Raw genomic sequence first — 144,179 nt, 5'->3', positions numbered from 1 at the left:
ACAGACATACACGCACACACACACACACACACACACGCACAAACGCACAGACAGACAAAGTTACGATCGCATAGGCTACACTTCGTGAGCCAAAAACCAACCAAGTAGTAACAAGAATACCAGGAGAATATCAAACACAAACATTTGAAAAACAAAACAAGTCGCGTAAGGCGAAAATACAATATTTAGTCAAGTAGCTGTCGAACTCACAGAATGAAACTGAACGCAATGCCATTTTACTCGTAGCATCGTCAGGCCACCGCTCATGGCAAAGGCAGTGAAATTGACAAGAAGAGCGGGGTAGTAGTTGCGCTAAGAAGGATAGCACGCTTTTCTGTACCTCTCTTTGTTTTAACTTTCTGAGCGTGTTTTTAATCCAAACATATCATATCTATATGTTTTTGGAATCAGGAACCGACAAGGAATAAGATGAAAGTGTTTTTAAATTGATTTGGACAATTTAATTTTGATAATAATTTTTATATATTTAATTTTCAGAGCTTGTTTTTAATCCGAATATAACATATTTATATGTTTTTGGAATCAGCAAATGATGGAGAATAAGATAAACGTAAATTTGGATCGTTTTATAAATTTTTATTTTTTTTTACAATTTTCAGATTTTTAATGACCAAAGTCATTAATTAATTTTTAAGCCACCAAGCTGAAATGCAATACCGAAGTCCCGGCTTCGTCGAAGATTACTTGACCAAAATTTGAACCAATTTGGTTGAAAAATGAGGGCGTGACAGTGCCGCCTCAACTTTCACGAAAAGCCGGATATGACGTCATCAAAGACATTTATCAAAAGAATGAAAAAAACGTTCGGGGATTTCATACCCAGGAACTCTCATGTCAAATTTCATAAAGATCGGTCCAGTAGTTTAGTCTGAATCGCTCTACACACACACACACACACACACACACGCACGCACATACACCACGACCCTCGTTTCGATTCCCCCTCGATGTTAAAATATTTAGTCAAAACTTGACTAAATATAACAAAAACAACAACATTGATCAAACGTGGAAATAGTCCATCCCACATATCATTTTGGAAATCAATGCTGCATTAGCACATTCTGTTGACATAATTTTAATACCACAATGCTTCAGACCTGCTCTGCATAACTAAGACAGGAATTTCAAAAGGAACATGGCATATACAATAAAGTAAAATACAATACAATACAACTTGATCGCCCAATCTTTGGTACAAGCATACATTTTTCTTTTAACTTGTCGCACACAGGAAATAAACACAGTAATTTCGGATCACGTCACGGATTATTATCACAGCTTGATACCCCCATCACACTCAGTCATAAAAAACATGCCTTCCCTCCATGTACTCATCTTATCACTCAACAAAAGCAGATCTAATTTAGTAGTCTTCATGTAGTGCATGTACGTGTCATCTGCCTTCGTCTTGCTTCAGTGTTTGCGCATTCTCTTGCCCATTCTTGTCAAACATGTTTAAAGAGTTGCCATCATTTCATTTGTGTCTGCATCTCATTTTCAACAGATGTTTGACTCACATGCGAAGCAAAAGTGAGTCTATGTACTCACCCGAGTCGTCCGTCCGTCCGGCCGGCCGTCCGGAAAACTTTAATGTTAGATATTTCTTGGACATTATTCAGTCTATCAGTACCAAATTTGGCAAGATGGTGTATGATGACAAGGCCCCAAAAAACATACATAGCATCTTGACCTTGCTTCAAGGTCAAGGTTGCAGGGGCCATAAATGTTGTCTAAAAAACAGCTATTTTTCCCATTTTTCCCATTTTCTCTGAAGTTTTTGAGATTGAATACCTCACCTATATATGATATATAGGGCAAAGTAAGCCCCATCTTTTGATACCAGTTTGGTTTACCTTGCTTCAAGGTCAAGGTCACAGGAGCTCTTCAAAGTTGGATTGTATACATATTTTGAAGTGACCTTGACCCTGAACTATGGAAGATAACTGTTTCAAACTTAAAAATTATGTGGGGCACATGTTATGCTTTCATCATGAGACACATTTGGTCACATATGATCAAGGTCAAGGTCACTTTGACCCTTATGAAATGTGACCAAAATAAGGTAGTGAACCACTAAAAGTGACCATATCTCATGGTAGAAAGAGCCAATAAGCACCATTGTACTTCCTATGTCTTGAGTCTTGAATTAACAGCTTTGTGTTGCATGACCTTGGATGACCTTGACCTTGGGTCAAGGTCACATGTATTTTGGTAGGAAAAATGTGTAAAGCAGTTCTTAGTGTATGATGTCATTGCAAGGTTTAGTTATTTGACCTTGACCCTGAAGGTCAAGGTCATGTAAAGGTCAAGGTCAAGCATGTGAGTCGTATGGGCTTTGCCCTTCTTGTTGTTTGTTTGTTTGTGATTCACACGGACTAAAATTGTCCACAACTGAGTAAAAGCATGTCAGTTTGGCTGCTACATGTGATTTTTGTGTGTGCTTTCACTGTTGGTTATTTGTTTTGATGGGTGGTATTTGAGCACTTCAGCCCAGAATGGGATACCCTGCTCTGCGAGGCCCCATAATTGATGACGCTAAGCTATTCTTACATATTGGGCATTGCTAGTTTTGGTGGTGGCCTTGTCATTTACAAAATCACTATTGAATAAAGGAGTAAACAATATATGAGGAAGACGTTTTTGATGCAAATCATTTAGGAAAAAATTCTATGCCATACGAAAATTCTGCCTGACTAGTGATTGTTCAGGTGAGAATTGCCCATTCTGTATGAGATTTGGGTGGTGTTGCCTATTATGGGGTCACATAATCTGGGTGAAAGTGATCAAATTTAACCTTGAGAGTTATTTTACCAGTATATCGTGGATTTAGCATTAAGAAGAGCTTTGCGCTATGCTCAATTCTCAATGTTTTCATGAACTCTTATGAAACCTTTGTCCAGTGTGTAATAGATCAATTTCATCATGCATAGACTTTGTCTGACACTTTCAGTTCATTATATCATATCAGTGTAAATCGAAGTGTTCTTATTTTATTTATTCATATTTATTTGGTTTTCATCTGTCATGTCAGAAACATTTTGTTCATCTGCCTTGCGATTTGATGTCTTACGTCGCTGTCTTTTTCTGTGTCTCTTTTCTTCCGTCTTATAAAGATCATAGGACTGCTGGTATGTAACAGATAGGGCATGGTACACTTCAGTTTGTCTTTTCTTTTGTTGGTATGGAGAAGTGTTCACTTGTTTTCCCTGTTCGGTAGCCTCCACCCGCTACCTGCAAATGGTGTAGTTTTGTTAGTTATATGCACGGACATTTTTTCACTAGTTCCTCGTGAATTTTACATTTCGCTCGCTTGCGTCGTTTTGCAGTTTGGTTTCAGTGCTGTTGTGATTGTTGCTTTGTGACTTGGGCTTAATTTATTAGGAAGTTTTGTGTCTGAGATGAAGTTGGTTTGTTGATATGCTGCCTCATTTGAGTGATAGTAATGGATGCTAGTGTTGTCTGCATGCAGCGTTGACCCAAACACCATAGAACCAATGTTTACACTAGCAAGCCCAAGCTGTATGTTTTAAGTTGTGGTCGGAATGCATTCAAAGTGTTAGGCCCAAAAGTAAAACTAACCTGACAGCTTACAGCCTGTTTTAGGATGAAAGCTGCATGTACTGACACAACAACAAACTGGAAAGACAAGAAGTAACATGAAAATCACCTTTTAAAGGGGGATAAAAGAACATCTAGAACACAATTGTACAACTCACCACCCAGGGCAACAGGAAGAAATGAAGCACTTTTTCAACAGCAAGCAAATGTTGAGATGAGACAAAAACACAGACACACACACGCAGACATGGTTGTGCAGCAGTTTGCATTGACATATGTTCATTTGAATCGCCATGGAGTAGTATTGGAACTGAAATGGTTAAATGGTAGGAAGAGTTTTGTGTTTGACTAAATTACCAGTAGTGACTTTGTAGTTCTTGGGAAAACTTTTTCTTTGTGTATGTGAACATGTTTTCATATTTTTGTGGGATAGAGGTATTGCTTAGATAGGGAGGAGGATAGTGATTGGAACAATGGTTTCTCCTGACAGATTCAGACAGAACACTTGTGTTTAAGTGTGCTATGCTAATAATTGCACACATAACAGCTTTTACTAAGATCTACTTTAATTTTGCATTATAGCTGAATTCAAAGAAGAAAACGGCCATAACCTGTTTGATTTACTTGTGTCCTTTTCTGTTGCTGACGGAAAAGCTTGGCAGGTGGAAATACTCACTGTGCTTTTCATGTTTTGTTTTTAAGATACATTCCTTCTCTAATTAATGTAAAACCGCCGTGTACACTGCCCCAGATGTGTCCAGGCTTTTACACGATAAGAGCATCCTTCTACGTGGACACATACTCAAAATCAACTGCCTGCTTGCTTCGTGGGCACAGTGGCAATTGTTTTGCTCAAAACATTTTGATCATGACACCTATGTCAAGATGCGATATTAGTTCAGCACACCCAAAAATACCACTCTGCCCACTAAGATTGTTGAGGTATGACCACATTTTGGGATGCTTGTAATTCTATCCCGTGTAAAGACGTGGACAGATCTGTCAGGGTTTACATGACCATGCAGGAAAGTGTCTTATTAAAGAGTTATCAGACACGAGAGTTGTGCTGAAGGAATGTCGCCCGCCTTTCATCATGCTTACTCTCGGTTTTTTTTGTCTTCCACTGTCTTCTTCTGGTGGCTGTGTTTCTATAGGGCAAAGTAAGTATCACATTTTTCTTGCCTTCTTGTCTGTTCCCCGGAGTGTCTCCTCTTGCCTTTTTCTCATATATACATCTACTGCCCCGTGTCAGCTATTATTCCAGCCAGCGCTATATGGGTATTGGTAACTAATATTTGGTGTAGATTAGAAAAGGTGTCCAGTTTTTATTCCCAACCGGAAGTGTGAAAGTTAGAAAAAGGCTGGTTGTGCTTTGTTTAAGGTTTTGTTTTCCTTTTTGGGTTTATTTGATATTTTAATGCGGTGTGGATGTTTTGTCTTTTGTTTGTTTTGTTGTTTACTTATGTTTCCATAATATTATTTCATGAACTTCAGTACTTTCATGACATTTTATAACTCCAGATACTTATCATGGGTTTGACAATAACCTGGGTAGGAAAAAACCCACCTTCTTACAAAAAATTATTCTGATTTCTTTTTATGTTTAACGAGTAAGTTCAGCTTTTTCATAAAGAAGTGTTTTGTCAAATTGTGATTGTTTTTATTTTATTTTATTTTGTTGAAGATAAGCTTTGCTGTCACTGATAACAAGCACAACAATTAATTCCTTCAAGTCCTTATGGATTTTTTTCCCCTTGAATTGGTTTTATTTGAGAAGGAAGGTATTATTGGCCAATATTTTTCTGATTTTGCAGTCACATTGTATTTGTATCTTCATGATATCATTTGAGACATATTAGTTAAAAAATGAAGAAAAAGGTCTATTTCAGGTTTTTTTTCAATTTGAAGACATCTTGCTTGAGATAAGGAATGTTCTGTATGTATATCCATTCCCTGTTATCACATTGTCTCTTGATCTATTACAAAATTGCAACTAACAGATTAGTAATAACCAAAACAATTCTCAAAATTATGAGTCTTTCCTGCATTATGCGAAACCATTTTGAAACGTGGACAGATTATGGAAGTTTTAAACGTAGCCCTGTCAAAATTCAGAAGCCTGAACAAGGCTTTTGAGATGCAAATTGAGCCAAAACATTTAAGAAATGTTGAAAATATAGTTGCAGGGACTTTATAGTCAGCCCTCTTTGGTAAGTGGTCTCATCATTGTTCATAGTGTACAACAGTTTCACTCTTGTATGATGTTATAGATATTGTACAATTTTAGTTTGAGTCGAGTCCAGTACTATGTTTCAATGTTCACATTGTTAGATGAAAGAAACAGAAAGATGGAAAGCCCCCTCCCCCATCACCACCCCACCACCACCCCACCACCAAGGCAGTTTTATTTCAGGAAATAAGGGGTGAGGTTGGGATTCTGCAGACTGTGAGTTGAAAAAAAAAAGGGAGGGAGGGGGGGTCATTTATAACAGAATATCCTGAGGAAGCATGCTGGTTATTTCTGAAAAAAACGTATGTGTACTTTTTTTGATCTTTCTCAAAATAAGTACGTGCACATTTCTGGATATGTCTTTAGAAGAAAAAAAATTTAAATGTGTACATTTTTGAATACTTCTGTATATGGGTTGACAACACAACCTAAAGCCCAAAGTAACTCTTCAATACTCTCTGAGTTCTCTGATCTACAAAGGGTTGTGAGAAAGCATTATGGGGTAGAAATAGTCATACAAAACAAAATTCCTCGTTCCTTCCGTCTGTCACTTCATCTCTATCGTTATCTGTTGTGTGTACATGTACTAGCATCATTCTCATCATTGTCTTTCCTTTCCTGTTCTCAATGAAATTACAAACGTTCTAGAAGTGTGTAAATTAACAGCATCCTAAATTTACCTCCATGTGAACCGTGACCTAACATTTCCATCATCATTGTTTATGGCGTTGCATGTTTGTCTTCTAATTGTACCTTGTGTTAATTGTCCTCTTTTTCCTGTCTTTCCTCTAAACTGAACGTATCTTATGTTCCACAAGAAATTGTTGATGGCAAATGCATGTATAAATGAAGGACAACTTGACTCTAATGTTACATGTGTTCAGTTATGTATCTTTTTTGTTTAACAATTCTGAATTAAAAATTGAGGGGTTGAGGTGGGCACAGGAATGTTAAAAAAAATTTTGTCAAGGACTTGCATCTTCAGTGGAACTCCCCTTTTAGAACTGTACAGTTTAAGCCCTCCCCCGGCCATCAGATTGAAGATTTTCCTGGCTCTCCAATATAAGCACCCCCTCCTCTCCTTCCCTTTCAAGGTCTGATATTGTAGGATTTTGATGGTTTTAAAAGAGGGGTTCCACTGTTACTCATATTGGAGGGTCATTTGTGATTTCTCCTGATGGATTTTTTTCCTTCAAAAAAATGTGTCATCATGGAAATGTCTGCCACGCATGTGCATGTGAACGTGAACAGTGCATCAGATGTGAAGAAACTTTGACTTGTTACAATTGCATCTGTTTCTTTTGCAATTGAAACATCAGGTGTGCAGCTTTGTTCACCATGACTCGGATTGAATGCATCCCCTTTTCCCTTCCCAAGCCCTTTCAGGGATGGAAGAAAAACACAAATTTTTTTTTTAAAGACACTCATTCATCTCTTCTTAATTTTGCACTGATGCACTGCAAAAGTAGGCTGATTTTGTGTTGAAAATATGATAGAATTATGTGTGTGTTTAAGTATGTCTTAAAAGAGCAAGTGATTTTTGTGGGTCATGAACATGTAGAAATTAGTAGCCTTTAATTGTTACTTTGCATGTATGTTGCAAGTACACATCAGCAGAACCTGTTACACATTTTGATATCACTTGTTCAAATAGGCAAAATCTACCTGCTTTATTTCAGTCTTTGTGAAATTGGTGACCTTTTGTGTAGGTTTGTAATCTGCAGAGAAATGCTGCAGTATCTGTTGAAAGTAATATTGTGAAAGCAACAACAGAAATTGAATTCAGTTCAGGTTCTGTAGTTGTGTAGTTGTGAAAGATATGCGAAAGAAAATGTTGCACGCATAGTAGTAGTATCAGTATGAGTAGATAATATGGTACTGTACTAACATTTGTGGTTTGGGAAAAGTAATGATTGTGATCTCTTTTGGCATGTGGTTTCCTGTGCTGATTTTTGAAACACTCAGTTGATTTGAAAGTCAACTTGTGTGTTGATATCAGATGTACATGTATTGTTAAGTCTTAAGAATAACTAAACTGAGTGTGTTTTTTATTACTGTTTATAAGTGAGTTGTGTTTTCATCAATATGTTTGTATCATGATCTCCTAAAAACGATTCATTGTGTGGTGAATAGTGTATTTGCAGGCAAATAGAATTGTATGTTTGAGACTTAAAAAAAAAAGATTTTCCAACACTAAAGGGAATCATATCGATGTAGTTAATTTAATTTTTTGCCTATGTTTGCTTACTAACCGAAGCAACACTGCCGGGTATGTTGAGTGATACATTTTTGCACGGAGAATGGAAAACCCTTGGTTTTGACGTTTTGACATTTTCAGTGCTTGGTTCCAGTGATTGCCTTCCATGTTGATAATTTGACGTTGTAGTGTTTTGGTTGACTGTTGCCCCTAGTTGTACTCCTCCCAATCCTGTGTTAATAGAACTTCAACCATGAGCTGCAATGTTTTGTGAACTGTCCCTCGTATGTGCAATCCTGTGTTCATGCATCTAGAACTTTTGTTCATAAGCTGGAATGTTCTTGAACTGTCCCTGGTATGTTCATGCATCTAGAACTTTTGTTCATAAGCTGGAATGTTCTTGAACTGTCCCTCAGTCATATGCACAGAACCACTACCACTCCTCTGCTTTTCTGATTTCTTTTGTGAGAAATACAGTGTGGTACATTGTTTCATTGGCACTGTCGTTGATATTTCTGGTTCATTTTCTCCTGTTCTTTTCTCTCCTTGAAGTGGTAGGTGACAGTTATCTGATGGAATGATGGAACCATGAACAATTCTTCTCTTGTGGAAAATAAAAGGCTGTACAAAATTGTTAAAAAGTTTTAATGCAGATTTATTGAATAAGCAAACGAGTTTGAGGCAAAGGATCTTATTTGTGGTCTCCTGAACCGAAACATGGAAAGAAAACAATTGAAACAATTTAGTGAATGGATTGAACGACAAATTAACAAAAAGAGACAGATTTGCTTCTGGGTTTTGTTTTTGTTTTTGAAGTGGTTTCAGAACATCTCATCCTTTATGACAACAAAACAAGAGAAATTTAAGCAAAACATGCTTGCTGTAAACTTTTTTTTAGTGGCTATAATGCTTTTGGGAGTAATTTTAGTTCAGGAGCTTTGGTGAAATGCTTTTTGGGTTGATACGTTTTACTAGAGATAGTTTCCAGGGTCAGTATTGTTTTGTTTGTTTTTCTTCCTGAGACCTTCCTCTGTTGATGTCTTTTTCCTTGTTGTGAAAATTTGATGAGTGACAAGTTGTGCATTTATACTACGGTAGGTATTCCTAATGTGAAGCATGCAGAAGATTCTGTTTTCCAGAACGTTTTACAAAAAGAAATATGTTTGCATTGAGATATACAGTACATTGAATTTTTTGTTCATTTATTCTTTCTTTTTTTGTATCCTGGAAAATTTAAGAACAATAGTTGTGAAGTTAGTAATGAATAACTTTCTTAAAAAAAACCGATAGTTATTAAAATGCAGGTTTTCTGTTTGTGTAGCTAGTTGTATTTCAACTTGTACATTCAGTTTCAAAATTCAAAGTGTAGGAAATGCTTACAAAATTGAACAAAGCCACAGTTACAGATGTAAAGGGTTGGGTCTTTTTTCTGTTCAGTGAGTGTTTTGCATTGATAGAAAGAAGTCAAGCACCAGAGAATTCTATGAAAAATTACGGAGACAGCTTTCATAATGTTTACGCGACTCGGTTCCAAATATGGCAACTGTATGGCATGCTTGGTATTAGCAAATAGCAATAACATCTTTGTAGTGGGAGCTGCCTAATTAGCCACGGTAAGACACTCCAATCCAACATGTTCATTCATAACTTTGATACCTTCATACCCTCTTGGACTAAATTGCTCTTACTTTCAGAGATACTGTTGATGAGTGGTGCCTGCAGAATTGCTGCAGCTTTAAGCATTTTACCTGAAGCAACATATTTGTACTAACAGGTGTGCTTTTTACCTGTGTTGTCAGGTGGATGATCAGAAGGAAGATTTCAGTGACTTGCCGCCCAACCAGAGGCGGCGAAAACTGCAGCAAAAGATAGACGCCATCAAGAAAGAGCTGGCCAAAGAACAGGCAGAAAGGTGAAGTAATGAAAATGAAAATAACTGAATTAACATGACCCCATATGACCTCATCATATTTTGGCTATTTTCTTGGGAATTTGTTTCTCAAGAAGCTTGTAGCTGAATCATTCCTACCCATATCTACTATTTGGGGTGATTGTCATGTGAGTTCAACTTCAGTGACATGCTTTGTGCAAGCTATATCTAGGGCTGTGAGCAACGAGATTGGAAGTTTTGTAAGAACTTGAAGAAGTAAACAACCAGCCAGAGAAACACTGTGCTGTTGTGTGCAGGGATGTTGCTACAAATTCATACCTATAGGACAAATGTCCTGAGTTCTTCAGCATCAATAGGACATTTGACCGCTTTCAGAAAGTGTAATAGGACATTATGAATTTGCGCCAAACAGCTTATAACACATTCCATGGAATTGTTCCAAAGTCATGTGCCCACGCACACACACACACACACACATACACACACACACACACACACACACACACACACACACACACACACACACACACACACACACACGCGCGCGCGCGCTGTAGAACACACACATAATATAGTAAATACATCAACACAGTGTGCGTATAATGTTGTATTTGTTTAGTTTCAAAGAAACCACAAAAAAGAAACCAACATGGAGAACTTCAGAGCTCTTACTTTGATTACAAACTGCATGATTTGGATAAAAGTTGAAAAACAAAATGATCGGTTTGATCTAATGCTGATCTTTTGCAGGCTTTAGTTTTTTTTCAGCGGCATAATTCAGTGCTTCGTCTCGTATCGAAAACAAAAGCAGACGACAAATTTGGAGTTGGAGTTGTCTCTCGTACTCCTGTAGCATGCACTGATCTAAAAATAATCCACTATTTTTAGATCAGTGCGCTGCACTGAGACGGTTATACCCAAACGGCGCATAACGCAAACGGTTCGGGAATTCCCGACAAAAGAAAAGATCCGCACGCGGCACTGGCAACTTCAGTGTCAGCTGAACATGAGAGCGTTCGGTCTTTTAGAAGATTTGTATCTTGAAATGAAAATTAACAAATATCGCGCTGTCCGAAGGAATGGAGTACATATCGGACAATGACCACGCTCAGGCTAAAACGATAGGACATCTGACCGACATGCGGCAATGTGAATCGGAGATTTGGGGATTTTCATCGTTATATGTCCGATGTCCGACGCCTAACGACATCCCTGTGTGTGCTTCACTTTTTCCCCCGTTAGTGTGTTCATTGTTGTTGAGAGAGACATGAGTCCAAAGTTTGGAACATTTGTTGTTTTGTAGTCTGGCTAGCGATGGGAAAGGTGTCCATATTAATGCTTGGTTCTCTGACAGTGATAATCAAGTTTCGCTTATGGACCAAAGTAATGCGTCTTGAAATTTGGCATTTCAGCCTCATAGCTGGAAATCGCAAATCTTTCAAAGATACAGGAGACCGAGGAGATAAGTGTTCAGAGTTGTGTAGCTATATTGAAAACTGATTAGCTCTGCAAATAGCATTTGTTTGTTTGCTTTTGTTAGGGTAAGGGTGTTTTTTTCTTACAGGATTGGTGAAAGGGAAAGTTGAGATATATACAAGATTAAATATTAGTCTGAAACACGCACTTGCACACACACACACACACACACACTTTCATTACAACCACAAGGACTTAAGAGCCACTTATTATGGGGGCCAGGAGGCCCCCATTGGGCGGGGATGTAGCTCAGTTGGTAGCGCGCTGGATTTGTATCCAGTTGGCCGCTGTCAGCGTGAGTTCGTCCCCATGTTCGGCGAGAAATTTATTTCTCAGAGTCAACTTTGTGTGCAGACTCTCCTCGGTGTCCGAACACCCCCGTGTGTACACGCAAGCACAAGACCAAGTGCGCACGAAAAAGATCCTGTAATCCATGTCAGAGTTCGGTGGGTTATAGAAACACGAAAATACCCAGCATGCTTCCTCCGAAAGCGACATATGGCTGCCTAAATGGCGGGGTAAAAACGGTCATACACTTAAAATTCCACTCGTGCAAAAAAATCACGAGTGTACGTGGGAGTTTCAGCCCACGAATGCAGAAGAAGAAGAAGAAGGAGGCCCCCATTTATCCGGATAGTTTTGATGGGGGCCATGGGCAGCGCCATTTTGTTGTAAAATACGTCATCAGTTTGTGTACACAGGAAGTTGTGACATCCGTCACCCTATGGGAGGTGTGAAGGCAAAATTGTTCAACAAAAACATCATAGGTCGAACTGTGCAGGGTCAACCGCAACAAACTCAAACCATTCATAGTGAACTGCATCTGAGTGACTTATATACCGACATTTTTGAGTCACTTGAGAAAAAGTGACTCTATGTAATCGGTCAGTGTTAGTCTGTCCGGCCGGCCGGCCGGCCGTCCGGCCGTCCGGCCGTCCGTAGACACCACCTTAACGTTGGACTTTTCTCGGAAACTATCAAAGCGATCGGGCTCATATTTTGTTTAGTCGTGACCTCCAATGACCTCTACACTTTAACGATGGTTTCTTTGACCTTTTTCAAGGTCACAGGTCAGCGTCAAAGGAAAAATTAGACATTTTATATCTTTGACAAAGTTCATCGGATGTGATTGAAACTTTGTAGGATTATTCTTTACATCAAAGTATTTACATCTGTAGCCTTTTACGAACGTTATCAGAAAAACAAGGGAGATAACTAGCCTTTTCTGTTCGGCAACACACAACTTAACGTTGGGCTTTTCTCGGAAACTATAAAAGTGACCGGGCTCAAATTTTATGTGAACGTGACTCCCAGTGACCTCTACACTTTGACGTCTGCTTTGGTGACCTTTGACCTTTTTCAAGGTCACAGGTATGTCTTGAAGGAAAAATTGCCTCATATAATATTCAGAACTGCGAAAGTGACTCGATCGAGCGTTTGCTCTTCTTGTTATTTCTTATTTTCAGCACAGGTGTAGGAAAAAATCATGAACCAAAATGTTATTTATTTTCTAATTTAACATTTGTTTTACAAATGTGACCATGGTCTTTCAAGCATACAGTGACATTAAACATTGTTATGTTAAAAAAAAGAAAAAAGAAAAAAAGCTTTTGTGCACAAATCAGAAAATACATTGTGGCAGGTTTCACAGTATTGTGTTCAGCAATTTACTATTTACACACTCAAATTCTACAAAATAAATGTTGGCACACAATTCAAAGGACATGTTTTTCCAACAAAGTGAGTTTGTTACAACTAAAAACAGTAATTTTTTTTATAGTCCTGGTCCTTATTTATATCTAAAAACCAGGCGCAAAGCGGCATACCCTGAAAACGCAAAAAAAGCAATACGGTCATCCTATGCATGCATATAGCTCATATAGCCAAAACCGTTGAAGATAGAAAGACATTTATTGAACAAAAAATATGCCCCACATCATTCTTAACAAGTTTTGTTCTTGTATGTATATCAAAATATTGATTCTCAAATGAATGGTTTGAAAAAATACGACTTCCGGCAGACCTAGACCGTTTTGAAGGAAAAAACCGTCTTTTTTTTCAAACCATTCCATGGCCATCAATATTTTCATATACATGTAAGACCAAAACGTGTTAAGACTGGTGTTGTGCATCTAGTTTGTTCAATAAATGTCTTTCTATCTTCAATGGTTTTGGCTAGATGAGGTAACAAGAGAAGGATATGGGCATTGGAATTACGTCAACATTTCGAGCATTGTCACAGATGAAACATTTACTGCAGGGTGCTCCTGATTAACAAACCGAGCAAAACTGAAAATTATTGAAGAGAAGACATGTCTGAACAGTTTATAAAGAGACAAGTTTGCAATCATTTGTAAACACCATTATTGTATGGAGGAGTAACTGTTCCCCTACCCCCTAAGAAGGTATTTCTGTCCGTCAACCACGTGAGCGATCGCCACAAATCGAGGCATTGCTCGCATTTCAGTTTGGACACACCGGCTGATTGCAAATGCACAGTACGTGTTTCGACACTGAAACGTGACGATTGAGCGTCAAAATAGTTTCTTAAAACAGTCGAAAATGGAGTTAAATGTGACTTCAACACTCAGTGGCGATCGCTAGAGTGGCGATTGTTACTAGACGGACACTAGAAAACCTCAGAAAATGTAATTACTTTGCGATTTTTTTAACTGAAAAACTGTTGCGGTCTTTTTCTGTCGAGCGCGAGCGTGAACGTAAAACAACGTGAGGTCACTTCCTCCCCAAACGGTTAGTTTTTGAATGAAAAGAAAAATGTGGTGATCGTTACATTGTTTAGACGGACTGGATCGCAACTTTGAAACTCGGGTCACCGTGCGTCGATCAAGGGCAAATTGACCTCGGCAACATTATAACTCACTTCAAGGGTGCACAAACTTGTATTTACAGTATACAAAATTAGGTAAACTTGTGTTTTTGTCCTGTGAAATCACAATTAGTTTCGATGCTCTTGATATCGCTATGCGGACGGACAGATCCGAATCCCCATACATTTTTTTTGCGGAGCTAGTATAAGTTAGAATTTGTGTTATGGATATCGATTGTTGTTGAAAAACAATCATTTCAATGTGTTCTGGCACTCTCAACCACCACAGCATTGATACTTGTGCATGTGTGTGTTGGAATTTAGTTCTTTGTTTAGTGATGCTGTGGCAAAAGTAAATTCATCCGTCCGTATTTTGACGATCGCCACCATTCACACGCACATAAATAAACACATTATCAAAAATTTCAACTTTTATTTTCAAAAAAGTATTTAAACAACTAGTTTGCATGTTAATACAACAAATACAGCAGATTCTCACAGATATGGATTTAAAAGACTAAGCAAATCTGAGACTATCAAAATGGCCTAATACCATGAAACCTGCCTTGTACATTTTACCTACAGGCCAAACAGTGTCTGTGGCTAAGCCCGACCCAGCAAATTGTCAAGAACAGGCGCTTGCATTTGGATGTGTTCAATGATAGTAGGTTTGGTTGTGATCAATCAGAATAATGTAGGAATAAAAATGTATGACAGTTTGGTATGATGACATGTAATTCACATATGCTGAAATATAATATTATACATCATATAATATTATTATGGCTGTTGCCATGACCATGAAGCCCAACAAAGGTTTAATGTTATGTAATTCAAAATACCAAAATCAAGCACCTATTACGGATTTTGCGCGTGAAGATTGAGGCCTTCGTAAACGTTCAACGTTGGCCAATAATGATTTTAACAATGTTGTGTCGTTTTTTATTATGTTTTATTTTGTTGATCAATTGATAAATATGTCTTCCCAACATATTACAAATCAAACAGAAATAAAGTCTTAGAGAACTACAATAATTATTGTTGCCGTCAAAACCTTGCAAGGCCTTAACAACTGACAAAGCTTTGTGTGGAGGAATGGGGAAGAATCTATTTTTATGCACAAGGTCAATGGGTCTACAATAATGTTTGCACGTTTTAAAAGTTATTATTTCATTCTGCTTTGTCAAATCATAGCATTTAAAACTTAAAAATTGAGAAAAATAGTTGTTATTATCACACGCCGAAACCACACGCCGAAGCATATCCGGTCGATCGATCGGCCCATGTCTGCCAGTAGCGGTTAGGTATAATAGCACTAAATTCACTGACTGAGCAATGAAGAGTTTGTGGCTGGGTGGTAAAACATCCGGTAAGACGTCCGGCTACGGCGAAAGTGGTCCGGGCACGATTCCCAGCATGGGCGGATTATCTATATTTTTTTTCTGTGTTAAATTCTTGTTTATTATTATTATTTATTATGAACGTTTTAATGTTTTGTTTTACTCTAACTAATTTTGTTAATGTTTAAAATAAATAATTAATTAATTAATTAATTAATTAAAAAAAAAATTTAATCCTAGGCCTGCGGCCAGGGGGGGGGGGGCGAAGTATACCGGTACCATTTTAGAATCAGACCAAATGAGAATTGAACCATTTGAGAACATCCTTTTTTTTCAATCACTACATCGAAGGCCTGCGGCCCGGGGGGGTTCACATGGTTTGTTTGTTTGTTTGTTTCAGACCCACACCCATATACACACATTTCACATTTAAACCATTTGTCGGCCCCCTGTCGATATTTATCGACTAAGTTCCTTGTTTTCAAGATTGTTAAATGCATCTTACTGTCCACAGAGAAGGCATGTTAAAGCTGAAGGATGTCTACGCCAACAACCCGGCGCTGGGTGACCCCAACATGCTGGACAAGAAGGTGGAGGAGAATGCACAGAAACTGGACGCCATCCGACAGGAACTGCAGAAGTTTGAGGTGAGGATGTGCTCTGTGCTGGGTAGGTTGGGCTGGTTTTGCTATTCATATAGAGTCCTCTTGACACACTGTCCGCTGAGCCAGTTTGGATCCAGTATCTTCTCTTCCTTTCAACTTGATGCTGCACAATGTCCTAACCATGCGTTTCTCATGACCATGGCTGTGCTCTGTGCTGGGAAGGTTGGGCTGGTTTTGCTATTCATCTACTCATCTATTCATCTGTTACCATTGTCTTTTTACCGTATAAAATGCACGACGTACACACGAACTGTTACCAAAGCGACATGCTATTTGGGACCAATGCACGGTTTTTTCCTTTCTCATGTGATCTTGTCACGAGGTTCCGCCTGTTACCAGCCGAAAGAAAGAAGGGGCATAACCTCACCAGAACCGCCCATTGACTTGGAACCAAACGACTATAACAAGCACTGGTCAGGATGAAGAAAAAGAGTATTGGTAAAAAAAATACATGTATGGTAATTTCCAGGCTAGAGAACTCTGCTTGGATCCCCGATTTACTGAGGAAAGCAACTGTCTTCTCAAGAGAAAAAAAATACCTGGAAGAACTTCGAAGCAATCTTTTCCAATCACCTTCCATCTCAACTTTATTTACCTTGATAACTAATTACACTCTTTGTGTGTTTAAACTGCCATTACCTTAATTACTAATTACACTCTTTGTGTGTTTAAACTGCCAGGAGAGGCAATCTTATTTCCGTAAAGCAAAATTAAAATATGCTGATAAAAGTGTTTGTACTTTTCACAGGGTTACCTGGCAGAGTGTGAGGGCAAACGTCGACACAGTGCATCAGGGGACAGCATCCACTCATCTGACAGCAGCGGCCAGCAGCACCCCCACCAGGTGTCAGCACCGGGCACCCCCCAGCAACAGCATAATGTGTATGCGTAAGTGTTGTGCCAATATGCTCTCGTAGATTTCTGCCTGTCTTTCTCACTCTCTGCGGGAAGTGATACTGTCTGCAGACACTAGGCATTGAACATTTAATGTTAGCCTTGAAATTGACAAGTGTTGTTTGGAAAAGTTGAAGTGGGTGTGCCATAGGTTTTGGAAGCAATTTTTGGAAGCTGAGAGCAAATATTTGATTCCTGTGGAAAACCTCCCAGCATCCAGTATTTTATCTTAACACCAGTGAAGAAGAAGTGGGAAAAAAGAAGTAACAGCCAAGGATAGAGACAGACCTGTTTACCAGTACGATTTGGGCGTATTTTGTACGCCAAATTATTATCGGTACGCAAATACGCGACACACGCACAAAATACGCATAAGAAAAAGTCTAGAATACGTTTTCCGGTGTTGGTGTGCTGATTACGGGATGGTACAACTGATACCTGTTTCGGTCGAAGGGAGATACCCATGACAGCGAGTCTTCAACTGTGGAAACCTTGTTCAGTTGTTGGCACGTGCGATCATCTGGACAATCGTGGCAAAATGAAGCGGTAAAATGTGTCAGTTTCGGATGACTGTACCAAGTCTAAGCAGCAGAAGCAGCAGATTTTCTTGGAGAAATATAAGAAAGAGCCAGGAATTGTGGAGTCTACTATGGGAAAAAGTCATGCACACTGCAAGTATTGTAAATCAGATTTCTCCGTTGCCCATGCTGGGAAATATGACATCGAACGACACTGCATTTCCAAAACTCACTGGACAAGGTTGCTGCAAAGAAATCCGTTGAAAGCTGCCAAGGAATTATGAAGTTCATTCCCGCAAAGCAAATCCTGCCAGAAGAAAAGGCTGTAGTCCGTGCTGAAGCAATGTTTTCTGAGATGATTGTAAAAATGAACTTGCCACTGTCAACCGCAGATGTTATTTCACGAACTTCATCTTTGCATTATCAATCTGTTTGGAAGACACTGGTTATAATGCTATAAACTGACAGGTAAATAAAATTGTTTTATCCCTGTTGTATTGGAAGGAGTTAAATTCTGAAGGTGTTCACAAGACATGCTATTCTTACACAAACACGTTTGCACCCACGCGTACATTTTCCCCAGCCCATATGGCGGCTTTGCTTGCAAAGTACACCAACTTTTTGAAAAATACACTCAACTTTTTGGGAAAGTACTCTTGCCTCGGGTTTAGGGTAAACAGGTCTGTAGAGACTTATCTGAAAAAGTACTCTTCGCAAATGAAACAGCATAAAATTTGAACATCTCAAAGCTTAAATTCTACAACACAATGGCATATTTTCTTAACGATTGTGACAAGAATTTAAAGCTATTTGAAATGTTATGTGAAAGTAGACACTTCTTTTAACAGACAGTATCACTCGGAGTGGAATGCCTTTAATCTCTTTCACTCTCTGATTGGAATGCCTTGCGATATTACTGTATCACGGTGGTACAGATTCTCTGGGAATGATGACAATCATAGTGAAGTGAGCTAGGCTCTTTTCTGCATTACGCAATCCTGAAACTGCTTTGAATGACATAAAAACAAAACCTTTTGTTACCGAGAAAAGAATCCTGATTCAAAGGAAATTGTTTAATTAATAGCTTTTTATATTTACAATAATATTGCATCAAATGATCTTTGCTTTTGTATTTCTGGACCTTCTGAAAGTTGATAATGCAGGTTTTGTCTGCAGCAAATTCAGGCAGTTTAACTCATTCGAGGCGCAGCTAAATTTCCCCTGTGTTCCCTGCCAACGCGCGATTTAGAGCCATTTTGAAAAAAATATTAAAAATCAACAACACAAGATAACCTTACATACCTTATGTTTTTGCAAAGTTTGAAACTTACTCTTTTAGAAAATATATGAAACATTTGAAAGTACATACCTTTTGTTGTCTTCATATCCACGCAAAATATCCAATTTGAAGCAAAACAAAAAAACTTTCTACGTCATGGGTTCATCATACACAATGTCATGATCGACACTTGCATTGCCCGAATCATCACCCAAATGATCGTCCATTGGCACAAAATCGTCACCAGAATCTAAAATATCATCTCCACTATCATCATCACTGAGGTCAAGATCAGAACCGTACTGAATAACACGTTCTAGCACTCTTTTCAAGTTACTACGTCTCAGCAGAACGATCCGCCATCTTGGAAAAGTCAAAACACGTGGGTCGCACACCGTCAACAAAATTTTTATTAATCCCAACAATTTAAGGGAAGGAACTGTTTACAGTGAATGGTACCACTGTAGACAGATAGAAGTTCATTGCAGGGGTTGTTTCCCTTGGTCAGCAGGACCGTTTACACCGTTAAAAATTCGTGATATCCGTCGGAACTCAAGTGCCGGCACGCAGCCAACGCTAAACACAGATGTCGGAATTCCAGTTCCGACGCGCCTCGAATGAGTTAAAAAAAAAAAAAAAATAAAAAAATGAAATAAAAACCTGGTTGAGCTGAATGTTCAAAGCAGATTTATAAACAAAGGGAAGTAAGCGCTCCAAATACAGACAACAACAAGAGTCAGTGAGATTCATGCACAACCATTCTCCTGGCATCTGAAACAATAACAAGTCGCGTAAGGCGAAATTACAACATTTAGTCAAGCTGTCGAACTAACAGAATGAAACTGAACTCACTGCATTTTTACAGCAAGAGCGTATACTCGTAGCATCGTCAGTCCACCGCTTGATGCACAGGCAGTGAAATTGACAAGAAGAGCGGGGTAGTAGTTGCGCTGAGAAGGATAGCACGCTTTTCTTTATCTCTATTCTTTTTAACTTTCTGAGCGTGTTTTTAATCCAAACATATCACATCTATATGTTTTTGGAATCAGGAACCCACAAGGAATAAGATGAAATTGTTTTTAAATCGATTTCGGAAATTTGATTTTAATAATAATTTTTATATTTTTAATTTTCAGAGCTTGTTTTTAATCCGAATATAACATATTTATATGTTTTTGGAATCAGAAAATGATGAAGAATAAGATAAACGTAAATTTGGATCGTTTAAAAAAAAAAATTTTGTTTTTTACAATTTTCAGATTTTTAATGACCAAAGTCATTAATTAATTTTTAAGCCACCAAGCTGAAATGCAATACCGAAGTCCGACCTTCGTCGAAGAATGCTTGGCCAAAATTTCAATCAATTTGATTGAAAAATGAGGGTGTGACAGTGCCGCCTCAACTTTTACAAAAAGCCGGATATGACGTCATCAAAGGTGTTTATCGAAAAAAAGAAAAAAACGTCCGGGGATATCATTCCCAGGAACTCTCATGTCAAATTTCATAAAGATCGGTCCAGTAGTTTGGTCTGAATCGCTCTACACACACACACAGACAGACAGACACACACACACACACACACATACACACACACACACACACACACACAGACACACACACACACACACACACACACACACACCACAACCCTCGTCTCGATTCCCCCCTCTACGTTAAAACATTTAGTCAAAACTTGACTAAATGTAAAAAGCATTCGAATGAGCAAGCAACTTTTATCCTCAAAATGTTAATATTGAGAGCACTTCCTTCCCTTGGTTTCTAGACCTTGCCACTGGCACTCTGCTTACCCACTGGGTCAAGATTCAAAGCAGATTCAGATTTTGCTTGTCTTTGACTATGATCTTTGACTCTGACCTGTATGCAAATTGGTGGCGGTTCTTTGTTTCTCTGCGTAACTGTGTATGGTACTTTCTGGCAGTGTGCTGCAAAATCATATGTTGTTGAAATGTTTGTCTGTTGCTGTCTAACTGGTTGTGTGAAATGTTGTTAAGTATGTACACGTGCACAGGGCTATAACTTGACTTTTGAGTCATCTTTAGGACGTTTTCAGACAATGTCACCATTTCCTGCCTAGAAAGGTTGTTTTTTGGGGCGGTCTCCTTTGACAAGTTTTGCTTGGTCCTGTTTTTGCTTGGCAGGCAAACTGCTAAATGACACAAAAGTGAAGAGCAGTTTCAGAAGTTGTAAAGAATGCTTATGAACAGGGAAAAGCTTACTGTGGGTGTGTGCGTGTGTGTGTGTGTGTGTGTGTGTTTTAGTGACATTTTCTCCAGAGGTATAGAATTTCACCAACTTGCTACAGTAGCAGAACCAGCAGTGATGCTTCTTGGGTGTCTACAAAGATTCAATTTTTTAAATGTCACGTGAAAACCGTGTAGTGTTTTAACTTTGCTGTATAGTCGTCACTTCTCATCTCAGTAATGTGTTGGCGTCTTGATTTTTTCAGTGATGATGATAGTGATTCGGAGAAAGGGTAAGTGGAAATGACATCATTCGGTGACTCGGACTACTTTTACAATCTGAGGGCGTTGAAGAGCTTGTGTACATGATGCTTGAAGCTCCACAGAAATTGCTGTAGCATGGGAAATGTCTTTTCACTGTCTTATTTGTTTTCCTTGGCTTCTGTACAGTACCGGATTGGAGAAACTAATATTGAGGTGCTGGGTTTTCAGGTGACCGAGTTTATGTTCATTTAAGTGATGCTGATATAAAACCTTGAATTTGATTTTTGACAATCAAAGTATGATCGTGTGGGTGTATGTATGGGTGTAGTGTGTTATGTGTACTAGACTGTTAAAGTGAACTACGTGTTTGAGGTTCTGAAACATGACTGTACATAACCCCTACCTGTCTGACGGACTTCTTTCTGCCAGTCCCTTGGAGTAGTTGTAGTAGACAGGTTTGACTGTATGTATGTACTGAATGACCATTTCCTTTTATGGCAAGGTTTTTTTCTCACTAATACAGTGTTACTATAATAGACTGCACGCACACACCCAGTGCGATTCCCAGTCACAGTTAGGTCTAAAAATTACAGTTAAATATTTGGTTGAGTTGTCTATTAACCAAAATATGACTGCCATGAGAGGACACCTGTGATGTATGGCCTACAGTGGAACCCCCCTTTTAAGACCTCAAAAATCTGAGAAAATCAGGTCTCAAAAAGCAGGGAGTCTTAAAAGGGAGGTAAATTTACAAAGGTTATGAAATAGGAACAGAAAATCGGAGAAAACTGGGTCTTAAAAAAGTGTGTATTTAAAAGAGGGGCCCACTGTATTTGGTTAGGTCCCAAAGGTGCCTTTCAACACAGGTACCACTGAATTTGTAAACTCCCCGGGATGAGCACTATTTATATTAATTTCAAAAATGGATGATAAATATGGTTTGAAGTTAAAAATTTACATTGTACAAACTTCTCTTTTTGGGTGGTCGGATTTGGTGACTTTTTTTGAAAACATCCTTTCTCTCTATGTGTCTCTTTTTCTGTGTTGCATTGTAAATTGCTGGGTACTCTGTTTCTTCTGATTTGTTGTAGCTGTCTTGTGTTGTTGAATACACTAAAAGTGTAAACATGTTGTTGTTGTTGTTGTAATTGTTGTTGTTGTTGTTGTTGTTGAAGCTTGTAGATTTTTCACAGTTAGAAAAGCTTAAAATCTAGGATCAAATGCAAATTTAAAATTAACAAAATTTGAATTCTTTTTCTGCTGAGATATTATGTAGAACTTGCTTTTTCTTCTAACAATTAGATTAAGAATTTAAAAATTAACAGGTTCTTCGGCAGAGCATCTTTTTTTGTCACATTTCTCCCCATCTCTTACGTGCCCAAAGGTTTATGAGTTGTTGTTGCTGGAGTGGTAAGACAGTAAAGACATTGCTCCCTGACCACATCACGGCATTGCTGGATACAACTAGGAAAGTTCAGAAAACCACTGAAAAATTAAAGTGATTTTTTTAAATTTGTGTAGGGTGTGCACAAGCATGGTTTTACACCACCTTTTGCTGATGATATACATATAACTTTTTATGTTTTGCACATTTTTGTATGCTCATGAAATATTAATACTGAATTCTCACCAAGATTTGCACAGTAAAATTTTTTCAATTTTTTCTGTCCTCATGAAATGGTAAACATACTTAATACTGACGGAGGTTTGCACAGTGACATGTTGTGTTTCAGTCCCATTGACGGTGAGGGTGAAGAAGACGGTGATGGTGAATTTGACGGTGAGGTGGACGGAGATTCAGAGTTTGCTGTCATCGGAACGTGTCGCGCTCTCTATCCATTTGAAGGTAGGGGAGAGGAGTGTGTGTGAGTGAGCACTCCTGTGTGCTTGGGAGTCACCCTTTTTGTGTGCATGCCACTGAGAGTCCATGCATGTGTGTGCGTTTGTTTAGGGAAGTGAAAGAATTTATTTTTTGATTTTGGCATTTACAAACTTGAGGTGGAACAAACCAACAGAATTTCTAAGAAAGAAATTTGACTTATTTACAGTGTGTTTCAGCAGTATTCAACCATGAATTTGTCAATACATTTCACTTTGTGTTTTAGAAGCAGGCAATGATTGATTTACAAATGTCAATGTTACAGTTTCTTTGCAACAGCAAATGACATCCATACTTTGACTGTGTGTTTCCACAGCGATGAAGGTCACTGATAAATGACATCCATTGTTTGACTGTGTGTTTCCACAGCGACGAACGAAGGCTCGGTGGCGATGAGCGAGAACGAAGAGATGCAGATTCTGGAGGAGGACCAGGGCGACGGATGGACACGTGTGCGGAAGTCAGACGGAGGGGAGGGCTTCGTTCCTTCCTCCTACATTCAGTGTCACTACTATGGCCAGGATCAAGTGTAATACCCATCATCCACTGCAGCTTATGCGTCCTTCTTCGCTCAAGACTTTGGTTCCGCAGTTTGGGACCAGTGGAAAGGCTTGAACATCGGTTATCACCACCCACCACTTGCGAGAGACCATCTTCTAGATATCTGAACTAGTTGGTTCCTTGTGTTTCGCCGGGTGGAAATAGAGTGGAAAGGCTGCAAATATCACCACCGCCACCACCACCGCGGTGAGAGACCAATTCCTGGAATTAGCTGGAACTAGGTTAGCGCTGTACAGTTCTGGAACCAATGCCGACGTTTCCCTGCAGGCTTGCTGTGTGTTCTCTCTGTCTGTCTATCTCCCTTTGCCATTGCTGCTAGCTCCTCCCAAGATCTACACTTCAGCCCAGAACGCTGAAATGCAACATGTCTGTTTAGCTTTAGTGCCATTTATGATGGTGTGAGTTGAAGGCAGAGGTTAAAAGAAACGACAAATCATTCAGTCTAAGATTGACTGAATGAGAAAAAAACCACCCAGCCATGCTTGACATGTAGAAAAAGAAAACAGCATCAGTACTGTACATTCTCTGACATGAAGCAGTGATGCCCGAGAGTGTTGGTCTAGGAAGTGTGGAAGCGACTAAATCTGGTTCATTTGGGGATGGGAAAAGGCTTTGATAATCAGAACATGCCTCAAGGCGTGGCAGGACATTGAACGTATTCCATCATGTGCTTGTGCTGGCCGCGTGACGATGATGTGCTACACTTTGAGCCAAAGCATCAACTTCCATCCAACCAATGCGTATGTGTGTGCAGCTGCCCGAAAACCAAGAATTTGTGTAACCCTCAACCCCAAAAGTCTATTTGCAGTCAAAGCGTGTGAAAATGCTGGCAGCCATGTAGTCTGTAAGTCTAATCCAGTTCAGAGACATGAGAAGGATGCTACCTTAGAAAGTAGGTAATTAGCGCAGTAGATTGTACATTGATGCAACCTGAATAGCTGTGGATTAAGTGTAGTGCAGTACATAGCTTAGAACAAAGTTCCCAGTGTTGGTTGTAGCAGAAAGAGAGCTTTGTCACAATGTAGTCATTTTCTATACTCACTTTAGAGAAGGCCTGCTGGTAATTGCAGCTGAAAAATTTTAAAACTTTCGTGTCCAAGAGGTGTTTTGAACATCAGTATTACACATTTTGAAGTAGGGATAGTATAACATTATTAATTTTTATGAAACATATTTGGAGGACACAGAAACAGATGGATGTCAAACATTCTGGAAAAGGAGATGAACATTAGTTTGTAACATGAATTGATAGAAGCCTGGAAATGTTTGTAAACTGCATGGGAGTAGCTCCATGTGCACTTTTTTTTAAAAACATCAGCAGTTTGGAGTGCATGGTCTAACCATGGCTAAGTATATGTGACTGAGATAAGTTACAACAATAATCTGTTGTAGTAGATGGAATTGGCCTTGTGTGCACTTAATAGCAGCAGCAGTGACTCCAACAGTAGCATGGCAACACACCAGCAGTGACTCCAACAGTAGCATGGCAACACACCAAGTTAGAAGAGAAAGATAACATTGATGTCGTGGACTCTATGAGTGCATGGAAAGAAGAATGTACTTGTTAAGTTTAGCCACATCTTGCTAAAGGGTATCTTGTTTTTATTTTCTAAAGACTTTGTTTTTTAAATATTGGGTATTTTTCATGTAAAACGTATGAATGAAATGCATTTGATTTTTACTAACACCAAGTTTTTAATTTTATATGAGCACACGTTATGAACATTTTCAAATGTGTTTCTTTGCGGTTTTAAGAACTTTTCTCGTTGTTCAGTATGAATCTTCTCCACTTTGTTCAAGGCGTTGGAACAATATGATTGTAGAGACTGTTCTCTCTTTAACTCATGTTGAGTATGAGAACAAGGACGCTTTGTACTATTTGTTTTCTTAAATGATTCTCTGTGTACAATTTTTCTTTTGTAAACAATACTAATCACTCTTTGCAAGACATTTTCTTTGTTTTTAAACACAGGTCACACAATTTTGACTGAAACTACTCATGTGCAATTTGTGTATCATAGTGTAAACGTGTAGGAAAAATGACACTGTGACATGAAGCTCCAGTCATTGTTTTATTCCATGTATATCTGATTGTTGTGTGGCTATGTGAAAGTGAACATTTTGTGTTGTAGCCCTGAAGAACAAATGAAATGTTGGAGGTTAATAATGTTATTTCTATCACTGTAGCTAACAGATAGCAAAATTGAAATTTTCACATGAAATTGAAAGTGTTATTAAAGAAATTGGCCTGCCCATGCAAACGATTCAGCTGACCATGACAGATCTGGACAGGCTTTTACATGGGGTAGGGGCATTCCAGGTCTGAGATGGTGAGCGGAACCTTTTACATGGGGTAGGGGCATTCCAGGTCTGAGATGGTGAGCCGAACCTTTTACATGGGGTAGGGGCATTCCAGGTCTGAGATGGTGAGCCGAACCTTTTACATGGGGTAGGGGCATTCCAGGTCTGAGATGGTGAGCCGAACCTTTTTCATTGAAAGGACTGTGTCTTTAATGTTGGCTCCAGGTTTTTACAAATGAAATGTTGGTGGTTAATATTGCTGTATCACTGTAGCAGAGAGTAAAAGTGAACGTTTGACATGGAATTGAAAGTGTTGTTAAAGCTGATGGCTCCTGGGTTTTACCCTTGTTGGATTTTGCATGCATGAGCAATTTTATGTAATCATCTCTGCTTCTTCTTTCAAATTTGACTTGAGCTGCATGGTATTTAAGTGTCTCTGAGAGAATGGAGAAAAACGTCGGTGCAGTAGAGTGTATGAAGAACTGATATATGGAGCTAAGACAGTGTTTTACTGTCAGGGTCTAGGCCTATGAGTGTGTCTTAAAATGTACAGTTGTATGTCTGCTCTGTTTTTGAACGCTGTGTGTGTGTGTGTGTGTGTGTAAGCACACTTGCAGTTGCCAGAGAACTGTTTGTGATGGTGAATGTTTGTGATGGTGAATGTTTGTGATGGTGAATGTTTGCAGTGATTAATATCTAGCTGCCCTTGCAGACCGCATCCTTGTTGGAAAATCTGCTATTGGCAAGTTATTATTTGAGTGGATTTGCCAACTTTTTGTTTTAATATTCTAGGCGAAAGGCTCCCTTACCTAATGTCTCGCCCCCATAGAAAACTGTAGCAAGTGCTTGTGTAAATGAAATAAAAATGAGAGGGTATTATTTTGATCTGGTCACATTCGCAGACAATCAGCCAGATGTATTATGCATCTTGAGCAATCTTTCCATTTTTATTTTGAATGTTCTTTTGCATAAAAAACAAAAACAAGAAACAATACTCTCCAAATGATTGTTGAGATAGCTAGTTGAATGTTGTGGTGCAGTCAGTTCTAAGAAGCAGTTTAGCTCACTTGCTTCGCTGTGCTAAACAGTCTTTTTTCTCGCATGTGTATGTTTATTTGGATCTCAGGCTTTTAGATGCGAATGAGGTCAAACTTAAAAGGAATGTCTGCTCAGTTCTTATAAGAACTTAAAAGGATTCCAATCAAAACTTATAGGAGCTAATGGAAAACTTATAAGGATTTTTTTGCCCATCCCTATATTTTCCTTATAAGTTTTACCTAATTTGCATTTAGAATCTTGACATGTTCTTATACCCTTTTATGGGTATAAGTTTCTATAAGGTAGATTTGGTATAAGTTTCCTTTAAGTTAATTTCGCACGGGTGGCTTTAGGAGGCAAATGCTTGTCTGGTACAAGTTATTGGGGTTAACTTTGCTACATGACTTACAAATTGCATGATTTAAAGTATTTAGTACTAAAGCAAATCACGCAATACACACACACTCCCAACCCCTGACTCCCTTTAAAGTTTCCTCTCCACTTTTAGTACCCTACGTTTGTCAATGTTCCCTTTTTAGAGAAAAAAAGAATGAAATGTGTATGTAGAAATTGGTATTGAATCGCTGCCCATTTTGTTTGTATGGGCCAGTGTTAGAAAGTTGCTAGATGGTTGCTAGATGGTTGCTAGATGGTTTATGAGAGATTTTGACGAATGCCAGAAATGGTTTGAGCTTGGTTTGCATGAAAAATTGAAACACTTTGTGCAATATTCTGATTTTTAATTTTGTGCATTTGTGAGTGGGCTTTGTTAATCTCCTTTTTGATCTTGATCATTGTAATTTTAGTTTTCATTGTCAGCCCGTACATTAAGTATCTTGTGAAGTTAAGCCACCTAGCGTATTTGTGTCTCCTGCTGGTGTGTTTGTGCTTAGTGCAGTTGGTGTGCGGAGGACATCTCTCTGTGTGTGACATTTACCTTGTTTGGTGCATGGCTTCATCTTCATTTTGCTGAACTTTCAATCTTCTTTGATTAATGATATATTTCCATTTATACTATAACTTTTTCTTTTCAAAGGCAGTTCGCTATTACAGTATTAAATATCAAATCATGTATTTCACTTTCAGTTGTTTGTTTTTCTGAGTTTCTTGGAGAAGATTTGATTTAAAAGCTTAACTGGTATTCAGATAAGCAAACAAGTAAACTTTCTTCTTAAAGTGCTAGCTGTCTGAAATTTGTGCCCAAACCTCCCTCAGTAAAAATGAATAAGCCTACGATAAAAAGACACAATAACGAAAGTTGGCAGATTTCATTTCCAACCATCGATTGTGTGCAAGAGTGACTTAACTTATCCAGCGTATTGTTTTGAAAGCTACCGTGCTGGTAATTATACTGTACATGATGTGTGTAGGTTTACTGCTGATTAAAACAGTCACGTATTGCAATATGATTGTAAAGATCAGTAAATAAGTAAAAATCCTTACCATACTTATCCAATATTCAGTGAACCAATGCGTAGCTGTGTTTTAGAATGGAAAGGTGGTACCTCTGTAATATGGTACCCAGTAGTTTCTTGGCAGCGTTTTAGAGTGCAGATATCCATCCACAAAATACTTTGTTTTCATCCGAGAAATTGTTGTAATTTGTATGTGTCAATTTAATGTAAGGAGTATGCTTGAAGTTCTAACCCTAACCCAGGTGTGTAAATCTCCTCACTTCCTCTTTCCTTTTGTTTAAACCTTGTTTTTGTTGTGTGTTTTTTTGTTTGTTTTTTTATTTTATTTTTTTACCTGGCTATGATTACAATCTCACCAGTTATATATGTGTTTACTAAAACAAACTTTTTTTCTTTTTTTTTTGTTGCAACAAAACATACTTTTCATGAAAGCTGATGTGCTTTAGAATTTTTTTTCTCAGTGAAATTCAAAAGTGAAGATTGTGTACATTTCATTGCACTTGTTTCTTTGTTTTTGTGAGGGAATCTGTCCTATTCAATTAAAATCTTATGGGTTTTTTTGGGGTTTTTTTTTCAAACAATTTTCTTAAATAAATAACAACAATTGACAATATCTCATACAATGAATTAAATACAACTTATCGAGTACAACAACCTAACTTTTTTAACGTTTTGTTCTTCGAACACTCGCACAAAAATGCTTCTTATCTGTAACTGCCTATTAAAAATACTTTCCAATGGTAAAAACGAATTTGTTTTTTTATATATACTAACGTACATCTTTCCGATTAAGATAATGTGGTTCAATTTATACATAGTTGCCTTTTTCACCATTACAAAATGCATACCAAATAAAACATCACTAACTTTCAAAACAATCTTAATTTCTAAAGTACGAAAAACAAATTCTTCAATAAACTTCCAGAATTTGTATACAACCGGGCATTCAAAAAAGAAGTGTTCAATGAAATCAGTTACATCACAACAGTAATTACATTTATTAGTTTCTGTTACTTTCATTTTTCACAGGAGAATGTTGGTCGGATAAATGTTGTGCATAATTTTCCAGTGTAAAACTCTTAATCTAGTCTCTTGTGTTGACTGATAAGCAACTATCCAAGATCGTTCATCAATTTCTACATTAAACTTTCTCTTCCAAAATCCTCCGGAACATGGTACATCTGTTTTCATATTAATAATCTCTTTCCTATATTCTCTGGCACTTAACACATTTTTGCCGTTAAACAGTGGTGAGGTAATACAAACATCATCAGTCATATTTACAACATTTTTTTCTCATAAATAATGACACAGCAGCTTTTACAACATTATATTCAAGAATTCGGTTTGGCGAATATCCAATCTTTGTTTGCATACTTTTGGGGGAGTGAAAGGGTCTATCGTGTCCAGTGAAGTCTGAATGATGCCTGTGTGAATAATAACCTTAAATCAGCTACTCCTTGTCCTTTTTTTCCAATTTATCCAGATTATGCATTGTATCTTCCTCTGTAAGTGGAAGGAAACATCCAGTAAAGGACAGTATAGTATTCTGATTCAAGACCGTGTATTTTTCGTTTTTCATTAAATTGGCACGTTTTGTTTTCTGAACAGTCAGCCGAAGAAAATATTATGGTTGATGCAGTATTGTGTTCTCAGGTTTCATGTACAACTACACATGGTTATCCTGTAATTAGTATAATCGAATAATCATTTTACGCAGAAAACTAAACCAGCTAACAGTATATGTTGAGTGATGTATTTGTGTTTGATAAAACGCTCGTATTCAATATTGCTTCAGTGTTCAGAGGTTGGCTTTGTCTGACTTAAGTTGTCAGTGTTGCATCGGGTATGATTGTGTAATTGATGATCAACTGGGGAAACATGAATTAAAGAATAAATTGTTCACGTGGAGAGCTTAATACTTGGTCAATTACTAGTTTAATTTAGTATTTTTGAAGTACGTATTCATCTGATTGACTCTGAAGAGTATAAGTGGAAATAAATCATAGTTAAATGGAATGGTGTGATCCCCAGCGTTCGGGCATTATTCATTTATCACAGTCTTGCCTAAAGATATCTATAGAAGAAAAGATCCAAAGAAAAAGCATTTGCCTTTGGATGCACCCAGGTGTGATCTCAATGCTTCTTCCCAAGATTGAAACACGTACCTTAATTCCTACTCATTTTTTTGACTCACATGCGAAGCAAAAGTGAGTCTATGTACTCACCCGAGTCGTCCGTCCGTCCGTCCGTCCGGACGTCCGGACGTCCGGACGTCCGGACGTCCGTCCGTCCGTCCGGAAAACTTTAACGTTGGATATTTCTTGGACACTATTCAGTCTATCAGTACCAAATTTGGCAAGATGGTGTATGATGACAAGGCCCCAAAAAACATACATAGCATCTTGACCTTGCTTCAAGGTCAAGGTCGCAGGGGCCATAAATGTTGCCTAAAAAACAGCTATTTTTCATATTTTTCCCATTTTCTCTGAAGTTTTTGAGATTCAATACCTCACCTATATATGATATATAGGGCAAAGTAAGCCCCATCTTTTGATACCAGTTTGGTTTACCTTGCTTCAAGGTCAAGGTCACAGGAGCTCTTCAAAGTTGGATTGTATACATATTTTGAAGTGACCTTGACCCTGAACTATGGAAGATAACTGTTTCAAACTTAAAAATTATGTGGGGCACATGTTATGCTTTCATCATGAGACACATTCGGTCACATGTGATCAAGGTCAAGGTCATTTTGACCCTTATGAAATGTGACCAAAATAAGGTAGTGAACCACTAAAAGTGACCATATCTCATGGTAGAAAGAGCCAATAAGCACCATTGTACTTCCTATGTCTTGAATTAACAGCTTTGTGTTGCATGACCTTGGATGACCTTGACCTTGGGTTAAGGTCACATGTATTTTGGTAGGAAAAATGTGTAAAGCATGTGAGTCGTATGGGCTTTGCCCTTCTTGTTTATTTTTTAAGGCAGACCCAACACATTTATGGCACACATATTTTCCTGCTTGGTTTTGAGGAATACTTATTCAAAGAACCAATAGTTTCCAAACTTGAATACTGTAATGTTTTTCTGCGTTTTATCAAAGTTTCATCAAAAACTAATGTTTTCAGATTTAATGTTTTTCTGCTTATTGGTGGTGTTTTATCATATGAATGCACGATGGCCAACTGTTCAACTGTTGTTTCTTTATATATATATATACAGTCTTCCTATCAGCATTTTAACCCTGGCACAAGTGGCTGGTGATACTTATGATACAGTGTCTGTGTTTCTTTTCCTTGCGCCTGTTTTCAGAACCCCAGCAATGTGTGTTAGAAAACTGTGTCCTATTGTGAAGTCGTTCCCTGATTAATTTAAATGTGAAATTGGCCTGCTATGTGCCTGATAGCTTGGTGATTGTGATTTCAACCATGAGGATTTGTGTGTGTGTGAGTGTGTTAGACATAATTATGGTTGTCAAAATCATTTTGTTTGGCCGAAGAATTTACCCGATGCTCCCCAGCATGTCGTAAGAGGCGACTAACGGATTCTGTTTCTCCTTTTACCCTTGTTAAGTGTTTCTTGTATAGAATATAGTCAATGTTTGTAAAGATTTTAGTCAAGCAGTATGTAAGAAATGTTAAGTCCTTTGTACTGGAAACTTGCATTCTCCCAGTAAGGTAATATATTGTACTACGTTGCAGGCCCCTGGAGCAATTTTTTGATTGGTGCTTTTGTGAACAAGAAACAATTAACAGGTGGCTCTATCCCATCTCCCCCCTTTCCCCGTCGCGATATAACCTTCGTGGTTGAAAACGACGTTATACACCAAATAAAGTAAAAGAAAGTAAAGTTTGGCCCAGGCATATAATAGTTGCATGGTTTTCTTTTAGGCATAGATTGTTGAATCATTTAGCCCAGACACATGATTGTTGAATCAATCATTTTGTTTAGCCCAGACACATGATTGTTGAATCAATCATTTTGTTTAGCCCAGACACATGATTGTTGAATCAATCATTTTGTTTAGCCCAGACACATGATTGTTGAATCAATCATTTTGTTTAGCCCAGACACATGATTGTTGAATCAATCATTTTGTTCGGCCCAGACACATGATTGTTGAATCAATCATTTTGTTTAGCCCAGACACATGATTGTTGAATCAATCATTTTGTTTAGCCCAGGCATTTGATTGTAAATCATTAATTTCATCCTAGGCAAATGATTGTTGCGTTGTTTTATTCTGTATGTCTGGCATAGGATTGTAAATCCTTTTGTTCAGACATATACTTGTTGAGTCCTTTTCTGTTTAGCCCAGGAAAGTATTTTCTGTGTTTTTGACCGTTCTGATATTTTGGTGCCTTGATTTCCTTTGTTTGCCTGCGTAGACTTCAGTTAGTTCTCGACCCGTCGTCATGCACACAATATCATGGTTTTAGTTTTTTTCATTTTTTTGTTTTTTCTCCATGGGTTTTGGTTCCTTTTGTACATTATTTGCTCTGCCACAGCAATTGTGATTTCCTTTTTCCTGTGCATACTTATATGATTGTATTCAAAGTGAGGGTGAGCTGAAGAGAGAGAGTGTGTGTGTGTGTGTGTGTGTGTGTGTGTGTGTGTGTGTGTGTGTGTGTGTGTGTGTGTGTGTGTGCTTGAGTGAGTGAACGTGTGGGAGAAGAAGAGTTATGATAAACTGGATAATGTTGATCATTGAAACACTTATACGTGAGTTCTTGTATATGTCTGTAAAGGAAGCATGTAGTTATTAAGTGAATGCATGTTGTCAACGTGAAATTGTCATCCAATCTTTGTATTTGTGTGTGTATGTTTCAAACCAGTAATTGACAGAATAGACATAAACAAAAAAAACTTGCCTGCATTGTGTGTCCAAATTTGATATAATACGTAGCATTCACAACACATTTTTTTCACAAAATGTTTTTTCACAGTGCTCAGGTAGTAAACGATTTATTAGTCAAAATGACAGCTGTATAAAATAACCAAAGATTAATCAGGCACTTTTTTTTTAAATGATACTATCTTTATTTTACAGCACTTGTGTATTAATGGCTGAGTAACCAGCCTTCTGCATTGACAGTCAGTTTTCTATTGTAGCTTATTGCCATGTTGCATGTTGCCTTAAAAGTAATTACAGTTCACGCTTAATTGTTGGCATTGTTGTTTTTTGCTGCCACTAGACGAACTTGATTTTATAAATCAAATAACTTGCTCTTAACCTATCACCGACAAGATGCATTTTCTCTTCCCCCGCGGGTTAGGGGGAAGAATTTACCCGATGCTCCCCAGCATGTCGTAAGAGGCGACTAACGGATTCTGTTTCTCCTTTTACCCTTGTTAAGTGTTTCTTGTATAGAATAAAGTCAACGTTTGTAAAGATTTTAGTCAAGCAGTATGTAAGAAATGTTAAGTCCTTTGTACTGGAAACTTGCATTCTCCCAGTAAGGTAATATATTGTACTACGTTGCAAGCCCCTGGAGCAATTTTTTGATTAGTGCTTTTGTGAACAAGAAACAATTAACAAGTGGCTCTATCCCATCTCCCCCCCTTTCCCCGTCGCGATATAACCTTCGTGGTTGAAAACGACGTTAAACACCAAATAAAATAAAAATGCATTTTCTCTGAGAATTTGTTTTTCTCCTTTTTTTAAATTCTTTTTTTTGTGCGAGATTAGTCACATGGTTAAATGACCTCGATTTGTTTGTAATAATTTTGCACAGAATACTCTGCTGACAAATTTTGTTCGATTTTGGAACGTACTTAAAAAATACTTAGTTTTGAGAGCCAAGAAGACGAGAAAAACTCTGGATGTGTACGAAAATTAAATGTACATGTATCCTGTACATTATGTGGTTTTGGTTTAATTCAATCATCTCAAATTTGGTATGGTGCCTCACCCTTTTATCAAAACTAACAATAGTGTGTCAGAAGCATTTGAGTCAGTTTTTTGTTGTTTTTGTTTTCAAAATAGATCTTACCAAATAGGTTTGTGAGATTTCAAAACATGAGTTTGTTGCAAGATCCTAACTGAAAAGGAAAAAAAATGGTTGAAGAAAAAATATGTTAAGTTTTCATCTGACATTTTGATGGCTTTCGCTTTGTGCACATTTCATTGTTGTCGCTTGTTGTGTAAAGTGTCTGAGGTTTGAGTGGTGTGAACGTTTTTTCAGTTGTCCATGTGGACAGTCTTTCATTTCAAACCAGCAACTGTGCGGAAAGCTATCCTGTCGTTCTATTTCTTTTTAAATGCTATCTTCATTGTAAATAGGCTATGTCATTGTGCATGTGTACGTCGTTTTTAAAGTGCTGTAAAGATACTTAGGGGTTTTCAGTAACGAGTTTTTTTCAACTCATTTCAACATGAAAATAAACAATTTCAGAAAGATAACTGTCTGCTGTTTTTGAATATTTTAATGGGTTGTCTGCAAAGGGAAAATATGTTTGACGTTCGCACACACATGCATGCACTCGACCATCGTCACATATCATTAATGCACACACCATTTTTTAAAGTATCTTTGTTTCTTAATCTTTACTTTATGATTGTTTAAGAACTGACAACAGACCAAGAATTCAATGGTTACAAATAATATTTACATCCCAGTACACAACACATGTAAAAAGGTTACAGCATAAATTAACATTGTGAAGATCTTGGTTGGATAAGTGGTGTAGTACTTCAACCGCTTCCAAAGTAACAAAAATGTTTAAAACACAAAACCATATTCATCTTTTGTCAAACAAATACTGCTCTACACAGCAAATAATAAGCACTATTGGCTAACAAACTTGTTATGAATGAGGGTTCAAATAAAAATAGAATTAAAGGCCCTTGGGAAAGGCAGTGTTAGTGCAAACACATATAAAACAGGTGGTAATGCTGAAAATAATTTTTAACCTAAACAGGTTTGTTTGTTTGTTTATTTGTTGCTTAACGTCCAGCCGACTACGCAGAGCCATATCAGGACGAGGAAGGGGGGGATGAAGGGGGCCACTTGTCAAGCGATTCCTGTTTACAAATGCACTAACCCATTACTTGTGTCCCAGCAGGCTTTAGTAAAACTAAATTAATACCTACTGGAAGATTACCAGTTTCCAGTATGTTAAAATAGGCTTAACCTATCTACTGCTGGACTTACATCAGAACACTAACAGATTAAACTATACATGAATCGCGAGACAAGCGGCAAGAGAAGAGATTTTTGGAAAAAATACAGGTGAATGAGCAAGAAGGCAGAAAAAAGAAAAGAATTCATGAAGAAAAAGAGAGCATGACAGGAAAGAGGAACCAAAAATCTACCTAACAGCAAACTAGAAAGCTCCTGCGGTTCCAAAAACAGGAGGGGCTTTTAATTTCATAACCGCAGTGCCCCACTGCGGGATCTAAACAGGTACTACATGTATTTCAAAATCATTTACTTAGCATAATAAAATAAATGCACACTATATAAATTACAGGTCTCAATGCCTGATATAACATTTAAACCTAAACAGGTGCTGTTTTTAAAATGATTCACTTCATCATGAAAAAAGATTAATAGTAGCATTCTAAGCATTTGGCTCTTGCTTAAACATATGTTTCTTTCTTTATTTGGTGTTTAACGTCGTTTTCAACCACGAAGGTTATATCGCGACGGGGAAAGGGGGGAGATGGGATAGAGCCACTTGTCAATTGTTTCTTGTTCACAAAAGCACTAATCAAAAATTTGCTCCAGGGGCTTGCAACGTAGTACAATATATATTACCTTACTGGGAGAATGCAAGTTTCCAGTACAAAGGACTTAACATTTCTTACATACTGCTTGACTAAAATCTTTAAAAAAAATTGACTATATTCTATACAAGAAACACTTAACAAGGGTAAAAGGAGAAACAGAATCCGTTAGTCGCCTCTTACGACATGCTGGGGAGCATCGGGTAAATTCTTCCCCCTAACCCGCGGGGGGTCTTTAACATATATGTCATATGATGCACAACCACTGATCACAACAAATGCGACTTAACAATTTCTCTGAACAATTTTCTTAAAAAAATCTAGCTACTTATCTGTAAGATATTCCTCTAATTCTAACAGCTATGAGCAGAGGGCATAACACTTCCTGGTAGTGGCATCTGAATAGGAAAAGCAGCATCTTCATATGCTAATCTTATTGACAACAAGAGAAAACAGGAAGACGAACATCAAGGTTTAGCCTGTACTCAAGTACCTTACTTTCGGGACTAAAAGACACAACTTTGTTTCTCAACTTTAACCCCTGCGCCCTAATGACCGGTATTGCCTTGTGTATGGCTAAAGAAGAGCACACATGTACCCACATTGCTACACAAAGAAACATAACACTCCCTCTCCAGTGATCAGCATGCTTCTGCTACTATGACCCTGGCAAAGTTGCTTACTCGGTCATTGACCCGAGTCAAAAGGTCAGGGTCTGTAAATTAGGGTAGGCAGTTGGTCTGGGCTGAAAAGTTAGGGTCATCGACCCGATTGCAGTGGCTTTCATCTCACCGCACACTGGGAGCACAAATATTTCCACTCTATATTCTTCCTTTGACATGCGACCAATAGACCGGAAGCGCATATTGTGGTTTTTTCTTCTCATTATAACCTTTTAAGTGGGGGTTGCGCCTTTTACAACGAGCGCTTTATAGTCCCGAAAATACGGTAGACAAGATGCAAGATAGTTTTCATCATTGCCAAGATCACAGGCAAAAAAGTGCAGTGAAAAGTAATTACAGTTTGAACATTGAGACTTGGGAGATGCCCAAAATGGATTTGACGACTCAAGGTGAAAAATGTGCAATCAAAAGGGGGGGGGGGGGGTATAATGTGTAGAACGTATACACTTAATATATACAAGAGGAATGCACAGATAGTGAAAGACAGGTAGAATAAGTGAAAATGAAAATTTGGTCAGTTTTACAGGGAAGAATGGGTGGGTGTTGTGGACGTCAGGGTAGATTCTCACATCAAAAGATATCTCGCCGACATTTTTCTAAGACATTGTACCATGTTCTGACAAAAGCGGCTCCCCCATTGACACGATGATATCGAAAGTAGGAAACTTCAAAGCCACAACATGCGTAAGTTTGACAACATCCATCATGCTTAACATCAATAATTGTAAATATGAAAGATAATTTTTTGTATTGCCTAAATCAATATATTTAAATATGAGAGATAAATGTCCACATTAAGAATTTCAGATACGAAAGATAATTGCCCACATCAAACAAACAAAAAAGAAAACATACAGCTTCGATTTGCCAGCAGAAACCAATCTTTAATGATGCACCACGAATTGAAATTGGTGTGATCAGCCTTGATCATTGAGTTATGTCATGTGATCGGCATCATGGATGAAGGAAAATGAGCAGAAAAACAAAACAAAAACAATCTGATGACCCCCTCCCTCCCCCTACACAGAATGAATATGCCTATGTCTAGCAAAGTTTACTGTTAATATGTATCGTATGCCCGAAATTAACTCCATTCATAATTTAAAAAAATATCAGTCAACACATGAAGGCATTTGCCTTGGATCAAAACAATGAGAACAGAAATGGACATTTTCCAGAAATGGCAAGTTATATTCTACTGCAGACAAACAACAAAAGCCAAAAACGTACTGCCATCATCAAAGTCTTAACAGAAAGAATATTGCTCTCTAGATTCTGCTGGGGATGAGAGAGTCAGATAAAAAGTGTTCTAAACAGGGCTGTGTTTGCAATACAGTTTAGCGCTGCCGTCAGGCCTATGGATTACACTAAAATACCAAAGCGTGCCCATTACCTGATGCAAATTAAATACACAGCACTAACTGTCCAAAATAAGAAACTGTCCTATGACGATTATCAATGCACTAAAACTACCACAGCAGATGACTAAAAGATACAGAGCTGTAACTGCAGCCACTGTTGTCGTTTCGTTTTCTAAATACAGGTTCACAGAAAAAAACATTTAAAAAAGGTTACTTATTGGAATGTTCCATCAGACAAAAGGCAACATTCACCAGTACGTCAACCTAGCGGTCTTTCAAGTGGACGGACACACAAATAATGATGAGATAATCAACACAAAATGCACTAAGCTCACTTTCACAGAAGCTATAAGTAGTAAGAATGGATGTCTGGAGATGTTAAAATGATCTTCCTTTATTCTGCTGGTCACATTTCGTTTCAGCTTCACTTCTTTTCGACTGTTCGAAACAGGAGGGACTCCACAAAAGAAGTAGAACAATTTTTGCCTGTTAGCAGGACAAACAACAACAACAACACACACACACACAAAAACATGCACACAAAAACATATCATAAGACACAACAATCAACTCAAACTCGCCACAGCTTCTCAATTAGACATACACAAATCACAAATGCGGCAACACATTATTTGAGGCAATTCATACATGGATCACAGCTTAGTTCATTTTGCAAAGCAAAGTAACATGAAACAGTGTCAGCAAAATGTCTGTTTCCCCCTTTTTCCCCCAAATGATAACGATATGATTAACATTGCAAGCTTTTGAACAACAAATGTGTGTATGCACATATTTCAATGACATTCATTTTACAAGCTGACAACAGGAAGTTATAAAAGTGGAAAATACATACAAATCATTCAATACTCTTTTTTCGGGAAAGATGGACTTTGTTTTTCTCTAAACTGAAAGCAATGATAAGCCACCAAGTTGCGTCATCTTCACACATTGGGCACACACAAAACCATGATGATGGTAAGAACAGCTACATAGTAACAAATAAAACTCACGTAAAATACCTATCAATAAAGAGATTTAAACAGACATGTTTTTTAGAAATGGGGGTAAATCGGGGATAGAAAGGAATTCAAGTCAGAAAACCTTGTTTCAATACCAACACACTTGTCATTTACATACCTAACAACCAAAACAAGCATCAACACTTGCACACACACAAAGGTTTGAGAGATTGAATGTGTCTATCTTAAGTAGCATTCTGCATACAAATTCTGCAAGTCTAGTTCGCTGATGACTTACAGTGCAAGAGATAAATGTCTTGATCTCTCTGTCAAAGATGATTTGATGTGTTACTTTGTGAAAAAAAGCACTGACCTAATGCAGGCTGACATGGCTGAACAAAACATACACAAAAAGCCCAGACTCCCAAACACACACAACTACTACACAGATGGAAAATATCAAAAATCAACATAATAGATCAAACAATTTAGCTCCGCTCATGTCCAACAAAACAAGATTTCTGGCGCAAGACCAACTCATTCCTGCATACATACGTATAATTCTTTCCTTCACATAAAAACTTCTTCTCTGCAGATCAGCACAAAGATTATCAAGGAAAATGGAACACAGCGCAATAATGAACAGGAAACTCAGCATAATTCTTCCATTCCTTTGGCTACATATCTCTCGCATATCTATGCAAAACATGATGAGATGTGCAAAGATTAAAGCAGAATATTTTACAGAGATATGCATTTTTCTAAGAGGTCTCTACTTTAACACTATTGTGACTAGCACTGCCACGGCGTTTACGTCCTGCCTGCCCAAGCTTGCCACCAAGAAACTTCCCAAAAATCAGTAACTGTAAAGAAATCTGTCTAGCAAGCTTGAATTAAGTCCAATCACCACCAAATTTTGTGTACTAATTCAAAAATGGATGCCCAGTTCAGTCGTGCTATTTATAAGTTTGTCACGCGATTTGTTTTAGCAAAGGGGGGTGAAAGGGGGGTGAAAGGGGGATAATTTGTGTTTTTTAACGTTTTTTTGTGTGTGTTTTGTTTTCTACTGCTTTTTTTAAAAGTTATTTTTTAACAGAAAGTATTATAAATAATGTTATAACCAAACAAGGTGTAAAACCTATGAATTAGCTGAAATATTGTTAACATTGTACACAGAAATAAGGAGACAGTACAAAGAAAAAAACAAGCAAATCACGCATTCACTCACAGCATCCTGACTCAAATGAAACAAAACTGTAGATCTAACACTCACCAAATGATGTCTAGGTAATCCATATTGAATATAAGTCACATTTTCACAACAAAGTACCAACTGTACACCTATGAACAATTCCAAAAGGATTTGAAGGCTCCAGCCATCCATTGTTATCAGTGCTGCCACGCCCCCATAGCTCCTGCACGATTCCGAGATACATGTTCGTCTAGCAGTATCACCGCCAACCACGTGTAGTTTGCCGACTCGTACTAGCAACAACGGGACTGTTTCTTCCTCACTTTCACTGCTTGTATCGCTTTCGTGAGGCGAAAACGATACGTCCGAATCATGCTCTACGGGATCCTCTAGGTCCAACATCCGGAGAATCTCCTCCCGAGACAAGGCTCGCCTTTGATTCATTTTTTTTCCTCAAAAATGCACACAAATCAGGCGGATTTGCAAATGGCAGAAGGGGACGCCAAGTGTATCAAGGGAAACAACTCAATTTATTTGCAAGCTTCAAAAACCGGGAAGCAATCACGAGTCGTGTACCCTCTATGGCTGGTACTGAAAAATGCGCTTCCCGTCCATGGGCGTGTCAGCGCTGGTACTGATTTATCAGTGTCCCGTCGCGAAAGTGTTAAGTGCAGCTCTCCTAAACAGCAGACTGAATCTACACAGAATATCTGAGAACTGTTGTTACAACCACAAATGCTGTTCACTACGCAAATGACAGCTACCTTACTATTTAGCAAATTATTCACAAGAAATAAAGAGAACGTGGAAAGACTTTCTGCAGACATTCATTGCCCAGTCTAGCTGCAGAATACAAAAATATAATCTGTGCTCTTGAAATGTGGAGATAATGAGTTTTTGGTAAACAAATCATTAGTAAGTGTGAATAACCAAAACAGAACAAACAAACAAAATCATGAGAGTTCCTGTTGCTGTAGAGATTTTCTTTGAGCCAACAATATCCACGTTCCCCCATGATCGCTTCCCCCCAAAACTTGAGCATCTTCCAGTTCTTTTCTGTGAAGAGTTAGGAGAAATGTTAAACACTTTGCAGTAGATTTGTACCTTACAGACCGATCTGTACGGTTGGCCAATGCGTGACAAAGGTTTTTTGGAGATGCCTCCGTACACACACCACTCAAGGTGAGCATGAGAACAGAAGCTAGCCGTGTTTTACGTTGGCTTCTGTCACCCATGATTTACTCATTTAATCTGCTCTCCATGCTGTCCAATTAAGAAGCCTGTACCTTCTACAATGATTGGTCAAAACAAAATGATCACATTTTTGCATAAAACCTAAGTAGCCTACATTTCGTATATTTCTTCGATGACCAGACCTTGCTCACATACGCAGTTCAAAATTTGTGCATGAACAATACAGACATATCGCCAAAAAAACCGCATCTGGCACAGCCCGACACATTCCAACCGGCAAGTTAGCGAAAACAACAATATGAATGTCTCACACAATCTGTCATAATTTTAGCCCTGATTATTTTCCTCTCCACAAGCACCCTTCTCTCTTCTTGCTGCAAAGTCTCCCCTCATTCTTCTTCCTCCCTCCTCCTTCTTCGTTGCGTGAAGACTCAAGGGAGCATAAACTCAGTCTCCCGGACTTTCCGAATTGATCAGGACATGGTGACGCCCAGGCTCTTGCGGATTTGTTCGTAGACGACGTAGCTTATACTGACCGCTGGCGCCACCTTGAGGAAGTTGGGAGCGATGCCGCGGTAAAGTCCAAAGGGTCCGTCTTCTCGCAGAATCTTGGTGAAGAGTCCAACCATGGTGTCTTTGGAACCACCTGCAAGATTTAGAAAGGAAATATAGATCTGCAGTCTGGTTTTGTAATAAGTTCTTTTTCATATTGATAGTGATGGTAGGAAACAAAACGAGAAAGGATTTGAGATGTGTGGAATATGCTGAAATATTACAATCAGTGAAAACATGTTTAAATCTGAAGGCTCAGAAAATATAACTCAAGATATAACTCAAATCCAGAAACATTTTGCTGTAAAATATAGCCAGTGGCCTCTTTTTTTGTCACTCTAGAATATGCTTCTGGCACAACCTAAACTCCACATGAAAGAACAGACAAGGTGGTTTTGTTTACACAGTTTTCAACAGAAAATCACAACTTCAGGTTATCAAATCAAAGTTTGAATTAAGGAATAGGCCCAAAAACACACAAAAAAGTAATGACATTCTGAATCTATATCTGTACATCCAAAAACTGACCTTTAGCTTGGAGTCGCGTTCTGACCAGAGCGAGAGGATAGCTGGACAGCTGACCGCAAGTGCTGCTAACAGTGCCACAGCCCAGCAACACAAAGATTCCTGGGTCCTGGTTTTTGTGTTTGGACATGTACAGCTTCTTCAGCGTCTGTAACAATCAGTACAACTCTTGTCACAATGTACCTAACACCCATACATTTACAAGTCACAGACATAATTATTCATATGCGATACTTTTTACATCCATCACCTTGTGTCTCCTTTGTTTTACTTCATTTTCTATCTTTACAGAATTTTCTTCCCCTTCTTCCCCCCCCCCCCCCCCCCCCCCCCCCCATTTTCATTATTTCACCATTCCATTGGTTGGAAATACGGGGCGCTTCCTCCCTGTGCAAAGCTGGAACAGCATACAGCACTATATATTGATGTAACTTATGTATCACAATCAGTATCACTCATATCACTTGCACGCGGGTTAATTCGTGAGACTATGCCTTACAGTGAAAGAGACCTCACCTCATAGACACAGAGATCTATGCCAGCGTAGGGAATGATGCCCAGCAGGTTGGGTATGTAGCCCCTGTAGAAGGAACGTAATCCTTCCTTCTTGGCAATCTTGCGAGCGCAGTCAAACATACTGCTGTACTCCCCTGTCTTGCGCAGCGCTAAACGAGTCTTCATCACCTGAAATAGACATACATATAGATCTGAGATAACAAGAAACAACTACACATGATTGTGATTGCAATGTTACACATTACGTAAAATTGGAAGAATTATAGTCAAACCTGCCCTGAAATATTCAAACAAGTCTTCATTGCCTGAGATCAAAAGAAACAAACAAGTCTTCATCATCTGAGATAACAAGAAACAACTGCACATGATAGTGATTGCAATGTTACACATTACGTAAAATTGGAAGAATTATAGTCAAACCTGCCCTGAAATATTCAAACAAGTCTTCATTGCCTGAGATCAAAAGAAACAAACAAGTCTTCATTGCCTGAGATCAAAAGAAACAAACAAGTCTTTGTCTCGCAAGATAAAAACACAAAGAAGTCTTCATTATCTGAGAAAAAAAGACACTAACAAGTCTTCATCATCTGAGATAACAAGAAACAACTGCACATGATAGTGATTGCAATGTTACACATTACGTAATATTTGAAGAATTATACAGCAGGGGTGGGACTCGCTTGTGTTGAAAAAAGAGGAAATCCCTGTTTTTTTAGGGGGGTTCGGGGGCATGCTCGGTACAATCGGGGGGCATATCGAAACAAAAGACGATATGCTACCCCTCGGACGACAAAAAACCTGGTCTGTCAACAACCCATCAAACATCTTATAATGTCCAGAGAGCAGCAAGTCAACCTCATCAGGCTGCGCACTGGCCACAACAGGCTCAATGCTCACATGAACCGAAAGTTCAAGCTGGCGCCATTACCAACCTGTGCCTGCGGTCAAGAAGACCAAACAGCGGAACACATCTTACAGCGATGTCCCTTACTAGATGAGGAACGAAAAGAAGTGTGGCCGTCACCAACTCCCTTGCAGACCAAACTATATGGCATTCGACAGGAGTTGGAGAAAACGACAACATTTATCACCAGTGCTGGACTGATCGTGTAACCTGCGAACGCCAAGAAGAAGAAGAAGACTTTATGAGTTTCTTGCAAACATTCACTGACTGCTCTCACTCTCTTATCCTTGTGTCTTTTCGTTAGTAGATGCTCGCTGAGGGCAATGAAACCACGATTGCTCTACACAATTTCTCTGTCACAAAGGGGGCATCTTGCTTGACCGGGCGTGTCGACTTTTCGTATGTGTTCACCGATCCGCTCTTGCTTGTCACCAACTTTAACCTCTTTGGAAACCCAATCCCATTTCCACTGGTTAACCACACCTTTTTCGTCATAATTCTGGCCGCGTCGAACAATATTCAATACCGAAGACATGAGGTTTTCTTTCAAATCGAACACAAGAGACGCGTCTTTGTCTCGGACAAGTAATAATAATAATAATAATAATGGTGATTTCTATAGCGCTTTCGAACACACAAAGCGCTTTACAAAAGCAATAACAACATCATTACCAGAATGACGCCATTGACGGAATAGAACACAATCATAAACACTTTACAACAAAAACCAAAAACAAAACATAAATGTTACAAAAATCCAGAGGCTCTTACAGGAACGAACTCCCAGTATACACAACAATTATAATGTGCACACACACACACACACACACACACACACACACACACACACACCACATGCAGCGGATGTTGCGCAAACGTCTGTTTCATATCACGTGGGACAGCCAAGACTACAAAAGCTAAAGTCAACCGTCAGTTCCGGATAGTGGCTTGTGCCATTTGAAGACACCCGACCGTTTGAGAATAAAAACCTCATAATTTTTTATACGATTTTTGAGGGATTTTTTTTCTCCCGCTGAATTTTTTTTCCCCGCTGAAATTCCTCACGAAAACCGCTGAAATTAGCGGATCCGCGGACCATTCCCATGCCTGCATTCAGTCAACAAGTTATAGATACTGTGATGAAATGGGACGCAGAAAAATAGATTACTCCAGCGGAATTTGTAAGTTGTGTCCGCGGAAATCCGCAGATTCACGGAAAAGTCCCACCCCTGATACAGTCAAACCTGCCCTGACGTCCATCTCTCAAAAAAGACCACCTGCATGTGTGCGTCTGTCTGTGTGTGTCTGTGTGTGTCTGTCTGTCTGTGTGTCTGGGTGTGTAAGCGCGAGTGCGTGAGTGCATGTCTAAAGGGGAGACAATGACACCCACCTCCATAGGGTAGATGGTGGTCTGTGATATAGCACCAGCGGCCGAGCCAGAAAACAGTCGTTGTACCACCGTAATCTCCTTCTGGTCCCCCTTCACCCATGTTTTCACCTGCACACACACACGCAAATAAAACACATCAGCCGACGTATAACACAGGGATGTACTTTCTTATCAGGCATCTGCTGGATGGCAAAACACCCAAAAATACTTAGAACTTTGCCGTCATTTCACCAGAACTGCCAAACATTTTCAAGGTGAGCAATCAGTGACGCCAAGGAAAACTGCCAAAAAGTTTCAGAAATTGTGGAAACGGCTATGGCCAAATTTGACAAAAAGATTAAATCCTTACAGCATTCTTGCAGAAGCAGAAGTATCATAGTCTCAATCTGCATTTATCTGTGAGTCTTTCTCTTCCTTGTATGTTTACAGTGTTTATCATCCATTTACACTTCCACACACAAACTTATCCACTTCAATCGCAATTATTTTGTGGGCACAAACATGATGCATTGAAAAGAAGAGAGTCTTTCACCAAGACACCAAGTCTTTCACCAAGACACCAAGTCTTTCACCAAGAAGACTTTCACCAAGACACCAAGTCTTTCACCAAGACACCAAGTCTTTCACCAAGACACCAAGACTTTCTTTCAAGATCACAGATGTCCTGAGATCTCAATCAAAGACAACCTAGTTCGGAGTCAGAATGACAGTTTCTGCATGCTGTGAATGCAGAATGTGTGCTAACCAACCCTTTCTTTAAAAACAAGAGGCGAAGCCTTCAAGGCTCACGTAAGAAATCGACAAACAGTAACACAAACTCAATCACTCCGTCACACACACACAGTACACACACACACACACACACACACACACACACACAGAAAGAGCATAGGTGAAACTGTGCAAGAAAGCGAGACACTAGATCTAGATCTGTCTGTCTGCATGTAGCCTACTTACATGGACACGACTGCCAAATAGTCTCGGCCCGCTCAAAATAACAATCACCGAGACTTTCAGTAATTCCATCGCGTGACGTCGAACCCTCGTACGTCATAATGTGACGTCAATGTAATATGACGTCTTCAAATGTTAGCACGCACGCACGCACGCACGCACGCACAGACAGACAAAAGTTAGCATCGCATAGGCTACACTTCGTGAGCCAAAAAACCACCCACAAAAACAATAACAAAAAACATAACCAAAACTAATAACAACAACCCCCTAAACAGGGAGACTACTGCTACCTACCTGTTCATAGGCCATGAACTTGATGGCGGACTCGGGTGCGATTTTGATGACGTTCATCCCGTTGCCTCGCCATAGCGACTTCACACCGCCTTCCTCCAACATCTGCTTGAAACCCGACGTGATCGTCAGGTTGTTTTTACTGGACCCATGAACCTGCCACATACAACAAACCATGCAACAGATGATGTTACGACTTAAAAGCAACCTCAACCCTGCCTCCACACACACCCATACACTCTAATTGTTGGTATGTGTCCCAAGTGGCAACTGTTCTTGTCCCATGTAACAGCCTGGCCAGATCCCAGATGTTGAGACAAACTGGCTCTCAAATCTCTTGTATCTTTCAAAGACAGGGAGCTTCCAGACAAGGGTTCTGGGGCTCCATTAATTAAGAAAGACAGGTTACTTTTGTCCAAAAGCGAAACTTGGCAATCACAATCTGACTACCAAGCATTAAGGGGAGGTGGGCCAGTGCACTACCTTTTTTTTTATTTTGAATGTTTTATTGTGTCTAAATGTTATTTTATGAAAGAAATGAACAAATGATGACAAACAATAGTCATGTTTTGTATTTTCGGTTGCTGGTTTTTGTTTTACGCGACAAAAACAGTCAAAATACAGACAAATGTGGAGTACAGGAGATACACGGATTTTCATCAGATGTGATTGTCACACTTCTAATTATTGTTTTATTTTATCCTTCTGGGTATGCTCTAGGGGATTACGAAGCAGATCTTGTTTATTATATTTATATTTGGAGTTAGGAACACTTCTTTGTTACAACTGTCAAACTTTAGGGTAACGCTTGCGAAATTATTTTTTGAAATAATGTGGATATGACTATAATAAAATTTCAGCAAAATCCCTTCGTAATCCCCTAGAATGTTATATTCTGCACAAACTACAAAAGAAAATATTGCTCTAGCTAAATTACAGCCAGAGAAATCGCGTAACTCAAGACGTAACCGTAGGCAAAATGGCTGAACTGAGAAAAACGACATTGAAGATTGAACACCACAGAAACACTATTGAAACAGACATACAAGAACAAAACTGTGTTATGAATGAACAGCTTAGTTTATTTGAATTGCAAACTACTTAGCCTTTAGCACGCCAGCAGCGAATTTATGCGTCCATCCCTTCTTTCCCTCTGTCAACCAGCATGGGGATACTGCCCCAGCGCTAAACGTGTATCAATGACCCGATTCTCGTTTGTTTTTGCATGCGAATAACGGTATTTTTAACGGTAACTTACTTGAGCCAGAACGAGGCTTCTTTCCTTCCGTTATCTCGTCGTGTCTTATGCGCTGAATTTGTTGGTCGAAGTTTTCTGCTTTTGTTTTTACATCGATACAGTACTTTAGTGCTTCGACAAGCAAGATGGAAGATGATGAGTTTGAAACTTTTGTTTGAGTTGTTTTTTGACAACAAATCGTACGTGGAATCTGAACGATTTACTGAGGAAGCTCTTCGCAATGAACTGTGTATCGCGGTGAAGAAAATGACACAGTGACAGTGACGGAATTTACGAAAGTGCAGATTGATACAAACAGTTGCTGATCCAGTTTCGTTCGTGAAATGGCAGACCCAGCAAACATTACCGATAATCTGACTGATGTTGGATACTTTCTCCTGTTTTTGTTTTTTTGCGTAGCAAATGCTCAACTTGCTTGTCGAGGAGATACTGCTCAGAAACTGACTCAAATTCAGCGCAAAGCAAGCCAGTTGCAAGACGTAAAAAGTCTGCGCCATGCATGGCGTGTTCGGAAATGGCGACCTGTGGATCTGCGTGGAGATCAAAGCTTTCCTCTGTATCGGAAACACCGGCAGAATCCAAACTTTGGCCTAGTACCAGCGGAAATACTTGTTGTTGCTAACCGAACTAATAAAGACATTGTCCTCTTTCTTATTTCGAACCATTGTTATCGTATCAAAGGTTGTTTCTCAAAGAAAAATTCGCTTTCGGTTGTCACCGATCGTTTGATGTGTAACCAGGATGTTGTAAAACCGAGTGAACTTCGGGTGTTCCCGTCATGGCCGAGAGTCTCTTCGGTAGTTTCCGTATGCAAAATTCGTAAGCTGAGCATGCGCACTCACAAAGTAAACTGGTTCCCGATTTCGGTTTATGAATCGAACCAATGGATGTCGAGTACCTTCCAAATAAGGACATTTCCGTTCGATTCCGTTCGATTACGATTGCTGCCTTTGCAACGGACTAGTGGCTGAGTGAATGGAACATTCATCAAAAAACTGATGTCATGTTATATGTCAAGAGCTTCTGCGCAGTTTCGTATGTCGTGAATGCACTGTTTTGCTGAGGACAAAGCCGTAACTAGCCTTTGAAATGAGACATTTTTTGGCGGGGGAATATCGACTACAGAAGACAATCAATGCCACACATGTTCACATTTTGTCTTTATTGACAGATAAATAGGACACTTTTGACAAAAACACTGACACACATGGATGATAGGTATGTTATGGAAACATAATCTGCTAAAATACCCAAAACAGTGTTTTGAACGATTTGGTCAATTTTGCAGTGGCCCACCTGCCCTTAATATGGACACTCCCCCCCCCCCCCCCCCCTCCCCCCCCCCCCCCTCTAGCACGACTTCAAACAAACATGGTTCTAAAATGTCTTGTTTTGTTCCAACTCACGCCACTTTTCTCAAGTAAACACAGGGAGAAGCAAAAACAAAATAAACAATCAAAAAGTGATTTGTTACTTTCTTTGTTGCTCCATGCATAACTCACAGTCTCAAACCCTACAGCTTAAGTCTCAATGAAGAGGTAAGCTAAAGTCTCTATGAAGAGGTAAGCTAAAGTCTCTATGAAGAGGTAAGAGGAAAGCTAAAGTCTCTATGAAGAGGAAAGCTAAAGTCTCTATGAAGAGGAAAGCTAAAGTCTCTATGAAGAGGAAAGCTAAAGTCTCTATGAAGAGGTAAGCTAAAGTCTCAATGAAGAGGTAAGCTAAAGTCTCTATGAAGAGGAAAGCTAAAGTCTCTATGAAGAGGTAAGCTAAAGTCTCTATGAAGAGGTAAGCTAAAGTCTCAATGAAGAGGTAAGCTAAAGTCTCTATGAAGAGGAAAGCTAAAGTCTCTATGAAGAGGTAAGCTAAAGTCTCAATTAAGAGGTAAGAGGAAAGCTAAAGTCTCTATGAAGAGGTAAGCTAAAGTCTCTATGAAGAGGTAAGCTAAAGTCTCTATGAAGAGGTAAGCTAAAGTCTCTATGAAGAGGAAAGCTAAAGTCTCTATGAAGAGGTAAGCTAAAGTCTCAATGAAGAGGTAAGCTAAAGTCTCTATGAAGAGGTAAGCTAAAGTCTCTCTGAAGAGGAAAGCTAAAGTCTCTATGAAGAGGAAAGCTAAAGTCTCAATGAAGAGGTAAGCTAAAGTCTCTATGAAGAGGTAAGCTAAAGTCTCTATGAAGAGGTAAGCTAAAGTCTCTATGAAGAGGTAAGCTAAAGTCTCAAAGAAGAGGAAAGCTAAAGTCTCTCTGAAGAGGTAAGCTAAAGTCTCAATGAAGAGGTAAGCTAAAGTCTCTATGAAGAGGTAAGCTAAAGTCCCTACGAAGAGGTAAGCTAAAGTCTCTATGCATATGAAGAGGAAAGCTAAAGTTTCTACGAAGAGGTAAGCTAAAGTCTCTATGAAGAGGAAAGCTAAAGTTTCTACGAAGAGGTAAGCTAAAGTCTCTATGAAGAGGAAAGCTAAAGTTTCTACGAAGAGGTAAGCTAAAGTCTCTATGAAGAGGAAAGCTAAAGTTTCTACGAAGAGGTAAGCTAAAGTCTTTATGTAGAAGTAAGCTAAAGTCTCTTTGAAGAGAAGGGGTAAGCTAAACCAAGACGCCCTGAAAAGTTGATTTAAACCGGCACATTGACTGGTATGTGGGTTCCACACATGTGTCTGGACTACATTCAGGGTTAAAAAACGAGAGTAAGCTAAACTTCTTTTTGTTTACCTTGACTGCTGCTTTTTGTTCATTTATCTAGGAAATCTAAACACCCAGCAGGCCTCACAAACAACATTAGACATCCCATCCTCCTCCTCCCACCCTCCCTCAATTTTTTAAAATGTGTATTTGGCATTAGGGTAACTTGACCTATCCTTTTATTGTATGCCAACCCAAACACTTTTTGCACCATTCTGAAGATTAAACAAAGGTTCACACACAATGGGACATTTTGCACTGCAGTCTCATGGACATTGAGGCATTTTATGCAACAAGAGAATTTTTATTATATTTCTTTGGATCATGCCACACCAATCCAACATTTGTTTGTTTGTTTGCAGAAACTGACCTGTAACAAGACTTTTAACCGATCCAAGGGAGCAGTACAGGTTCTGGACACCGCTCCTGCGCCTCCCCCTGCAACCAGGTGTCGCCACCACATGCCCGTCAGCAACTCTTTTTCCGTGAAGTCGTCTGGAACTAGGCTGTTTTCACCAATGTCAATAATCTGCAAGACAAAAATCAAGGGGATAAGTTGAGATGTTTGGCATTTAGCATTCAAAACATCAGCGTTTCATGGCGATAGTGTTTTCAGTAACACTCAGTGAAAAATTTCTCTCAGCTCAGCATCCCATTGCAAAAGAACTTCGATAATAATCGTTCTTTTAAGCTATCAGGAGTAAACTTCCATGCTCCCCCAATCTCAAAGAGCTTATGAATAAAAATATGTACAGTAAGCAAGCAAATAAAACAAACCCACTACCCTTCTGTATTCCACAGCGACAGACATGCTTAACGACTAAGCCAGAAAACTAACCAACTGATTTTTCCATTTCTTTAAAAATATCTCATTCTATACACAGAATTAATTCATCAGCCAGATGTTCATCTCGAAGTAAGATCACACAGATTTTAAGGTGCCTCACTGCCACACAAATGATAGTCATAGTGTCAAAACTGAAATATTGCAAGAACCACACAATCAAATAAAAACAGATTAAATCTTGCCTAATGGCTTGGCTTCTTGGAATATTTTACAGATAATCTGCCTAGCTGCTACATCAGAACAAAGAAAGGCTTACAATTACTGCAACATTCTGAAACCACTCACAGACATGAAATAAATCACTGACTTTTTACTCATTCATTATTATTACTGATTATGAAAAAGTCCAGAGTGTCACAAGATTAGTCGACTTTGGACTGCTACAGGAAAGGAATAAACAATACTGACTAGCCATTGCAAAGAAAATGATACAAGACAGCAACAGTACATAATACATTGAAAGGCACGTAGGGTGTCACAAATGATCGGGGGAAGAAAACCTTACTACAGCAGTACATATCAGTGCCCTGTTTGACTTCAACTTCAAGCTAGCAAGTAAATACTTGCCCTTCTTTTGTCAGTTCAAATATCTCAGCACTCAGAATAAAAACGGGCATTTCTTTTGTTTTCATCCTTGGCTCTGTGTGTGTATGTGTATGTGTGTTTGTTTGCTTAACGCCCAGCCGACCACGAAGGGCCATATCAGGGCGGTGCTGCTTTGACATATAACGTGCGCTACACACAAGACAGAAGTCGCAGCACAGGCTTCATGTCTCACCCAGTCACATTATTCTGACACCGGACCAACCAGTCCTAGCACTAACCCCATAATGCCAGACGCCAGGCGGAGCAGCCACTAGATTGCCAATTTTAAAGTCTTAGGTATGACCCGGCCGGGGTTCGAACCCACGACCTCCCGATCACGGGGCGGACGCCTTACCACTAGGCCAACCGTGCCGGTATGTGTGTGTGTGTGTGTGTGTGTTTGTGTGTGTCTGTGTGTCTGTGGTATGTGTGTGTGTGTGTGTGGTGTATGTGTGTGTGGTGTGTGTGTGTGGTGTATGGTGCATGTGTGTGTGTGCATTTGTTCATGTTTGCGTTGTTAACAAATCAGTCAGGGCACTGATCACCTAATAACAGCTTCAAAATGAACTTGAACCTTGAATTAGCATGAAAAGTTGAATTGTTGGTATTTATGTAAGGGAATAAAGCAAGCATAGCAAGCAATGATTGTTACTACATTGAAGATCGAAAAAAAATGATCGAAAAAAAACACACAAAGAAATTCAGAAATGATAACTTCAACGGTTGGTTTAGTATAAAAAATCATGTCCTGTTGTGTGAAACCACGCAGCACAAAACAAAAAAACAAAAAATGTTTCTCATTAGAAAGGAGATACTTTACTCAATATAAAAAATAAAAATGCTGTATGATCCATTCAATAACAGTGGTGAAGAATACAACTGTATATTATCATTAATTATTTCAGTGCTGTGGATTCGTTTTGCCAGGATCAAAATACAAACCAGAATTTCAAGTAACTTGAGTGATTATTTTGAAACGACCATGTACGAGACTAGGCATGAGACCATGAAATGGTGAAGGAAAAAAAAGGCATGAAAGTATGCCCCCCATCCCCCCTGATTTTTTTGTGGTGAAAAAACTGATGTAAAAACATGCAATCTTGGGATCTCAAGGACTGATGTCTGAAGCTTTGAAAATGACAAAACTGGTGGGAAAATCTCATGCCTGCCTACTTTTACAATGTCTTCGCCAAGCATAAAAACACTGGTGCTTTAAACTCACCCCCTTATGAAAAGGCCCAGTTTGGAAATTGGAATAGAGAAAGAAAAACAAGCCTTGAAATATTAACCATGGGCCACAACAAGTGAAAAAGAATTGCTACAAGGATCAGTTTGACACAAAAGAAGCACCTGCATAAAAAAAAACTCAGCAAAAGAATCTAACGACTGTTCTGTTAGAAAAAGAGAAGTCAACTAAGATACAAAAATGTAACAACAATGTTTTGTTTTTAAATTCAAGTAAATAAAAGAAAGAAATTAATGAAAAAAATAATAATAAATAATTGAAAAACAAATTACATAAACATATATATATAAATAAATAAAAACTTAAAATAACCAAATGCTTTAAAAAATATAAACACACACAAAAACCTGAAGCAGCACTTCTTGCTCAAATTACCACCTTAGATTAAATGAAACAAAAACACTATAGTGCAAGCTCATTTATGCTTTTGTTAACCACTTAAGCGCTATCAGATAGTCCCAGGCAGAACCGAATTATATAAAAACCGAAAAGGTTAGACGTCAATGCACAACAAAAAGTAGATTAAGAATTAAGACGTACTAAAGACATTGCTGCTCTTCAACATATCCAAAACATGTTCGCTTTGATAATTCCATCAAAATCATTAGCTCAATTTTTTTTAATCAAATTAATGAAAAGACTCATTATTCAAGTAATGAATTTGTTGTTTTAGTGAATTTTGTGAAATGAATGAAAAAGGACTACCATTCCTGGTAATGAACAGATTCAAGCGAATACACCTCAGCTGTAATGAAAGCAACTTGCAAGTCTTTTCTACTGGATGAAAAGCCACTGAGCAGAAAAGAAAAAGCCAGCCATCAAAGTGTACACATATATATACATGTACCACGAATACAAGTGTGTGAGCTTATTCAAATAGATGCAACAAAGACTCATACAACTCACGATGTATGAGTAAAGTCACAATATGCAGGAAATATGAGTTAAATGTGATGGTTATATGAAACAGAAAAAGAGAGGTGAAAAACAGGATGAAGGAAGAGAGAAGGTGGCCGTGCATTCACTCTCTTTCAAACATGATATGCGTGTGGTGACTGTGACATTGTGTGGGTGAGGGGAATTCTCTTACAATGAGAGGGCCCAAAAAGTAGGTTTCCTGCACTTAACATTCCCTGAAAATAGCTGGACATGACCTGACTGTAAGACCCTGGATAGCCTTTATCTCCCCCGATGGTCAACTACAACCAATTATGTGGATGGCTTTAAACAAAACCTTTTAACAACTTATAATTAAATACATTGGATGCCATTTTAAATGTGTTATACATAACGAGATAGGTAGACCTCAGGTGGTGGTAGGGATGTTTGTATGCGATGGGAAGAATGGAAGGAAATGCAAGAGGAGAAAGTAATGGAAGAGGCCAATAATGAATAGATGAATCCCCGTAAAAGGTCTATCTGGATTTTTATGGGCTGTGGAAGAAGTGTTGACTCCCTTGAATGTGAGGCCAATCGAGCTCATCCAGAATAACCAGTGGAGACACGCCTTTTGCACCACAGTGAATAATGAGCTATCAATATCATCTGCACGGTTGCAAAAGAAAAAGGCTGTTCAAGTACTGTTTGCTTGATAATGATTTGATGCCTTCTTTTTTTTGTACACTGTCTATTCCAAGGCTGAAAAGCTGCAATTTCGATACTGTATCTTAAAAGTCCTGTGAGGTTACCCTGATGGAAACTCGGGTTGTTTTCTTGCTGGGGAAAGCAAGCTGACAGTGACATACAGAAGGGCGCTACATGTAGCAGCAAACAACTTCACATTTATGATATGGGAAGCATCCTTGTTACTGTTAGCAGAAGTTGTATTCCAGAATCCTACTCCACGTGACATTGTACCAGCAAAAAGAGCTTCACAAAAGTCCTAACATTTAAAAGTATATTAAGAAGAACTGAAACTTTTCCAACAGACCACACAAACTTCATCAAAACTGGAAAGTGGCACAATTATCAACCCTTCCTTGATTTTTTCAATAAAGGGGATAGGAGTAAGTATAGATAGACTGAGACATAATGAGGATGACTGAATGACAGCATGAAATAAATATAATATACAAGTACATGTTTACACTGAAGAACAATTGTGAAATCCCCCATTCTACAATGTTTATCTTTGACGGACTGCAAATTTATTTGCTTTGCTTTGAATTAAGGTTGCTTCTTGTCTTTGAATGGCCCTTCAACCGATATGGCTATACGGGACCGTTAAAATTGAGGACAGGATATATAATATAGAACTTTACACCAACATCATCTTACAAGCTCAGGGTATCATCTGAAGTCAGAAAACCAGGCATGGTACTGAAGGAATGGCAATTTCAGCTGAAATGAAGCCGGGGGTCCAGGGGGCCGCTCAGGCCCCCTGGCGGGGTCAAGGGGCAGCGCCCCTTTTGGGGGTCAAGGGGCAACGCCCCCTGAAGCTGACGACTTTTTACTAATTCAAATGTGTTTAGTGCCCTCTCCTTGAAGCTGAGAGGGATATACGTGAAAGATAACAAGGCTTGAGTAAGAAAAAATAATAATCTCAAGTCAATCAGCAGATTTTTTTTTTTTTTTTTTTTTTTTTTTTTTATGTTAATTTTTTTTTTTTTTTTTTTTTTTCGGGTTTTCGTTTTCGGCGGAAATCCGCCGATCGGCGGAAGAGTACCATGCCTGGAAAACATGATAACGTACTGAAGCTAAAGACTCATTTCACTGCTTAGTTTTAATCCTATCATTGCCCAGTTTGATGCTGGGTGATTTTTGATCAAAATGAAAAATCCCAATCAAGAAAAATTATATGATTACTGATGGTAGACATTTTTTATCCTTGTAACCCTTTAAGGAAACCAAACAAATCTTAACTGGTGACCGTGACATTGATAATATTTTAAAATTCACAAATTTTTTAGTGCAACTGTGATTTAAATGTAACATTCTGTGTGCTTCAGAACACTCCTAAGAAAACTAAACCTTGCTTTTATTGTCAATATTAGCATCCAAATACATCTTTCCGAGTACATCATCATACTGATTCATAGTAGAGTAAGAAAAATGATTTCAGAACAAGCACAGAAACGTGACAAGCTTGCAACAAAGAGTGCAGTCAGAGACCATTAACAATCACACACTTTAATCCTGTAGCCATTTGCCAAAATTCCTGGCTGCAGTTGCTTAATCTGTCATCCATTAAGCTATTCTTGTGCAAAGCTTACTCAGCTGTTCCCAATTATACCACCTATCTTCTACAAATCTACACATATCAAATTTCCCTATAGCTCATATGTATGCTTTTATCACTAAAAATGTAGTTAAGAGCATCTGACAAATGTGATAAATACTGTTTCTGTGATAGAGAATGTGCAAAAATACATTTGCAAATTACAAACCAGTTTTTCACACTGCTATATCATTTATGTTTCATGACGTTTAACTCAGAAAAATTGCCAAGTCTTTATGACTGTATGACAAGATAAGATCATCCTTTATCTACCTTTTCCTTTTAAAAATGGGTTTGACTTAAGTTAAAGTCAACAAACAAAACATAAACAAATTCAAGATAACGCATATAAATAGTATGCACTGAATAAAAACCCTAAGAAAACAACAAAACAATAATGTTGAATTCAAATGAAAAATCCAAACAGAAAGTAAAAATGAAACTGTGATACAAGCTTTCCCATAGCAACTGGGATTACATCACTGTCATCAGGCGGCATTATTTTTCCATCAGAATTCGATCAGACACCTCAACACAAACAGTAACACGAAAGTTTGGGGATGGGGAATCTTTAGAAAAACCAACACCTTCAGCAAGTAATTTTAAGCAATCGTAAAATGTACAGTTCACGCCTCAGAATCAAGACACCCGAGATAGCACACAAAAAGAAGGGAACTTTCTGAGCTTAAAAAAGTCATGCTGCAAAGATTTTCAGAAAAGTCTGCTTAAACACTTGGAGATTTCCAGAATGTACACTTGCGTCAACTAACAGTAACAGGAAGCTGAAGAACATAAGGGGTGTGCTAGGCTCACAAAAATATGGGCACATTCTGTGTTCTAAAGAAATCATGCTGCAGACGGTTTGGGAAACTTCTGCTCAAACACTTTAACATTTCCTGATTGGACAGTGGCATCAACTAACAGACTGGGAGAGCTCAAGATTATATAAGGGTTGTGCTGAGAGCCTTAGAGAGCTTTGCTACAGTTACACTTTGACAAACCACAACGCAAATCCAAACACTTAACATTCTCAGATAACTAATACTGAACACTAACAGGAACACGGGGCCGCAAAAGACGTATCCGGCAGGGGCAGTGGGGGCATATCGGAGGGGAGAAGAGGAACGCTCGGTGGCTGAAACAGCAAGGCAATACCTACGTCGTGGAGATGGCTGGGCTCAGGCTGGTAAGACTGGACGGCCTCGAAGGCGAGAGGGTGGGGGCTATGGTCCCACTCCCAATCCACGTGCATAGGCCAGGGAACCCTTTGGACGGGGAAGGCATGAGTGACGCAGATACTCTCCAAGCGCACCACATGCAACACGCGACGCACTTTGGCCAAGCAGAACTGGCAGATGTGAACAGGAAAGAAGGAAGAGGAGGGAGAGGAGGCGGGGCAGGGGGGGGGACCTACAGAGGAGTGGCGCCAATAGTGCAGGATGTCTTGCAGGTTGGCGCTCGGAGAGAGGATCAGATAGTTGCGCCACTCGTTCCAGTCGATCTTCAGCGTGCCGTCTTTGTCCATGCTGCACAAAACAAAATTATGACTGTTAGCTTCTTCTTTTTCACTCATGGACTGAAACTCCCACGTTCACTCATGTTCTTATATGAGTGGATTTGTACATGTATGACCATTTTTACCCCGCCCTGAAGGCAGTATACTGATTTCGGGGGAAGCATGCTGGGTATTTTCGTGTTTCTATAATCTACCAATCTCTGACATGGATTACAAGATCTTTTGCGTGCGCACTTGGTCATGTGCTTGTGTGTACACACAAAGGGGGATAAGGCACTAGCAGGTTTGCACATAAGTTGACCTGGGAGATCTCACAAATCTCCACCCTTAACCCACCAGGCTAACAAGGTCAGGATTTGAACTCACAACCTTACGATTAGGAGGCCAATGTCTTATCCACTACGCCCGTCTGTTAGCAATCAAAAAGCAAGCAATTGCTTTCTGCTCCTGTAGCTGTGCATTGTCTTCAAAAGCCAATGTTTGGAAATAATCCTGTGAAGATTTGTAAGCGCTGTGGAAGAGTTATGCCCCTGGTAGTGAAGCAAACAACACACTGCCGTCCAGTTAAAACCAGCGAATAATTAACTCTGTTAACGAACAATTCATAGAGGTTACATGCTCTTTATTCCTCCTTTCTTCAGTTATTCAAAGAAAACAGGAGTTTTTGTGCGAAAGTTTGATCGAATCCGAATCACTCAACCAGTCAACCTGCGCAGGCGATCGATTAATGCGCGGTTGTATAGTTCCGTGCAAATCATTCCATTCTGTTAACACTTCTTGTCAGTTTCCCTGTTTTGGACTAAAATCAAGTACACAGATATGCTGTTATTCTGCTGTGGCGGTAAAGGCAGATATTGTGTGTTCTGTTTATGTTTTAGTATCGCTTAGGATAATGTTCTTTCGTCAAATGGGACTAGCAGACGAACATTTGCACCCGTGTTCCAACGTTAATTACTGTATGAAGTTCAGTTTTCTGGGGAAATAGTGTATGAAACCGCTTTATGTTGTTTAAATTGATGAGATGTGTGCATTTGGTTGCGTGTGATCTGTTTATAAAATGAAATATTGTTGAAAACTGACCGTCGGATCGCAGTCAGTGTTGTCGAAACTGCGTTAAACGAAGGGGAACTACTCTTGTCGCTAGAGTATGAGTTACTTGCCTTGGGAATTTGCTTGTGATGAACGGTTTGTGCACGGCAGATCTAGATTCAGAAAACAACCGAACTCATGGATTTTATATGGTGATTCATGTGTTCAGGCCTGTAGTTGTTAATTTAAATGCGGTATGTTTGTATTGTTTGCTCCAGAGATGTATACTTCGTACGTATAGAGCGTTCGGAACTTTTCAGTCGCAAAAGTAGTACCGAAACAGAACAGCTTCTCAACCCATTGCACTATCGAGGATTCAGGCTGTTGCTGGCTTGTTATTTGTTTGGTTGCTGGGTCATTATCGAAAAATAACTAGCTCTACAAGTTTACAGAGGTAAAGAAGCAGAGGGGGGAATAATGCATGTTATATGCATGTGTTTGTAAATGAAAATACTGCCAGACAGAATGATGCAGACTTACCGCTTCAGCAGTCGTTTAGCCTCTGCTGGGTCAATGCTCACACCCAGCTTCTTGAAGGATTCCACAATCTCCCCAGCATCAATTGAACCTGCACAAATATGGATAAAAATATGATAAGCATCTTAGAACAAAGAGCAAACCCATCAACAAACCAAATTCAGTCTCATGATTCAGAAGTAAACTCTCAAGCATAACATCATGAGATTTAAAAAGAAAATGAAAAACAAAATTAATGATCACAGAACTAGTCAAAATTGTGTCCTGAAGTGAGCTAAGACAGATACCTTAAGTGACAAGGTCTAGAAACACGCTAACTACCTGACCTGTCCAATGAGCTGATGCTAGATTCCTAAACATACAACTACCTGTCCAATGAGCTGATGCTAGATTCCTCAACACACCAACTACCTGTCCAATGAGCTGATGCTAGATTCCTAAACATACAACTTGAAGTGTACACTGGGACCCCTGTTTTAAGACTTGCCATCCCCCTGTTTTAAGACTTGCCATCTCCCCTGTTTTAAGACTTGCCATCTCCCCTGTTTTAAGACTTGCCATCTCCCCTGTTTTAAGACTTGCCATCTCCCTTGTTTTAAGACTTGCCATCTCCCCTGTTTTAAGACTTGCCATCCCCCTGTTTTAAGACTTGCCATCCCCCTGTTTTACTTTTAAGACTTGCCATCTCCCCTGTTTTAAGACTTGCCATCCCCCCTGTTTTAAAACTTGCCATCCCCCCGTTTTAAGACTTGCCATCTCCCCTGTTTTAAGACTTGCCATCCCCCTGTTTTAAGACTTGCCATCTCCCCCGTTTTAAGACTTGCCATCCCCCTGTTTTAAGATTTGCCATCCCCCTGTTTTAAGACTGGCCATCCCCCCGTTTTAAGACTGGCCATCCCCCTGTTTTAAGACTTGCCATCTCCCCTGTTTTAAGACTTGCCATCCCCCTGTTTTAAGACTTGCCATCTCCCCTGTTATAAGACTTGCCATCCCCCTGTTTTAAGACTTGCCATCCCCCTGTTTTAAGACTTGCCATCCCCCTGTTTTAAGACTTGCCATCTCCCCCTGTTTAAAGACTTCCCATCTCCCCTGTTTTAAGACTTGCCATCCCCCTGTTTTAAGACTTGCCCACCCCCCCCCCCCCCCTGTTTTAAGACTTGCCATCTCCCCTGTTTTAAGACTTGCCATCCCCCTGTTTTAAGACTTGCCATCCCCCTGTTTTAAGACTTGCCATCCCCCTGTTTTAAGACTTGCCATCCCCCCGTTTTAAGACTGGCCATCCCCCTGTTTTAAGACTTGCCATCCCCCTGTTTTAAGACTTGCCATCTCCCCTGTTTTAAGACTTGCCATCCCCCTGTTTTAAGACTTGCCATCCCCCTGTTTTAAGACTTGCCATCCCCCTGTTTTAAGACTTCCCATCTCCCCTGTTTTAAGACTTGCCATCCCCCTGTTTTAAGACTTGCCCCCCCCCCCCCCTGTTTTAAGACTTGCCATCTCCCTTGTTTTAAGACTTGCCATCCCCCCGTTTTAAGATTTGCCATCCCCCTGTTTTAAGACTTGCCATCCCCCTGTTTTAAGACTTGCCATCCCCCCGTTTTAAGACTGGCCATCCCCCTGTTTTAAGACTTGCCATCTCCCCTGTTTTAAGACTTGCCATCTCCCCTGTTTTAAGACTTGCCATCCCCCTGTTTTAAGACTTGCCATCCCCCTGTTTTAAGACTTGCCATCCCCCTGTTTTAAGACTTCCCATCTCCCCTGTTTTAAGACTTGCCATCCCCCTGTTTTAAGACTTGCCCCCCCCCCCCCCCCCTGTTTTAAGACTTGCCATCTCCCCTGTTTTAAGACTTGCCATCCCCCTGTTTTAAGATTTGCCATCCCCCTGTTTTAAGACTTGCCATCCCCCCGTTTTAAGACTGGCCATCCCCCTGTTTTAAGACTGGCCATCCCCCCTGTTTCAAGACTTGCCATCCCCCCTGTTTTAAGACTTGCCATCCCCCTGTTTTAAGACTTGCCCCCCCCCCCCCCCCTGTTTTAAGACTTGCCATCTCCCCTGTTTTAAGACTTGCCATCCCCCTGTTTTAAGATTTGCCATCCCCCTGTTTTAAGACTTGCCATCCCCCCGTTTTAAGACTGGCCATCCCCCTGTTTTAAGACTGGCCATCCCCCCTGTTTCAAGACTTGCCATCCCCCCTGTTTTAAGACTTGCCATCCCCCTGTTTTAAGACTTGCCACCCCCCCTGTTTTAAGACTTGCCATCCCCCTGTTTTAAGACTTGCCATCCCCCCGTTTTAAGACTTGCCATCCCCCTGTTTTAAGACTTGCCATCCCCCTGTTTTAAGACTTGCCCCTTTTCAGACATTGCTTCCAAAGATTTTCTTTTCATAACCTCTGCAAATTTACCCAGGATTCAAGACTCTCTCCCTCTCAAGACCTGATTTTCTCAGATTATTGTGTTGATTTCATGTTTGTCTTCTGTGTTTTTTAACAGGGGTTCCAATGTAACTGTCACAGCCAGACCTATAGAGAAAAAAGCAAACTCATTTCTGTACAATCACACGGCTGGTACACATTCACTGTGAGGTTAACAGGAAACAAGAAGAAAGAAAGGGTTTGTGGGGTCATGAACTATGCAGTCTAAGGACAGGCAAGGTGACATAATGAGAAGACGGACAGAACATGACAAGTGCAAATTCTGTGCATAGAAAGCTGTCAACTTTGCTGTTGTTTCAGAACCAATCCTTCCTTTTCAGTTTCTTTAAGTTTACCCCCCCCCCCCCCCCCGAAAGAAAACTGACAGTTGCGACATCATGTGATGGTGACTGTCCCTGTGTTAGAAGCTATCATGTTGTGAGTATGAAAATACTATCTTTCACACCAGTGTCAAGATTGAACTTTGAAGCATTAAGCATAAAATCATCTATGTGCAGACCTACATGTGTGAATAAAAAAAGTTTCTCTTTGTGTGTTTCTGTGTGTTCATTGTTAACCTGCAACTGCCAAAAATTGTGTGCTGACTTAACACTTCAAGCCAGTGAAACCCAATGTTTACTCCAGGGAGAAAAAGACAATGGGACATTAGTACCCCTCAGCAAAATTCTGATGGGACATAGTCGAAGGCAAGGAGGCTCAGGCAGTCCGTAATTGTTTTTGTATAAAGTCATATTAATGATGCACAATTATGCAGTAGGGTTTAGTTTTCACCTTCTTTCGCGCGTCCAAAGCGTTCTTATGATCGCTGATTGAAAGGTGCCTGCTAATATGCTGGTTTCAAAATTGTCAGAACGTATTGCAAGTGCGTTGGCCTTTCAAAGTGTTTGACATAGCTCACAAAACCTAAGTCCTTTACTTTATTGAAGCCATGAGTAACCCTTCAGTCAATGTAAAGTGTGCAGTGTTACATGATCTCAGTGCCCTCTTTGATGCGCTGAAGGGAATTTTAACTGTTTCTGAAGAATTTACAACATGTGCACATCTATAAAAACAAGAAATTCCTTCGAGGTAGGAAAAACACCCCCGTTGGTCAAAGGGAAATAACCATTCTCACTGCCACCAACTGAGAAGGTTATTTCCCTTTGACCATTAATATGTCACTCTTAATCTTAATCCACCAATAACTCCCTAACCGTGTGTTTGACTGGTCCCAATTTTTGTAAGGATCGTCTCAGGAATGTATAGAACCTGTTCACCAAGTTTGGTGACGATTGGTCCGTTCATTCTTGAGATCTATATGCGAACACAAACACATCGACCGAAACCTATACACACCCCTATACCGGGGGTGTAAATATACTGGAACCCCATATTGGCACATGGACACCATAACTCGCACTATTTCTACCATCTCGGTTTTGCACCATCATAGAAAACGGTGACTTAAATTTGATAGTACTTTTTAATTGTAAACACTAGAAATAACAACTTGAGCTGGGAAAATAAACTTTTTTCTTGGTTATTTTTGTTTGCAAATAAGTAAAAAAAATAAATTATAATATGGGTTATGTGTTTATGTGTCATGAACACAGTAAATATTAACATGCATGCAGTGTTAATCCTAGCCTCAGAGTCAGAGGACAACACTGAATAGATCAGTTGGACCTGGATTAAAAATATGTTTAGGGCTAATTCAGTAAATCACTAAATCTCCTGGCCTTGTTGGCTTTGGAGGAAAATTGGTTGTCAGAAGACTTCCTCGTCCTACATGTCAAAACTATTAGAGGGTCAACGAGCCAGGGTTAGACCAATCTGTCTAATCAAACAATTTAGAATGCCTCAGTGACCAACGTCTGAGGCCTGGGAACAATGCAGATGATATGGAAAACGTACCGTCATCATTGGTGTCAATGTTCTTGAACTGTAGTCGGAGCTCCCTCTCGTGGTCTTGCACGTACTTGACAAATTCAGTAAAGTTGATGTGCTCATCTTCATCCTTGTCGTACTTCTTGAATAATCGCTGAAACCAAAAGAATAAATTTGTCAGAAAGATAAACAAGTCGCGTAAGGCAAAAATACAACATTTAGTCAAGCACAGTCGAACCCACAGAATGAAACTGAACGCACTGCATTTTTTCACAATGACCGTAGTCCGCCGTTTGTGCAAAACGGAGTGAAACTGACGAGCCTGTTCAGCGCTGTAGTGGTTTCGCTGTGCTGCATAGCACGCTTTTCTGTACCTCTCTTCGTTTTAACTTTCTGAGCGTGTTTTTAATCCAAACATATCATATCTATATATGTTTTTGGAATCAGGAACCGACAAGGAATAAGACGAAATTGTTTTTAAAGGGCAGCTGTCGGGTTGTGGCTCTCAAAATCTGTTCCTTAGAATGAGTTATCATGTAACTGAAACTATACTTAAAAGTTACTTGGTGATTTTGACAGCTTGATAACACAAGTCCGAAGACTTTAGACATGCTACAATGTCTTTAATCGAAGAAAGTTTGCATTCTTGGCCGAGTCAATGCAGCCCGCTCGAAAATTACTTCCCTTGGACGCGTGACGTCAGCCGCGGAATCGGCCCGGTTGAACGGTGCTCTCTTTATGCCGTGTAATGGGCGCAATCGGGTTGTCTAGTCAAGCCCTCAAGCATACTTCACGGGTAGGTGAAGAGAAACTTAGGATGGGGTGACTTCTCCCAGGCCAAAATTTCGCAGTAAAAAACGGAGTTCATAACATGTTTTCCGTTCCCCTCCTGCTTTTGTTCCACTTGAACCCTGTTTTTGTTCAACTTATTGGCAGATATTGTCACGCGTCAAGGAACACAAACACACACACACAAACACACTCACACACAGACACACACGTGTTATCACACATATACACAGACACACACACACATACGTGTTATCACACACACACACACACACACACGCATGATAACCATCACAAACACAGTTTGACAAATTCATCTTTGATTTTTTGCGGCCGAACCCCCCTCCCCCATTTTCCACACTAGATCCACTGTTTCATCTTTGTCTCCGTCTCTCTTCCCTTTATCTTATCTCGTCTATCTACTTGAGTGAGTAACTGAAGATGTATTATAATTATCATCATCTCTTTCCTAGATTTTCCCACAGACAGAGTTGGCTTTTGTCTTGAATTCAGTACCTCACACCTACACGGTAATTGGTGTAACACCTCAAGCGGACCTTCTTCATAAGTGTACAGTGTCTGCTGACAAGGGACACGAGGGTCTGTGGTTGAGCAACTTTTTGGTTTAACCGGGTGGACTGGAGGAGTAGCAACAGCATGTGAACCACTTTAGAAATGACTTGTAAAGGTTGCAGTCGGTCAGATCAAAGAAGAGAAAATGGGAACGTGGGTCTTGAGAAGATACCACCATCATAATACTTTACTTTGTGCAAAAATCAATCACGCGTACAGCATTACAGATGTCCAGCTGTAGTCTACATTGTACTGTATACTTCACAGCGGCCTTATCGGCTTCCTCGAGTGACGTCACAGCAAGGCTAACGCTGCGGCGTCTTTCTTGTGCTGACAGAGTTGTCGGTCGTGGATTTTGAGTCGTTTCGGCCTGCCAACTGCTTCGTTTTTTTGCGGATTGTGAGAACTAGCAGAAAGTTTTACGCATTTTAATGGTTTCAAACTAATGATGAAAGTGTCTTCTTCTGGACCAAATCAACAGTCTTTAGTTGAATCAACTCGGAAAACTCTTAAACGCGTTTTTGCACGCGACTCCGCGCATTTTTGAGACCAGGCAACCCAACAGCTGCCCTTTAAATCGATTTAGGAAATTTAATTTTGATCATAATTTTTATATTTTTAATTTTCAGAGCTTGTTTTTAATCCAAATATAACATATTTATATGTTTTTGGAATCAGAAAATGACGACAATTTTAATTACAAGTTTCCGATTTTTAATGACCAAACTCACTCATTAGTTTTTAAAGCCGCAGTTTTGAAAGAATCCTCCAAGTCTGTTATCATTAGTTGTCCACACCCAGCTTCCCTATGCCCACAGGCTAATTTACAGGCCGTCTCCAATTTCAGTCTTCGCATGGGCCATGGTTTGCTCGGTCCAGCAATCAGAGCATACTCCTGCTTATCTAAACAGTTCCGGAGACACTTGCTGGATCCAGGGTGTGGGTGTCAGTTGCGCATTTGGAGGCCATTAATCAGCCCCCACTCTCCCCACTCTTCCCCTCCATTTGAGATCTTCGTACTCCCAGAAAAATTCCTCCGGATCTTCGCCTTTAAGCCACCAAGCTGAAATGCAATACCAAACCCCGGCCTTCGTCGAAGATTGCTTTGCCAAAATTTCAATCAATTTGATCGAAAAATGAGGGTGTGACAGTGCCGCCTCAACTTTTACAAAAAGCCGGATATGACGTCATCAAAGGTATTTATCGAAAAAAAGAAAAAAAAGTCCGGGGATATCATCCCCAGGAACTCTCATGTCAAATTTCATAAAGATCAGTCCAGTAGTTTGGTCTGAATCGCTCTACACACACAAACGCACAGACAGACAGACACACACACACACATACACCACGACCCTCGTCTCGATTCCCCCTCTATGTTAAAACATTTAGTCAAAACTTGACTAAATGTAAAAATGAAACACCCCCCCCCCCCCCCCCTCCTTTTGCAACCTAAACAAATCTGAGAAAATCAAGTCTTCGTTGATATTAATAATAAGGAGGGTGGAAGTCCTAGAATTATGGTAAATTTACAAACATCCCGAACAGAAAATCTGAATACAAAAAGGTATTAAAACAGTGGGTCTTGGGGTTGGGGGTGGTTGTTTACCATACACAATACAAAAGAGAGGAACTGGTAAGCATAATCAACAAAGACAATACCAGTACAGCCTGATGGTCTGGTTTCCTTGTTACAACTGTCATCAAACTCCCCCCCCCCCCCCCCCCCCCTCCCATTCTGAAAAACTAAAAATAGCATTTCATTTGTTGAAATGAGCAAAATAAATAAACCTTTACGTTCTTTGGTTATTGTTAGAGTTACAACATTCATCGCACAAATGCCACTCATCATGACTCATGTGACAGCCCATCACTCTTTTCACTTGTCATTTGTACGATTAGGGGAAGAAGACACTGGGCTTTATCCCTCAAACATTTTCAATCTATTTAAAAAAAACTTTTTTGGGGTGTGTAAATGTGCTTCTGCAAATGACCCATCCACAATTTTCCAGAAGTCAGGCAAAATGAAGATTTCTGCTATAGTTAAACTTTAATCAATAATATTGAGGAAAAGGACAACATTCACTGAAGACACGTTTCCCTCAACTAAGGGATAGTGGTGTTGACAAAGATAAGCTCAGGCCACCTGATAGGCTGGACTTGACCTGAAGACACCTTCGAGTCAGTCTTTCCAGCAGCAGCAAAGCAGCTCGTTGTAACACTTGACAGTTATTCCTTGCCAATCTTCTGTTTCACTCTGCACATTTTATGTAGTGCCATGTACACATGACCTATTTTATGTAGTTTGACATACAAAACATGACCTATTTTATGTAGTGAGATATATACACAACATGACCTATTTTATGTAGTGTAATTAATTGCACTCAAAACACATGACCTTTTCTATGTACTCCGTAACTGTACTGTACCACAACACACAACCTGACCTATTTTATGAATTGCAAACTCTTGTACATATCTCACAGTCACATGGTCTATTTTATGTAGTGTGACATACAACATGTGTATGACGCACTACATAACATGACCTTATGCCAATACTCTAAGTGCAGCTGAAGATGGAATAAAGAAACATTGAAACAATATACAACTGACCCACATACATATGGCAAGTTTGCTGCAATGTGAGGTGTTCCGCACCTGTTGTGCACACACTTTCACATGTACTTGAAATCCTCTCACAGCCATACCTTGCCAAATCTCCAAATCAGTCAACATTGTTTGCAGTCATTCTACATAACAAGCTCTGGTAGTGGGACGGTAATACCTATTGATATTAATAGCAAAATAATCCAGAATTAAAATAACGAAACAAAGTTAATACCTATTAGTTATAGTACATATTACCACTGCCTCAGTTCGGGTCAACAGGGGCCATAACCTTCCCAATACAAGTTTTACACTGCAGCGTAAACAGCTTAGCATACTTTCTCACTGCCACAGTCGGTAACCAGCTGACTATTGCATTCTGCCTCAGCTAAGTTAATGTTGTACACCTGTTATCTTAGGCTTCAGTCAGTACTCAGACTAGAGCCAGTAGAGGACAATTGAGGTCTAACGAATGACGTATCACAACATGCGCGGTCGTCCTTGGCGGTCAAGAAAGCCGCGGGCGCCGCCGTGATCATTGCGCAGACGACACTTCTAGACCGCCAATATTTTTTGTGCGCATCACGTGCTCCACATAAATCGGCCGGAAACGAAGCAATCGGGAAACCTGGATAGGTTAGATGGACCTGAATTATTATTAAAAATAGGTAAAGGTCCAAGTGTCCTGCCTAAAAGAATATTGTTCATCAGAAAACCTCCTGCATGTCCAAAACTAGCAGACCGCTGACCAGCTAGGGGTCAGATCAGAAAAACGCCAGTGGCCAAAAACCAAGGCTAGAATTAGAAAACAATGCTGAAGTTATACTCTTATTTTTCACGACTGAACAGAAACTGTTTTTAAACACGTTCAACATTCGTCAAAGTAATTCACTAATTGTTTTGTTGATACAAAATACATAACATTTATATATATACTGTTCAAAAAAAGAAACGCATAGCTTGTAATATTTGGTTAATTTAGTTATATGGCTACAAGGATATCCACCAAACTGCAGAAAATGTTTATCTGGTCGTCGACCTTTCGTCCATTGCCACAAGTGAGCTCTGCACGTGACGCATGCATTATCAGTGGCTACAATGTCAAAATTGCTCATTTGGCATGACCACTCGTCATGCTTCAGTGTAATCTCGTGAAACTCGGGGAATATTGAGCTCTCACCATGTCTTCCAAAACCCATAAAAGCGGATTGTTCGCCACAAAGAAATCAGACGACAATTCAGCGACGAAAGATGGCCCGATTGAGCAGAGAAGACCGCCAAATTGCATTGGGTCGTTTACAAGCAGGCCAAAGTCAAAGTGCAATCGCCAGGCACTTCCACGTGTCCCAGAGCACCATCAGTAGACTGTGGGTCAGGTTTCAAGCCACTGGCTCCGTTGCTGACTTGCCACGAGCGGGAAGACCAAGGGCGACAACTGCTGCTCACGACCGCTTCATACGGCTCCGCCACCTCCGGAATCGTTTCCTGTCGGCCTCATCTTCTGTCCAGGCTCTCCCCGGGCCACACCGATTATCGGACCAGACCGTGCGGAACCGCCTGCATGAAGCTGGTTTGAGAGCTCGCAGACCTCACAGAGGAGCTGTCCTCACCCGCCGCCATCGCCAGAACCGAGTGCAGTGGGGCAACCAGCACCTTCGCTGGACCGTCCGGAATCACTGGAGACACGTGTGGTTCAGCGACGAGTCCTACTTCCTGCTCCAGCGACATGATGGTCGGAGGAGGGTCTACCGGAGAGTAAACGAACGTTACGCGCCCAACTGTGTGGATGAGGTACCCGTTCATGGTGGTGGAGGCGTCATGGTGTGGGGGGCGATCAATACCGCTGGAAGGAGCACCCTGGTGCACGTCCAAGGGCGCATAACTGCCCAGCGATACGTGGAGGAAATTCTGCGCCCACACGCCCTTCCTCTTCTGGCTGACCAGGATGCCATATTCCAGCAGGACAACGCTCGCCCGCACACAGCACGACTCACCACCCAGTTCCTCACCGACCACCATGTCCAGGTGCTTCCCTGGCCATCCATGTCGCCAGACATGAACCCGATAGAACACCTCTGGGATGAATTGGACAGACGTGTGCGCAGGCGAGAAGAAGCGCCGGCAAATCACCGCGATCTATTGCAGGCACTTTAGGAGGAGTGGGACACCATCCCACAGCAAGATATCCGGCATCTGATCCAGTCCATGCCCAGAAGGTGCCGGGCAGTTGTTGCTGCTCAAGGCAGTCACACCCCCTACTGACTTGACAGCCTCGGCACCCAATCGTATTGATTGACTGATTGATTTGAAGATGCAAATGAACTGTGTGTGCATTCAACTGTGTCCATACCAAATTTCAAACAAATAATCTAAATATTGGATTTTCTGTTAATTTTTTCGAAAAATAAAACAAATTTGGCAAGTAGCAACTATGCGTTTCTTTTTTTGAACAGTATATATATATGAGTTACTTCTATGCCAAACTTATCAGTCGCTCAGTGATGTTCCGAGGCGTCGGTCATCGGTCATAGACCGATTTAGGTTGTAAAATGACCGATTGCAAACACCTCTGTCCCGTCAAATATCCGATCTGATCGCGAAGTCAGCGGTCATTGTCCGATAGTATTACGTCTAGAGCGGTCACTGCAAGAAGAATCTGTACAAACTGAAGTATCAAACCCCGTTAAAACGAGTTCGAATCGGGGCCTACTTGAACTTCAATTTTCACTCTCGGTCGAACAATAACACAAGGGACGCAACTCTCGACCGAACAATATTACAAGAGCCACAACTCTCGCTACTTTTGACAGCGACACTTTACTTCCGCCGCCACATTTCTGCAAAGATGCCGCTGAAGAAAAAGGTTTGCGTGGGAAAAGGGCAGACACTTTTGAGTGGCTTTGTTAAAAAAAAGGACGACACGGACAGTCAAGTTGCAGGGCCTTCGCCCCGTCGGAGACTGAAGCCTCAGAAGGTGAGCCAATAGATCTACAACCTCAGGAAGAGACGCAAGAAACGAAAGCAGCTGTTCAAGCTCACTGAAAATGATCACGTGTGACATTCTGAAGTGTGTAAAAGATCACTTGTCACTTGTGACATTAATTCTGAAGCATAGTGTGTGTGTGTGTGTGTGTGTGTGTGTGTGTGTGTGTGTGTGTGTGTGTGTGTGTGTGTGTGTGTGTCAGTGTGTGTGAAAGATCACTTATGACATTCTGAAGCTGTGTGAAAGTAACCCTACTGAACACGTTGCATTTAAAATATTAAAATAAATTTGGAACTGTTCAGTTTTTATTTGCCTTTATTCATATATTCTCAGTCATCTAAAAAGGTTAGGTGCCATGATTGGTTCGCTTGATCTGAATGTCCTATTGTTTTTTTGTAGTCAGGACATGATGTCCTATTAGTTTTTTGATTCAGGACATTTTGTCCTGTTGCCCTCCAGTCCTAGGAACATCACTGATCGCTACTGATGAATTTCTAAAATGATTAAAAAGACATAATTTAACTTCATCCCTAAAACCTTGAAAGTTAATTTAGTTTGCAGGTTCAACTAATAATAGAAACAGCTCCAATGAAACGTTGAAAGCGCCTCCAAGATTGGAGCCTCGATCATTCTTGTGTCACTAGTCACTAGAACATCACCAGTGCTGGACTGATTGTGTAACCTCTGCGAACGCCAAGAAGAAGAAGAAGTGTCACTAGAACATAGCGGCGACTTTGCAGACAACAGAAGTTCTGCATGTGAAGTGTTTATTTGTCTTTTAAAAATGAAGCTCAATAGTAAACCCAAAAGATGCTTTATTTGACCAGAATTTTAACTAGCCAGCAGGGCGAGCTGCCAGACGGTTTCTACTAGCCTGCCAGATTTTGTCGGTGGATTTGGCCATCCCTGTATAGACACTGAGAATGAGATTACACCTCTTCTGATCTGCAGTACAAACTACAATCTTATTTGATGACACATGTAAATGATGTACTTTCTCTCAAAGTTATCCCCTGTCACAGTGTCAGTCTTGGTTTACTTTTGAATCTAAACTAGATTAGACCACTTATATATTATCTCTCAAGCCTATGTCATAGTATCAAAAAAGTTCTTGCGAAACTCACATTGGAGCACGTGTGATTGTACTTCACTATCAGCAAGTGATGCAACCACCAGTGTTTATTTGAAGATCACATTGCAGAGATGTCGTTAGGCGTCGGACATCGACCGATTAAAAGGCTCAAATGTCCGATTCACATAGCCCAGTGGCGGTCAGATGTCCTATCGTTTTGAACTGAGCGCGGTCATTGTCCGATAAGGATTCCATTCCTTCGGACAGCGCGTTATTGGATAATTTTTCTTTCAGTTTTATGATAGAAATCTTCAAAAAGCGAACGAGCGCTTTCGCGTACAGGTGCTCTGAAGTTGTGCAGGGCAGATTTTGCGTTTTCCAAACCGTTTGCGGTATGAGCCGTTTGTGTACACCCGTCTACAGCACACTAAAGTTAGGAGTACGGGAGACAACTCCAACTGACCAAGGCTCGCTTCTGCTTTAATTTGCTTTCGGTTGTAGATGAAGCACGGCACTGAATTATGCCACCGAAAAAAACTAAAGCCTGCCAAACAACAGCAAAAGCTGAACACGTTTGGCGTTTCAACGGCATCGTGTGCTAAATTAGGGCCAAGAACAGGGGAAAACACGGCTAGCATTGCCAAAAACAGTGTCGCCGCTGAAACCTCCACAATCATGGAAAGTAAAGTTTCGTCACTTGTAGATGGTGTGCAGCAGGAAATTCACACAAATGCTGTTTAGTACTAGTTGGTTAGAAGTTGACAGCAAAGAGACCATCTATATATTATAGGCAAACTGTTTTGTCGAACCTGTCAAGGAAATGCCCCGTCAGGAAATCATGCAGATTGTGTGCTCATCATCAAAGTAAGAGTGCTGAAGATTTTGGTTGCTTTTTAGTTTGTTTGTTTCTTTTTGGGGTGTGTCCTGTTTGAAACAAAAGTACTAAAACAATATACGCACACAATGTTGGTGCATATAGTATACTGATATGTCTCTGTGTGCACATGATTTTGTGTTTTGTACTATTAAAATTGGCTGTGGCTACATCCACGGGTCCGTGCCTCGAGTCCCCCATGCTAAATCCACGTCACTGACAAGGGACGCTACTCTTGCCCAATATTTTCCTGCTTTCGGTTCGGCACTTAACAGACATGACTAGGACGTCAGCTGTAAAATATCAATGTCATAATTCCATGGTTAGACTTTATGAGCAGTATACAGCGTTCTCTTTGGTGACATTGCAACATTGCAGCCCCCCCCCCCCTCTTAATACGAACCTCACCTGAACTTGCATGTTTATTCGGGATTTGCACTTTCCTAGTTTGCGGTGATTTTTGATGCAGTGTGAAGCATGTGTCGATTGTTCAAATGTTTAAGTGAATGTTGTCAACGTGTGGACTAAAGCTACCAACCGGAAGATGAAGAATGATGTATTGGTCTTCTCTATTCGCTAGATTGGTGCTGAGGGGCTGAACTCCGTAAGTCACAACTGTCCACAGTACTCCCATGATTTTGAATTCACCATTTTTTGCTCTCTTAAAATCTAAGAAGATCAAGCGGTCGTTCAGCAATGAGTTTGTGAATTCAGTTACTTCTCTTTATTGTTACAAGACCCAACACAGGGTCTGTTATTTTATGAAAACAAATTGCAACACAAATTGATTCTTCCTCCTCCTCCATCTCAACAATATGGCGCCAAGAGTCCCGAGTGCCAACGCGAGGCTTCGACTGCCGAGTGATTCCGAACGACTCCGAGATTCCGCGGAAATGACGTCACTGACGTGGATATAGCATGGGGGACTAGAGGCACGGACCCGTGGATATAGTCACTACCATTAAAATTTCTGAAAGCAGTCAAATGTCCTATTGATGCCGAAGAGCTCAGGAAATTTGTCCTATAGGTAAGAATTTGTGGCAACATCCCTGCATTGCTGTCTTCTAGTTCTACTGTCTGAAAAGGTTGGACCTGAGTTTATGTTACAACTTTTACTACGTTTATTATGTACTGGAATTAGTTTGACCTTCTCGATACGAGTCACCTACACCGTCTGTTAAAGGACACTAGACAAGTAAGCTAAATAAACAGGATCACGCGAAAACGCCAGTGCTTGATAAAAGTTACAACAGTCATTCCAAATAATGCCGACCGAAGCAAAACAAATGTCTAAATGTGCCAATGCCAAACTTGATTGTTGGAGCGGGTGTCCCCAGTTACCCACCCGCTTGTAGTCAACAGAACCTTCACACACAGATAAGCTATGCTCCAAATACGATCTCCATTCATCAAGCTCAATGTCACCTATTCAACAGACAATCAATGTATTGCGTCGTCTCGGGCCGACGAGGACCACTAACCTGAGCGTGACCGGGGACGTGTGGAACTTGCATTGACTCCATCGCTCGAGTAAGGTCGTCGATATCAATCGATCCATCTTTATTTACGTCCAGCTGCTCGAAAAGTTGTTGGAGCTTTTGTTGCTCTTCTACTGACAGCGGCGGGTGTTGATCATCGCTGTTTCCCGACGACATGATGCAGTTTTCTATTGGAGTATTGTGCGTAAATCGTCTTCCATGAGAAACCCCACGTTGTAGGATCGCAATGAAACTGAATAAAGAAGATGATTGGACAAGGCTGAACTCATTTTCAACCAATCAAAAAATAGTCCGCATTTGATGATCGTTTTGTGGGGAATTCAACGCGAAAAGCGTTTTTCGGAACATATTATTACTGTATTCATTTCATAATTCCTTAAGCGTGTTCTTTTTACATTAAACTAACAACTGAATATACATTCTTTTGCACGTCTGTGAGTGAATGTTTCGTGAGGGCGTCCAGTGGCTGAGGGGGTTATGCGATCAGTGCACAGGCGGAAGGTATCGTTCACTGGTCATAGAAAGACTACTATATATAGTCTTTCTATGGAAGTAGTGGTCCAGTGAACGATACCTTCCGCCTGTGATCAGTGTAGGTGCGTGTGTGTGGGTGCGTGTGGGTGTGTGTAAAACAATACCGTAGCCGATTGTTTGCCGTGTAAGTTATAATGCTGTATATGACATATCACACGACTGAATTGTTACCCTTTGTGTTCGCGTTGTTCTCTCCTTTGCCATTTAAAAAAAATCATGTCTTTTTTTTATTTTTTACAATAACTGAATATAAGTCAATTTCTTCTTCTTCTTCTTCCGTAGAGGACTGGGTTCTTGCGAACGTCTCAGAGTCCTTGACTAATAAATATTCTGGTAGACTCGGAATCGAGGGTGGTGTTATGTGTGTGTGTGTGTGTGCACGTGCACGTGCGTGCGTGTAGTGTAGAGCGATTCCCAGAAAACTATACTGGACAGATGTTCATGAAACTTCACATGCGAGTTCTTCCAGATGATTTCCCCACACTTTTTTTCTCTCTTTTTTTCCTGATAACTTTGATGGCGACATACAGGGCTTTTAAAATATTTCATTCTTTGACTCAGTCTGGGGAATGCACATCAGTTTGATATAGCTTAAAAACGGCTTAATTAATTTGTTAACACCTTGAAATTGAAATTTCAATAACTGACACAAAAATGGTTCCATTGGATTCTTTTTTTTCCCCTGAATAAAATACAACTTTAGATATGTTAGGTTGAAAGTGATATTAAGCTCAAAACCCCCCCAAAAGTTGTTTTATGCAACTGAGTTATCTTCAGTGTGTACATGATAGCGAGATGACGAGATAGATTTTTAAGATTAGATGTTATGTTTAGGTCAACAGATTGACAAAATCTTCTGATATAACATTAGACTACATTGTACTTGAATTAATCTTAGCTGTGACAAAAGTTTCCTTCCTTCTGATTTTTTTAATTTTAATGTAATGTGCGCGAGTGATTTTTTTTCCCTGCCACAAGAGCAGTCAAATCATACAGTGGAACACCTCTTTTAAGATCCCGAATTTAAGACTTCCTGCATTTTAAGATCTTGGTTTTTTTCCCTGATTTTCTGCTCACAACATCTGTATATGACTAAATGTGCATGTACTTCCATTTTAAGTCTCAGCTCCTCTTTAACTTTGGGGGGTCTTAAAATACATTGTACATCCACTAGACCATTAGCTGCAGCGCGAGTGATATTTGATATCAAAACGTCTGATATGTGAATTACATGTTTCCTTTCATGAAAACACCAGTGTAGTTTTCATTGAGGGCCCCAAAGGGTTTAAAATCGTGATCGTGATTGGTGTTTTTTGACCTTTCTGTGACCGTGATTGCCGAAATTTCCATTTCTGTGATCGTGATGGGACTTTGCCCATGATCCGTGATGACAAAAAAATCAAGTCTCGTGATCGTGATTGTCATTTGTTTTCGTGATCGTGATGGGCATTATTGCAAAGCATTTTATTTTCAACGTACATTTTTCTCAGCTGTATGAGTATGATCCTCTATTCGTCAAGGAACTCATCCCGATTGAAGGGAAGCAACAGCACATTCAGAAATATGATTTTGACAGCGATTGCTTCCCTTTAAGAGAACCAATCACAAAAAAAAGAGATCCAATCAGAAGGCGAATTGCAAAAGTCTGCCAAACTTCATCCAATGGAAGGGCTTCGTGCTAAAGTTTTGAGTGCATGCAGTCAAATTCGAATTCGAAGATCAAAAATGGCGTGCAGCGTTACTGTCATCGAACTTCTGTTATATTTTGTGGATTCAAACCAGACCAAAGCAGGCGGCGAGAATGCCTTCCTTGGTGGAAAGGTCAGGCTACGGGTCCGTCTTTCCGAAGACGAAATGTCAACGTATGTCATATTTCAGGGCCGGACTAGGTAAGTACTAGGGGGGGGGGGGGGGGATAACAGATGAGGGTCCAGGGGGCAAAGCCCCTTGGTGGGGGTCCTGGGGACGAAGCCCCCTTGGTGGGGGTTGCAAGGGGCTTGAAGCTGAACGTTTTTTTATGTTTCTGGAGGGAAAGGAAGCCCCTCCTTGAACGAAAAAGGTAAATTCGACAGCAAGCTGTATAGGCAATGAAGAAGAATTGAGATTGTTGAAGAAAAATGTCTTTCGAAAGGGGGTGAGAGGTGCGATTTCTCCTCGGATGTTATGATGATCCAGATGCAACCCCCCCCCCCCCCAAAAAAAAAGCGTTTTGGAGGTACATGCTTAGGCCAGGGGGGGAGGTTGCGCAACCCCTGTAACCCCCCCCCCCCCCCCGTAGTCCGGCCCTGGCTATGTTGCTCTATGACTGTTCTGAATGTAGGCAAAGATCTTGAAATTTGTTCAAGATCTTTGAGTTTGATTGAGATCATTGACATTGTCGACATTGCCACGTCCGGCTGTCACTCGCTCAGTGTGACCTCGACTGGATCGAGTCTGATCGAGTCTGCATGTAGCCAAAACCGAAACTAGAAATGTGCTTTTCATCCCAGCAACGTGGACACGCTTGGCATAGATTCTAATTGTCGCCTCTTTGCCGCATTAAGCTTGGATTTATTTTAGCGCCTGAAAAACTTATCAACAATGGGTGAAATTCAGGAACTATGGCGGGGAGACGTGCCAGTTTGCGTCACTTGATCCTCATGTCAAAGTCGACCAAGGTCATGTTCGTTGGGGATTTTGTTATTATAGACTCTACCATCACACATATACATGTACTTTAATTTCAATTCACCCAATATTTTTTTAGAAAATGGGTTTAAAAGATTTAGCTCTGGAAATGTGAAATTGTGCAAGTATACATTCATGTGTGTGAGTGAGGGTGTGGGAGTTGAATGTGTATGAGTGTATATTCCTTCACCCACCTTCATGATTCCTAGACTGACCTTTAGTCAGGATTATAGACTCTACCATCACACATACATGTACTTTAATTTCAATCCACCCAATTTGAGAAAATGGGTTTAAAAGATTTAGCTCTGGAAATGGGAAATTGTGCAAGTATATATTCATGTGTGTGAGTTAGGGTGTGGGAGTTGAATGTGTATGAGTGCAGGGGCGGATTAGGGGGGGGTGTTACAGGGGTTCCGGAACCCCCCCCCCCCCCCCCCCCGCCCCCCCGGCTGTCAAAAAAAATAATACTAACTTTAAAAGAAATAATGAGTGGCTGCTGACACCAGTTGATCATGTTTAAAATCAAGGATAAGCCATAAATTGTTCATGAAATAGCTAAATCTCTTCAGCTTCTGGGGGGCTAAGCCCCCCACACCCCCCAACCGGGCCTTTCCCTGGACCCCAGGTTGTAACCCCCCTCTGGCTTAACTGCTCCGCCCCTGGAGTATATATTCTTGTGAGTGTCTGTATGAGAGAGAGACTGAGAGAGCGAGAGAAAAAACAATGAAAACATTCTTGTTACTGATTACAAATCATGATATGTATTTCTATGTGTGTATGAAAGAGAATTAAAAAAAAAAGTGCAACAGTTGTCACTTTGTGTTGAATAAACAATAGATCCAGAGGAGCGAATTACTGTGTGGTTGTGTTTACTTTGACACGTGCTTTCTGTACATGCAACTTTTACCGTGACCGTGATATGCCACTGGTGTTCGTGATCGTGAAAACGAAAATCAAGGTAACTGTGATCGTGAAAGCTAAAATTTCCCTTCCCGTGATCGTGATGATACCCCCCCTTTGGGGCCCTCTTCATTGTGTTCATTCGAACAACGATGATCAAGAGATGCCCTTAACTTGGGCATTTGCATTTTGTGCCTTTTCTTCAGTTAGTGGGAGAGAGCACACACACATACACACGTGTACACAAAGAATGAAGCACATACACATAACGTCACACACACACACACAAACACACACAGTGAAACACATACACATAGAATTACACACACACACACAGTCACACACACACACCACACAGAATACACTAAAATGACAAACTGAAAATATTGCTCGTTGCACTGTTTTATGCGTTTGAAAGTCATATATATACATTGAACAGACACACTTGTAACAAAACTTTCTGCTTGAAGTCATTCAGTTTTAAACACATACCTGATGCAAGTATTATTGTTATTCACTGTAGCACATTTGAGACCCTTTGGTGCATGTACTTGAATGTTCCCCTTTATTTCAAAAACTGTGCATTTTTTGCTCTGTATTCCTCTCAAAATAGATTCAAGACAATTGGACCACTTTGATATTGCAAGTGAAAGAATGTTTGCAGCTCATATGCCAATATTTCTTCATAAATACAACTAACAAACAGCAGAGTTAAGCTGTGTTCACATCTCTGGATCAAGCTTGCGGTCTGGCTATCACTTGCCATCTGCTTGGCACTTTCCAGATGGTAAACATCCCGTTCCGAACAAACACGGTTGTTCACACTGCCCTCGCAAAACTTTCTCGCCTTCCTCACTGTCACTCTCAGACAAGCAAAACTAGTGGAAAATGCGTGCAAATCAGGAATTATTGATATATATGTATTATAATCTTTATTGGTACGGCCTATATGACGAAAGTACTGTGAATTGTAAAAATAAATCAAAACTTGACTAAATGTAAAAATGAATGCATTCACTTCGGTGGGGGAAAAATGCCGTTTTTCTCTACCCTCGCCATCCCTACACCACCACCCTACTCCTCCCCACCCAATATCCACTTTTTCTGAAATATTATTGAGGAATTAACAGGGACATCGCTATATGGCAGACTCAAACAGTTAGGGGAGAGTAAACTCCAGATTTAGCCAGACACCGCAGCCGTCCGGCAAGCCAAGACACGCTCCCACGCTTGAAATAAACAAAACTGACACGCGCTGACGTATAACACGCGCCAGTGACGGGAAGAAAACGAGCGAGATGGCAAGTGCGATGAAAATGTAAACGGACCATTACACTCCTCAGCACGGCCTCACAACCAGCTATTTCACTATTTATTTCAACAGTAAATTCCTTCCCAACACATATTTCACCAGTGAAAACGACATGTGTCTGCGGAATTTCACGTAGTTACCTGGTGACCCAGGAATGCGTGAGGCTCCATAGAGGGAAGTGTTTACTGTGAAATTTAGTAGTCGTTATGAAGACCTAATTAATTATACTTTCACAAAAAATTACTTCGTTTGAAAAAAAGTAATGGTCCACTTTCAAAATCGATTGATCCAAAATACAAGCCTCTGTATGAAAGTGTTGGAAAACAGATACGAAAAACCAAGTACCCAGGTACCTCAAATGATCTATACCCTTGTTTCTCCCTCTCTCAAGCTCATTCTTAAAGGTAAACTCCTTGTCATGTAAACGATCAAATTCACCATCATCAATCTGTTCTGGCTCTTACATAGAATAACAACATCCTTTCATGAGGACACATACCAAAACTCAATAGCATGACTGTGTTCTGTTCTGAGTAGATATATATTGCTGAATTAATTTTGCAGATAAACATTGGTGTCACTCACAAGATTAAGTGAATAAAAAGTCCACTTCTGCACAGAGAAGATCACAGCCATTTTTAGCACATTTTTAACATAAAGTTTGCTATCATCCTGTATAAAAGACTGAACAGAGCTGTAAAGGTTGACATAATCGTTCACACGAGAATGAAAGCACATCTCCCCTCCGGTACCCCCCAACAAAAAATACCACCTTCAAAAATGCTTATAAACTGTACATCTGTTACTTGTTATGTGTTGAACATTAACTTCAGATTATGGATGATGAGTTCACAAAGTTTCAGGTCAGTCAGTTTCAAAGGTCAAAGACTCAAATTGTCTGACATTTGTGCTCTTCGAAAATATATTCCGAGATTCAACAGTACAACGTTTGACTTTGAGGTAGCCACACTCACCAAATTAAAACCCTTCACTTTTAGTTTCCTTTTGGGATATCTGAAGGCCCGAGCACACACACACACACACACACACACACCAGATCATCGGTGACCCAAAGACAGCAAATACGGCCAGCTTTCAGGGTCATACTCTTGAGTCTCTCTTTTGCATCCAACTGCTTAGCAGTTGTCTGACTGGGAGATCACTTCCTTCAAGTTCTCCTCACCACCAGTTATCTCCACAGTTTCTTTCTTCTTTTTCTTCTTCTTATCTGTTCCAGACAAGGTTTTACCACAGGTTTGCCGATGATTTTTCAGATCCATCGATGAGGCAAAACACATGCCGCATTGGCTGCATAAAAAGGGATTCAGGCCGCGGTGGTTGTTCATGTGACCTTCAAACTGTCGTTTCTCCTTAAAAGATTGGTCACACTCATCGCAATGATACTTGACGTAAGTTCTGGGCTGGCCTGCCCGACAGCGTCTCTGGTGCCGTCTCAAATAGGAAGCATGAGCGTAAGACATGCCACACTGACTACACAGAAAAGGCTTGACACCAAGGTGGCTGTTCATATGAGCGTCAAACTGACGCTTTTCCTTGAAACTCTTGTCGCATGAATCACAATGATGAGTAACATACTCTCTGGGCTTTCCGTTACGACAGCGATTGAGATGATGTCTGAGATACACGGAAGAGGCGAAGCAGCTACCACAGAGACTGCAGGAGAAAGGCTTGAGGCCCCGGTGGTTGTTCATATGAGCCTCAAAGCTCCGTTTTTCCTTGAAGGACATGTCACACTCCTGACAATGATGCTTCCACAGTGGCTCTGGGTCGTGCTTTTCCCTCTTGTGGAAGCGAAGTTTAAACAACGAAGGGCAGACTTTGCCGCAGATGTCACAGGTGAGGTCTGACCCGCTGTCTTCTGCCGGTCCGATCGTGCTACCTGAAAGAACAAACTTGTCAAAGGAACAGACAAGACAGTTACACTACGATGAGGTCATTACTGCTAATACAATTTTACAAACTTGCACATGTGGACTGGGTGGCCGAGTGGTAACGCACTTGCGCTCGGAATCGAGAGGTTGCGTGTTCGACCCTGGGTCGGGCCGCTATTTTCTCCCCCCTTTCCTAACCTAGATGGTGGGTTCAAGTGCTAGTCTTTCGGATGAGACGAAAAACCGAGGTCCCTTCGTGTACACTATATTGGGGTGTGCACGTTAAAGATCCCACGATTGACAAAAGGGTCTTTCCTGGCAAAATTGTATAGGCATAGATAAAAATGTCCATCAAATACCCGTGTGACTTGGAATAAAGGCCGCGAAAGGTGAACATTCGCCTAACAGGCTTGAGGTTTGCTGGTCGATGTGAATGCGTGATATATTGTGTAAAAAATTCCATCTCACACGGCATAAAGCGCTTTGAACTTCGGATAAGGCGCTATATAAATAAAGAGAATTATTATTATTATGTATACGTGTACACAGACCTGTTTACCCTAAACCTGAGGCAAGAGTACTTTCCCAAAAAGTTGAGTGTATTTTTCAAAAAGTTGGTGTACTTTGCAAGCAAAGCCATATGGGCTAGGGAAAATGTACGCGTGGGTGCAAACGTGTTTGTGTAAGAATAGCATGTCTTGTGAACGGGGCTGGGCCGCTATTGCGCGAATCTAACCCTAACTCTAACCCTAACCCTAAAGATTCGCGCAATAGCGGCCCGCGCAATAGCGGGCCGACCCCCTTGTGAACACCTTCAGAATGTAACTCCTACCAATACAACAGGAATAAAACAATTTTATATTTACCTGTCAGTTTATAGCATTATAACCAGTGTCTTCCAAACAGATTGATAATGAAAAGATGAAGTTCGTGAAATAACATCTGCGGTTGACAGTGGCAAGTTCATTTTTACAGGGACCTATATTTAGATCTATGATTTTTACAATCATCTCAGAAAACATTGCTTCAGCGCGGACTACAGCCTTTTCTTCTGGTAGGATTTGCTTTGCGGGAATGAACTTCATAATTCCTTGGCAGCTTTCAGCGGATTTCTTTGCAGCAACCTTGTCCAGGTGAGTTTTGGAACTGCAGTGTCGTTCATGTCATATTTCCCAGCATGGGCAACGGAGAAATCTGATTCACAATACTTGCAGTGTGCATGACTTTTTCCCATAGTAGACTCTACAATTCCTGACTCTTTCTTATATTTCCATCTTATATTTCTCCAAGAAAATCTGCTGCTTCTGCTGTTTAGACTTGGTACAGTCATCCGAAACTGGCACATTTTTCCGCTTCATTTTGCCACGATTGTCCAGACGATCGCACGTGCCAACAACTGAACAAGGTTTCCACAGCTGAAGACTCGCTGTCATGCTTATCTCCCTTCGACCGAAACCGGTATCAGTTGTACCATTCCGTAATCAGCACACCAACACCGGAAAACGTATTCTAGACTTTTTCTTATGCGTATTTTGTGCGTGTGTCGCGTATTTGCGTACCGATAATAATTTGGCGTACAAAATACGCCCAAATCGTACTGGTAAACAGGTCTGTGTACACCTGCGCACACGTAAGTGAACACACAAACAAGAAAATGAAATGAAAATGCACGCAGAAATACAATTTAAAAATGGTTAAAACCCATGGAATAATGTTATACACATATAACTACACCTGTACACAAACACACACACACACACACACACACACACACACACACACACACACACAGGGACACTTGCATGCACAAACTAAAGTTAAAGTGAAGGAACTGAGGTACCAAATTTGTAACCAAGTGAACTAAAACCAAATCCCATCGTATGGTTGTTAACAACAACAAACAGCGCTAATTACATGGGAGAAATTATAACCATACCTGCTTCAAAAAAAGTAGTATGCGCTGGTGCAGATTCTTCAACTTTCCTTGAAGTGGAAACCACTTCAGATTTTTCTTGTTGACGCAATGTCAATGTCACGGCTTCAGCCAGTCCTAACAGTGTGTTTGCAGGTGCAGAAGGTGGATTTGTTTGTGACGGCTCAGTAGCTGTTTTAAAATCAACAACACTTGTCGGCACTCCAATTGGCTCTGATGATGCAACAGCTTGGGAATGGGAAACTGCTTCTTTTGAACCTGGTCCCATCTCACCAGGTAACGCCTTGGCAGTGACTTGTTCTGTAGTAACTTCAACAGAAGGTGCTTCACAGGTGATGCTGCTCATTTTCAAAGCCTTTGGCATTTGTCTGTCGGCGATGAGGTTTCTGTTTCGGTACGTCAGACCTTCGCATTTTCGTGCGTGCCTGTTGATCTTGGTTTTGTAAGGAGACTGAAGGCCGCAGATGTTGCAGGTATACACTTTTCCTGAATGCTTGGCTTTCCTGTGACAATTCCAGGAGGAATAGTTCCCGTATACAGCCCCACAGAAATTGCACATATAGGCTTTCCTGCCTGTTTTCTTCCCTCCATCATTTTTCATGCTGCCACTGGAATCTGTGAATAAACAACAATATGTGGGTTTCAATGCTCAAAGTAACACAAGTACAGATGAGAATGGAAAATAGCCCAAAAAAGGAGGTTTAACCCCTTCACTGCCCACCCCGTATGTAATACGTGGTCATTTTCGGTTTGTCGTACGCCCATAAATTAACCGTATCTCGTACGTGGGATTTGTGTCAACAACATTTCAGGACATTTCTGAAAACTAAATGGGAGGTAACCACTGTCCAAGTACTTGTAGGGGTTCTAAACACAGTTCTTTCCCATAGACCGTTCGGATAAGTAACTAAAGTTGCTACCACGTGTTGAAAACTGCGTTAGCATTCTCGCCATTCACAATGGCGGCCGAAAGTCGGACCTCAACTCGTAGACCTGTTTTCAAGCGATACAGTGTTCTGGAAGCTCTACAAGAAGTGATTTATGGATTACCACACAGAAGAATACTTTTATGGGCTGTAATGTGAGTACCTGATGTTTGACACCAGTTTTAGCAGTGTTTTGTATGGTTTTACGTGCTGCAATGTGTGTCACTGTGTGTGTGTAAGTCCGGAAACTGTAATTTTTGACGAAAATGGTCATTATATCAATTTTTACTATAACAATCACAAACAAAGTCCAATGATCATGTCATCCTATATAAATAGCCAAGGGTATAAGCAAAACACATGCCAAAGATCTAAGAGATATCTCAATAAATGATCGAGCAGTGAACAGATTAGTGAACCTACCGAAGAAAGCGAAATTTTGCTCTGGCACACAGCAATACCAAAATGCTGTTATACTGTGGCAGTGAAGAGGTTAAAGTTTTAACATTTGAAAAAATGTCAAGATATGAATAGATTGTCTTATCCCTGAATTAAGAAAAGACTGTCCATTGTTCCCAATCAATTTAACTTGTCCAGCTTCCCATACTGAACTCAAGTACAGGAGGATCATTTAAAAAGGAAAATAGCCTCCCAAAGGAGGAAGAATCTGATCTCTGATAGACACACATACTCACAAATCATATAAAAAAAAAAGGGAGGGGGGGGGGGTTACATATGATTTAGAGAATTTTGCAATCTTACCTGCTGCTGTCTCTGCAGTAAGGGCCGACATTCCAGTGGCTGTATTGGCTGGTGACGCCACACCATCCACAGTCTTATCTGAAGGTAAGCTTTCCTCTCCCACGGACGTTTCTGAGACAAGCGTTGCAACGCTACTCCGTCCTTTGCATTTGGAAGCGTGCATCCTGAGTCTACTTTTATACTGGGTCTGCATGTCACACCTGTCGCAGGTGTACACTTTCCCAGAATGCTTTGCTCTCTTGTGGCCGTGTAAGCCAGAGCAGGACCGGTAGACGCTACCACATAACTTGCACTCATAGTTTTTCTGGACCCCCTCTTTTGTTCCAGTGTTGCTGTTGACATTGCCACCGATACCTGGACAAACACAGATAATATTACTGTAGTTGCAAAAACTGTTCATGCTCAATGCCATAGAACATGAGACAGACTGAGAGCAAGGCAAACACAGACACACACAAAAGCATGTTCAAGGGGAAAACAGTAACCTATTAGCAGCTGTTGCATTGTTCGCAGAAAGCCAAATGAGAAGAAAATCTGCATGCCAAACTAACAGTGCATTGCAATACTGTGTCAGCATAAAGCCACTCAGAACCCCTCCCACCTCTCTACCCCTTACCCCCCTCTCCCACACACACATGACATAGTCCCCCTTCACACACAAACTCCATCTCTCCATATACAACACACACACATACTCCATCTCTCCACATACAACACACACACACAAACTCCATCTCTCCACATACAACACACACACAAACTCCATCTCTCCACATACAACAAACACACAAACTCCATCTCTCCACATACAACAAACACACAAACAAACTCCATCTCTCCACATACAACACACACACAAACTCCATCTCTCCACATGCAACACACACACATACTCCATCTCTCCACATACAACACACACACAAACTCCATCTCTCCACATACAACAAACACACAAACAAACTCCATCTCTCCACATACAACACACACACAAACTCCATCTCTCCACATACAACACACAAACAAACTCCATCTCTCCACATACAACACACACACAAACTCCATCTCTCCACATACAACACACACACATACTCCATCTCTCCACATACAACACACACACACAAACTCCATCTCTCCACATACAACACACACACAAACTCCATCTCTCCACATACAACAAACACACAAACTCCATCTCTCCACATACAACATGTAAACAAACTCCATCTCTCCACATACAACACACACACAAACTCCATCTCTCCACATACAACACACACACAAACTCAATCTCTCCACATACAACACACACACAAACTCCATCTCTCCACATACAACACACACACAAACTCCATCTGTCCACATACAACACACACAAACTCCATCTCTCCACAAACAACACACACACAAACTCCATCTCTCCACATACAACACACACAAACTCCATCTCTCCACATACAACACACACACAAACTCCATCTCTCCACATACAACACACACACACAAACTCCATCTCTCCACATACAACACACAAACTCCATCTCTCCACATACAACACACACACACAAACTCCATCTCTCCACATACAACACACACACAAACTCCATCTCTCCACATACAACACACACACAAACTCCATCTCTCCACATACAACACACACACAAACTCCATCTCTCCACATACAACACACACACAAACTCCATTTCTCCACATACAACACACACACAAACTCCATCTCTCCACATACAACACACACAAACTCCATCTCTCCACATACAACACACACACAAACTCCATCTCTCCACATACAACACACACACAAACTCCATCTCTCCACATACAACACACACACAAACTCCATCTCTCCACATACAACACACACACAAACTCCATCTCTCCACATACAACACACACACAAACTCCATCTCTCCACATACAACACACACACAAACTCCATCTCTCCACATACAACACACACACATAGTCATGGGTGAAAGCTATGAAAATCAAATTGACTGAAAATTTTTTGAGGCAGGGGTCCAGGGGCCGCCCAGGCCCTGGCGGGGTACGGGGCAGGGCCCCGTTAGGGGGTCCAGGAGGGCAACGCCCCCCGGCCGAAAACGAATTTTTGCATTATACATTGTGATTTTGTGGCCTTTCCTGGCAAAAAAATACACTTTTTGTCACTATCATGCAGGTCAAAAAAATACCTTCAGATTCTAATGATATGGTAAAAAGGGTAAACAAAATCAAAACAATTCACAGAAGTAATCATTTTTCTTTTGTATCTTTTCACACTTGCATCTTCCAACACAACGACACAATTGATAACAATTAACATTGACAACAGCCAATTACTAAATGAAATAGAAACTGAACAACTGAACAACTGAAATAAAAGTTCAAAATATTTAATTATAAGAAGCAAACATTGCCAGACAGGCATTGAAATAAATGATGAAACAGAATGTCACACATGGGTCACTCTCCTGGAAACTGGTCAGTCGGGACAGCGTACAAAAACATTTAAATAAACAACAACATAATTACTTTCCTTTATTTTTATGTGTTTTGTTGTCTTCAGTGTTATTTGGAGCAACAGTGTGAACAAGAACTAAAGCGTTTGTAAATTCTGTGATTTGCTTTGCACTGCAGAAGCTCTGAAATCGCCACTTTTTTCCATTCGAAAGTGTGACATGCTATCTCTGCACATACACATGCCTCAAATTTACCCATTTGATAACACATTTTTCTACAATTGTTGCAAATTCCTGTGTATGAATTTGATTTCACCCGCCCGATGCGCCCAAACGATCTTTTGATAATAACTTGGTTGCATTTGACCATGTAGAAACAATCGTCTCGCACGTCACGCCTGGTGTCCTATTTTTAGCTTCAACGCCATGCCCAAACATAACTTGTGCATACTGTTTCAGGGGATGGATAATTCTACTCTGACATAGTAAAATATTCGATGTCGTTAATCGCAATTGAATGAGATTCAAGTTGAGTCTGTAAAGCAAGTTTAATGAGATGTTCTGATAGATCTGCAAGTGGTGTCCGAAAATTTGCGATACGTGTGAGCACATTGCAGAACTATTTTCTGGCAAACTTGCGATCTTTCAACCCATTCGCGCATGAATATAAGGGAGTCCCTGTGGGGGTTACACGGTGCAAACGTGTTTTCGTACAATCGAGCACGCGGTTAGACGCAGGAAAACTTTGTTGTTGCGGGGTCCGCGCCAAAGTTGACGACAGACGTGCGAGACGGTACATGATACCACAACCTTTGAGGTAAGTTTGAGCTTTACGACGGCTCTATTTTTACTATTTTGCCTGTAGAACTTAAACCACTAATATGATTTTGTCATGTTTACAAACTGAATTCGAAAAAAAATGCCTTTCTGTCAGAAAAACGCAACCAAGTGGCAAATTCATGGGTAGAGTAGATCTAGGTACAGTCCAACGTGAAAAGAAGTTTTCGTTTTTTATGATTGTTTTGCGCCTCTTGTTAGTTTATTTTCTATTTTTTTTAAATGAAGATTAGATCATGTGGTTCAGGTTCATTTGTTTTGTTGAGAATCTCAAGAAATAACGTTTGAATCTCTCATCATAGCCAGAGCTGTCTCGTTCGTATAGCAGACGCCATTGCTGCTTTCCGCATGCGGTGTCAGCGATGCGTGCGGGGCAGAAATTATGACAGATACTGGCATTTTCATTTGCACTGGAGCAGATTTTATACAGCGTGTAGTCATTTTTACATTTAGTCAAGTTTTGACTAAATTTTTTAACATAGAGGGGGAATCGAGACGAGGGTCGTGGTGTATATGTGTGTGTGTGTCTGTGCGTGTGTGTGTGTAGAGCGATTCAGAGTAAACCACTGGACTGATCTTTATGAAATTTTACATGAGAGTTCCTGGGCATGATATCCCCAGATGTTTTTTTTCTTTTTTTGGATAAATGTCTTTGATGATGTCATATCCGGCTTTTTGTAAAAGTTGAAGCGGCACTGTCACACCCTCATTTTTCAATCAAATTGATTGAAATTTTGGCAAAGCAATCTTCGACGAAGGCCGGACTTTGTGTTGCATTTCAGCTTGGAGGCTTAAAAATTGATTAATGACTTTGGTCATTAAAAATCTGAATTGTAATTAAAATTTTATTTTTTATAAAACGATCCAAAACTACGTTCATTTTATTCTTCATCACTTTCTAATCCAAAAACATATAAATATGTTATATTCGGATTAAAAACAAGCTCTGAAAATTAAAAATATAAACATTATGATTAAAATTAAATTTCGGAAATCGATTTAAAAACAATTCCATCTTATTCCTTGTCGGTTCCTGATTCCAAAAACATATAGATATGATATGTTTGGATTAAAAACACGCTCAGAAAGTTCAAACGAAGAGAGGCACAGAAAAGTGTGCTATGCAGCACAGCGAAACCACTACCGCCCTAAACAGGCTCGTCAGTTTCACTGCGCGGTCATTGTTAAAAAATGCAGTGTGTTCAGTTTCATTCTGTGAGTTCCACAGCTTGACTAAATGTAGTAATTTCGCCTTACGCGACTTGTTGTTTCTTTGTGTTACGAGGATGTGTTCAGGACAGAACCACTCTGATTTCCAATGTGTGTATCTTGGGATCTTGACGGTTGTAACATGCACTGTTATGTACCTCAATGTGCGATGTAAAGCTGTGGTAGCAATTACAATATCTGACTCCAACTGTTGCATACTTTTTTTTCAGATGCCAGGATGCTGCTAATGCTCCTATCCTTTCTGCCAGTCCAGTCAATTCTGATCCAGGAGCAGATCAGAGAGACCGGTACGTTTCTACTGTAAATAATTGTTTTAACATGTTTTTCATTAATCTTAATCTTATTATACTGGAATGACTTTGCTTGCATGCAGTCATTTTTTTTTAATTTTCTGTATCCATACTGATTTGTGCAGACATTCCTCGCAAAGTCTTTCCATGGCATGGTAAGTGCAGGTTACATATGGAATCAATTACATTTATACATGTATTTCAAGTACCAAATTACCCCTAGTTGGTATGAATGGAGAGCTTCAGTTGTCTGCTTTTCTGAGGTAGACATTTCCAAGTTTATTGGTGTCACTTGCTCCTTGTATTTTTAATTCATGATGTAAACCTTTTGAGTTACTATTTTTAATTTTTCTATTTTAAGAAAGGTTCATTTGTCTGTCCACAGATTGACACACTGGATGGGAATGGGGTGGTTGTCCGTTTACTTAGGAAACAAGGATCATCGTTTGTGTGGCCTGCTGTGGAGGAGATATTTTTTGTGAAGTTTGAGGAAGTAGTTGAGGTGTTGCCTGTCCCAACTCTTGACAGACGTGGCAGACACACATTTCAATAAAAAGTTGTTTCGTTTTGACTGAAATAAACCCATGGTTAACTGATATTGGTGTCTGTGCTTGTTTGCGGTGTCCATGGTTACACGCGAGACGTTCTGTGTCATTTGATGAATATCTGCATGTATTACCAAGATTTTTCAAAGTATGTCCATAGTCCTGTTTAAGTATTCATGGAGATTCTTTAAATCATACAATTTTGCAGATAGCAATTTCTGATCACTTGCTGGAAAGGTTTTCTGTGAATGAGGAAATTGTTGATCTGGCGTCCTCATAGTAATCCCCCCATTATGTAAGTGTATGGTATATTTTGAAACTTCTGGTACTTCTATGAAGCAATTTCTATTGTATCTCATTGGAAATTGCATGATAATCACTTGTATTTTTTATGATAAGAGTAAAAATGTGCCTCTAATGGTGTCCTGTGTTTCACGCGAGACGAGGCAACCTTCAACACATTATCTTAAATTACAACATTTCCAAAAGTTTATCTTGCTTTTCAAAACCTTGTGTTGGAAAGTTGAGATGTTAAACAAACCAAACACACCAAAATATTTCAATTTTGACTAACTTTATTTTTGGGCACTCAAGTCACACATCTGACCAGTTTTCAGGAGAGTGACCCACATGCAAACAGCATGATGTAGCACTGCACAAAATAGCAACTAAGCAGTAGCATCTCTTATAGTGCAAAGTTCTCAAGGAAAAGCACTTGAGTTTCAAGCACCAAACTTATCACACACAGTTTTAGTTTCATGAACTCCAACCAGTCCCATCGCCTTTGTTGGCTAGACCAGCATCAATAAGATCTGTCCATGCGTTTTCCGCAGAAATCATGTCACCACTTCGTAATGCCTGCCAAAACGCGAGAACTTTTTTTTTATCGTGATGCAGAGCGAATCCGAAAGCGAAGAAACCTCACCTACGGCCCACGGGGTTTACCGCATAGCAGTTCGAAAACGCGTTCCGCTTTAAAAAAAAAATAAAAAAAAAATTTTTTTTTTTTTTTTTTTTTTTAATAAAAATTGCGGATTGACGGAATTTCCGTCAGACTTATTTTCAGATTGACGGATTTCAGTCAATTGACGGGCTACTTTCACCCATGCATAGTCATACTCCTTCCTATCACACACACCCTCTCCCTCCCCCTGCTCCCCCCCCCCCCCCCCCACACAAAAAAAAGAAGAAAAAAAGATTGTGAAGATAATTGTGACTGGTTATCTTACCTGCTGTCTCTGCAAAGTGGATTGGAAGTCCTGTCAAATCATCTTCTGGTCCCACTGTGTCATGCAATGTCCTATCTGAGGCGGGTTTACAACTAGGCCTGACAACCAAAGGTTCAACATCGTCAATGCCCGGTTCTTGTTTAATGCGTACATCCACTTCTCTGCCTTCTGTTCTGTCCATACGATCTTCCCCTTCCTCAGATAACACACCGAAGGCTTCTGTGTCACAGTTTACAGCTTCTTCTTTCACATCATCTGATATTTGTGAAAACTTCAGTCCGCTTGGTGATGCAGTACCCGCCAACTGCACAGGTGTGTGTAAAGACCCGGCCTTGTGTAATGCAACTGGCACTGCTACAGAAGAAGTTGGTGGCTGTGCTAGGAACTGACCTCCCTTTGACAAAAAATCTGCCACTTGTACAGGTAAAACCACTTTTTGTGATGATTTATCCACATCAGTTTTCTTAGCAGTTTTCTGTACAAATACCTTCTGCCATGGCCTGCTCTGTACAGCTAGTCCTTGCAATGATGAATTCTGCAGAGAAAGTGCGTGTACAGTTGATTCCCGCGAAGATGTGCTTTGAAAAGGTGGATTTCTCACTGATGAATCCTGCAATGTTTGTTTCTGTGATAGTGATGTCTGTGAAGAATGTTGCACAGGTTGTTTCTGGGATGGTTGCTGACAGGTTGGACAATACAGAATGAGATTGGTGCAACACTTTCCACACATAGCAGCTGAGTCTATGTTGTCCTTTGCCATTGGAGTTGAAGATGAACATCTGTTCTTGTACCTGAAATATCAAATCAATAAAACCAGTTCACACACACACACACACACACACACACACACACACACACACACACACACACACACACACACACACACACACATATATATATTGTAATAAAAAAATGGAAATAGAACAAGACTTCTGAAAAAGAAATTACTTTGAAATTACACGCTAACATTCATTTGTTTTGATCTCATGATCGAGTTCTCACCCAAACTTGAAATCTAATAGCAATATGAGCAGATTATTATTTTCATCATGATGTTATATGTGACCAATGCCACAATCATTTCACTGAATATTTGAAACACAATGGTGAAATTTTTTTTAATAAACGTCTAAGCTATCAAATATCTATACTGCAGGTTACTTAAAAGATAGTATTACAAGTTATATAATAACTTTCACATCAACTCACACATCAAAACATGGTGTTCACACATACCACTACCAGTTGTTGTTTAGTTTTTTTAATTCTCTCTTCTGTGTTCAGAATATGAGATACAATGAAACAGAATAACTAATGGTATATGGAATAGCAACATCAACAGAAATAATACAAGCTGGTGCATAAAATATATTGTAAACAATAACATAAGTACTCACATATCTAACAGAAACTTGGCAATGCTGGTGTCGGACTGAAGACCTTCATTTTTCCCCACGGAACTCCAACATTCAGCAAACTCATTGCCAATGATCAACTGCCTCTCCTCTGCTACACGACACTGCCCTTCCTTGCCCACTCTTGCTGTGTTCTCTGTCATGCTTGGGAGGCTACAGCGATTAGGGCGCAAGTACTGCAAAAAGCAGAAAACTCAATTACAGCTGAGAACAGTGGAACCCGTCACCCCCCCCCCCCCCCAATTAAGACTCTCCCTCCCCTCCCCACATTTAAGGCCTAGGTGTTTCACATTTTCTGTTCAATACCCCTGTATTATATATTTATCCCCATTTTAAGACTCCTTTCATTGCAAGACCTGTCTTTTTTCTGATTTTTGTTTAGGTCTTAAAAGCGGGGTTCCACTGTAGTGTTGGCTGAAGGGAAGAGAGAGACAGGAGCCAGTTGACAGCCAGATCCTGAAGAGGAAGTTGGACTTGATTGGTCACAGCCTCAGGTAACCAACATCCAGCATCACCCACCAGGCTCTGACTTGGAACCGACAGAAGGAAAAGGAAGAGGGGAAGGCCAAGTGACAGACTTTCAGACCTGCCAACCCTTGTCAAGCCTCAAGTGTAGCAATTGAGATTTTTGGGGGGGAATTTTCAGCACAGCAAATGATGTTTAAACGTAGCATTTTCTAAAATGTATTCCAACATCCGCAATTATGCCATCTTGCACAAGGATAGACATTTTTAATATAATATACGGTTTCATGACAATGCAGGAACATAACATGATGATAGGAGAGTATCTGCAGAGCCACTTTTCAATATAGACTATGTCTTATGACCAATTTTGTGACTGCTATAGAGAATGGGAATCACAAATGAGTACATGTGTACCAGGAATCAAAAATAGAGGGAACTGTTGCATGCTTGTCATTATTTCTTTAAGCATAGCCATCTTTAGCTTAGCGTAGCTCTTAAAACGTAGCATGCTACGCTAAAAGCATTGCAGTTGGCAGCTGTGGACATTTCAAGTCAAGGATCAGCTTGACCAGCCATCTTCACACTTACTGATGGAAACAAAGTTGTGGTCGTCTTCGCCTGCGAAGGACAGCCATTACCAACATCAGAGTTAGGCCGAGGAGTAGAAGGTGGCTCAACATCAGGGTTCTTTTCCTCCTTCACACGACACTGGACTGTAGCGTAGCTGTTGTAGCGGCGTCTAGGGTGGCTTTTCTTCTTCACTTGCTTCCTGCTGTGACCCAGGTTCAGAGTTGGAACGGTATCACCTGGCAGAAAGTGTTGGGAGCACACACGACCTTCCTTGTTGGGCTCCAATCTCTCGTGGCTGCTGGCCGAATCTTTCCCATACACCTGTGAAAACACAATTTTGCACAGAAATGTATTGGTATTATCCTTCTTCTTTGTTTATGGGTGAAACTCCCACATCTTTTACTTGCAATTGCATGACGTTTTTTACCCGTCATTCAAGCAGCCATATGCCACTTTCAGGGGAAACATGCTGGGTATGTTCGTGTTTCTATGACCCACCAAACTCCGACATGGACTACAAGATCCTTTCCATACGCACTTGGTCTTGTGCTTGCATGTACAGACAAATAGGAATAAAGCACTAGCAGGTCTGCCCATGCAGTGTATTTTTTTCCAGGTTTTCTTTGATCAGCTTCTGTATACATTTGTACACACACTCTTATTTACTATGGGACGACAACTCCCCTCCTTCTAAAGAAAACAAGTTTGGGTCGCCGTCTCAGATCTGGCCAGGCTTTGACATGGGATAAGACCATCCCATCCCTCCACTTGGTCACATACCAAAAACAGACAGCATTCGTGCTCTCTAGTTGTGCAGAACGGGAATTTTGTATGAATTAATTTTGTGAATGCCTCTGGTAGCCTTTTAAGGATTAGTTCTTACACAAAATTCCAACTCATCACAGCAAACAATCAAGGAGTTGAGTTTTGGTATGGGATCAAGTGGAGGATGGTCTCATCGCTTGTAAAGAGACCTGGCTCAAGGGCGGAGCAGTTAAGCCCGAGGGGGGTGGGGGGTGGGGGGGGGGTTACAACCTGGGGTCCAGGGGTCGGTAGAGGTGGGGTACCGTTGGGGGGTCTGGGGGCAAAGCCCCCCTGAAGCTGAAGAAATTTAGCTATCTTATAAACAATTTGTGGCTTATCCTTGATTTTAAACATGATCAACTGGTGTCAGCAGCCACGCATTATTTCTTTTAAAGTTAGTATTAAATAATGGCAATTTATCTTCCATATCTGCTCCCGACATTATACAGTATGGTTAGAGAGGGAAGACATGTCACATAGGAGTGGCAGTTAAAACTGTACAAAAATGATACTGATTGAACAATTAACTCTTCCCCGGCTTTACAGACAGAAACAACAACATAATTCACAAACAGTTGGTTTTTTGTGGGGTTTTTTTTACAGCCGAGGGCGGGAGGGTTCCGGAACCCCTGTAACCACCCCCCTAATCCGCCCCTGTGGGTATAGGTCTGAGGCAGTGACCCAAAGGCAGTTTTCAAAAGAAGTGTGCCTTTCACAATTATCTTGCCATGGTTGAAAGTTACCCGCTTGATCCATTCTTCACGTATGACAGGCTCTCTTTCTGCTGATGGAAAGGGCCGCAGTTCAAATGGCCAGCTACAGTCGCAGTTCTTCTGTGCAATGTGGTGTTTTTCACAGATGTCTGCTCCCCATTTTCTGAGCTTGGTCTCGCTGTTGACGCAGGTGGCAACCGCACATGTTCTCGGCATGATGGTCCTGGAGAAGCAATTTGTGGAAATAAAAATAAAAGCACAAAGAGAGAAATAGACCCTATCGGTATTCCAAGCTCTCGTAATCTCTCGCAAACTTAGCATAGCAAAGCATGCGGCACAGCGATCTCTTGCGAGCTGCACAAGCCAAGGTTCGAAGTTCTCGCGATGTTCAAAGCATAACAAAGAGCGTGTCTCGCGAGAGCTGCTCAGATACCGAAAAGGTCTCATGGGCTAAAGAAGTCGATCTCATCATAGATGTGTATTGACAGGATCGCCAACTCGTTGCGCGCGCTCACCAAGTAGCGGAAAGCGGAAAAGACGATTTTGACAGTAACTTTACTTCCGGTGCAGTCTTTCAACACATGGAGAAGAAGGAGAATTTCGAAGGGGAGGTGGAGTTTGTGGCTGAGGTATGTGAAAAGCAAACAAAGCAATACAAAAAGATCATTGCTGATGATTGAAATGAGTCATGTGAATCAACAATAAAGATTGATTGTGGACGGCACGTCATTATTTTTGTTTTTAACACTTGAAACGCGAGAGCATCTGACACACTGGTAAATCCGAAGCTGTGCACGCAAGCTGATCAGCAGATCGTTTTTCTGCAGAATTCTCGCTCACATCGGCCACTATTTTAGCTCAGCGAACCGACAAATTTGCAACAGAACAATTTCTGAATGTTAGAAATTCGGCTGTAGATTTATAGATACCCTTTCTATTCCATGGTTGTTGTTTTTTTCAGGGGGAAAGTACCGACATCTCAATCGCTGAAAAGATGACAGCACAAACTGCAAGAATTGCCAAAAGTAAGTAAAAATATTGACAGATCTATGTAAAAGACTATGAAAATTTAGAACTGGAACAACAGATATTCAAGAAATAACCGATAAGTGATATATTATAACTGAACCATTGATTGATTTGACATGTACATCATGCATGGAAGTTAAAAATGGTGCAGGAACTGAAGTCAGATCAACACATCAAAAAGATCAGTGCAATATATATAATTTGTTTTCTCTCCCCTCTAGCAGAATTCTGTTTTGATATATATGTTTGATGTCTTCTGTTGTTTTTAAATTCATTGTCACTTCTAAATTGCATGCTTTATTGCAGAACGCTTGTTCTTTCTGCCTTTCAACGGAGCTCAGAGAGCTTGTCGACCTATTCTCCACCAAATCGTTCAACTTCAAACGTCTATCAACTGCCATTAATAGCTATCATCCAGCTATTTGTATGGACAGTTAGACTTATTTCTCTAGAAATTTAGTTTTACTAAGGGTTTATTGTTCTGCTTTTTTTCAGACATTCCGTCCCGCACCAGAATTGCCAGAGGTTGTTGCAACCACAACTTTGAAGAACTGTGTCGTGATGTACAGCAGCTTCCCGAGTCGTGGTGCCTCGCGAAGAACGAGGTGAACCAGGTGGTTAAGGTTGTTGTGCTGGAGCCTGGAGGCCAGCTTGGTTAAGGTTTGACTTTGAGTCAGCATTTTCAGTCTACGCAGCTGATGGTGTTTGGATTTAAAGTGTAAAGGAAAAAGTCCCTCCCGAAGCAGCGTGCTGCAGTTTAGACTGGCTTGGCGACAGTGTTGAAGTGAGTGACAAGTAACATTTTCAGTAAATCGCTTTGTGTTATAATTATTCAACACCAATTCTGAGCCAAGAGAATGATTTTTTTTTTCTTTTCATTTGGAATGTTGTGTTTTATAGGTTAGGTGTGGAAAATTGGATTTGACTGTAAAGCTCTTTAGCAGAGAATGTAAATAAACTTGACCAAGAAATTATTGCGACAAATTTCAAACTCCCAAATTAAAGCATTGATTAATTCCCGTTAATTAATTAATTAAATTTCACAAGAATTTATGCTTTAATTTGGGTGCAACATGTTGAAACTTTGTTTGAAAATGTATCTACTTCATTGATTAAATATATATGCATGTGTATGAATAGGAATCTTTCTTGTGTCAAATTGTGCGAATTGAGACTGAGTGAGATAGTGAATGTTGACCAGTACATTACAGGGCCGGACTAAGCAAAGAGGAGGAGGGGGGGGGCGGGGGGGTTGCCAGTGGTGGTCCAGGGGGATGTTCCTCTGCCCCTTGTGGGGGTCAGGGGGCGAAGCTCCCTTAAGCTGAAGGGTAGGTCATATTCTGAGATAGGAAAATGGTCGCTCCTTGCATGAAACGGCATAAAATAAACAATAATACATTTTTTTTTTAAATAAGTGAGGTACATGTTTAGGGTGGGGAGGGGGGGTTGCGCAACCTCCATAACCCACCCACCCCCCCCACCCCGTAGCCCTAGTCCGGCCCTGCATTAATTGCCACTGTATGGTGTGTGTCACTGTGACCAAAGATACATATGCTCTATTTGAGTTCATACAACTTCCAATTCCATTCAAACGTTAACAAAGTGTTGCTTTCTTTCTTTCTTTATTTGGTGTTTAACGTCGTTTTCAACCATTCAAGGTTATAACAAAGTGTTGCTGGTATGCGACTGAACATGTTCTATTAGGAAAGCAAAGCAAATTCCAGTGTACATAGTGGTCAACATAAAAACAATCAGACGCATCGATGCAAGACATATATCAAGTGGCTGACAATTGATTTTGAAATGAAAACTGTTTGCAAAATATCTCGCTGTCAAAATTATATCTTGAACAAGTACACAAAGGAATTAGGTTTGAACCATAGCAAAATGAATATGTTTCAATTTTTCATGTTGCAGACTTAAATTTACATGGACTCATGAAAATACAGAACAGGCACTGAACAAGCCATGTGATACAATACTGAGCCAAATAGGAAGAGAAGTACATTTTAACGACAGCAGATTTTAATACCAAAAATCGACACCTAAGACAACGATCAAGAAGTTCAAATTCAATGTACATGCACTTGATCAGATAGGATAGTTTGTACTGCATGAAGAAAGATCATACACAACACACTACAGAGATCCTTCCTGATTGTTCTCAACATTGTATGTTTTCAGCTTTTTCCTCAGTCTTTTCTTTCATGTACATTTCATTTTGTCCATCATTGTCTTCAGTTTGTGGTGGAGTCTTATTTTAAAAAAAAACAGAACATTTTGCAAAGTGTCTTCTTGAACAGCTTGTGAAAGATCAAATGAATACAACGTGTCATAAAAACACACCGGAACAGCATCACTGTTCCTGCATGGTTCAATAAAGTCATCTGCTTTTGCCTGTGTGTTGATGCACAGGTTTCCCAGAAAATATGTTCCATGGACATCAAGTCACCAAAGGGAAGTAATCGCTCTTTATGCATACGACATGTGTAATAGATTAAGCGAGAGTTGTACGGAACCTTTTCTCCTGGCACGAGAGGATGAAAGTCGCTTGTATATTTCAATGCTTGTTATTCTCTCAGGTGCCAGGAGAAAAGGTTTTGTACAACTCTCGCTTACTCTATTACACAGTCACGTCGTATGAATAAAGAGCAATTACTTCCCTTTGGTTATTTGATATCATCAACGCTTTGCCTCATTCTGTTTAAGATTTCTGCTTTGTGTTGCATGGACAGACACATCTGCAATACATTGGGCTTGACAAAGGTCAGTTTGCCCTTGTTCAGCATGCTTGTCATGTCAGGGGTGGTTTCACTCTCTTCACTGTAGGATTCAGGTGCGTAAGTCAGGGCTTCCAAACACTGCAATTTCTCATCTCTGTACGCACTCTTTTGGAGACACCAAACTCTCTGTTTTAGCTTTTTGGCAACACATCCTCCAACATACTTTGCATTGTCCTCTTCATCCTCTTTGATTTCTAATGCACTTACTGGTTCCCTAGTTTTTCTTCATAGGCCTTTAAGACACCAACAGTATAAACATGTTCAAGGCAATCCAGGCTGAAACTGCAGGGGATACTGTCAACTCAGTAATGCCTGAATGCTGGGTTGAAAAAGCAGAGTAGTACCTGGCCCACGCCTTCTCCTTGGCAGCATTCCCAACCTTGCCTCAGGGAACTAGGCAGTCATGAAGAAGCAGAAGTTTCTCTTCCAGATCTGCACCTAAAACACAGAAAATAAAATATTATAATTAAAACAACACACAAATATAGCAGAAATCAACCCAAGAGTGAAACTGAAGATGTAGATGCATGCACACAATCAAAACCAACAACACACGACAACAACCCAAAACTACACTTTACATGAATGGATGTGAACATATTAAATGTTCTATTCCATTTGTCGTTATAGAACATGTAACGATGTTGACAAACCACTTTCATGAATCCTTATCATGTCTTACAACTATGACATGTGCTATTAATGATCCTAAAAAACACATGAAATATTGTAGTGGCAGGCATGTACCTAAAATATTTGTAAACAGTAGCCTCTCTGTGCAACGAAGCAGTATTTTTGCTCGATAACTATGAATAAAAGTGATCTTTCAGGTACTGGGACTTTGCAAGCTGATTTTTTTTATACCGCCTTACTCAAAAACTTACTTTTCAATTACTGAATTGGTCGACAAGCCCTCTGAGCTCCGGTGAAAGGCAGTTGTCATTCTTGATAGATGCACAAGCGTTCTGCAATAAAGCATGCAATTTAGAAGTGACAATGAATTTAAAAACAACAGAAGACATCAAGCATATATCAAAACAGAATTATGCTGGAGGGGAAAGAAAACAAATATATTGCACTCATCTTTTTGATGTGTTGATCTGACTTCAGTTCCTGCACCATTTTTAACTTCCATGCATGATGTACATGTCAAATCAATCAATGGTTCAGTTATAATATATCACTTATCGGTTATTTCTTGAATATCTGTTGTTCCAGTTCTAAATTTTCATAGTCTTTTACATAGATCTGTCAATATTTTTACTTACTTTTGGCAATTTTTACAGTTTCTTGTGTGGTGATGCTGTCATCTTTTCAGCGATTGAGATGTCGGTACTTTCCCCCTGAAAAAAACAACAACCATGGAATAGAAAGGGTATCTATAAATCTACAGCCGAATTTCTAACATTCAGAAATTGTTCTGTTGCAAATTTGTCGGTTCGCTGAGCTAAAATAGTGGCCGATGTGAGCGAGAATTCTGCAGAAAAACGATCTGCTGATCAGCTTGCGTGCACAGCTTCGGATTTACCAGTGTGTCAGATGCTCTCGCGTTTCAAGTGTTAAAAACAAAAATAATGACGTGCCGTCCACAATCAATCTTTATTGTTGATTCACATGACTCATTTCAATCATCAGCAATGATCTTTTTGTATTGCTTTGTTTGCTTTTCACATACCTCAGCCACAAACTCCACCTCCCCATCGAAATACACCACTAAACAGTTCCGACGTTTACATGGAACAAAGAAGGAAAATCACGTGACCGCACAGACGCCTCTCATTGGCTGTGTCATTTTTTCGAGGAAACAAATCGTCTGCAACACAGCTTTGCGTATGTCCTGCGACTGACGAGTCAGACACTTGTGTTCATTTTGTTGTTTTGTCGATGTAAATTCAGCGATTATCGATTTTAACTGAATGGCATGTCACTGCCCGATGATCGATTGTGACAACGGAAGCTACCGTCTTCAAAATGGAAAGCTAAACTTTGCAAAATTCACCAGGTTCTACACGAGTCTGTGGTGACACTGGTGTTCATGCCAACCACCGTTCAGGTAAGCGCAACACTGTAACAGTTCTTGATCATCTTATTTTATTGCCTGACTTTCATGCGATTTATTGTTTTTTCTGCAAATTCCATAGCATGATTACAAAACCGTTTAGCTAGACCTGCATTTATACAGTTTTGAACGTTGCAAAAACTGCACACCGGCACTGCATGAAATACTTGTTTGAATCTGCCGTGCATGAGGTCAAAAAATGTGGCTAACTTTCTGTGTCAGTGTGTTTACGTTTCTTGGTTTTTTGTTTTACTTCATGTTGTTAGAGCATGGCTGTGATTAAAAAGCAATAAAACATTGCTTTGTAGAGCCATAAATTGTTAAATCTGATATGGATCTGTCTGTTTTCAACAGCTTGCATCCGCATCCAACACACAAGAAGAAACCAGCACAACGAGATTAAAGTGGATTCGACTCATCAGCCGTGTAGACACAACCAGACGGAAGGCACAAGCTTTTTCACCTGCTAAAGATGCAAGGGTTTGTTCTCAACACTTTCTTGATGGCACACCAACTGCCGACTTGGGATACCCTGGATTTCAACGCATAGTAAGTTTTTTTTTAAATAACTTTCTTGTTATATTTTGTGTGTGTACGCAGTAAAGAAGATGGGAAGGTGTTGAATGTATTTGTTCACACATGCTGTTCCTAGTATCACTATGATGTGTCTATGCCTTACAGCTTGAGTGATTTAATTGACTTTTCGTCTGTTCGTGTGTTCTGAATGAATGTGGGAAGCCAAGCTAAGTTTTATGTGGGTGGTTTGTTTCTAGAGTGCGCGCCGATTTGATCAACATTAGGAGAGCTCTCCATAGAAGCCAAAGGAACAAAAACAAGTGTACCGGGGAATTCACAGAGGGAGTTCTGTTTTGCACTGAAAATGACTACAGTGGGTCCAAATGACCACCTTTATAAGTTGAAGTTGGGGGCATTGAACCCAAACGGACAACATATGTGGAGAACCCTGCATGAAGATGTAATACTACCATAAATACTGACAAAATGAACCCTGTTTGGCAATGTTTCAGACAGCAAGAGTGCTGATACACATACCCCGACCAGAGCACCGGCTAGGCAGAAGAAAATGGGCAATGCGAGATCTGGAATTCCAGTTTGAGGCGTGCCAGGCCCAAGGATCATCAAGGGAGAGGAATGGTGCACCTAGTTGATTGCCAGAAAAGTGTGACTCTGGCCCTGAACAAGACCAATTCGCAACAGAAACATTTCTGGGTGCTCTTGTTTTTGCTTATTTGTTGATAGTTTTTTTTTATAAGCAGATGCGCCCAACTTAATGCACACCCGTTATGCGCAATCTTATTGCAATGATTAAACTGACTAAGGAGAACAATAGACTGAAGAGACAAGTGAGTGTGTTCAAACTACAGATTACAAACATGGCTAAGAAAAAGAACGCTGACAGGAAAAATCCATGTTTATTCAGAAATCTTATTTCTCGCAGAACATATCATATTGGACTGGTACAGCCACGACCAGTCTCTTCCAATTAATTCATGTTTTTAGTGTCACCCTAGGCCCTTTGTAACAAGAAGATGGCAGGAAAAAGTCAACAATTCTAAAAAGACAAGAATTTTTAGCGATCAACCAATGAGTATTGACCCTAAACGTTATAGTATAGATGAGATATTGTTTATGCAACAGAGACGAGGATTAGACCTTGAGGATCTAGCCTATCGGTTTCGCTAATATAGGTAGAATAAAGTACATGTCACCAGAGTGACCAAGAGCAACCTTAAAAAATTTACTGGTTTACAGACTGGTTTACAGTCTTCTCTCGATTTCATTTCCCCTGTGCATACCATAACATGTTCTGAGGAAAAATGTTTGTTTGGCTCACTTTTTGTGTGTGTCTTTATTGATGTTTGTATGATGCAATGAGTGTGTCAGAACAAAATCTGAGTTCTCGTACTTTGAAATGGAGAATGAGAGACAAGACAAAGCATTACAGCACAAAGTCAAACATATCAGCACTTGCAAACAAAATGCACACAATACAGTCAGCTCAAAAAACTTTACTTATGTTGATAAACGTTATCACTAGCAGCAGATTAAATCTGATGACTTCATCCACTTGGCAATGAACATATTGGGAAGAAAGATATCTAGTTTTATATATTTATATACCAAAAACACACATGTAGTACAGTAAAAGTCATATCTATAATGGTGTACACAGGAACCTTCCTTTTCAGAACTACAAACAATAATCTGATAAAAAAAATCCAGTACAAAAAAAGAGGGAGTCTTAAATTGTAGGAAAATTTACATAGGTTTGACAAGACAAACATTTATATTTTAGATGCGACCCACCCTACTACCTTTCAGGCTGAAAACTTACAGAAACGAAGCAGCTGTTCAACTATGTTGCTCTGCCCATTACATGTGTAAAGAGTAGAGCTTAATGCCTGGATCTGGCAAAGCTTATACATGAGTTGACAAATTGTTGAAATTAGAGTCGTCAGGATTGTTTACTTTGTGGAATTACTTTGGGAACAGGAGGTTGTGATGGCCGACTCTTGGAGACACGTAGAAGTCTCTTTCTGGTTTTGACAAAGATGCAATCAGGGGCTTCCTCCTCCAAAATGACTTGCAGCCTGTTGCACATGGTGAAAACACTGCCAAAAGGGAAAAAAAAAGAAAATAAGCAATATGAGAAAGAGAAAGGAGACAACAACTTTTACTAAACTTTAGTAAAGCATCATTTAGGATAATTTACCAAGTTGTACATAACAAATTGCTCACAAATTTGAGTGCAACTTGCATGAAGAGCATTGCAAAATTAAGACAGTTGCAGGGATGGCCAGATCTCAAAATCTTAACTTGCCAGACAGGTGAGTCATTTCAAGAAAGTCCAGTCCACCAAAAAGAATTGCTTGCCGGGTACAAACCACAGTATAACTGCATTGTTTATATAACGTTTTGAAACTAGAGTATACAACCAGAAGTGTTGCATTTGACAAGAATTTTCACTAGCCAAACAGGCGAGTTGCCAAGCGGTTTTAACTAGCACAGCGGATTTTTTGTACTCGCCCCTGGCCTCTAGTCAGATGATTTGATCATCCCTGAATTTAGAAAGTCTGTTCAGTCATTGCTGATTAACTGTATCACGATCAGTATCACAGCACTTTTTTTTAAAATTATATGTATATGACAGCCACAGGCATAATTTTAGTGTGTATTAATACTAGTATGCTGGTTTTTCAGATTTTGACACATTCCCTGTTCACTGAAACCAAAATGTTGTTAGGCCGCACAACCATCTTGCAACTTGAACCATTCTCTTTTTCAAAAGTAAAGTGCAAATATGATTTATTTAAAAAAAAGTAGAGAGGTTTCCTACCTGTAAGCCTTTCCTCCTTAAAACTCGTTGACGAGGCGATGCATGAGGTCGAGCTCACACTCACAGGCAGCCAGTGATGAAGACGCTTGGCCACAGGAATCGCCCATCTTCCTGCCTTTCAATCCAGTTGTGATGATGAATGGATCAGGATAAAGCACCCTTTCACATACAACTTCTGCTTGTACTCCCGATGAAGAAGCACCCTCTCTGCATTGTCTGCTTCACGGTCGACAGGAATCCCATCTCCCAAGTTCCAAAGCAGGAAAAGCTCTAAAACAAAAAGGCCTTGAGATCAAATCACAGTTTTGCGCACCTGTGGAAGGCATTCTTTTTTTCCCCTCATCACCATTTTGTATGTAAACTTACAAAATACTGACTCAGCCTGAGGTAAGCTTAGCAGTGGCAACTTAGTATGCATGTTTGTTGTTTCTTATCTTACCCACACGTCAGATTGAAAATGGAAAACTTTAGCATACACTATCGCAACATTGTATGCATCGACGAATCGGAATATAGTTATGCTTCATAGTAAGTTAGATTCCGTGGACAGATCAACGGCACTTGTTCAAGTTTTTGACTTTAATCAACTGAAAAGTTAAGCGTATCTGAAGAGAGAGCACTTACTAAGGTACTGTTAGTGTTACAACTTACACTGTTACAGGGCGGAAAACCGGTCTTGGGAATGAACAACACATCGCATCATTGCAAAGAGTAAATAACGAAAGAAATAAAACTTACCTAGCTACAAGTTCCTCGTGTGCACCTTCCACACTCTTTTTCCGTACACACGACAAGGTTTCCGATGCTTCAAAGCTGCACAGTCGCACCTTCTGGATGGAAATCTCGCTCAAATCGCACATGTTTCAAGTTGCTGAGAAGCTAGCACGACGCGTTGTTTACTCGAAAAAATGCTACGCATGCGCACTGTCGCAATGGCCGCGGAACTGTTTAGTGGTGTATTCTCCTTCTTCTCCATGTGTTGAAAGACTGCACCGGAAGTAAAGTTACTGTCAAAACCTCTCGCAGCCGCAGACGGGAGTTCGAAACGGGGCCAGCGTTGGCGCGCGCGCAGAGTTGGCGATCCTGTCAAGGGATATCTATGATCTCATCAACAATGCACATATATTTGTGTACAGATAATACATTTCCAGATAGCTTGCGTTGTGCACTTGCCTGTTTCCAAAACACAGTTCAAGTTCAATTTCCACTAACGCTCCTAGGAGACGAGTTGCCCAGAGCGGTCTGCCTCGGTTCGTCTGCCTGCAAGATTTTCAGACCAAAGAGAATTTCCATGGGACATTACTCTTTCTGAACCACAGGCGCCAGACGCGCAACTGCTCAGTGAGTGTTCTTGAATGCTCCTATTTGCTGTACTTAGCCACATGCGAACAAAGTGATTAGTTTGGACAAACTAACTAAATTGGACAGAAACAGAAGAATAAGTTAGAGAGAAACGCACAAAACCCAAATAAGAGACAGAGAGGGTGAGAGAATGTGTTAATAATGCATTAATTATGATTGTAGTTTTACTTCAGTCCCAGAACTGCATGCGGCCAATACTTGAAAGGAACCAATTTCTTTATTTGGTGTTTAACGTCGTTTTCAACCACGAAGGTTATATCGCGACGGGGAAAGGGGGGAGATGGGATAGAGCCACTTGTCAATTGTTCAGTTCTTGTTCACAAAAGCACTAATAAAAAATTTGCTCCAGGACTGAGCTTGCAACGTAGTACAATATAATTACCTTACTGGGAGAATGCAAGTTTCCAGTACAAAGGACTTAACATTTCTTACATACTGCTTGACCAAAAATCTTTACAAAAATTGACTATATTCTATACAAGAAACACTTAACAAGGGTAAAAGGAGAAACAGAATCCAATAGTGGCCTCTTACGACATGTTGGGGAGCATCGGGTAAATTCTTCCCCCTAATCCGCGGGGGGTAAGGCCTAAAAAAAAAAAATAGGTGTGGTTACGGTAACCCGACCTACCCTATTTTTAGGGGCCGATCCTATAACTTTTTATTACATTTGTCAAAACAAAACAAAAACAAAAAAAACCGAGTGCAAAAAACGCAATGAAAGCGAAAGCGCCCGTGTCGCACACTTATTTCCCTGTCAAGTACCGTACTTTCCGGGTCATAAGGCGCGACTTTTTTCCTCGAGTTCGACCCCTGCGTCTTGTATAACGAAGCGCCTAATCCGTGTATGAAATACGAAAAAAATCAAAGAGACCGCTTGAGTACCAGTCAAACAACTTGTGATACTGCATGTTTCAGCTACTAGGTACTGCCCTGCCTTTGATCTGGCCGCACACACAGATTTCCACTCTGTTAAACTCGGTCACTGACCGGTCACTGACCCCGATCAGAGACTGTAGAGTACACAGAGACGCTTCATTCGGCGCTGAAAATTGAAACAGGAAGCCCTGTGGCGCCACCACGCGGAAACATGTAAAAACCTACTTTCCCTTTCCACAGCAGTAGCGATATCGTGCAGCACAACCATGGCCGCACCAAAAAGAAAACACAGCGGGGCATGGTCTTTGGCCATCAATTGCTCAAACTCACATGCCAAATGCTTCAGGATGTTCAAATTTCCTGAGGAAGAGAGCAAGTGAGGATTGTTTTTTAGTTTTTTTTCTCTCGTTAAATGTCGGAAAATCAGTCAAAAGTGTAGCGTCGAACTGCGTGTATTCTACCAGAACAGAGAAAACACACACTGTACACAAGCTCAACAATGTGATTGCGCAGTTGTTTAATTAACATCAGGCTTAATTTTGTTTTGAAGGACAACTGAACAATTGATTCTATTCTTCGTCCAAGCGCAAAAGTCGAAAACTTCTCAAACTAGAATACTTGTGACGATGCTGTTCAAATTGTCATCCAGTCGGTCCGTACCTCGTTAATTCATCTCAATTCATGTGTGTGTGTGTGAGTTGTGTGTGTGTGTGTGTATGTGTGTGTTGTGTGTGTGCGTGTGTGTGTGTGTGTGCGTGCGTGCGTGTGTGTGTGTGTGTGTGTGTGTGTAACTGACTCAGAGAGAGAGAGAGGGAGAGAGAGAGAGAGAGAGAGAGAGGGAGAGAGAGAGAGAGAGAGAGAGAGAGAGAGAGAGAGAGAGAGAGAGAGAGATACAATGACAATGACAATGACAAATCTTTATTTTTCGAGGGTGACAAGAATAAGTATAGATATGCTTTTTTGCATCTGGCCCTCGCCCTAAAGAGGGACTAAACTATTTTACTATAACTATGACTAGGAAAAAAAAGAGAGAGAGAGAGAGAGAGAGAGAGAGAGAGAGAGAGAGAGAGAGAGAGAGCTTTCTGAACAAGAAAGAAGCAACCGATAAGAAATAAGACAATCATCGATCGATCAAGATTCTTTAATTAAAGTCAGCTAGGTCACAATAATGTTGTTTAAGTTGCTGTATTTTACAGTTTTCCTTACATGATAATTTCTTAGCACCGTGCAATTGACTACCCATTTCACTTTAGAGGTGCTAGGACGACGCCAAGTTGACTAAATGCCTTAGTTACCGATTTGACCGGGAACTATTTCGTTAACGATTTATTCCTGACATATTTTCTCAGGCTTAAGTGACCATGTATACAGTATGTATTTGTATTTGACTAAAACACACAAAAATAACGACGGTTAGTTCGTGAAAAGACACTGACTTGAATCATGTTTGCATAACTACAGCGATGCAGCGGGTATTGCCGCCTAAGTAAATTTGATTTAATTTTAATCTACACCATTTTCTGCGGTGTTTTTATGGTCATTTAAAAAGGATGTTCACAAACAAACATATTTTTTCGTTCAGTTACTTTTTGCAGCACTGTCAGCCGGACAGAACAGACAGTATGTTAATATAAACGTGATATAAACACAGCCGACAGCAGCCGCAATGCGCGAACTTCCTTGTGCGGCAGGGAGTGGCTCTTTTCCCGCGCGCTGGCTGGCCGGTCTCACTTTCGCACCGCAGCGCAAAGAAGGATGAAGCGTCTCTGTATACTCTATAGTCTCTGCCCCGATGCAGGAAGTGTTTCCTCTCTCAGATATGACAGGGGAACCACCTCTCATGGCAAAAACTGGGTCATTTTGGTGCGCCCTATTGGCCCCCTGCGTCCAATGGGTGACTGGATTACAATTTTTTTTTTTTAAAGAAGGGGGTGCGTCTTAGATAACAAAGCGCCTTGTCACCCGGAAAGTACGGTAGGTTTAATTTGTACACATTAGAAAAAAAAGTTTAAAAAAAAAAAAGTGATTGCCTACCTACCTACCCTATTTTTTTTGGCTATGTTACCGTAACCACACCTATTTTTATTTTTTTTGCCTAAAGGAACCAAGTTCTGGTGGAGAACCGACGAGTCGGTTACAGAGCACCCAGGCTCGAGAACCGTGCCAAGCCAATGCCACTCTGCAAGCTCTCAAAATAAAGGTTCCCCTCAAAACTGAGTTTCCCCAGTAACTTGACAGGTGATGCAAGTACCAAAGAACTTTAACTAACAGCAGGTGCCGCTACCATGCAGCTGAATGACAATAATTGCATTAAATCATGGACTCCTCAGTGTCTCCTCTTCGTCCTTGCCCAAACTGCGCTCCACCCTTTTCCCCACCCTCACCTAAGAGTGTCTTTTTCTAAATCTCAGGCTTTTTCTGCGGCACAGTATACCGGTAATGACTTCTTTTTTTATCAACGCTGCGAGAAAGTCGATAAACAAGTCGCGTAAGGCGAAAATACAACAGTTTAGTCAAGCTGTCGAACTCACAGAATGAAACTGAACGCAATGCAATTTTTCAGCAAGACCGTATACTCGTAGCATCGTCAGTCCACCGCTCGTGGCAAAGGCAGTGAAATTGACAAGAAGAGCGGGGTAGTAGTTGCGCTGAGAAGGATAGCACGCTTTTCTGTACCTCTCTTCGTTTTAACTTTCTGAGCGTGTTTTTAATCCAAACATATCATATCTATATGTTTTTGGAATCAGGAACCGACAAGGAATAAGATGATGTTTTTAAATTGATTTCGAAAATTTATTTTTGATCATAATTTTTTTTTTTTTTCAGAGCTTGTTTTTAATCCAAATATAACATATTTATATGTTTTTGGAATCAGAAAATGATGAAGAATAAGATGAACGTAAATTTGGATCGTTTTATAAAAAAAATAATTTTTTTACAATTTTCAGATTTTTAATGACCAAAGTCATTAATTAATTTTTAAGCCACCAAGCTGAAATGCAATACCGAAGTCCGGCCTTCGTCGAAGTTTGCTTGGCCAAAATTTCAATCAATTTGATTGAAAAATGAGGGTGTGACAGTGCCGCCTCAACTTTTACAAAAAGCCGGATATGACGTCATCAAAGGTATTTATCGAAAAAAAGAAAGAAAAGTCCGGGGATATCATTCCCAGGAACTCTCATGTAAAATTTCATAAAGATCGGTCCAGTAGTTTGGTCAGAATCGCTCTACACACACACACGCACAGACACACACACACACACATACACCACGACCATCGTCTCGATTCTCCCTCTATGTTAAAACAACTTGACTAAATGTAAAAACAAGTCGCGTAAGGCGAAATTACTACATTTAATCAAGCTGTCGAACTCACAGAATGAAACTGAATGCACTGCATTTTTTCACAATGACCGTAGTCCGCCGCTCGTGCCAAACGCAGTGAAACAGACGAGCCTGTTTAGCGCGGTGGTTTCGCTGTGCTGTACGCGCTTTTCTGTTGCTAAAATTGGAATGTTTCCGTACCACTGATACACACACCTACTTGAGAGTTAAACGAGCTTGAAAAAGAGTTGGGGGGAATGCGTCTAACAGTAACAACCACCGCTGAAATCCGAATCGACTTTATTTGCTGTCGTTTTCGAAAACAACAGCCTTGCACTTGCAGAAGGGTAAAATAACATGCTCGGAATCTTGACTGACGGTCACAAGACAACTGAACCACCTGTCAGTAACCATCCACACTGACACTGAAAATATAACCGCTCTGATCTGCAGTCCGAATAAAGTAGAGCACCAGTTTTCAACGAGTCAGCGTAGCTCAGGGGTGGTCAGTGTCAGCCATGGCGAAAGTAAGGAAGCTTCGTCGCTCGTTTGAAGCTGGGTTCAAACTGAAAGCGATCACACTAGCGCAAGAGATAAGCAACCGCAAGGCTGCCTTCGAACTTGGCATCAATGAATCTATGATCAGAAAGTGGAGGCTGATGGAGCCGCAACTCTCAGGGTGCAGCAAAGCGAAGCGCGCGTTTCGTGTACCTCCCAGAGCCAAACCAAAATGGCCGCGGGTATAGACTTCCGCTTTCTGTTCTTGTTATTTGGTGCACGCGCCTTATACAAGTTTTATTTTATTTTTTTGTTATAACGAATGTTATTCAGGAGCGTCAGTCTTGTATACACATGTGTGTGAGAGAGAGAGAGAGAGAGAGGATACGTGTGTACGTGTGTGTCAGTGTCACTGTGTGGTCGGCAGCCCCGCGTATCGGTGTGTTTCTGCAGAGACATACATACAGAGGGGAGTTCTATATGTTTTTTTCTGCAGTCTAAGTGTGTCAGTACATTGTAATAACTTTGCAAGTTAATTGCAACTGACCTGCCAACTCAGTGAAGACGAAGTGTCTCTTCACCAAATACTTCCTCAGAAGTTCAGAGGCTTTACCGATAGGGTCTATTCTCTTCCGTAAAACTAAAAAGTATCCTGAATAAAAGCATATAGGCTATATATATATATATATATATATATGATTATACAACTCTTGTAATATGTAAGTTAGAAATATTGTTACTACAATGCACTAGTTACACATGCGCACTACACACTGACACACACATGCAAGCAATGCACTGTGAATTTGAGATCAGTCACATTCATTTAAAAACAATTTAGCATATATATGTATATAATATGCATAGCAATTTAATCCTAATCATATGCCTTGATGGCTGCATATATGGCCCTCAGCAAGTGCAATCAGAGCTAAGCATGCAGTTATATTTATAATGCTAACTGCTTCCAGAATCAGTCCCCCAAATAATTATGACTAAAACATTTGTCATAAAATGACAGGTGCAATGGCCCATAGTGGATAATACGCCAGCCTACCAAGCGGAAGGTCGTGGGTTTAAGTCATGGCTGCGCCAGGTGGGTTGGGTTAAGGGTGGGAATTTTTCCAATCTCCCATGTCAACTTATGTGCAGTCCAGCTAGTGCCATATATATCTCCCTCCGTGTGTACATGCAAGTATAAGACCAATTAGTGCGCATAGAAAAGATCCTGTAATCCATGTCAGAGTTTGGTGGGTTATAGAAACATGAAAATACTTAGCATGCATCCTCTGGAGTCAGCGTATGGCTGCCTAAATGGCAGGGTAAAAACGGTCATACACGTAAAACCCCACTCGTTTCAGCCCATGAACGCAAAAGAAGAAAATGTCATTAAACACCTTAGAGTTAAAAAGTCACACTAACAATTGAAACATATCATTTAAAAACTCTTTTACACTGATCTCAGTGCTAGGACTGTACAGAAGAGTTAACTTGTACTTTATTATAAATTATTGCAGCGGCAGTCAGGGGCAGCAGCAGCAGCAGCAACATCCAAACCAACTTTAGACTGTGAGCGTGTGAGAAACACCAGGCAAGTAGTTGACAGTTTATAGCACAAAACTTCACTCCTTTAGTGTTTCGTAACCGCCCGACACTGCATGGCAAATTCCCTTGTTTTTATAAGGACAGGAACATTTTGAGTCTTGAGTCAAATGTGTAGACACAGTGGGACTCCCCCTGTCACGACAGGCCACCTGCAGTGTAAGAACAGCTTTGGCTGGTTCCATGGGTGTGCTTTCATTGCAGGTACCATTACCCATGTATTTTTGGTGGTCTTTGTTAGTTACTGAAAAAGCAATGCCCAGTTTGTTCTTTGGTCTTTAGAAGTACCTTTAGTCTACATTCACTGATTCAGGTGCTTATTGTGTTTGTTTTTCTTTCTTGCTTAGTTATTTTCTGATTCAGGTAATGAAAGCTAAACTGGATTTTATTATGTGCTCTTTCATGAACCTCTGTTTTTGTGTGTATATGAGAGTGAGAGCTGAGAGACAACTATGTTTGAGAATGAACATGTGCATACATATATTCTAACTTCTAATATCTTTCTGTGCAGATTAAAAGAATCTGAGGTTAGGCCATCAGAAGGAGACTCCTGGAAGAATGGAGATGCAAGTAAGAAGTGAACGGGCATGCGCTCAGCAAAGAATGTGTGCACAGCAACAAAAGCTTGAAATAGCAGTCAGATAGTCAGACATTATGGTCTTTGAAAATACCCAAAACTATAAGGTCAAAGTGATTGTTTTGTCTTTTAAAAAAAATGTTGGGGGGATATTGGCAGTCTATCGGTTCCGGATTCCTTAAATTAACCAATCTTGTTTTTTATATTTTGAAATATCAATCAGAATACAATTTAAATGATTGCTCCTCATGAAAGATAATTTTTATATATCACAGGTTCCACTTCTGACGTCCTCAGAATGCCGGCAACAGCAGCAGAGAGTGAAAGTTTGCAATATGAACTGGAGTCGCCTGATGAGCAGAACGAACAGCCTCAGAGAGGGTACAGTGGAACCCTCCCTTTCAGACCCCCGTGTTAAGACTTCTCTCGTTTAAGGCCTTGTTTCTTCACATTTTCTTTTCATAACATCTGCATTTAACCCCATTTTAACCCTTAGGCTGGTTGTCGCGACATATTTCGCGCTACTTTACGTATACTGTCACCTGGTTGTCGCGACATATTTCGCGCTACTTTACGTCTACTGTCACCTGGTTGTCACGACATATGTCGCGCTACTTTACGTATACTGTCACCTGGTTGTCACGACATATTTCGCGCTACTTTACGTATACTGTCACGACATATGTCGCGCTACTTTACGTATACTGTCACCTGGTTGTCACGACATATGTCGCGCTACTGGCTCAGTCTGTTTGGTCGGTTCCAATTACCTCCCATGGATGCGAAAACCTATATGACCGTTTTTTGTTATTTTTCTCTCTGTTAATTCACCAGTGGCTATGTAACATGTGTTACAGAATTGCACCAGTGTAAGGGTTAAGACTCCCTCCTTTTTAAGACCTAATAAAAAAAAAGATTTTGGAGGTCTGAAAAGAGGAGTTGGCAGTGTATATAATAGAGAAACAAAATTGCATGTTTTCTTGAGAGTGCTACTGTGCCCCAGCTATGTTGACCCAGTCCAGTAAAGTAATACAGACACAGTTCAACCTATCTATAACGACCACCCAAGGGACTGACCAAGAGAGGTCGTTATAGACAGGTGCTTGCTATGGAAAGGTGAATTATGTAGAAAAAACTCGTCTGGGGTTATTGGGAGTGGTCATTGTAGGCAGGTAGTCACTTTAGAAAGGTCATTGCAAGGGCAGGGTCGACAGTACTTTACGATGGTTACTGTTTGTTGCTTGTTTCAATGTTTGTAAGTTCTATTCGGAATAGATGAATTCACTTTGTCCATTCTGTGTACAGATCCAAAGCATCCGACGCTGTCATAGGAGAGACTGGGCTGTGTGGAAATAGACCAAGGAAGCCATCAAACTGGGAAATGCCATACGAAAAGAAACGAAGAAGAAAAATTGCACAGCGGCAGCCGCTTTATATGTCCCTTGAGAGAGAAATTGTTGATGTTTGGAATTCCATTGGAGTCGACGAGGGGCTGTTGTCAGATGCAGACATTGCAAACTTTCTGATTTCTTTGTAAGTACTGTATGGAATATTCTGATTAGTACTGTATGGAATATTCTGATTAGTACTGCATGAAATAGGTGCTCTCGTGTTTGGATATTGATAAAATGTTTTCACGGCCCAATTTTTTTACAACTCTTCTATTTTTGCTAACCACAGATTCTTTGCATAGCGCAGCTTAAAGCCCCACTCCGCCTCAAATGAGGTTTACACAACGATGGAATCTTTCACGAAATAAGCAATTCTAACCTTCTTGAACACACTTGCACTAGCATTTAACAGCATTAAATGACACAGTTCGTTTGAATGGCACCAGTTCTCGTAGTTTATTCAACCCCTGAGCAATCGTGAACCCGTGTGACCCACTTTCCCTTTTTCACATTCGTGAGGAATTAAGTCGTCGGTTTTTGGTTTCAATGCGACTCACTGTATCTGAAATAGCACATTATTGTGTACCTCTGAATCTAAAATGCAACAAACGACTGCGTGTGGCACGAACTGAGTGGTGGCGTTTGACCAATCAAAGAAACTGGTGATATGCACAAAATTTGTCTGCTTGGGCAAACACGACCTTGCAGGACCTGCTTCCGGGCTCCATTTTTTCAAACTTTCAAAACTTCGAATTGTACTGATCATTTTATGATTTAAGAATGTTTGTCTCACATGCTGTCAATTTATTATTTAGATTTTAAAAGTTAATTCTAGCGCCAAAACGAGGCTTCCGATTTGTTTTATTGTACATCCTTTTCTAACTGGACGAAATAAATGGTTTGAAAATGTCTCGCTCTCAACGGAAAGCAGCCAGGATGCTCCTGAGCGGTAAGCGTTCAAATGGAAGTATGTTTATACTGTCTGTAAAAGCTCGGGAGGCTCAGGGATCAGAAACAGATGGTTTACGGGAGGCGGAGTGAGGCTTTAAGGACTGTCAGTCTCAAATGTCCCAATCTTTTTAGTGTGGGAACTTTAATTGATCTTTGCTTATGTAACAGGTTCTTGCAAAGCATTCGCAATTTCTTTCAACTCCTTACACACCAATGCATGGAAGAGTACTTGCAAACCACATAACAGAGTGGATGAAGGGCCAAGGTTTAAGGACAGTCAGTCTTAAATGTCCGAATCTTTCTACAGTGAAACCATCCTCTTAAGACCCCTCATTTTAAGACTCACTCCTTTTTGACTCACATGCGAAGCAAAAGTGAGTCTATGTACTCACCCGAGTCGTCCGTCCGTCCGTCCCCCCCGTCCGTCCGGCCGGCCGGCCGAAAAACTTTAACGTTGGATATTTCTTGGACACTATTCAGTCTATCAGTACCAAATTTGGCAAGATGGTGTATGATGACAAGGCCCCAAAAAACATACATAGCATCTTGACCTTGCTTCAAGGTCAAGGTCGCAGGGGCCATAAATGTTGTCTAAAAAACAGCTATTTTTCACATTTTTCCCATTTTCTCTGAAGTTTTTGAGATTGAATACTTCACCTATATATGATATATAGGGCAAAGTAAGCCCCATCTTTTGATACCAGTTTGGTTTACCTTGCTTCAAGGTCAAGGTCACAGGAGCTCTTCAAAGTTGGATTGTATACATATTTTGAAGTGACCTTGACCCTCAACTATGGAAGATAACTGTTTCAAACTTAAAAATTAATAGGGGCATATGTTATGCTTTCATCATGAGACACATTTGGTCACATATGATCAAGGTCAAGGTCACTTTGACCCTTATGAAATGTGACCAAAATAAGGTAGTGAACCACTAAAAGTGACCATATCTCATGGTAGAAAGAGCCAATAAGCACCATTGTACTTCCTATGTCTTGAATTAACAGCTTTGTGTTGCATGACCTTGGATGACCTTGACCTTGGGTCAAGGTCACATATATTTTGGTAGGAAAAATGTGTAAAGCAGTTCTTATAGTGTATGATGTCATTGCTAGGTTTAGCTGAAGGTCAAGGTCATGTAAAGGTCAAGGTCAAGCATGTGAGTCGTATGGGCTTTGCCCTTCTTGTTAAGACCTTATTTTCTCCAATTTTTGGAGGTCTTAAAAGGGGGGTTCCACTGTAATATGAGGACAAATCTTTGCTTCTATTACAGGTACAGACACGGCAAGGCGTCTGAGAAAGCTGGTGACATTGCAGCAAGGATCATACCCCTTGGTGGCGTGTGTTCTCACTGTCAGGGCCTTCTGACTCTAACAGTTTCTTGCAACACCTGTCAGATCATCCACGGACATTCGCAGCTTGAAAAGCAGACTGCATGCAATACATCAGGCTCACAGCTTGAGAAGGAGAACACGTCCAATGCATCTAGCTTGCAACTTCATCCAGAATCTCCCGTCGTTGAACAAGTCAACCCTCTGGTATTGACTTGTGAAAATAGCGACACTTCTCAGGGTCTATCACAAACACTGGAGTCACCACAACCCTTGAATTCAAGGCTTTTATCTCATCAACCTGAATGCTCTCAACCCTCACCAGTATTTGAAAAATTATTGGAAATGGAAAGTATTAAGGGAAAAACAAAACACAGGCTGCGGGCACCAGAAATGCCTGTGGTCAGGTCTGAAACTGCTTTTGACTTGCAGAACATGGACATTGTTGAAATCAAAACTGAACCAGAGCTGTACAATGACTCAGATGTGCCGGACTTTACAGAAGCATTCCCTGTGAGAATTGCGAACTCAAAGGCAGAAACACTAAAAGAATCGGACCATTGTGAAGCCTTAGAAAACACTGCTGAGTCTGTACTTGACTGCATGCCAATAGAGGCACTTGAAACACAAGTCGTGAGGCAAGAAGAAAATGAGTTCGAGTCTGAGAGTAATCTACAAAGAATGCTAGTTAAAGTTGTAGAATGTTCAGATGAAGAGAGTGTAAGTTAAAGGCACAGTAAGCCTCCCGTAAACCATCACAGATACTGTCAGACTTTTACACACAGTACAAACACCCTTTCATTTAAACACTCACCGCTTGAGAACATCTTAGGTGCCCTCCGTAAAGAGCGAGCAATTTTCAAAGAATTTATTTTTGCGTGGTTTATCTTACCCCTGAGCCATCGTGAACCCGTGTGATCCAGTTTCCTTTTTTTCACAATGTAGTCATCAGTTTGTGATTTCCAATGCGACTCGCTGTAAGCTTATCTGCAATAGCACGTTATTAGGTACCTCTGAATCTAAATGCACCAAACGGCTGTGATTCACACGAACTCTAGCGATGGCTTTTGACTGGTCAGAGGAACTGGCGATAGGCATTACCGTCGTCTGCTACGAGAACCACGACCTTGCGTGACCCTGCTTCCGGGCTTTTCTTTTTTCAAACTTTCAAAACTTCGAATTGTACTGATCTTGTCTTGATGAAAAAAGAATTCTTTTATGATTTAAGAATGTTTGTGTAACAAGCTGTCAATTTATTATTTAGATTTTAAAAGTTAGGTCTAGCGCCAAAACGCACCGTCCGATTTTGTTATCAGACAGTCCGCAAAATTAATTCTTTGAAAATTGGTCGCTCTTTACGTAGGGCACCTAGGATGTTCCCGTTCGGTGAGCGTTCAAATGGAAGGGTGTTTGTCCTGTGTGTAAAAGCCTCACAGTATCTGTGCGTACTGTGCCTTTAAAGGCAAGCTTCTTCTTGAAAAAATAGTCAGGCTCATCATCTGGCCAGGAGTTTAAATGGGTTTAGACCATCCCTCTACTTGATCACATTCCAAACATCAACAGTCTGGGTGCCCTCTGTGCACAGTGGCATTTTTTTTATGAATTGATTTCCTAATTAATTGATTGAATTAATTCAGGAGAAAAAATCCAACTCGCCACAACAAGCAGTCTGGTTTTTACTTTTTGGTATGTGACCAAGTAGAGGGATGGTCTTATCCCGTGTAAAAGCCTGGCCAGATCTGACATGGTAGGCCAAACTGTTTTCACAAGAACCTTTAAAGGTACTGAACTTGTCAAATCCAGGTGCACGGAGCCCCTGGGGCTTTTAGTCATACCTCAGGCAGCTATCCGTTAGAAGAACTACCAAGTTTCATTGACTTGCACCCAAAGAGTCAAGAACTGCGATTTTTTTAAGAATTAATTTTGTACTCGGACCCGGCTGGTCTTGGCCTATTTTTGGATCTAAATAGGGACACGTCACTAGCAAACTATGTCAGACGTCATCATGAGTTTGTGTAAAACAAAATGGAGGCCGGAATCACTCAGTTGAATCGAACTCCGACCAAACACCACGTAATAACTAGGTTAATTTATGCACTCGCGTGAACAAGAAACTGTCGAGCTTCACAGATGTCGTCGTTGGGTAGTTTTGGGTTTGTTTTACTACCATAGGAGGATTTTTGAACTGTAAATGCACTCAGCTGCAACAAAAACGCAAAACGAAGGCTGTGAGCTGCACTGTGCCTTTAAAGTAGCTTTCAAAACAGAGAGAACAATTATTAATTCACGCAAGCAATAAAAAAAAAAGTCACGTGAAGCGATGTGCAAACATTTAGTCAATCTGTCATCCTAAAACTAAAAAAATCAACACTCAAAAACTTCCAACATCAAGACTATATATACTAAGGCTTCACTAGCCAGTTAACCGGAAGACTGAAAGAGGTCCAGCTCATTCCGTGAAGCATGTGAACTTAGTGCCAGATTAACCTATTTTCTTTAATTGTTGAGTGTATCTTTAGAGTAAGCATGGCATATCCATATATTTTTTGGATTCAGGAAATCATAAGTAATACGTAGGATGAAATCATTTCTGGGTCGATTACTATTTTTTTATTACTATTTAGAGATTTTTAATGACCAAACTCATTCATTAATTTTTAAGCTTCCAAGCTAAAATGTAATCCCATAGTCCGGGCTTCGTCGAAGATAGCTTGACCAAAAGTTCAATTATTTTTATTAAAAAATGAGGCCGTTACTGTGCCGCCTCAACTCTTCACTAAAATCCAGATATGACATCATCAAAGACATTAATCGTAAAAAAAGAAAACATGGTGTGAGGATATAATCTGGAAGAATTTGTATGTAAAGTTTTTATGAAGATCTGTTGTAGTTTCCTAGGAATCGCTCTACACAGACACACACACACTCCAACACACACAGAGGTTAACACCACCACCCTCGTCTTGATTCCCCGTCTATGTTAAAACATTAAGTCAAAACTTGTCTAAATGTAAAAAAAAAAGTCAACTGAAACATTGAAGTGGATTCTCCCAAACAACTAACTGTATAATCAAACGGCAAAATTCTTATTGTATTGAAAGCTTTTAATACAAGCCTTTTGTTGTTCATCATCTTTAAAATACCAAAAGCTTACAACATATGATTTCACAAATGTGTGTGTACAAGAAAATAAAAGAAAGAAATAGCACATGTTCTGAGATCCCCCTTTTTGTTCACTAACAGACTTAGAAGAAAGGGCTTTATTCCCTGATAAAGGTTTTGAACAACATATGTCTGTACATGTAGTTCAAAGCTACATTGTGTATTGAGTCAGAGAGGCTGAAACTGATGTTACAAGGGTAAATGTTTCGGCTCAATTGTGTGCCCTTGAACTTTTCTGTACTGTCTACAACAAAAACCTCAACTGAAGATGTACACTGACTAGAATGGCAGGTGTGTATGTGTGCCTCTGTGTTTGTATGTGATATAGGCGTGTACATGCATGTGCACGCATGGGTGTGTGTGATTTGGTAGCGTAAGTAATGGGATGTATGTGTGCGTGTGCGTGTGTATGTGTGCAATCTAGTATTTCAATTATACCTTTTTTTTCTGGTGGGTATGGTATGGTATTGATCATAATCAAGTGCTTTGTTCTTTGACTGTGTGTGTGTGTGTGTTGTATGGTCATGGTGCAATATACATGTATATATATATATAATTATATGTATCTTGGAAAAAACCCACCTGTTTTAATAAATACAAGTTTTGGTTTTCTTGCCCATGAACCTCTACGGTTTGATCTTTTCTGTCAATCAAGCAACTCGGGTTACCTAGCTCCAGTCATTCACTTACTGAGCATAATGAATGCATGTATTAATTGCTGAATTTGCTTGATGTGGCAAATATAACAGCTAGTAAACCTTGGTGGACATGGATTTTCTTTGTGTCACTTTTTCACGGCCAAAGGAAGGCAACAACTTTCATAGTTCAAGTGAAACTGAAACAAATTAATGGAAGAAAACATTTGACGAAAGGAAAGGATTTAGTCTTGAGCTTGGCTAGTTAATTTTCAAATGAATTATCGCATTGTGATGTCTAGTCTGAGCTGTCTGGCCAAAAAAGGAATAAAGAAACCACACACACGTAAACTTACTTGATACAGTTTTGCCTGCTGTATATGTGTACACTTTGTTTGCTTTTGTTTATTAATTTAGCAATTCTGTATTTTATTACATCTGTGTCTTCAAGTGCACATGCATGCACGCACGCACACACACACACACAACCGCATGAAACATAATTTTGATACACCCCAACACACACACACCACAAACACACAAAAGTGATGTAGACTTCACGTGTGCATCCACAGCCTCACCCACACACATGAAACTGACACGCAATTCACGCACACACCCATATACAAAGAGGTTTAGGAAAGTACCTGCATGTACAGATGTATGAGCCCACAAAACATTTTTAACAAAAATTCATTCAGACGATTCACAGAAAGATAAGTACTGTGATGAACATCACATAAATCACTGACAAGAGCAATAACGGTATAAAGTAGGCGGTTGGCAGTAGCTTTTAATTTGGGTAGATTTCAGTTTTGTTATTGAACATTTGAGTAAAAAGACACATTTGCATTTGGCACGAAAATTGGCGAAGCCGAAGGAAAACTTGCGTCGACGATCAGCTAGTTAGTGACAGGAAGGTTCATTGCTGCTTATTCGTGAATATCAGAGGAGAAAGTAAACATTGGATTAGATAAGATTACGCGGACACCACTAAACGAGACCATCTTTCACCGATGGTTCAAGCTTCGGTAAGAGAACTAAGACAATAATTATGGTCGAAGAGAATTATTCTGTTTCACATTTTGTTAAATGTATCTGTTGATGTTAAAAGATAACAAGTCGCGTAAGGCGAAAATACAATATTTAGTCAAGTAGCTGTCGAACTCACAGAATGAAACTGAACGCAACGCAACGCAGCAAGACCGTATACTCGTAGCATCGTCACTCCACCGCCCGTGGCAAAGGCAGTGCACGTGGAATTGACAAGAAGAGCGGGGTATTCGTTGCGCTGAGAAGGATAGCACGCTTTTCTGTACCTCTCTTCGTTTTAACTTTCTGAGCGTGTTTTTAATCCAAACATATCATATCTATATATTTTTGGAATCAGGAACCGACAAGGAATAAGATGAAAGTGTTTTTAAATTGATTTCGAAAAAAAAATTTTGATAATAATTTTGATATATTTAATTTTCAGAGCTTGTTTTTAATCCGAATATAACATATTTATATGTTTTTGGAATCAGCAAATGATGGAGAATAAGATAAACGTAAATTTGGATCGTTTTATAAATTTTTATTTTTTTTTACAATTTTCAGATTTTTAATGACCAAAGTCATTAATTAATTTTTAAGCCACCAAGCTGAAATGCAATACCGAACCCCGGGCTTCGTCGAAGAGTACTTGACCAAAATTTCAACCAATTTGGTTGAAAAATGAGGGCGTGACAGTGCCGCCTCAACTTTCACGAAAAGCCGGATATGACGTCATCAAAGACATTTATCAAAAAAATGAAAAAAACGTTCGGGGATTTCATACCCAGGAACTCTCATGTCAAATTTCATAAAGATCGGTCCAGTAGTTTAGTCTGAATCGCTCTACACACACACACACACACACACACGCACACACATACACCACGACCCTCGTTTCGATTCCCCCTCGATGTTAAAATATTTAGTCAAAACTTGACTAAATATAAAAAAAGATAAAAGATAAATTTGCAGATGTCTAAGGCCGCGAGGCCTATATCTGATCTTTTGACCAGTACTATTAACTTTCCTAACTTTGAGATGGCCTGGTGTAACGATCTTTTGATCGTGCCTTATTGTCTAGACTTTCTTCCGGTGTCGTATATATATTTGGCTGAGAGTGGCATGCGTGGCTTTCGTGGCAAACACTGGGTGGCTAACCTTAGCACAATACATGTAGTCCTTGAACACATTGTCAATTCTGTTCTTGAAACTGTTTAATGACGGCGCCTCCACAGTTGACTTGTCCAGGGCATTCCAAGTGTCTACAACTCTGTTTGTGAAGAAGTGCTGTCTCAAGGTGGTTTTACATGCGTTTTTCTTTAATTTGTAACAGTGTCCTCTAGTACCAGATTGCTGATTGAGTTCGAGAGGATTCTTGCAGTTATACACACCGTGCATGAACTTGTACACTTCTATCATATCACCTCTCACTCTTCTGTAACACATACTAGGTATCTTCATGACTTTGAGACGCTCCTCATACTCTAGGTCCTTCAAACCCGGTACACACTTTGTTGCTCTACGTAGCACACCCTCAATAAGCTTTTTGTCCTTTTCCAAGCGTGGACTCCAGGCACAGTTTGCGAATTCCAGATGAGGCCTCACCAGAGCTATGAACAACATTCTCATTGATTCTTGGTCAAGGTACTCGTACGACCTTCTCACAAGTCCTAGAATCTTATTTGCTTTATTAGCTTGGGTCTCTGCATGCTTGGAGAATTTGAGTTCATTGTCTATATGCACACCAAGATCTCTTTCCACACTTGAACTACCCAGGTCCACTCTCCCATCACCTCCAGCCGTTTTCATACTATACACATGTTTCACGTTTTTCTGTCCCAACTGTAGCACCTGACATTTATCCGCATTAAATTTCATTTGCCATTTATCAGCCCATGCTGTGAGGTTATCCAGGTCACTTTGCCATTTATCAGCCCATGCTGTGAGGTTATCCAGGTCACTTTGCAACTTCGTGAAGTCATCGACAGTGTCCACTGATCGGTAAATTTTCGTATCATCGGCGTACATGCTACATAGACTCTCCACTACTTCTGGGAGGTCGTTTATGAACACAACGAACAAAACTGGACCCAAAACACTGCCCTGAGGCACTCCGCTTGTCACTTCCACCCAGTCGGATAGGGTACCGTTTACTTTTACTCTTTGGCGACGGTCTTTTAAAAAGCTGCCAATCCAATCATTGACCTCATCAGTGACACCATACGATTTGAGCTTTGCGAGGAGGCGTTCATGACACACCGTATCAAATGCCTTAGAAAAATCCAGGTATATCGCATCCACCGGCTTTCCATTGTCTAGGCTATTTGTCCAGTCATCAAGGACTCCGAGCAGATTTGTTACACATGATCTTTTTGACACAAATCCATGCTGACACTCTGTTAACAGGCCATTACTCTCCATATGCTCAAACAGTGAGTCTCTTACAACTTTTTCCATTGTCTTGCATGTTATACTTGTCAGAGATACTGGTCGGTAATTTCCAGGCTTGGACTTGTCACCCTTCTTAAACAGCGGTGTCACATTTGCATCCCTCCATTGTCTTGGTAACACACCTTCACACAAAGATGTCCTAAATACAGTAGCCAGTGGCTCTGCCAACTCATCTGCCAATTCTCTCAGAATTCTAGGGTGCACATTATCGGGACCTGGTGATTTGGACACATTGATAGACTTTAACAGTTTGAGAACACACTTCATTTTAATATCAATAGTGCTTAAGGTTAAATTCAAATTTCGTTCAGTGCATTCCGGTATGGATGACAAGTCTTCACGTGTAAAAACGCTGCTAAAAAACTTGTTTAACACATCTGCTTTGCCTCGGTCGGAGGTATACTGAGTCCCGCCAGAGTCCTTTAGATCAGGAATAGTGTCCTTTGTTTTCATTTTACTCCTTGCATATGCGTAGAATGCTTTTGGGTTTTTCTTTGCAGATTTGGCTATTTCTTTCTCATGGTCCTTTAAGGCTCTTTTACATGCCGACTTGGCCTGGTTTCGAGCTCGAGCGTATAACTGATAGTCTTGTCCATCTCTGGTATTCATGTATCTTTGATAAGCTGCAGGTGAATGTGCATGGGATGGAGAAGGAATAAAAATAAAAGCAAGATTTGGAAGTAAGACTGGAAGAAATCACACGCGCACGCATAGAAGCAAGGCAGATACAATCATAGTCAATAGTGTCGATTCCGACCACTTCCGCGAGTCCGCAGTGGGGGATCTTGCAATGCGCGACGACACTAACTTAGTCCAACATGTAACACTAACAGGTGGTACCGTCGAAAGTGGTCGTTATAGACCGGTTACCCCGGTCCCTTAAAGACAGGACAGGTTACCCCGGTCCCTTAAAGACAGATATGGTCGTTATGGACAGGTTACCCCGGTCCCTTAAAGACAGATATTGGTCGTTATGGACAGGTTACCCCGGTCCCTTAAAGACAGATATGGTCGTTATGGACAGGTTACCCCGGTCCCTTAAAGACAGATATGGTCGTTATGGACAGGTTACCCCGGTCCCTTTAAGACAGATATGGTCGTTATGGACAGGTTACCCCAGTCCCTTAAAGACAGATATGGTCGTTATGGACAGGTTACCCCGGTCCCGTAAAGACAAATATGGTCGTTATGGACAGGTTAACCCTGTCCCTTAAAGACAGATATGGTCGTTATGGACAGGTTACCCCGGTCCCTTAAAGACAGATATGGTCGTTATGGACAGGTTACCCCTGTCCCTTAAAGACAGATATGGTCGTTATGGACAGGTTACCCCGGTCCCTTAAAGACAGATATGGTCGTTATGGACAGGTTCCCTTTTGGCGAACTTCCAAGCTTTCTTTGATGTGCCAGTATATATATATACCATAACATATTTCAGTGAGATTGAGAGTAATACTAATAGAGTTTTTAAAAAAAACAGAGCTCTTTCCCAGAGTAAATTGAAGAATGAAACTGAAAGACAAAAACAGTTATAACATGCAAAGCTCTTTCTCAAATAGTTTTGAGACTAGCCCATGGCTTTTGCCTAAGCGGCTAGGGTCGGTGTAACTTACACCTCTTCGTATCAGTCTGCCTTGAAGGTGAGGACAGATGTCCAGAACAGCGCGTTGCAGACGCTTTCCTTGAATGAGTGTCAGTGTTTGGTATAGAACTGAGTTGACATGTGTGTCTCTTCTTTTGTTTGCAGGTTGGAAACAGACAGAAGGCAGCATAAAGACCCAGATGGCAAGTTCATTATCTAACACCAGGAAATGTTTAACGCTGCAAGAAAGAGTGAGGGTATTAAGTCTGCACGCCAAGGGTCAGACTGCCGTTTCAATAGCCAGACACCTGGGTGTGGGAAAAACCCAGATTCAGTGTATCATTAAACAGAAAGAAGTGATTCTTCAGAAATGGAATGCAGGTGACAGCGCAGACCGAAAGTCCATGTACAGCTCAGTTCGCTATCGTGATCTCAGCGAAAATATGGGTGAATGGTTCCGTGACGCCAGCAAAAGAAACATTCCCATAAACACTAAGATAATCAAAGAGAAGGCACTCAGCATGGCCCTGGAACTGGGGTATAGTCACTTCCATGCATCCAACGGATGGTTGGACAAGTGGCGCAAGAGGAATAACATCGGACATGATTTCTCATACAGCGAATGTACTGAGTCTGAAAGGCGATGCAACGACCTTGAAGACCTGAGACTTGTAACAGGTTTTTCTCAAGGGTGGGAGCCTGCAGAACAGCAGCAGCAACAGGCACAGCAAATGTGAGTCATTGAATGTTTTTTTGGTTGCACACACAATTTTTCCATTAAAATGCAAAGTGAGTTAACACAAATTTACCTTTCATTGTCTTGTATAACTATAACTCTCAGCGTCCTGCCAAACTGTCCCTATAGATCTCTAAAACAAATTTGCAGCCTTATTGTAATAAATAAGACCGAAACAGCACAGTATGGATCTCCCTGCTGACCATGTCTTGAACAGTTATTTTTGTTAAAAAAAAAGAAATTTTGTACAGTAAAACCTCCCACTGACGACCTTGAAAAAGGCCAGAAAAATGGTCATAAAGAGGAGGGGTCTTTTTTTTGGGTGGGAATTTTGAGGGTAGAGTTTTGATACAGGGGAGGCAACTGCTTGGCAGTTCACTCTCACTTGTTTACTGTGTTTTTTTCCCACTCCCAGATTTTTTGCAATTCCGATCGCAGTTTTCAGTACTGTCTCCTTTCTCTAAGACTTTAACTCTATTTTCTAGTGTCAAAAATTTCTCTTTAAAATGAATTTGAGCTATGGCAGAGCGCTTTGACAGAAAACAACATACAAACTCAAGTCAAGAGAAGTGTTATAACTCATTAACTGTTTACTCGGGATTATTCATTCACTCAGTTGGTGAGCACACAGTCACAGAATAGGTACACAAACATGCCAAAACAAATGCTAGCGGGTAAGCAAACAGAGTCCACGCTTTCATTATTGATTTCTTTTACAAACTGCGCCTACCCACTCACTCCCACCCTCTTTCTCCATCCCCCCTACTCTACTCTGAAGGCGGTCCTTCAATTGTGAACTCAAAAGATGAGATGGGGACAGCCCCAGGCCTTTAGATTTGCACGCACAAACTCTCACACCTCTGCTCCAGATGGTCTGTTCGCCCGATGCGTGACTAATGAGGGGTGTGTGCTCGGTAATTAAGGACTTTTAACACCCACTGGTAAAAAGGTCAAAGTCATTATTGACCCTTTGTTGGTAGGTTGGACGTCTGAAAAAGGAGGGTATCACCATTCGGAGGTTAGTTATAGTGTGAAAGGTGTCCTTGCCCAGAAATTGGGTCGGCAAATGGAGGGTGTCGTTTTTAGGAGGGGTCTTTAAAGGAGGTTCCACTGTAGTTTGAAAGCAACTTCTGTCACTGCATTAAACAGGCACAATTGTTGGAGTACACTTTTCCCTAGGCTATTCGTATCACTGCACTAGGTTGAAAGTTCTATATAAATACTTCTAGAGTTAAAACATTTGTTTTGTTCTTTCTGTGTGCAGATCCATCAGTTCAGAGGCTGTAGGAGACACTGAACTGGAAGGAAGCAGACTAACGATTCAAGCAGTGTGTGAAGATGAAGCCCCAGCTGCAAAAAAACGGAAAAGAAATAGTGAAAAACAACAGCCACTCTATGTGTCCCTTGACAGGGAAATTGTGGACTCTTGGAATTGCATTGGAATCAAGGAGGGACTTTCATCGCATGCAGAAATTGCAAACTTTTTAATTTCTCTGTAAGTACTGTATCAATTTGTTAGAGGTCAGAGGTTCATCGCATGCAGAAATTGCAAACTTTTTAATTTCTCTGTGAGTACTGTATCAATTTGTCAGTGGTTAGAGGTCAGAGGTTCATCGCATGCAGAAATTGCAAACTTTTTAATTTCTCTGTAAGTACTGTATCAATTTGTCAGTGGTTAAAGGTCAGAGGTTCATCGCATGCAGAAATTGCAAACTTTTTAATTTCTCTGTAAGTACTGTATCAATTTGTCAGTGGTTAGAGGTCAGAGGTTCATCGCATGCAGAAATCAGGGCCTCACATCCACGTCAGACATCGGACATATGAGGATATTTTTTTTAAATGTCCTATACATTTTTCATGCAGGAGGACAAATGTCCTATTGTTTTTGTCACAAAGTGGTCAATGTCCGATTATTCTATCATTTGATCTGGACATCGTCAGTACTTCTCAATTTACAGTAGTTTGAATGCTATTTTATCGATGTATTGCGAAGCGATGTGTAGCAGAGTTTCCAAGGCTCGCAACTCGGAATGCTCGAAGCCAGTTGAGAGTTGCCTCCCTTCGCGCTTTCCCCGAAAATAACAAACATGCCGCCTAAACGAAAACTGATCCCAGAAAAGGGACAGAAGAAATTACACTTCAAGTCCCTTCCGTCACCATCTGTCAGTAGCACGGAAACTGAGCTTCCTCCAGCCCCAGAGCAGTTAGAGCCCGATCGCCCAGGTGAGAATGTCGAACGCGATAGTCAAACATCGGAGCCGAAGAAAGACACTACCCCCTCCCTCACCCCCACGCGTAACTTCGTCTCAAGCTTGATGCGTGTGTACCTGGAGGGGCCAAAGGATGACATTCACAAGTCACAGTGGGTGGTGAAGGTTGTTGAAACGTGGACATCCACGAGGAAGTGAATGCTCTTCAGCAAAAGAAAGGAACCAGCACAGTAGTTGAAGTTCAGAGACAGAAACACTGCACTGACTCGATGTAATTTATTTTATATTTTCTGTTACCTTTTTGCCAAGAAAAGTATTTTTGTTCTTTTACCCTCGTGCCAAGAAACTAGTCAAGTTTAATTATATTTACGTTTTGTTTCGGGGAAAAAATGTCCTATTGATTTGTTTTTGTTCAGGACAAATGTCCTATCACTTTTACATTGGCCAGGACATTTATCCTATGCTATCTCTCATGGATGTGAGGCCCTGAGAAATTGCAAACTTTTTAATTTCTCTGTAAGTACTGTATCAATTTGTCAGTGGTTAGAGGTCAGAGGTTCATCGCATGCAGAAATTGCAAACTTTTTAATTTCTCTGTAAGTACTGTATCAATTTGTCAGTGCCAGTGGTTAGAGGTCGTTAAGTCAATGAAGTTTGCTGTCATCCTGTTCGATTTTCAAATTATGCAGTTTATTGAACAAATATTCTGTATCATTTATTTATGAACAGTGTTCCGCATCTCAAAATAGCAAGAGGTATCTTATCTGTTGACAAAAAACACAGGGGGCATTCATACTTCTTGGAAGAAAAGGTAAGAGGGAAAAGGCCGAAATTTGAGCGCAAAACAAAAGGACAGTCTGTGGAACGCAGCTCAAATGATATCATCAACTTAAAGTTTAACCGACCCAACAACATTTGTTCAGTACTCATTTGTGTCAAAGCAACAAGTTGTCTTATAAATGTAGAGATTAAGCCATTGGCACCCCCCGCCGGTTAGGGGGAAGAATTTACCCGATGCTCCCCAGCATGTCGTAAGAGGCGACTAATGGATTCTGTTTCTCCTTTTACCCTTGTTAAGTGTTTCTTGTATAGAATATAGTCAATTTTTGTAAAGATTTTAGTCAAGCAGTATGTAAGAAATGTTAAGTCCTTTGTACTGGAAACTTGCATTCTCCCAGTAAGGTAATATATTGTACTACGTTGCAAGCCCCTGGAGCAAATTTTTGATTAGTGCTTTTGTGAACAAGAAACAATTGACAAGTGGCTCTATCCCATCTCCCCCCTTCCCCCGTCGCGATATAACCTTCGTGGTTGAAAACGACGTTAAACACCTAATAAAGAAAGAAAGAAAGCCATTGGCGAAAATAGCTGGTGTGTACTTTGATTCATGCATCAAGCATCCAGTTTTGGGACATTGAGGATGTGTTGTCATAAGGAATCGAGTAGTTTGACTAATTCTTTTTCTTCCTTTTTTAAACTCAGGTAAGTGCCAGGAAACTACTGTACAGTTAAATGACACAGGATTAGAGTCATCAGTCTCAAACGTCCAAATCTTTCTGGAGTGTGAACGTCTTTACTTATGTTACAGGTACATGCACAACCAGGCATCAGGAAAGACCAAGAAGAAGACAGTGAAGAGCGGGATGATGCCAGGTGGTGTGTGTTCTGGCTGTCAGGGCCCTCTGACTCTGAACATTTCCTGCGCCAGCTGTCACAGCGCATCGTATGTGTCAGGCTCACAGCGGGAGATTCAAACCACATCTTATACTTCTGGCTCACAGCTTTACCCAGAACCTCCTGTCGTTGATCCAGTCAGCCCTCTGTCACTGACGTGTGAAAGTAGCAACAGTTGTCAGGGTCCATCACAAACAGTGGAGTCGCTTCAACCCTCGGAATCCGGGCTTTCATCTCTCCATCCAGAACGTTCTCAACCTTCACCAGCATCAGAGAATCAACCATTTCTTGTGTACCCTGATTTTCCCGAAGAGGTTGCTGTGAAAACAGAAGATGTCTTGGAAAGAGAAATGCCAAAGGGGAAAACACATCTCGGACTGAGCACCCCACAAGTGTTCATGGTTAGGTCGGAGAGAGCTCTTGACTTGCAGAATTTTGAAATTGCGGAAATCAAAACAGAACCAGAACTGCATGATGACTCCAGTGGGTCAGATGTCCCTGTGAGATTAGTAAAGTCAAAAGCAAAAGCTTACAAAGAGTCAGGCCATTGTAAAGCCAAGGGAAACGACCCTCAGTCAGTTGTGGATTGCGTGCCGATAGAGTCACTCGAAGCAGAACTGGCCATGCAGGAAAAAAACCAGTCAGCTTCTGAGAGAAGTCTTCAAAAAATGAAAATTAAAGTGGAAGAATGTTCAGATGAAGAAAGTTTGTGACGTAAGTGGTGTACGTGCTACTGTTTGTCAAATCAAGAATTTGCAGCAAAATTCACTTTGTTTGAAAGATTGCAGTACAAGCTGTTGCTGTTCATTGTCTTTTTGCAGTGTGGTAGTTTAGAATTACCTGTGTGTAAGAAAATAAAACACTGCCAATACCATCTCACCTGTTTAAATAAGGTAACACTTTTACCAGAGTGAAATTATCGATATTAAAGGCACACGCCTTCCCGTGTAAACATTTTGGCTCACCTCAGATCTAGCCAGGCCTTTACATTGGCACAAGACCACCCACGTCCCCCCCCCCCCCCCCATCTTGGACACATACCCCCAAAATCAATACCAATAAAAAAAATTCCCACTGTGTGCAGGCTGTTCATTGACAGCCTGCACACAGTGGGAATTTTTTTTATCAAATAAATGTGTAAAAGTCACTGAAAATCAATTCCTTAAAAACAATTCCAGCTGAACACAACAAGCAGTCAGCGTGTTGATTTTGGGGGTATGTGTCCAAGATGGGGGAGGGGGGGGGAGAGGACGTGGGTGGTCTTGTGCCAATGTAAAGGCCTGGCTAGATCTGAGGTGAGCCAAAATGTTTACACGAGAAGGCATGTGCCTTTAATATCGATATGTGACCAAGTGGAGGGGTGTTCTCATTCTATCTAAACACCTGGCAAGTTCTGAGACATTGAGCTGTTTTCATGTGAAAGTTTGCCTTTAACTGCTGAATTTGCCTGACACAACAGCCACACCAAAAATCCAAGTTGGACATGCATCATCATTGTGTTACTTTTCAATATCAGTGTTATTTTAATTTATACTCATGCAGGACTTGCGTACGCATGTGGGTGTGAGTCTTTGTAAGTAATATACGTGTGTATGCCTGTTTGCTGTAAACAAGAGAGAGGAAGAATGTATGTGAGCGCACAATGCTACACATGATTTCACTTTTACAGATGAGAAGTGATATTTTATTAATGTGCGATACACAATGGTTAAAGGCACAGTGCAGCTCACAGCCTTCGTTTTGCGTTTTTGTTGCAGCTGAGTGCATTAACAGTTCAAAAATACTCCTATGGTAGTAAAACAAACCCAAAACTACCCAACGACGACATCTGTGAAGCTCGACAGTTTCTTGTTCACGCGAGTGCATAAATTAACCCAGTTATTACGTGGTGTTTGGTCGGAGTTCGATTCAACAGAGTGATTCCGGCCTCCATTTTGTTTTACACAAACTCATGATGACGTCTGACATAGTTTGCTAGTGACGTGTCTTTTTGTGCATGATGTGGTGATCTACCTGATCTAAATTTAGATCCAAAAATAGGTCAAGACCAGCCGGGTCCGAGTACGAAATTAATTCGTACAAATCGCAGTTCTTGACTCTTTGGGTGCAAGTCAATGAAACTTGGTAGTTCTTCTAACGGATAGCTGCCTGAGGTATGACTAAAAGCCCCAGGGGCTCCGTGCACCTGGATTTGACAAGTTCAGTACCTTTAATCATTTTGATAAAATAACTCTGTCAGGATTTTCAGCGTCCTGGAAGAATGAGAGTCTGGGACAAGTATTTCACAACGTCCGGCGCATGTTCCATGCTTCCGATCGGCAGTTTATCCTGCGATCCGGATGAATAACTAATTCTGATGTGTATGTTAAGCAGCGCACAATATTATACCTTTTTCTTTCGAAAATCGACGTTCACAAGTTCATTGGAGTTAAGAATTTGTTGCGGAAATGTTCGCTGGCACGTAGCGATCGCCTCACAATGTGTGCACCCCCCGCGGGTTAGGGGGAAGAATTTACCCGATGCTCCCCAGCATGTCGTAAGAGGCGACTAACGGATTCTGTTTCTCCTTTTACCCTGTTAAGTGTTTCTTGTATAGAATATAGTCAATGTTTGTAAAGATTTTAGTCAAGCAGTATGTAAGAAATGTTAAGTTCTTTGTACTGGAAACTTGCATTCTCCCAGTAAGGTTATATATTGTACTACGTTGCAAGCCCCTGGAGCAATTTTTTGATTAGTGCTTTTGTGAACAAGAAACAATTAACAAGTGGCTCTATCCCATCTCCCCCCCTTTCCCCGTCGCGATATAACCTTCGTGGTTGAAAACAACGTTAAACACCAAATAAAGTAAAGAAAGTAAACTCACGATGTGTTTTGATCGAGGTCTTGTGGGTTTGGCTTGAGGTCACGTGAGTTTATGAAAACACGAACACTTTCAGTGATCAGCAAGCCATCCGTGGCAATTCATGGCTCCGATAATTTTATTTTCGGAAAAAAATGGTATATTTAGCGTACGCTGCATTCCATACACATACACATACATATGCAAGCTGCATAGCATACACATCATAGAGAGTTTTTTGTCCTGATTACAGGTTAACCTTTACCGGATCATGCGTTGGACTACACAGTCCTGATGATGAGGGTCGTGTACGAGTCTACGACCCCTAAGCTTACTCTCCAAAGAAGGATTCAATGTAAAAAGTATGGATTGTACACGACCCACTCCCTCCGAATAAGGATAAACACCGTAAAATTCCTCATGTAATTCCATATGGGTCGTCCACGACCCACATCATCTGGACTGTGTACTTCTAATTACGTTATGTTATATGAAGTCTTATATCGCGCGCGTATCTCCAGACTCGGACTCTAGGCGCAGGGATCTATTTATGCCGTGTGAGATGGAATTTTTTACACAATACATCACGCATTCACATCGACCAGCAGATCGCAGCCATTTCGGCGCATATCCTACTTTTCACGGCCTATTATTCCAAGTCACATGGGTATTTTGGTGGACATTTTTTATCTATGCCTATACAATTTTGCCAGGAAAGACCCTTTTGTCAATCGTGGGATCTTTAACGTGCACACCCCAAAATAGTGTACACGAAGGGACCTCGGTTTTTCGTCTCATCCGCAAGACTAGCACTTGAACCCACCACCTAGGTTAGGAAAGGGGGGAGAAAATTGCTAACGCCCTGACCCAGGGTCGAACTCGCTTCCGAGCGCAAGTGCGTTACCACTCGGCCACCCAATCCTTTTTTATTTGTTTGTTTACAAAGATAATCTTTTAAAAGTTGGGCAATGGGATGGTCGTATAGTGATAAGAGATTACATACAGTCTCTTAGAGATAAAGACTATTTGTGAGGCTCTGGGTCATCCACGACCCACGAAGCACGGTGAAGGTTAAAGCCGATCAGGAAAGTGGAACATGCTACGGATGTTGTGAAAAGCGTGTCCGAGGTAAAGGGGCTCTTACTCTACGAGACTACTGAAAATCGTGACAGTTGTTTCCGGAAAACGTCTATTATGAGGCAGGCCAAAATGGTAAGTTCTTTTTCTTAAAGTATTTGTTCTTGACTATGGTCTTCTTCTTGCCCAGAAGAAGGTGAACATTTTTGCAATTCAGGTGAAATTGAGAAAAACTCATAGAAACAGTTGATGCAAAGAAAGGTGCGTCTTGACTGGTAATTTTCCAGTCAGCTTTGTTATATCAATACAGTGGGGTTGTACCCAGTACCTACACACAGTGTTGCTTGTTGCCAAAGCAGCTTTTTTTTCTCAATGAAATAAAAGAACTTCATTGTGTGTTTTTTTGGTCTGTTTTAGTTTTGCTCACTTTGCTTGATTGTTGTTTTTCAAAATACACACACACATACACATACACACACACACACACACACACACATATACACAAACACACACATACACACCACACACACTCACATACACACACACACACATACACACACTCACACACACACACACATTTTGTTTGTTTGTTTAACGCCCAGCCGACCACGAAGGGCCATATCAGGGCGGTGCTGCTTTGACATATAACGTGTGCCACACACAAGACAGCTGTCTCACCCAGTCACATTATTCTGACACCGGACCAACCAGTCCTAGCACTAACCCCATAATGCCAGACGCCAGGCGGAGCAGCCACTAGATTGCCAATTTTAAAGTCTTAGGTATGACCCGGCCGGGGTTCGAACCCACGACCTCCCGATCACGGGGCGGACGCCTTGCCACTAGGCCAACCGTGCCGGTACACACACACACACACACACACACACATACACGCACTCACATACACACACACACACATACACACACACACACACATACACACACACACACACACACACACAAAGTATCGGGAGAATAAGCACACTTATGTGCTTTTCTGTTCTGTATTTTTGTAACAAAAAACTTAATTGATATGTCACACACATACACACACACACACTTACGTGTAAAACAAAAAAGTGGGTTCCTGGACAAATGGGTTCGAACATTTTCACTAATTACTTTGAGATAAATCTTTGTGAAATGCTTCTTCATAATTTTGTGAGTACAGTTCACCATTCGGAAAGAAATGACATTTTTGGTTTATCTATAAAAAAGATTTCACTTACAAATGGTATGATAAAAATGTTTTGAAACAATATTATTTGAATTTGGCAAATTAGATCAAAACTTATTGGGTAAAGAGGGTGATATAAACTCTAGGAAGGCCTTTGAAAATATGTCAGATTTGCCCTCTATACCTCATTACTTAGATTTATAATGTCTGGCAAAAACTTCAAACGATTTTATTAAATGCAGAGATTCAGCAGTTAGATTATTCAGGGAGAAATAAGTTTTCCATTATTTTACTTTTATTTATTTATTTATTTATTTTTTTTTTTTACATTCAGACACGTGTACTGCACTAAGCGGGTGCCAGTTTGTTCCATTTGAGTAGATTTTGGCAAGACGTGCAGCATTTGTGTAAAAAGACAATTTCACATTCAGCATAACCAGAATACTGGGAGGAATGGAAGCGTTGAAATAAATACGAACTCCTGGATACCATGCAAAAAGACCGTCCTTGACAGACTGACCAAAGTACAGGGTTGTTGATGCTTGGGTAAGGACAGCAGATCTGTAGACTTACTTTCAATGTCAAAGTGCATAAAAATGACTGTTTATGTCTGCGATTTTTGACGACTTCCCAGGAAGTGGAGTAGAAAAAAGGAAATGACTTAAAAATATCGCACAAACACACACCCACACACACACATGATAAAATTGCGTTTTCAAACTAATCAAAATGAGGGAGACAAAAAATGTGTGTGTGTTTAGGGTACATTTATGGAGATATTTAACAAACATTCTGAGAAACTCGGAAAGTGAAAGCAGGGCCTTAAAAAGGTAATGGGGGTGGGAGGGCAACTGTTAACCTTTGGGTTAAATTGTCCTGTGTTTCTGATACTTTTAGAATTGATAGTTCGATTTTACTGAGAGATTAAGAATAAGAAATATTTTAGGTGCATACTGTTACATCTACCTGCCAGAAAACTTATTAGCAGGATAGTTAAAACCTTGCTTAATTCTGATGAATAATATTTGAGAAAGGGTGAGACCAAGAGAGATCATGTTTGGTGGTTTCCCCCAGCGCAGTTCGAAAATCCGGCTGCATCGTAAGCACATACTCCTAATTATGTATACCCTGGATCAGCCTTTAACAAAACTCGGAGACAATGCAGTCGAAACCCCCCGCGGGTTAGGGGGAGTCCCATATTGGTTGGGACTAGAAAGAATTTACCCGATGCTACCCAGCATTTCGTAAGAGGCGACTAACGGTTCTGTTTCTTCTCTTCTTTTGTCTTATTTCTGCCTTACCAGTCCTTTCACCTATATTTCCTTCCAAGAAAACTCTCCCTACTATTCCCTGCAGTTTTCCAATTCTTTTCTTGTTGTCTTATTTCTACCTGACTGGATCCATCACCTTTATTTCACTTACCAAAAGTCTTCTTTTCCACATCCTTATTTCTCTGCACCCCGCATGTCGTATGAGGCGACTAACGGATTCTGTTTCTCCTTTAACCCTTGTTAAGTGGTTCTTGTATAGAATATAGTCAATGTTTGTAAAGATTTTAGTCAAGCAGTATGTAAGAAATGTTTAGTCCTTTGTACTGGAAACTTGCATTCTCCCAGTAAGGTCATATATATTGTACTACGTTGCAAGCCCCTGGAGCAATTTTTTGATTAGTGCTTTTGTGAACAAGAAACACTTAACAAGTGGCTCTATCCCATCTCCCCCCTTTCCCCTATCCCATCTCCCCCTTTCCCTCGTCGCGATATAACCTTCGTGGTTGAAAACGACGTTAAACACCAAATAAAGAAAAGAAAGAATGCAGTCGAACCTGATACATAAATTATAATTTAAAAAGTTCTCATTGTAAACTTAATTGTACAAACAATTAGGCTTTCATCCTTCACTGCATGATTTTTATTACTGTTAGTATAACAAGCTATTATTTCTCATTAAACTGATTTTAACACCTTATTTGAATCCTCTGTTGACATGCACACCTGTTTCTTGTTTTTTTAGGTTGGACACAGATACGGCAGCATTGATAAAGCCAGATGGCCAGTATACCAAAAAGCAAGAAATCTTTGACAGTTCAAGAAAGAGTGAGGGCATTAACTCTGAGCGACTTGGGCTGGAGCAGTGTGTCAATAGCCAAGCGCCTTGATGTGGGAAAAACACAGATACAGAGAGTTATCAGAGATAAAGAACTGCGTCTTGAGAGATGGAAGACGGAAGCAGAAGCAAGGCTCCGACAAAGCAAAGCGATCCATCACCATGAGGTCAACGAGGAGATGTGGACGTGGTTCCACGACATCCGCGAAAGAATCGTTCGCATCACTCGTCAGCTGATGAAAGATCGGGCAAGGAGGGTGGCCACGGGACTCGGGTATCAGCGCTTCATGGCGTCGGACTCTTGGCTGGACGGCTGGCTCAGGAGCTACAATGTCCGCACCGATTTCTCCAGCTCCAGGGTTAGTGAATCTGAGCCAGACAACGACCAGGATAGAACTATTCGCAGATTGCTGGATCCTTTCCAGGGATGCAAGCATGTAAAAGTGGCACCATCTGAAAAGACACTACCAAGGTAATTGATAAATAATGAGAATGATAATAATCATAATAACAATAACGCAGAAGAAGAAACAAGTCGCGTAAGGCGAAAATACAACATTTAGTCAAGTAGCTGTCGAACTCACAGAATGAAACTGAACGCAATGCAACGCAGCAAGACCGTATACTCGTAGCATCGTCAGTCCACCGCTCATGGCAAAGGCAGTGAAATTGACAAGAAGAGCGGGGTAGTAGTTGCGCTGAGAAGGATAGCACGCTTTTCTGTACCTCTCTTCGTTTTAAGTTTCTGGGCGTGTTTTCAATCCAAACATATCATATCTATATGTTTTTGGAATCAGGAACCGACAAGGAATAAGATGAAAGTGTTTTTAAATTGATTTCAAAAATTTAATTTTGATAATAATTTTTATATTTTTAATTTTCAGAGCTTGTTTTTAATCCAAATATAACATATTTATATGTTTTTGGAATCAGAAAATGATAGAGAATAAGATGAACGTAAATTTGGATCGTTTTATAAAAAAAAAGTTTTTTTTACAATTTTCAGATTTTTAATGACCAAAGTCATTAATTAATTTTTAAGCCACCAAGCTGAAATGCAATACCGAAGTCTGGGCTTCGTCGGAGATTACTTGACCAAAATTTCAACCAATTTGGTTGAAAAATGAGAGCGTGACAGTGCCGCCTCAACTTTCACGAAAAGCCGGATATGACGTCATCAAAGACATTTATCAAAAAAATGAAAAAAACGTCTGAGGATATCATACCCAGGAACTCTCATGTCAAATTTCATAAAGATCGGTCCAGTAGTTTAGTCTGAATCGCTCTACACACACACAGACAGACACACACACATACACCACGACCCTCGTCTCGATTCCCCCCTCTATGTTAAAACATTTAGTCAAAACTTGACTAAATGTAAAAAGTACAGCAATTTCTGGGAACTGTCTTTGTTTGTCAAAAGATTTAAAAAGTATTTAATTACACATGCTCACTGCAGTGTTGGTGGTGTGACTTGGCCCGTGCTTGCACACACTCAAACACCATACGTTCTCTAAGAACAGAGGTAATGGACAACCGAACTCTGAGTTCCAATCATGTATTCAGATGTATGCTTCCATGATGTGTCCCGGCTTACAACCAGCATGCAATAGTCAAACAAGGGAGATAATTCCCAACATGTTAGATGCATCGTCTGCATACAGGACACTACACTCACAAGCTCATAATGGCTTGCACACATTCTCACACTGGAGAAAAAGAGAACACACAAGTCATGCACACCCACACACACATGCACACACAGGTGAAAGGCATACTCATGCAGTGAACAAACAACACATTTGTGTGCATGGTGATGAACGTTGTCAATGTATTTTGCCTCGAAGAACATTTGATGAAACCTGCCACAGTTTAATTCTTTGCTCTGTTTACTTTTTCCTACAGAAATGAAGAGGCCAACATTGGGGATGAGCGTATGCCTGAAAAACACAATGAAACAAGGATTGAGGGAGAGAGCATGGCTGAAAAAGACAGTGAAACTGAAAGAAGGATAAAGGGAGAGAGTATGCCTGAAAAACACAGTGAAACAAGGATTGAGGGAGAGAGCATGGCTGAAAAAGACAGTGAAACAATGATTGAGGGAGAGAGCATGCCTGAAAAACACAGTGAAACAAGGATTGAGGGAGAGAGCATGGCCGAAAAACACAGTGAAACAATGATTGAGGGAGAGAGCATGGCTGAAAAAGACAGTGAAACAATGATTGAGCGAGAGAGCATGGCTGAAAAACACAGTGAAACTGAAAGTGAGGGGGAAGAAGAGGAGGCATCAGAATTTCAGGCTTGGAAAGACAGGAATCCAAAAGGAAAGCAATCTTTTTATCTGCACCTGGACAACCGGTGTGTCGACTACTGGATTTCTATTGGACAATGGGAGAAACTTTCAACGGATGGCGAGATTGCAAAGTTTCTGATTTCTACGTAAGTTTTGGAGTTATGTAGCGTGCGCTAAATACAATACCATTTTCTTTGAAAATATAAATATAGGAGCCATGGAATTGCCACAGATGGTTTGCTGTTCACTGGAAGTGTTCGCCAAGCACGTGTGTTCTCCTAAACTCACATGACATGACCTCGAGCCAAACTCACGTGACCTCGATAAAAACACATTATGATCGATCAGTACATGCCAGCGATTATTTCCGCATCTAATTGTAAACTCCAATGCACTCGTGAACTTAGTGTGCGTTCGCTGCATAACATACACATCAGAGTTAGTTTTCGTCCCAATCGCAGGATAAAGCGATCGGAAACGTGTGACATGTTCCGTCTTAATTTGAAAAGCTTGGTAAGGGGCTCTTTCTCCACCATACCGCTGAAAAACCTGACAGCGTTATTTTCGAAAATCTTCTATTCTGATGATGTAACATTGACAGCACAATTTGACCTGAAGAACTCTTAAGAGACATTTGCTGTACTGTAACTGACTCCCCTTCAATAATTTTCTCAAAAACGTTCCATAACTGTGCTAAAGTTTGTTTCAATGCTGGTTGGTACAATAGACATTTTACACAAATAGGTCTGTCAGGATTTTCTAGCGATGTGGAAGAATTGCGCAGATAATAACATCTGGTCGACCAATTAAAACCATGATCGCAATGAATAACGGACATCCGATGTGTATATTATGCAGTGTCCTCTTGATATGACCTCATTTCTTTTGAAAATATACACATCTGAGTTTACGATTTGTCTGACATGTTTTGCTTGAGGTCACGGGAGTTTGGGAAACATGCGTGCTTATCGATCACTGCAGGCCATTGCCAGTGAATCATGGAAGATTTTCAAAAGAAAAATACGTCATATCGAGTTGACACTGCAAAACATACACATCCAAGTCAGTTATTCGCTGCGAACGTGACTTTAACTGGTCGACCACGTGTAATTGTTTGTCACCCTAACAACAACAACGCTTGGAAATTGGTTAATCCTGACAATGTCGTCTGATGCGTCTTGCAGAAAAACTTTTCAAATGTTATCTCAGTTTTTGCCACACGCATAGCCTAAGATGTTTTATCTCTGTTTCAGCTACATCAAAGGTCAAAGTCAAACAGAAGAAAAGGCCCAAGTTAGCACAGTACGCGTACCCTTGCAACATTTCAAGACCAAAGGTAGCACAACAACCCCGCAACGTCTCAAATTCTTGTGTTCTCGCTGTCGGAGCCCGTTACAAATGGTCTGCGACAAGTGTCAACACATCCAAGGAGGTACCCCAGATAAGAAGAAAGATTCCACACTCATAATGTTACAGTCACAGCCTCATCTGGAAGCTTCACCTGCTAAGCACGTCAAGGCTCAGTCATACACCCATGGATATAACAGCAGTTCCCAGATGCTGTTAGAAAAGGTGGCACCCCCACAGCCGCCAGAACCAGAGCTTCCACGTGTTCCTTGTGAGGAATGTGGGCCTGCGCAGGGATCGCTTGGACACTCGTGTGATGCTCAGCCTGTTGAAGTCAAGATAGAAAAGGGCTCGGAGTGGTCAGACTTGCCAGGAAGAAGAGTGCAGCACGAACCAGACGGTGGTGGAATGCCAGGAGAGCCAGAAACTCAAGCTGAACCGACAGTGTACTTTGACAGAGACGAGTCTGATGTGACTGCAGCCTGGCCTTGGACTGCCAGTAATGCTCAAGTGAAGGAAGAACCGATGGAAGAGTTTGAAAGGGAACCGTTGGCGGAGTCTGAGAGACTCGGAACCACTGAGGAGAACCCACAACCCGGGAACGTTAAAACACTGCTGAAGGCAGCACTATTAGCCAAAAGAAAAAGACCAGCAGAACACCAGCTATCTCGTGAAAGCAGCATGGAAGTGATTGTGAATCCTCTTCAGAAAACAGAGAGTGATGAAAAAGAAGGCACTAAGTACGAATTGCTTGCAGTTAATCGACTTTAGGAAAATCTAATATCATGACAAAATGAGTTATTTCAAAGAACACATTTCTTTTTTTTTCTCCAAGATAGCATGATGTAATCTTATGATGACACTTCTAAAAGCAACGAAAACGTGCTCCTTCTACAAAATGGACACTGTTCTGCCAACTTGACAGTGATGGAACTAGCGCACATAGTGGACTAAAACGGGAGAGATGAAGGAAGAGGTCTTTTGTTAGAAAACGACTATTGATAGGAGTACATGTAGGTAATTAATGAGCCAAGCGTTGCAGCATGGGACACAACCATAGAGATTAAAGGCGCTGTCTTTCTCGTGTGAGTTGGCTCAACATCTCATATCAGGCCAGGCTTTTACATGGAAAAAGACCTTGACACTTGCCAAAAAACAACTACCTGACTGCCACTATTGATTTTTTAAGAAATTAATTTATAACAAGTCGCGTAAGGCGAAATTACTACATTTAGTCAAGCTGTGGAACTCACAGAATGAAACTGAACGCACTGCATTTTTTCACAATGACTGTAGTCCACCGCTTTTGCATAACGGAGTGAAACTGACGAGCCTGTTCAGCGCGGTAGTGGTTTCGCAGTGCTGCATAGCACGCTTTACTGTACCTCTCTTCGTTTTAACTTTCTGAGCGTGTTTTTAATCCAAACATATCATATCTATATGTTTTTGGAATCAGGAACCGACAAGGAATAAGATGAAATTGTTTTTAAATCGATTTTGGAAATTTAATTTTGATCATAATTTTTATATTTTTAATTTTCAGAGCTTGTTTTTAATCCAAATATAACATATTTATATGTTTTTGGAATTAGGAAATGATGTAGAATAAGATGAACGTAAATTTGGATCGTTTTATATTAAAAAAAAAATTATTACAATTTTTAGATTTTTAATGACCAAACTCATTAATTAATTTTTAAGCCACCAAGCTGAAATGCAATACCGAAGTCTGGCCTTCGTCGAAGATTGCTTTACAAAAAGTTCAATCAATTTGATTGAAAAATGAGGGTGTGACAGTGCCGCCTCAACTTTTACAAAAAAACGGATATGACGTCATCAAAAGTATTTATCGAAAAAAAGAAAAAAACGTCCGGGGATATCATTCCCAGGAACTCTCATGTCAAATTTCTAAAGAAGTCCAACTCTGCACGGGAAGCAGTCGAGATATTGATATTTTTTATGAGCGCAAGTCTTTTCCATCCTGGGCACATGTGAGATAGTGAGCAGAAAGACTGGAAAGACTGTGCCTCTAAAACAAGATGTGGAGGTAGTGCAGGGTTACTAAAATAGTAAAGGTCTCTCTGCTCACCAGGGATGAATTAAAAAAATAAAAATAAAAACACTTCAGTGTGACCTTGAACATTTTTAGCTGCAATTTCTGTGTGTATACCCAGGGGTGTTTTTCGGTGTTTGCAGTCTGCAAAATGATAAAAGTTTCGTCAAACTTCAAAAGGTTAGCCAGAATTTTGTCAGATGTGCTGAACTTTTTTCACAGCTGGGACAACACCACGCCCAAGACTGTCTTATGCTTCTAAAACTTGCTGAAACTTTATTGGTATTTTTTGGCAAGTTTGCCAAAGAAAGGAATCGTAGCAACATGCCTGGTAGTATCAAAGTCATTTTTAAACTTTTTGTGAATACAGTAGAGCATTGTTCTTTTCTGTGAATAAGCTCTATTTTTTTTTTTTTTTTTTCATGAAATTTATTTTTGTGGGTCTCCCCCCCCCCCCCCCCCCCCCCCCCCCCTCAGTAACTTCATTTGCTTTTGTGAACAAGAAACAATTCACAAGTGGCTCTATCCCATCTCCCCCCCTTTCCCCGTCGCGATATAACCTTGAATGGTTGAAAACGACGTTAAACACCAAATAAAGAAAGAAAGTAACTTCATTTAGTTTAGTTCCTTATGGAAGACATTCTGATTAACCAGCAAAAGTTCTGGTAGACCAGTGATGTTATATGGATAGTCTCTTGCTGTTTGTTAATGTTATGTTCAGACCTGGGAACCCA

At 40.4% G+C, this 144,179-nt stretch overlaps 7 protein-coding genes and 1 long non-coding RNA gene across 13 annotated transcripts in view; 6 read left to right on the top strand and 2 right to left on the bottom strand.

Annotated features, from left to right (window-relative positions):
- LOC138949169 (formin-binding protein 1-like) overlaps positions 1–34,964 on the top strand; it is a 78,914-nt gene extending 43,950 nt beyond the window's left edge. The window contains exons 10-16 of one of the 4 annotated variants that reach the window (XM_070320938.1): positions 3,138–3,152; positions 9,809–9,921; positions 16,058–16,190; positions 16,957–17,096; positions 21,367–21,393; positions 23,098–23,210; positions 23,613–34,964. In XM_070320938.1, coding sequence (XP_070177039.1) covers positions 3,138–3,152; positions 9,809–9,921; positions 16,058–16,190; positions 16,957–17,096; positions 21,367–21,393; positions 23,098–23,210; positions 23,613–23,776 — 705 coding nt within the window. In that variant the 3' untranslated portion in view covers positions 23,777–34,964. The remainder of the gene's footprint in view (positions 1–3,137; positions 3,153–9,808; positions 9,922–16,057; positions 16,191–16,956; positions 17,097–21,366; positions 21,394–23,097; positions 23,211–23,612) is intronic. The other 3 variants (XM_070320939.1, XM_070320940.1, XM_070320941.1) reach the window with 3 other exon arrangements.
- A 5,744-nt stretch (positions 34,965–40,708) lies between these two features.
- LOC138949171 (calcium-binding mitochondrial carrier protein SCaMC-2-like) lies at positions 40,709–74,661 on the bottom strand. 2 transcript variants are annotated; one of them, XM_070320942.1, is made up of 10 exons: positions 74,400–74,661; positions 64,045–64,171; positions 59,725–59,812; positions 57,799–58,165; positions 51,115–51,273; positions 46,818–46,970; positions 45,567–45,674; positions 43,273–43,440; positions 42,760–42,904; positions 40,709–42,325 (listed from the first exon to the last, which is right to left on the bottom strand). In XM_070320942.1, exons 1-10 carry the CDS (start codon positions 74,571–74,573, stop codon positions 42,153–42,155), a joined length of 1,662 nt encoding a protein of 553 aa, XP_070177043.1. In that variant the 5' UTR covers positions 74,574–74,661; the 3' UTR covers positions 40,709–42,152. The 2 variants fall into 2 exon arrangements, with proteins under 2 accessions (XP_070177043.1, XP_070177044.1); XM_070320943.1 differs by having other exon boundaries at positions 40,710–42,325; positions 58,054–58,165; positions 74,400–74,658.
- A 4,244-nt stretch (positions 74,662–78,905) lies between these two features.
- LOC138949164 (uncharacterized) lies at positions 78,906–108,051 on the bottom strand. Of its 2 annotated transcripts, XM_070320933.1 has the most exons (8): positions 106,324–108,051; positions 95,952–96,144; positions 94,423–94,725; positions 93,349–93,542; positions 91,952–92,742; positions 85,347–85,700; positions 83,662–84,273; positions 78,906–81,733 (listed from the first exon to the last, which is right to left on the bottom strand). In XM_070320933.1, exons 2-8 carry the CDS (start codon positions 96,135–96,137, stop codon positions 80,970–80,972), a joined length of 3,204 nt encoding a protein of 1,067 aa, XP_070177034.1. In that variant the 5' UTR covers positions 96,138–96,144; positions 106,324–108,051; the 3' UTR covers positions 78,906–80,969. The 2 variants fall into 2 exon arrangements, with proteins under 2 accessions (XP_070177034.1, XP_070177032.1); XM_070320931.1 differs by lacking the exon at positions 106,324–108,051 and having other exon boundaries at positions 95,952–96,368.
- Positions 87,826–90,779, top strand: LOC138949176 (uncharacterized). The gene is made up of 3 exons (XR_011450178.1): positions 87,826–88,637; positions 90,097–90,174; positions 90,563–90,779. It is a non-coding gene; the product is annotated as an uncharacterized lncRNA (long non-coding RNA).
- On the top strand, positions 101,447–103,803 carry LOC138949175 (uncharacterized). The gene is made up of 3 exons (XM_070320948.1): positions 101,447–101,786; positions 102,147–102,341; positions 102,821–103,803. Exons 1-3 carry the CDS (start codon positions 101,769–101,771, stop codon positions 102,959–102,961), a joined length of 354 nt encoding a protein of 117 aa, XP_070177049.1. The 5' UTR covers positions 101,447–101,768; the 3' UTR covers positions 102,962–103,803.
- A 4,874-nt stretch (positions 108,052–112,925) lies between the features above and the next one.
- LOC138947999 (uncharacterized) lies at positions 112,926–121,217 on the top strand. Its single transcript, XM_070319527.1, has 5 exons — positions 112,926–113,002; positions 113,327–113,385; positions 113,668–113,773; positions 114,698–114,925; positions 117,008–121,217. The coding sequence occupies exons 1-5, from the start codon at positions 112,926–112,928 to the stop codon at positions 117,792–117,794; spliced, it is 1,257 nt and encodes a 418-aa protein (XP_070175628.1). The 3' UTR covers positions 117,795–121,217.
- Positions 121,218–121,698: 481 nt separating this feature from the next.
- On the top strand, positions 121,699–131,514 carry LOC138949143 (uncharacterized). The gene is made up of 4 exons (XM_070320905.1): positions 121,699–121,893; positions 126,096–126,663; positions 127,931–128,161; positions 130,465–131,514. The coding sequence occupies exons 2-4, from the start codon at positions 126,131–126,133 to the stop codon at positions 131,261–131,263; spliced, it is 1,563 nt and encodes a 520-aa protein (XP_070177006.1). The 5' UTR covers positions 121,699–121,893; positions 126,096–126,130; the 3' UTR covers positions 131,264–131,514.
- Positions 131,515–135,616: 4,102 nt separating this feature from the next.
- Positions 135,617–144,179, top strand: part of LOC138949142 (uncharacterized) — a 10,149-nt gene continuing 1,586 nt past the window's right edge. Inside the window, exons 1-4 of the mRNA XM_070320904.1 lie at positions 135,617–136,189; positions 137,657–138,221; positions 139,658–140,191; positions 141,299–144,179. The exon at positions 141,299–144,179 is cut by the window's right edge and continues 1,586 nt beyond it. Coding sequence (XP_070177005.1) covers positions 137,692–138,221; positions 139,658–140,191; positions 141,299–142,163 — 1,929 coding nt within the window. The 5' untranslated portion in view covers positions 135,617–136,189; positions 137,657–137,691 and the 3' untranslated portion in view covers positions 142,164–144,179. The remainder of the gene's footprint in view (positions 136,190–137,656; positions 138,222–139,657; positions 140,192–141,298) is intronic.

Source organism: Littorina saxatilis, linkage group LG15 (assembly GCF_037325665.1).
Source record: "Littorina saxatilis isolate snail1 linkage group LG15, US_GU_Lsax_2.0, whole genome shotgun sequence".
NCBI lineage: Eukaryota > Metazoa > Mollusca > Gastropoda > Littorinimorpha > Littorinidae > Littorina > Littorina saxatilis.
Note: the sequence above shows the minus strand (reverse complement) of the source record. Positions and strands in the feature narration are given on the sequence as shown.

What these genes read in the sequence shown, in the direction of transcription:
- LOC138947999 (XM_070319527.1), top strand. Translation starts at nt 112,926, where the DNA reads ATGTGTAGACACAGTGGGACTCCCCCTGTCACGACAGGCCACCTGCAG. An exon ending in CTGGAAGAATGGAGATGCAA is followed by an intron (nt 113,386 to 113,667) that starts GTAAGAAGTGAA and finishes TATATATCACAG; the next exon opens with GTTCCACTTCTGACGTCCTC. An exon ending in AACGAACAGCCTCAGAGAGG is followed by an intron (nt 113,774 to 114,697) that starts GTACAGTGGAAC and finishes TTCTGTGTACAG; the next exon opens with ATCCAAAGCATCCGACGCTG.
- LOC138949175 (XM_070320948.1), top strand. An exon ending in ACCCTGGATTTCAACGCATA is followed by an intron (nt 102,342 to 102,820) that starts GTAAGTTTTTTT and finishes GCAATGTTTCAG; the next exon opens with ACAGCAAGAGTGCTGATACA.
- LOC138949171 (XM_070320942.1), bottom strand. Translation starts at nt 74,573, where the DNA reads ATGTCGTCGGGAAACAGCGATGATCAACACCCGCCGCTGTCAGTAGAA. An exon ending in GCTAAACGACTGCTGAAGCG is followed by an intron (nt 58,166 to 59,724) that starts GTAAGTCTGCAT and finishes TGTTTTGTGCAG; the next exon opens with CATGGACAAAGACGGCACGC. An exon ending in CCACCATCTACCCTATGGAG is followed by an intron (nt 43,441 to 45,566) that starts GTGGGTGTCATT and finishes TGTCTATTTCAG; the next exon opens with GTGATGAAGACTCGTTTAGC.
- LOC138949143 (XM_070320905.1), top strand. Translation starts at nt 126,131, where the DNA reads ATGGCAAGTTCATTATCTAACACCAGGAAATGTTTAACGCTGCAAGAA. An exon ending in CAGCAACAGGCACAGCAAAT is followed by an intron (nt 126,664 to 127,930) that starts GTGAGTCATTGA and finishes TTCTGTGTGCAG; the next exon opens with ATCCATCAGTTCAGAGGCTG. An exon ending in GCAAACTTTTTAATTTCTCT is followed by an intron (nt 128,162 to 130,464) that starts GTAAGTACTGTA and finishes CTTATGTTACAG; the next exon opens with GTACATGCACAACCAGGCAT.
- LOC138949164 (XM_070320931.1), bottom strand. Translation starts at nt 96,368, where the DNA reads ATGAGACCTTTTCGGTATCTGAGCAGCTCTCGCGAGACACGCTCTTTG. An exon ending in GTGAAGAATGGATCAAGCGG is followed by an intron (nt 94,726 to 95,951) that starts GTAACTTTCAAC and finishes GTGTTTTCACAG; the next exon opens with GTGTATGGGAAAGATTCGGC. An exon ending in GCCAAGTTTCTGTTAGATAT is followed by an intron (nt 92,743 to 93,348) that starts GTGAGTACTTAT and finishes TTGATATTTCAG; the next exon opens with GTACAAGAACAGATGTTCAT.